This window comes from Leuresthes tenuis, unplaced genomic scaffold (genome assembly GCF_036924035.1).
Source record: "Leuresthes tenuis unplaced genomic scaffold, fLeuTen1.0.hap1 SCAF_1, whole genome shotgun sequence".
NCBI lineage: Eukaryota > Metazoa > Chordata > Actinopteri > Atheriniformes > Atherinopsidae > Leuresthes > Leuresthes tenuis.
The window spans coordinates 1-128,335 of NW_027325355.1; the positions used below are offsets into that span (position 1 = coordinate 1).

General features: G+C 48.5%; 3 non-coding genes and 209 pseudogenes across 3 annotated transcripts; all 212 read left to right on the top strand.

The window, feature by feature from the left end:
- Positions 1-5,498: 5,498 nt before the first annotated feature.
- Positions 5,499-5,617, top strand: LOC140299593 (5S ribosomal RNA; annotated as a pseudogene).
- A 272-nt stretch (positions 5,618-5,889) lies between these two features.
- On the top strand, positions 5,890-6,008 carry LOC140288688 (5S ribosomal RNA; annotated as a pseudogene).
- A 269-nt stretch (positions 6,009-6,277) lies between these two features.
- Positions 6,278-6,386, top strand: LOC140295816 (5S ribosomal RNA; annotated as a pseudogene).
- A 269-nt stretch (positions 6,387-6,655) lies between these two features.
- LOC140299263 (5S ribosomal RNA) lies at positions 6,656-6,774 on the top strand (annotated as a pseudogene).
- A 272-nt stretch (positions 6,775-7,046) lies between these two features.
- Positions 7,047-7,165, top strand: LOC140293031 (5S ribosomal RNA; annotated as a pseudogene).
- Positions 7,166-7,434: 269 nt separating this feature from the next.
- On the top strand, positions 7,435-7,553 carry LOC140295934 (5S ribosomal RNA; annotated as a pseudogene).
- Positions 7,554-7,822: 269 nt separating this feature from the next.
- On the top strand, positions 7,823-7,941 carry LOC140308752 (5S ribosomal RNA; annotated as a pseudogene).
- Positions 7,942-8,210: 269 nt separating this feature from the next.
- On the top strand, positions 8,211-8,329 carry LOC140293898 (5S ribosomal RNA; annotated as a pseudogene).
- A 269-nt stretch (positions 8,330-8,598) lies between these two features.
- On the top strand, positions 8,599-8,717 carry LOC140310270 (5S ribosomal RNA; annotated as a pseudogene).
- Positions 8,718-8,986: 269 nt separating this feature from the next.
- LOC140300112 (5S ribosomal RNA) lies at positions 8,987-9,105 on the top strand. Its single transcript, XR_011914799.1, has one exon. It is a non-coding gene; the product is annotated as a 5S ribosomal RNA (ribosomal RNA).
- A 272-nt stretch (positions 9,106-9,377) lies between these two features.
- On the top strand, positions 9,378-9,496 carry LOC140293032 (5S ribosomal RNA; annotated as a pseudogene).
- A 263-nt stretch (positions 9,497-9,759) lies between these two features.
- On the top strand, positions 9,760-9,878 carry LOC140294258 (5S ribosomal RNA; annotated as a pseudogene).
- A 263-nt stretch (positions 9,879-10,141) lies between these two features.
- On the top strand, positions 10,142-10,260 carry LOC140293899 (5S ribosomal RNA; annotated as a pseudogene).
- Positions 10,261-10,529: 269 nt separating this feature from the next.
- LOC140292888 (5S ribosomal RNA) lies at positions 10,530-10,648 on the top strand (annotated as a pseudogene).
- Positions 10,649-10,917: 269 nt separating this feature from the next.
- Positions 10,918-11,036, top strand: LOC140299679 (5S ribosomal RNA; annotated as a pseudogene).
- A 269-nt stretch (positions 11,037-11,305) lies between these two features.
- LOC140292713 (5S ribosomal RNA) lies at positions 11,306-11,424 on the top strand (annotated as a pseudogene).
- A 266-nt stretch (positions 11,425-11,690) lies between these two features.
- Positions 11,691-11,809, top strand: LOC140289052 (5S ribosomal RNA; annotated as a pseudogene).
- Positions 11,810-12,077: 268 nt separating this feature from the next.
- LOC140294143 (5S ribosomal RNA) lies at positions 12,078-12,196 on the top strand (annotated as a pseudogene).
- A 266-nt stretch (positions 12,197-12,462) lies between these two features.
- LOC140294292 (5S ribosomal RNA) lies at positions 12,463-12,581 on the top strand (annotated as a pseudogene).
- Positions 12,582-12,850: 269 nt separating this feature from the next.
- On the top strand, positions 12,851-12,969 carry LOC140294508 (5S ribosomal RNA; annotated as a pseudogene).
- Positions 12,970-13,241: 272 nt separating this feature from the next.
- On the top strand, positions 13,242-13,360 carry LOC140299353 (5S ribosomal RNA; annotated as a pseudogene).
- A 269-nt stretch (positions 13,361-13,629) lies between these two features.
- LOC140290320 (5S ribosomal RNA) lies at positions 13,630-13,748 on the top strand (annotated as a pseudogene).
- Positions 13,749-14,017: 269 nt separating this feature from the next.
- Positions 14,018-14,136, top strand: LOC140284315 (5S ribosomal RNA; annotated as a pseudogene).
- A 657-nt stretch (positions 14,137-14,793) lies between these two features.
- LOC140293343 (5S ribosomal RNA) lies at positions 14,794-14,911 on the top strand (annotated as a pseudogene).
- A 269-nt stretch (positions 14,912-15,180) lies between these two features.
- Positions 15,181-15,298, top strand: LOC140286851 (5S ribosomal RNA; annotated as a pseudogene).
- A 269-nt stretch (positions 15,299-15,567) lies between these two features.
- On the top strand, positions 15,568-15,691 carry LOC140270515 (5S ribosomal RNA; annotated as a pseudogene).
- A 269-nt stretch (positions 15,692-15,960) lies between these two features.
- On the top strand, positions 15,961-16,079 carry LOC140293488 (5S ribosomal RNA; annotated as a pseudogene).
- Positions 16,080-16,726: 647 nt separating this feature from the next.
- On the top strand, positions 16,727-16,845 carry LOC140288859 (5S ribosomal RNA; annotated as a pseudogene).
- A 269-nt stretch (positions 16,846-17,114) lies between these two features.
- On the top strand, positions 17,115-17,233 carry LOC140318056 (5S ribosomal RNA; annotated as a pseudogene).
- A 269-nt stretch (positions 17,234-17,502) lies between these two features.
- LOC140294870 (5S ribosomal RNA) lies at positions 17,503-17,621 on the top strand (annotated as a pseudogene).
- Positions 17,622-17,890: 269 nt separating this feature from the next.
- LOC140295450 (5S ribosomal RNA) lies at positions 17,891-18,009 on the top strand (annotated as a pseudogene).
- A 269-nt stretch (positions 18,010-18,278) lies between these two features.
- Positions 18,279-18,397, top strand: LOC140300735 (5S ribosomal RNA; annotated as a pseudogene).
- Positions 18,398-18,669: 272 nt separating this feature from the next.
- On the top strand, positions 18,670-18,788 carry LOC140294325 (5S ribosomal RNA; annotated as a pseudogene).
- Positions 18,789-19,057: 269 nt separating this feature from the next.
- On the top strand, positions 19,058-19,176 carry LOC140291016 (5S ribosomal RNA; annotated as a pseudogene).
- A 269-nt stretch (positions 19,177-19,445) lies between these two features.
- LOC140305142 (5S ribosomal RNA) lies at positions 19,446-19,564 on the top strand (annotated as a pseudogene).
- A 269-nt stretch (positions 19,565-19,833) lies between these two features.
- On the top strand, positions 19,834-19,952 carry LOC140293490 (5S ribosomal RNA; annotated as a pseudogene).
- Positions 19,953-20,599: 647 nt separating this feature from the next.
- LOC140288860 (5S ribosomal RNA) lies at positions 20,600-20,718 on the top strand (annotated as a pseudogene).
- Positions 20,719-20,987: 269 nt separating this feature from the next.
- LOC140318061 (5S ribosomal RNA) lies at positions 20,988-21,106 on the top strand (annotated as a pseudogene).
- A 269-nt stretch (positions 21,107-21,375) lies between these two features.
- Positions 21,376-21,494, top strand: LOC140294871 (5S ribosomal RNA; annotated as a pseudogene).
- A 269-nt stretch (positions 21,495-21,763) lies between these two features.
- Positions 21,764-21,882, top strand: LOC140295451 (5S ribosomal RNA; annotated as a pseudogene).
- A 269-nt stretch (positions 21,883-22,151) lies between these two features.
- On the top strand, positions 22,152-22,270 carry LOC140300746 (5S ribosomal RNA; annotated as a pseudogene).
- A 272-nt stretch (positions 22,271-22,542) lies between these two features.
- Positions 22,543-22,661, top strand: LOC140292459 (5S ribosomal RNA; annotated as a pseudogene).
- A 269-nt stretch (positions 22,662-22,930) lies between these two features.
- LOC140303816 (5S ribosomal RNA) lies at positions 22,931-23,049 on the top strand (annotated as a pseudogene).
- A 269-nt stretch (positions 23,050-23,318) lies between these two features.
- On the top strand, positions 23,319-23,437 carry LOC140305148 (5S ribosomal RNA; annotated as a pseudogene).
- A 269-nt stretch (positions 23,438-23,706) lies between these two features.
- On the top strand, positions 23,707-23,825 carry LOC140293491 (5S ribosomal RNA; annotated as a pseudogene).
- Positions 23,826-24,472: 647 nt separating this feature from the next.
- LOC140288863 (5S ribosomal RNA) lies at positions 24,473-24,591 on the top strand (annotated as a pseudogene).
- Positions 24,592-24,860: 269 nt separating this feature from the next.
- LOC140318064 (5S ribosomal RNA) lies at positions 24,861-24,979 on the top strand (annotated as a pseudogene).
- Positions 24,980-25,248: 269 nt separating this feature from the next.
- Positions 25,249-25,367, top strand: LOC140294872 (5S ribosomal RNA; annotated as a pseudogene).
- Positions 25,368-25,636: 269 nt separating this feature from the next.
- On the top strand, positions 25,637-25,755 carry LOC140295453 (5S ribosomal RNA; annotated as a pseudogene).
- A 269-nt stretch (positions 25,756-26,024) lies between these two features.
- On the top strand, positions 26,025-26,143 carry LOC140300757 (5S ribosomal RNA; annotated as a pseudogene).
- A 272-nt stretch (positions 26,144-26,415) lies between these two features.
- On the top strand, positions 26,416-26,534 carry LOC140292460 (5S ribosomal RNA; annotated as a pseudogene).
- A 269-nt stretch (positions 26,535-26,803) lies between these two features.
- Positions 26,804-26,922, top strand: LOC140314795 (5S ribosomal RNA; annotated as a pseudogene).
- A 269-nt stretch (positions 26,923-27,191) lies between these two features.
- Positions 27,192-27,310, top strand: LOC140287468 (5S ribosomal RNA; annotated as a pseudogene).
- Positions 27,311-27,579: 269 nt separating this feature from the next.
- On the top strand, positions 27,580-27,698 carry LOC140296332 (5S ribosomal RNA; annotated as a pseudogene).
- Positions 27,699-27,967: 269 nt separating this feature from the next.
- LOC140292461 (5S ribosomal RNA) lies at positions 27,968-28,086 on the top strand (annotated as a pseudogene).
- Positions 28,087-28,355: 269 nt separating this feature from the next.
- Positions 28,356-28,474, top strand: LOC140292889 (5S ribosomal RNA; annotated as a pseudogene).
- A 269-nt stretch (positions 28,475-28,743) lies between these two features.
- LOC140299680 (5S ribosomal RNA) lies at positions 28,744-28,862 on the top strand (annotated as a pseudogene).
- A 268-nt stretch (positions 28,863-29,130) lies between these two features.
- On the top strand, positions 29,131-29,249 carry LOC140290321 (5S ribosomal RNA; annotated as a pseudogene).
- Positions 29,250-29,518: 269 nt separating this feature from the next.
- Positions 29,519-29,637, top strand: LOC140284327 (5S ribosomal RNA; annotated as a pseudogene).
- A 657-nt stretch (positions 29,638-30,294) lies between these two features.
- Positions 30,295-30,412, top strand: LOC140293344 (5S ribosomal RNA; annotated as a pseudogene).
- Positions 30,413-30,681: 269 nt separating this feature from the next.
- On the top strand, positions 30,682-30,799 carry LOC140286873 (5S ribosomal RNA; annotated as a pseudogene).
- A 269-nt stretch (positions 30,800-31,068) lies between these two features.
- Positions 31,069-31,192, top strand: LOC140291188 (5S ribosomal RNA; annotated as a pseudogene).
- A 269-nt stretch (positions 31,193-31,461) lies between these two features.
- On the top strand, positions 31,462-31,580 carry LOC140288864 (5S ribosomal RNA; annotated as a pseudogene).
- Positions 31,581-31,849: 269 nt separating this feature from the next.
- LOC140318071 (5S ribosomal RNA) lies at positions 31,850-31,968 on the top strand (annotated as a pseudogene).
- A 269-nt stretch (positions 31,969-32,237) lies between these two features.
- LOC140294873 (5S ribosomal RNA) lies at positions 32,238-32,356 on the top strand (annotated as a pseudogene).
- A 269-nt stretch (positions 32,357-32,625) lies between these two features.
- On the top strand, positions 32,626-32,744 carry LOC140295454 (5S ribosomal RNA; annotated as a pseudogene).
- A 269-nt stretch (positions 32,745-33,013) lies between these two features.
- On the top strand, positions 33,014-33,132 carry LOC140299245 (5S ribosomal RNA; annotated as a pseudogene).
- A 269-nt stretch (positions 33,133-33,401) lies between these two features.
- Positions 33,402-33,520, top strand: LOC140303822 (5S ribosomal RNA; annotated as a pseudogene).
- A 269-nt stretch (positions 33,521-33,789) lies between these two features.
- Positions 33,790-33,908, top strand: LOC140305154 (5S ribosomal RNA; annotated as a pseudogene).
- Positions 33,909-34,177: 269 nt separating this feature from the next.
- LOC140293493 (5S ribosomal RNA) lies at positions 34,178-34,296 on the top strand (annotated as a pseudogene).
- Positions 34,297-34,943: 647 nt separating this feature from the next.
- Positions 34,944-35,062, top strand: LOC140291346 (5S ribosomal RNA; annotated as a pseudogene).
- A 269-nt stretch (positions 35,063-35,331) lies between these two features.
- Positions 35,332-35,450, top strand: LOC140318078 (5S ribosomal RNA; annotated as a pseudogene).
- Positions 35,451-35,719: 269 nt separating this feature from the next.
- Positions 35,720-35,838, top strand: LOC140294875 (5S ribosomal RNA; annotated as a pseudogene).
- A 269-nt stretch (positions 35,839-36,107) lies between these two features.
- Positions 36,108-36,226, top strand: LOC140295456 (5S ribosomal RNA; annotated as a pseudogene).
- A 269-nt stretch (positions 36,227-36,495) lies between these two features.
- LOC140300779 (5S ribosomal RNA) lies at positions 36,496-36,614 on the top strand (annotated as a pseudogene).
- Positions 36,615-36,886: 272 nt separating this feature from the next.
- Positions 36,887-37,005, top strand: LOC140292463 (5S ribosomal RNA; annotated as a pseudogene).
- A 269-nt stretch (positions 37,006-37,274) lies between these two features.
- On the top strand, positions 37,275-37,393 carry LOC140303825 (5S ribosomal RNA; annotated as a pseudogene).
- Positions 37,394-37,662: 269 nt separating this feature from the next.
- Positions 37,663-37,781, top strand: LOC140305160 (5S ribosomal RNA; annotated as a pseudogene).
- A 269-nt stretch (positions 37,782-38,050) lies between these two features.
- LOC140293494 (5S ribosomal RNA) lies at positions 38,051-38,169 on the top strand (annotated as a pseudogene).
- A 647-nt stretch (positions 38,170-38,816) lies between these two features.
- LOC140288865 (5S ribosomal RNA) lies at positions 38,817-38,935 on the top strand (annotated as a pseudogene).
- A 269-nt stretch (positions 38,936-39,204) lies between these two features.
- LOC140318084 (5S ribosomal RNA) lies at positions 39,205-39,323 on the top strand (annotated as a pseudogene).
- A 269-nt stretch (positions 39,324-39,592) lies between these two features.
- Positions 39,593-39,711, top strand: LOC140294876 (5S ribosomal RNA; annotated as a pseudogene).
- Positions 39,712-39,980: 269 nt separating this feature from the next.
- On the top strand, positions 39,981-40,099 carry LOC140295457 (5S ribosomal RNA; annotated as a pseudogene).
- Positions 40,100-40,368: 269 nt separating this feature from the next.
- LOC140300790 (5S ribosomal RNA) lies at positions 40,369-40,487 on the top strand (annotated as a pseudogene).
- A 272-nt stretch (positions 40,488-40,759) lies between these two features.
- LOC140294326 (5S ribosomal RNA) lies at positions 40,760-40,878 on the top strand (annotated as a pseudogene).
- A 269-nt stretch (positions 40,879-41,147) lies between these two features.
- On the top strand, positions 41,148-41,266 carry LOC140303827 (5S ribosomal RNA; annotated as a pseudogene).
- Positions 41,267-41,535: 269 nt separating this feature from the next.
- Positions 41,536-41,654, top strand: LOC140305165 (5S ribosomal RNA; annotated as a pseudogene).
- Positions 41,655-41,923: 269 nt separating this feature from the next.
- On the top strand, positions 41,924-42,042 carry LOC140293495 (5S ribosomal RNA; annotated as a pseudogene).
- A 647-nt stretch (positions 42,043-42,689) lies between these two features.
- Positions 42,690-42,808, top strand: LOC140288866 (5S ribosomal RNA; annotated as a pseudogene).
- Positions 42,809-43,077: 269 nt separating this feature from the next.
- Positions 43,078-43,196, top strand: LOC140318085 (5S ribosomal RNA; annotated as a pseudogene).
- Positions 43,197-43,465: 269 nt separating this feature from the next.
- LOC140294877 (5S ribosomal RNA) lies at positions 43,466-43,584 on the top strand (annotated as a pseudogene).
- A 269-nt stretch (positions 43,585-43,853) lies between these two features.
- On the top strand, positions 43,854-43,972 carry LOC140295458 (5S ribosomal RNA; annotated as a pseudogene).
- A 269-nt stretch (positions 43,973-44,241) lies between these two features.
- Positions 44,242-44,360, top strand: LOC140300801 (5S ribosomal RNA; annotated as a pseudogene).
- A 272-nt stretch (positions 44,361-44,632) lies between these two features.
- LOC140292464 (5S ribosomal RNA) lies at positions 44,633-44,751 on the top strand (annotated as a pseudogene).
- A 269-nt stretch (positions 44,752-45,020) lies between these two features.
- LOC140303831 (5S ribosomal RNA) lies at positions 45,021-45,139 on the top strand (annotated as a pseudogene).
- A 269-nt stretch (positions 45,140-45,408) lies between these two features.
- LOC140305173 (5S ribosomal RNA) lies at positions 45,409-45,527 on the top strand (annotated as a pseudogene).
- Positions 45,528-45,796: 269 nt separating this feature from the next.
- Positions 45,797-45,915, top strand: LOC140293496 (5S ribosomal RNA; annotated as a pseudogene).
- Positions 45,916-46,562: 647 nt separating this feature from the next.
- On the top strand, positions 46,563-46,681 carry LOC140288867 (5S ribosomal RNA; annotated as a pseudogene).
- Positions 46,682-46,950: 269 nt separating this feature from the next.
- LOC140318086 (5S ribosomal RNA) lies at positions 46,951-47,069 on the top strand (annotated as a pseudogene).
- Positions 47,070-47,338: 269 nt separating this feature from the next.
- Positions 47,339-47,457, top strand: LOC140294878 (5S ribosomal RNA; annotated as a pseudogene).
- A 269-nt stretch (positions 47,458-47,726) lies between these two features.
- Positions 47,727-47,845, top strand: LOC140295459 (5S ribosomal RNA; annotated as a pseudogene).
- Positions 47,846-48,114: 269 nt separating this feature from the next.
- On the top strand, positions 48,115-48,233 carry LOC140300812 (5S ribosomal RNA; annotated as a pseudogene).
- A 272-nt stretch (positions 48,234-48,505) lies between these two features.
- On the top strand, positions 48,506-48,624 carry LOC140292465 (5S ribosomal RNA; annotated as a pseudogene).
- A 269-nt stretch (positions 48,625-48,893) lies between these two features.
- LOC140303835 (5S ribosomal RNA) lies at positions 48,894-49,012 on the top strand (annotated as a pseudogene).
- Positions 49,013-49,281: 269 nt separating this feature from the next.
- On the top strand, positions 49,282-49,400 carry LOC140314801 (5S ribosomal RNA; annotated as a pseudogene).
- Positions 49,401-49,669: 269 nt separating this feature from the next.
- Positions 49,670-49,788, top strand: LOC140287489 (5S ribosomal RNA; annotated as a pseudogene).
- Positions 49,789-50,057: 269 nt separating this feature from the next.
- Positions 50,058-50,176, top strand: LOC140296334 (5S ribosomal RNA; annotated as a pseudogene).
- A 269-nt stretch (positions 50,177-50,445) lies between these two features.
- On the top strand, positions 50,446-50,564 carry LOC140292466 (5S ribosomal RNA; annotated as a pseudogene).
- Positions 50,565-50,833: 269 nt separating this feature from the next.
- LOC140292891 (5S ribosomal RNA) lies at positions 50,834-50,952 on the top strand (annotated as a pseudogene).
- A 269-nt stretch (positions 50,953-51,221) lies between these two features.
- Positions 51,222-51,340, top strand: LOC140299681 (5S ribosomal RNA; annotated as a pseudogene).
- Positions 51,341-51,609: 269 nt separating this feature from the next.
- LOC140292714 (5S ribosomal RNA) lies at positions 51,610-51,728 on the top strand (annotated as a pseudogene).
- Positions 51,729-51,994: 266 nt separating this feature from the next.
- Positions 51,995-52,113, top strand: LOC140289053 (5S ribosomal RNA; annotated as a pseudogene).
- Positions 52,114-52,381: 268 nt separating this feature from the next.
- LOC140294144 (5S ribosomal RNA) lies at positions 52,382-52,500 on the top strand (annotated as a pseudogene).
- A 266-nt stretch (positions 52,501-52,766) lies between these two features.
- On the top strand, positions 52,767-52,885 carry LOC140294293 (5S ribosomal RNA; annotated as a pseudogene).
- Positions 52,886-53,154: 269 nt separating this feature from the next.
- On the top strand, positions 53,155-53,273 carry LOC140294509 (5S ribosomal RNA; annotated as a pseudogene).
- Positions 53,274-53,545: 272 nt separating this feature from the next.
- On the top strand, positions 53,546-53,664 carry LOC140299365 (5S ribosomal RNA; annotated as a pseudogene).
- Positions 53,665-53,933: 269 nt separating this feature from the next.
- Positions 53,934-54,052, top strand: LOC140290834 (5S ribosomal RNA; annotated as a pseudogene).
- Positions 54,053-54,321: 269 nt separating this feature from the next.
- Positions 54,322-54,440, top strand: LOC140284332 (5S ribosomal RNA; annotated as a pseudogene).
- A 657-nt stretch (positions 54,441-55,097) lies between these two features.
- LOC140293345 (5S ribosomal RNA) lies at positions 55,098-55,215 on the top strand (annotated as a pseudogene).
- A 269-nt stretch (positions 55,216-55,484) lies between these two features.
- Positions 55,485-55,602, top strand: LOC140286884 (5S ribosomal RNA; annotated as a pseudogene).
- Positions 55,603-55,871: 269 nt separating this feature from the next.
- LOC140270521 (5S ribosomal RNA) lies at positions 55,872-55,995 on the top strand (annotated as a pseudogene).
- A 269-nt stretch (positions 55,996-56,264) lies between these two features.
- LOC140293497 (5S ribosomal RNA) lies at positions 56,265-56,383 on the top strand (annotated as a pseudogene).
- Positions 56,384-57,030: 647 nt separating this feature from the next.
- Positions 57,031-57,149, top strand: LOC140292057 (5S ribosomal RNA; annotated as a pseudogene).
- A 269-nt stretch (positions 57,150-57,418) lies between these two features.
- Positions 57,419-57,537, top strand: LOC140318087 (5S ribosomal RNA; annotated as a pseudogene).
- A 269-nt stretch (positions 57,538-57,806) lies between these two features.
- On the top strand, positions 57,807-57,925 carry LOC140294879 (5S ribosomal RNA; annotated as a pseudogene).
- A 269-nt stretch (positions 57,926-58,194) lies between these two features.
- Positions 58,195-58,313, top strand: LOC140295460 (5S ribosomal RNA; annotated as a pseudogene).
- Positions 58,314-58,582: 269 nt separating this feature from the next.
- Positions 58,583-58,701, top strand: LOC140300823 (5S ribosomal RNA; annotated as a pseudogene).
- A 272-nt stretch (positions 58,702-58,973) lies between these two features.
- Positions 58,974-59,092, top strand: LOC140294327 (5S ribosomal RNA; annotated as a pseudogene).
- A 269-nt stretch (positions 59,093-59,361) lies between these two features.
- LOC140303840 (5S ribosomal RNA) lies at positions 59,362-59,480 on the top strand (annotated as a pseudogene).
- Positions 59,481-59,749: 269 nt separating this feature from the next.
- LOC140305180 (5S ribosomal RNA) lies at positions 59,750-59,868 on the top strand (annotated as a pseudogene).
- A 269-nt stretch (positions 59,869-60,137) lies between these two features.
- On the top strand, positions 60,138-60,256 carry LOC140293498 (5S ribosomal RNA; annotated as a pseudogene).
- A 647-nt stretch (positions 60,257-60,903) lies between these two features.
- Positions 60,904-61,022, top strand: LOC140288868 (5S ribosomal RNA; annotated as a pseudogene).
- A 269-nt stretch (positions 61,023-61,291) lies between these two features.
- On the top strand, positions 61,292-61,410 carry LOC140318091 (5S ribosomal RNA; annotated as a pseudogene).
- A 269-nt stretch (positions 61,411-61,679) lies between these two features.
- On the top strand, positions 61,680-61,798 carry LOC140294881 (5S ribosomal RNA; annotated as a pseudogene).
- Positions 61,799-62,067: 269 nt separating this feature from the next.
- LOC140295461 (5S ribosomal RNA) lies at positions 62,068-62,186 on the top strand (annotated as a pseudogene).
- A 269-nt stretch (positions 62,187-62,455) lies between these two features.
- Positions 62,456-62,574, top strand: LOC140269083 (5S ribosomal RNA; annotated as a pseudogene).
- A 272-nt stretch (positions 62,575-62,846) lies between these two features.
- On the top strand, positions 62,847-62,965 carry LOC140292467 (5S ribosomal RNA; annotated as a pseudogene).
- A 269-nt stretch (positions 62,966-63,234) lies between these two features.
- On the top strand, positions 63,235-63,353 carry LOC140303847 (5S ribosomal RNA; annotated as a pseudogene).
- A 269-nt stretch (positions 63,354-63,622) lies between these two features.
- LOC140305188 (5S ribosomal RNA) lies at positions 63,623-63,741 on the top strand (annotated as a pseudogene).
- Positions 63,742-64,010: 269 nt separating this feature from the next.
- LOC140293499 (5S ribosomal RNA) lies at positions 64,011-64,129 on the top strand (annotated as a pseudogene).
- A 647-nt stretch (positions 64,130-64,776) lies between these two features.
- LOC140288869 (5S ribosomal RNA) lies at positions 64,777-64,895 on the top strand (annotated as a pseudogene).
- A 269-nt stretch (positions 64,896-65,164) lies between these two features.
- Positions 65,165-65,283, top strand: LOC140318092 (5S ribosomal RNA; annotated as a pseudogene).
- A 269-nt stretch (positions 65,284-65,552) lies between these two features.
- LOC140294883 (5S ribosomal RNA) lies at positions 65,553-65,671 on the top strand (annotated as a pseudogene).
- A 269-nt stretch (positions 65,672-65,940) lies between these two features.
- On the top strand, positions 65,941-66,059 carry LOC140295462 (5S ribosomal RNA; annotated as a pseudogene).
- Positions 66,060-66,328: 269 nt separating this feature from the next.
- Positions 66,329-66,447, top strand: LOC140300834 (5S ribosomal RNA; annotated as a pseudogene).
- Positions 66,448-66,719: 272 nt separating this feature from the next.
- Positions 66,720-66,838, top strand: LOC140292468 (5S ribosomal RNA; annotated as a pseudogene).
- A 269-nt stretch (positions 66,839-67,107) lies between these two features.
- On the top strand, positions 67,108-67,226 carry LOC140303852 (5S ribosomal RNA; annotated as a pseudogene).
- A 269-nt stretch (positions 67,227-67,495) lies between these two features.
- LOC140314803 (5S ribosomal RNA) lies at positions 67,496-67,614 on the top strand (annotated as a pseudogene).
- Positions 67,615-67,883: 269 nt separating this feature from the next.
- On the top strand, positions 67,884-68,002 carry LOC140287500 (5S ribosomal RNA; annotated as a pseudogene).
- A 269-nt stretch (positions 68,003-68,271) lies between these two features.
- On the top strand, positions 68,272-68,390 carry LOC140296648 (5S ribosomal RNA; annotated as a pseudogene).
- A 269-nt stretch (positions 68,391-68,659) lies between these two features.
- Positions 68,660-68,778, top strand: LOC140292469 (5S ribosomal RNA; annotated as a pseudogene).
- A 269-nt stretch (positions 68,779-69,047) lies between these two features.
- On the top strand, positions 69,048-69,166 carry LOC140292892 (5S ribosomal RNA; annotated as a pseudogene).
- A 269-nt stretch (positions 69,167-69,435) lies between these two features.
- On the top strand, positions 69,436-69,554 carry LOC140299682 (5S ribosomal RNA; annotated as a pseudogene).
- A 269-nt stretch (positions 69,555-69,823) lies between these two features.
- On the top strand, positions 69,824-69,942 carry LOC140292715 (5S ribosomal RNA; annotated as a pseudogene).
- Positions 69,943-70,208: 266 nt separating this feature from the next.
- On the top strand, positions 70,209-70,327 carry LOC140289054 (5S ribosomal RNA; annotated as a pseudogene).
- Positions 70,328-70,595: 268 nt separating this feature from the next.
- Positions 70,596-70,714, top strand: LOC140294145 (5S ribosomal RNA; annotated as a pseudogene).
- Positions 70,715-70,980: 266 nt separating this feature from the next.
- LOC140294294 (5S ribosomal RNA) lies at positions 70,981-71,099 on the top strand (annotated as a pseudogene).
- Positions 71,100-71,368: 269 nt separating this feature from the next.
- On the top strand, positions 71,369-71,487 carry LOC140294510 (5S ribosomal RNA; annotated as a pseudogene).
- A 272-nt stretch (positions 71,488-71,759) lies between these two features.
- Positions 71,760-71,878, top strand: LOC140299376 (5S ribosomal RNA; annotated as a pseudogene).
- Positions 71,879-72,147: 269 nt separating this feature from the next.
- On the top strand, positions 72,148-72,266 carry LOC140290323 (5S ribosomal RNA; annotated as a pseudogene).
- A 269-nt stretch (positions 72,267-72,535) lies between these two features.
- On the top strand, positions 72,536-72,654 carry LOC140284337 (5S ribosomal RNA; annotated as a pseudogene).
- A 657-nt stretch (positions 72,655-73,311) lies between these two features.
- LOC140293346 (5S ribosomal RNA) lies at positions 73,312-73,429 on the top strand (annotated as a pseudogene).
- Positions 73,430-73,698: 269 nt separating this feature from the next.
- Positions 73,699-73,816, top strand: LOC140286895 (5S ribosomal RNA; annotated as a pseudogene).
- Positions 73,817-74,085: 269 nt separating this feature from the next.
- LOC140270536 (5S ribosomal RNA) lies at positions 74,086-74,209 on the top strand (annotated as a pseudogene).
- Positions 74,210-74,478: 269 nt separating this feature from the next.
- On the top strand, positions 74,479-74,597 carry LOC140293500 (5S ribosomal RNA; annotated as a pseudogene).
- A 647-nt stretch (positions 74,598-75,244) lies between these two features.
- Positions 75,245-75,363, top strand: LOC140288870 (5S ribosomal RNA; annotated as a pseudogene).
- A 269-nt stretch (positions 75,364-75,632) lies between these two features.
- LOC140318095 (5S ribosomal RNA) lies at positions 75,633-75,751 on the top strand (annotated as a pseudogene).
- Positions 75,752-76,020: 269 nt separating this feature from the next.
- LOC140294884 (5S ribosomal RNA) lies at positions 76,021-76,139 on the top strand (annotated as a pseudogene).
- A 269-nt stretch (positions 76,140-76,408) lies between these two features.
- On the top strand, positions 76,409-76,527 carry LOC140295463 (5S ribosomal RNA; annotated as a pseudogene).
- A 269-nt stretch (positions 76,528-76,796) lies between these two features.
- LOC140299246 (5S ribosomal RNA) lies at positions 76,797-76,915 on the top strand (annotated as a pseudogene).
- A 269-nt stretch (positions 76,916-77,184) lies between these two features.
- Positions 77,185-77,303, top strand: LOC140303859 (5S ribosomal RNA; annotated as a pseudogene).
- Positions 77,304-77,572: 269 nt separating this feature from the next.
- LOC140305196 (5S ribosomal RNA) lies at positions 77,573-77,691 on the top strand (annotated as a pseudogene).
- A 269-nt stretch (positions 77,692-77,960) lies between these two features.
- Positions 77,961-78,079, top strand: LOC140293502 (5S ribosomal RNA; annotated as a pseudogene).
- A 647-nt stretch (positions 78,080-78,726) lies between these two features.
- LOC140291347 (5S ribosomal RNA) lies at positions 78,727-78,845 on the top strand (annotated as a pseudogene).
- A 269-nt stretch (positions 78,846-79,114) lies between these two features.
- Positions 79,115-79,233, top strand: LOC140318101 (5S ribosomal RNA; annotated as a pseudogene).
- A 269-nt stretch (positions 79,234-79,502) lies between these two features.
- Positions 79,503-79,621, top strand: LOC140294885 (5S ribosomal RNA; annotated as a pseudogene).
- Positions 79,622-79,890: 269 nt separating this feature from the next.
- Positions 79,891-80,009, top strand: LOC140295465 (5S ribosomal RNA; annotated as a pseudogene).
- Positions 80,010-80,278: 269 nt separating this feature from the next.
- LOC140300845 (5S ribosomal RNA) lies at positions 80,279-80,397 on the top strand (annotated as a pseudogene).
- Positions 80,398-80,669: 272 nt separating this feature from the next.
- LOC140292471 (5S ribosomal RNA) lies at positions 80,670-80,788 on the top strand (annotated as a pseudogene).
- Positions 80,789-81,057: 269 nt separating this feature from the next.
- Positions 81,058-81,176, top strand: LOC140303870 (5S ribosomal RNA; annotated as a pseudogene).
- Positions 81,177-81,445: 269 nt separating this feature from the next.
- On the top strand, positions 81,446-81,564 carry LOC140305211 (5S ribosomal RNA; annotated as a pseudogene).
- Positions 81,565-81,833: 269 nt separating this feature from the next.
- LOC140293503 (5S ribosomal RNA) lies at positions 81,834-81,952 on the top strand (annotated as a pseudogene).
- Positions 81,953-82,599: 647 nt separating this feature from the next.
- LOC140288871 (5S ribosomal RNA) lies at positions 82,600-82,718 on the top strand (annotated as a pseudogene).
- Positions 82,719-82,987: 269 nt separating this feature from the next.
- LOC140318106 (5S ribosomal RNA) lies at positions 82,988-83,106 on the top strand (annotated as a pseudogene).
- Positions 83,107-83,375: 269 nt separating this feature from the next.
- LOC140294886 (5S ribosomal RNA) lies at positions 83,376-83,494 on the top strand (annotated as a pseudogene).
- Positions 83,495-83,763: 269 nt separating this feature from the next.
- Positions 83,764-83,882, top strand: LOC140295466 (5S ribosomal RNA; annotated as a pseudogene).
- Positions 83,883-84,151: 269 nt separating this feature from the next.
- On the top strand, positions 84,152-84,270 carry LOC140300856 (5S ribosomal RNA; annotated as a pseudogene).
- A 272-nt stretch (positions 84,271-84,542) lies between these two features.
- On the top strand, positions 84,543-84,661 carry LOC140292472 (5S ribosomal RNA; annotated as a pseudogene).
- A 269-nt stretch (positions 84,662-84,930) lies between these two features.
- LOC140303875 (5S ribosomal RNA) lies at positions 84,931-85,049 on the top strand (annotated as a pseudogene).
- Positions 85,050-85,318: 269 nt separating this feature from the next.
- Positions 85,319-85,437, top strand: LOC140314808 (5S ribosomal RNA; annotated as a pseudogene).
- A 269-nt stretch (positions 85,438-85,706) lies between these two features.
- On the top strand, positions 85,707-85,825 carry LOC140295287 (5S ribosomal RNA; annotated as a pseudogene).
- Positions 85,826-86,094: 269 nt separating this feature from the next.
- On the top strand, positions 86,095-86,213 carry LOC140300123 (5S ribosomal RNA; annotated as a pseudogene).
- A 269-nt stretch (positions 86,214-86,482) lies between these two features.
- LOC140294393 (5S ribosomal RNA) lies at positions 86,483-86,601 on the top strand (annotated as a pseudogene).
- Positions 86,602-86,870: 269 nt separating this feature from the next.
- LOC140294323 (5S ribosomal RNA) lies at positions 86,871-86,989 on the top strand (annotated as a pseudogene).
- A 269-nt stretch (positions 86,990-87,258) lies between these two features.
- Positions 87,259-87,377, top strand: LOC140278605 (5S ribosomal RNA; annotated as a pseudogene).
- A 269-nt stretch (positions 87,378-87,646) lies between these two features.
- On the top strand, positions 87,647-87,765 carry LOC140278608 (5S ribosomal RNA; annotated as a pseudogene).
- A 269-nt stretch (positions 87,766-88,034) lies between these two features.
- Positions 88,035-88,153, top strand: LOC140300436 (5S ribosomal RNA; annotated as a pseudogene).
- A 266-nt stretch (positions 88,154-88,419) lies between these two features.
- LOC140309005 (5S ribosomal RNA) lies at positions 88,420-88,538 on the top strand (annotated as a pseudogene).
- Positions 88,539-88,807: 269 nt separating this feature from the next.
- Positions 88,808-88,926, top strand: LOC140295308 (5S ribosomal RNA; annotated as a pseudogene).
- A 269-nt stretch (positions 88,927-89,195) lies between these two features.
- On the top strand, positions 89,196-89,314 carry LOC140295547 (5S ribosomal RNA; annotated as a pseudogene).
- Positions 89,315-89,576: 262 nt separating this feature from the next.
- LOC140272606 (5S ribosomal RNA) lies at positions 89,577-89,695 on the top strand (annotated as a pseudogene).
- Positions 89,696-89,964: 269 nt separating this feature from the next.
- Positions 89,965-90,083, top strand: LOC140317898 (5S ribosomal RNA; annotated as a pseudogene).
- Positions 90,084-90,352: 269 nt separating this feature from the next.
- LOC140291969 (5S ribosomal RNA) lies at positions 90,353-90,471 on the top strand (annotated as a pseudogene).
- Positions 90,472-90,737: 266 nt separating this feature from the next.
- LOC140271617 (5S ribosomal RNA) lies at positions 90,738-90,856 on the top strand. The gene has a single exon (XR_011907858.1). It is a non-coding gene; the product is annotated as a 5S ribosomal RNA (ribosomal RNA).
- A 269-nt stretch (positions 90,857-91,125) lies between these two features.
- LOC140295309 (5S ribosomal RNA) lies at positions 91,126-91,244 on the top strand (annotated as a pseudogene).
- Positions 91,245-91,513: 269 nt separating this feature from the next.
- Positions 91,514-91,632, top strand: LOC140289025 (5S ribosomal RNA; annotated as a pseudogene).
- A 269-nt stretch (positions 91,633-91,901) lies between these two features.
- LOC140291607 (5S ribosomal RNA) lies at positions 91,902-92,020 on the top strand (annotated as a pseudogene).
- A 266-nt stretch (positions 92,021-92,286) lies between these two features.
- LOC140297476 (5S ribosomal RNA) lies at positions 92,287-92,405 on the top strand. The gene has a single exon (XR_011913208.1). It is a non-coding gene; the product is annotated as a 5S ribosomal RNA (ribosomal RNA).
- Positions 92,406-92,674: 269 nt separating this feature from the next.
- Positions 92,675-92,793, top strand: LOC140291402 (5S ribosomal RNA; annotated as a pseudogene).
- A 657-nt stretch (positions 92,794-93,450) lies between these two features.
- On the top strand, positions 93,451-93,568 carry LOC140293348 (5S ribosomal RNA; annotated as a pseudogene).
- A 269-nt stretch (positions 93,569-93,837) lies between these two features.
- LOC140293349 (5S ribosomal RNA) lies at positions 93,838-93,955 on the top strand (annotated as a pseudogene).
- Positions 93,956-94,224: 269 nt separating this feature from the next.
- LOC140289352 (5S ribosomal RNA) lies at positions 94,225-94,342 on the top strand (annotated as a pseudogene).
- The last annotated feature ends 33,993 nt before the right edge of the window (positions 94,343-128,335 follow it).

Here is a 128,335-nt window from a genome sequence, read left to right on the forward strand (position 1 = left end):
CGGCACTTATTAAAAATTTAAACTACTTGAACTGTCTCCTCATCTATGTGCTAACAACCAGAACCCACTGATGTGGACTCAGAAATAAAGTTTCCAATGTTTTCCAAACACAAATGAATACATTTCAGAAATGTACTGAGGCCAGATAGAAAAAGTGCACGTGCAGCCGCTTTAAACTGTCAAACAGGCAATGTAACGGCAGTTATATTTATGTTTCGCCACTAGATGCAGCTATGATTTTATGGCCATAGAGAATGTCCGTATAACACGTTTGTTTTAAGTGTTTTGATGTATATATTTAATATTTAGCAATGTTTAAAGGATATAGTTAATAACATTTGGTGTTAGGTAAAAGTTAAAAGTTAAAACTTGATAAGTTTAGTTTAAGGTGACGGTGATGTCACTTCCGGTTTAAAAAAGCGGTCCGGTAAACTGGTATCATTGATATGGATCCAATAAAGAAAGCAATCAACGAAGACCATAAGCGGTTTTAAGTTTACCGGTTTGTCCACTTGCAGGCCAAAGTGGTATGTAAGTTTGTGTTTGTAAATAATATATTTTCTTTTAGTTGAGGCATGTGTAATGTAATATTTGTACATCATTTGTGTTTTATCAGTTCTACGGTGTACTTGTGGTGAAAGCCGACGATGAAGACCACAGTAAAAATCAGTGAAAAGAACACAAGTCTCGTATCTGTGAACAAGCCAGCATATGTTTTTTTCCAAAGACCACGTCCAGCATTTGATTGAAATTGACCTCTCTGCCCCCTGTATTTCCACACTGCTGGTGTATCAGTGAGAACACTGAAACGCAGAATGCGACAGTGGGGCCTCTCAAAAAGGGAAGGCTACAGTAAAATGACAGATGATGAACTTGACAGCTTGGTCTCTGCCATCAAGCAAGACTCCCAGAATTTGGGTTGGTGCTTTTTACAGAAAGTTTTTATTTGAATTATATCATGCACTTGTCCATAGCATTATAAAAAGATTTGTGCCATAAAAGTAACATTTGAAATTGCCGGCCATATAGGCTCCACAACTAAGTCTAGCTGAGGGCCGGCTACTTTAATGACTGCTATTTTTATAGCCTAAAGGCTATCAATATTATTTTTTAAATTTTCTGTGCCTTAGTGGAGAGTCCTGGACATTATCATAGCAACGGTCATCATAGCATGTATACCTGAGAAAAAGTTAAATGCCTAAATTGTTTGTTTACATGATTATCAATCAATATATCTTAAATAAAAGTGGTTTTCACTTCTTTTCCTACAGGTCACAGAATGGTAAAAGGTCGTCTTAGGGCTTTAGGCCACAGAGTTCAGTGGACAGAGTGTGGGATTCGATGCACCGGGTTGATAGGGTAGGAATACTACAGAGAATGACAAGCCTCGGATGTGTTGTGAGAAGGACCTACAATGTCGCAGCTCCTCTGTCACTCGTACATATAGATACCAACCACAAGTTGATCAGGTAAGCTGACAGCAAAGGACATCACATGGACATTATATATTTATATATTGATTTAAAAAATGGTCTATGGCATACATTCTGCAGAGTTCTGGAATCTGGTGTAATGGACCACGATGTAGCTGCGTTAAACAATTGATACATTTTTATTGAACAGATATGGTGTGGTAATGTTTGGAATAGATGTCTCTTCAAGAAAGGTCAGTGTCCCCATGGAGATTATAGTGTGTGATATAATATTCAACTTAATTTATTTAAAGCTATACTTTTCTTTTGTAAGCTTAAAATGCTCCTAATAAGCTTATGGCGCACTAAAATGGAAAAGCAAGCCACCAGGTGTTGAAATTACACGCGAACTACAACGCAGGCCGTTGTAGATCACAAGTTGTTTATATTCGGACACGGCAAGCACAAGAATAGCCTTGATGGACGTGGTAACTGGACCGCTGATAACTTGACAACATTCTCCGCTCCGACATCCGGGGGAGATGGAACGCACCATCACTTTCTCACCTCACACGTCAGGGAGGAAGGGAGCGTCACAGGTCAGGCAGGGGGAAGAGGGTGAGACTTTGGAGGGAGGGGGAGTTTTTCATGTTTAAATTTTTAATAAGTGCCGTGCTACATGCCAGAAAGGTAAGTATAGCTTTAAGTCTAACATTACACATGGAACAATATTTCATTCATTTATTATTCTTATATTATTGTAGTTAATGTTTAATGTGTTTCTGTGGTTTTTATGTTTTCCAAATGCTCACAAAGATCATGTACCGACATGCTACCAATAACAACAAGTCATCAACAGCCCAAGATTTCTTCCTTCAGGCTGTAGAGACGCATGGTTTTCCATCCAGGTAACATGCTATGTTTTGTTTTGAGGTTGCTGTTTTTATGTTTACATTGTTATATTTTTACAAGATTTTAAATTTTTTTATGTAAAGTTGCCTTTACAAAATTGTTGACCCACTGACATAATCACAATATTATATGTATGTCTTTACAGTGATCTGCTGTTCAAGGATGTTTCAGTCTTATAATATAAGCATTTTTATGTATTAATAAATTCCTTTACAACTAGTGTCTCCTTCAGGATTAGCAGATGATGAAACCTGTTGTGGATTTACAACAAAAATATAGAACAAATTTCTACAACACATTCCTGTACAACTTAGACCTGTACATTGGATCTCTTTTTATCATAGTAGTATTGGAGACTAGTATGTACATATATATATGTATATATATATATAACTATTTATCATGTCTATCTATTCTTTGCTGCTCAGGTCCCTGATCGTAGTCAGGCCATCCTCCTATGATTAGATAGAGAGGACAGCTGATTTTCCTTTGCCTGCCTTTTGTGTTGAAGGACTGAGTCACACAGTTTTGTCAACCACATATTTTATTTTTTGGACTTTTTTGAAAGAGTATCCATACCAAGGAGTAAAATTGTACAATCCTCTTTTTCCTAAATCAGTACCAACTTGTGCGCACCGCATGGAGTTGGCGCTCAGATCCCGGCCGGCAGAAATTGCCGCTCCTTGATTGGATGATTGGTTGGCCCATGGTTGGGCACCGGGTTAATTATGTAGGCTTTTGAGTAGTTCTCCTTGTCGCTGATTGTTACCATGGGATTGTTTTTCCTGTTTCCTTCTCCTTTGGCTTCTGTGTCCAAATTCCAAACGGAGAGCATGGAAAAATATATGCATTGCAAATTAATATGGAAGAAGAAATCAAATAGATTCAATTAGTGACACCCGGAGGTGAGAAGGCAAATAGCACAGACCCTCTCAGCTGAATGTTTCACTTTTTCAACATTAAACAATTTAAGCCCTCTCTTTGGAATTGGTCAATCACACACTCTGGTGTGACTTGACAACTGACTAACCTCATCCACTCATTTTCTTTCCAGAACACAAACATGACAGCACACCTGTAGGTTCCACCGAGATTTGAACTCGGATCACTGGATTCAAAGTCCAGAGTGCTAACCTTTCGGCCAAAAAAGGGGCAAAAGGGACTGCCCGAAAGGGGGGAAAAGGAAAAAAAGAGGAAGGAGGGGGGGGGGGAGAGAAAAAGAAAAGGAGAAAAAACGTACACTTTATCCACTTTTCTCTATTCTCTTATCTTCTCAACATTGTTTACACACACCTCTGCACTTATTGCAAGGTTTATCATCTGTTTAATTTTCATGTTTCTTGTGGGATTCGAACCTGTATTGTGGCAACACCCCAACATACCACAGTGCTTTGGACTTTACTAAAGCCTACTGTAGGGGGGAGCACACAACATGTGTATAACTGTAAATGTAAATAAGCCTCCCATCATTTTTCCCCTCTTTTTTTGGTACACTCAATTATTTGAGAGACTAGCTATCTATCTGTATCACTATTTGTGCAACACAAGTGAATGAAACAAATTCCAAATTGAGCAAAGAAAGTATTTTTAAAAAATCTTTGGTTGAGACAAAGAGTGTTGGGTTTTGTTGATAAATGTAAAATAATTCTCCAAGTAATTCTGGCTTCACTTTTGACAATTGCATTAAATGGATGTCACTCACACTCACTGTCGTCCTGTTTTGCAAAGGGAAATTAAATAAAAATGTGAAGGCTGTTCTTGGTTCAAGTAAAATTATCAAACTTTATTAACATTGTAACAATAATCACACAGTAACAGACGAGCAATCATCTGCGAACAGACAGACAGACAGACAGACACTTAACGTAAACTTAACGCCGCAGTTAAAACGTCGCATGAAATGGAAGCTGTCCAAGCGCACTGCAGACCTCCATGGGTGGAAGAGTTTGACCACTGAAGACACACCTGTGAAAAACAAAGTCAGCCGCTGCCCAATTGCCAGTACCACTCCTCCCACAAGTGGAGTGGTAACAGTGTGTGTGTGTGTGGCACACAGTTTTTCAAACGTATATTTGATAAAGAATTTTATCATTTTTACCCACCTGACTGGCTGCAGCAGTCCCGGTCAACATAGATGACCTCAGGTTCAGCTTGGCCCGCATTCTTGTATCGAGTGACGATGCCATGGCACAACTCTTCCAACCCTGCACCTTCACCCGTTGTCAGAACAGAGTTCAGAACCTGGCCAAACTCGTTGCCGATGTTTATCATCCATGCAGCACTGTCCCCAATAGCGCCAGCCAGCTTCTTGGTGATCTGTAAAAGAAACACTACTTTCAAACTGTTTGTTGTAATTATACACGTGTGCATGTGTCAAACCGACATTCAAGCACTTGCACCTGTAATCATATTCCTGCACATTTTTCATTTTCCCTCTTTTTTCCCCTCCTCTTTTTTTTTTTGGGGGGGGGGGCAATAAATATAGCTTTCCCAGTGATAACTACTAATACAACCGATTCTCCGCAACAACCAAAAGATTCATCGCACACAAGGCCTTGAAATTGATTTTGGTCAAGAAAGAGGTTTCAGAATATGAAGATCAAATTCAGAGTCTGACAGTGACTTTTAGAAGAGGATGACATTAATCATCAGCTATCTCCTAAACGGGAATGAACCAGAGCTAGACAGCAGCAGGCCCCAGGACCAAGTAGTCAGCAGCCGAGCTGAGATTGAGATCTTACTTATGTTTTGTAAATGTTCAAAGTTCTAAAAAAGTTCAAATGAATAATACATGATAGTTATACCAAAAAACCTTGCTTCATTTGCACTTTTCTTGAATGTTTTCCATCCTTTTTATTTTTACTACTACTAGTACTTGGATGGTAGACTGTCTGGGAATACCAGGTGCTTTAAGCTTTTTCTCTTCTCTCTACCACCTTTTGTTGCAACGTCTGATCACCCTGTGACACATGAGGAAGGTGGTCATCTTCAGCTGCTGCTTTGTTGGCAGACACGAAGTGATCTGAGAGTCTCAGTTTCAGCTGCAGAGAATGATCACATCAGAGAAGATGATATGCCCGTTACACATCAGCCTTTCTCTGCAATTATCTAGTTGCATAGAGGAACCGTATGATTCCAGTACCTATATGATGCACATTTGTCAGTGACATTGTTGCTTACGGCCACACCACGTTGAACATGCCCGACCTCGTCTGATCTCGGAAGCCAAGCACGGTTGGGCCTGGTTAGTACTTGGATGGAAGACCTCTTGGGAATACCAGGTGCTGTAAGCTTTTTCTCTTCTTTCGACCACCTGCATGTCTTTTGTTGCAACGTCTGATCACCCTGTGACACATGAGGAAGTTGGTCATCTTCAGCAGCTGCTGCTGCTTTGTTGGCAGACACGAAGTGATCTGAGAGTCTCAGTTTCAGCTGCAGAGAATGATCACATGAGGGAAGAAGATTTGCCCACTACAAGTCAGCCTTTCTCGGCAATTATCTGGTTACATAGAGGAACCGTATGATTCCATTACCTATATAATGCACATTTGTCAAAGACATTGTCGCTTACGGCCACACCACCCTGAATATGCCCGACCTCGTCTGATCTCGGAAGCCAAGCAGTGTTGGGCCTGGTTAGTACTTTGTTGGTATACAGCTTGGGAATACCAGGTGCTGTAAGCTTTTTCTCTCCTCTCAACCACCTGCATGTCTTTTGTTGCAACGTCTGATCACCCTGTGACACATGAGGAAGTTGGTCATCTTCAGCTGCTGCTGCTTTGTTGGCAGACACGAAGTGATCTGAGAGTCTCATTTTCAGCTAGAGAGAATTATCACGTCAGGGAACAAGATGTGCCCACTACATATCAGCCTTTCTCGGCAATTATCTGGTTACATAGAGGAACCATATGATTCCATTGCCTATATAATGCACATTTGTCACAGAGACTGTTGCTTACGGCCAAACCACCCTGAATATGTCTGATCTCGGAAGCCAAGGAGGGTTGGGCCTGGTTAGTACTTGGATGGGAGACTGCTTGGGAATACCAGGTGCTGTAAGCTTCTTCTCTTCTCTCTACCACCTCCATGTCTTTTGTTGCAACGTCTGATCATCCTGTGACACATGAGGAAGTTGGTCATCTTCAGCTGCTGCTGCTTTGTTGGCAGACATGAAGTGATCTGAGAGTCTCAGTTTCAGTTGCAGAGAATGATCACATCAGAGAAGATGATTTACCCGCTACACATCAGCCTTTCTCGGCAATTATCTGGTTGCATAGAGGAACCGTATGATTCCAGGACCTATATAATGCACATTTGTCAGAGACATTGCTGCTTACGGCCACACCACCCGGAACATGCCCGACCTCGTCTGATCTCGGAAGCCAAGCAGGGTTGGGCCTGGTTAGTACTTGGATGGGAGACCACTTGGTAATACCAGGTGCTGTAAGCTTCTTCTCTACTCTCTACCACCTTCATGTCTTTTGTGGCAACGTCTGATCCTCCTGTGACACATGAGGAAGTTGGTCATCTTCAGCTGCTGCTGCTTCTTTGTTGGCAGACACGAAGTGATCTGAGAGTCTCAATTTCAGCTGCAGAGAATAATCACATCAGGGAAGAACATGTGCCCACTACAAGTCAGCCTTTCTAGGCAATTATCTGGTTACATAGAGGAAGTGTATGATTCCATTGCCTATATAATGCACATTTGTCACGGAGATTGTTACTTACGGCCAAACCACCCTGAATATGTCTGACCTTGTCTGATCTCGGAAGCCAAGGAGGGCTGGGCCTGGTTAGTACTTTGATGGGACACCGCTTGGGAATACCAGGTGCTGTAAGCTTTTTCTCTTCTCTCTACCACCTGCATGTCTTTGGTTGCAATGTCTGATCGCCCTGTGACACATGAGGAAGTTGGTCATCTTCAGCTGCTGCTGCTTTGTTAGCAGACACGAAGTGATCTGAGAGTCTCAGTTTCAGCTGCAGAGAATAATCACATCAAGGAAGAAGATGTGCCCACAACAAGTTAGCCTTTCCCTGCAATTATCTGGTTACATAGAGGAACTGTATTATTCCAGTACCTATATAATGCACATTTTTCACAGACATTGTTACTTACGGCCACACCACCGTAAATATGCCCGACCTCGACTAATCTCGGAACCCAAGCAGGGTTGGGCCTGGTTAGTACTTGAATGGGAGACCCCTTGGGAATGCCAGGTGCTGTAAGCTTTTTCTCTTCTCTCTACCACCTGCATGTATTTTGTTGCAAGGTCTGATCGCCCTGTGACACATGAGGAAGTTGGTCATCTTCAGCTGCTGCTGCTTTGTTGGCAGACACGAAGTGATCTGAGAGTCTCATTTTCAGCTGGAGAGAATAATCACGTCAGGGAAGAAGATGTGCCCACTATTTATCAGCCTTTCTCTGCAATTATCTGGTTATATAGAGGAACCGTATGATTCCAGTACCTATACAATTTACATTTGTCACAGACATTGTTGCTTACGGCCACACCACCCTGAATATGCCTAACCTCGTCTGATCTCGGAAGCCAAGCAGGGTTGTGCCTGGTTAGTACTTGGATGGGAGACCGCTTGGGAATACCAGGTGCTGTAAGCTTTTTCTCTTCTCTCTACCACCTCCATGTCTTTTGTTGCAACGTCTGATCACCCTGTGACACGCGAAGAAGTTGGTCATCTTCAGCTGCTGCTGCTTTGTTGGCAGACACAAAGTGATCTCAGAGTTTCAGTTTCAGCTGCAGAGAATAATCACATCAGGGAAGAAGATGTGCCCACTACAAGTCAGCCTTTCTCGGCAATTATCTGGTTACATAGAGGAAGTGTATGATTCCAGTACCTATATAATACACATTTGTAACAGATATCGTTGCTTACCGCCACACCACCCTGAATAAGCTCAACCTCGTCTGATCTCGGAAGCCAAGCAGGGTTGGGCCTGGTTAGTTCTTGAATGGGAGACCGCTTGCGAATACCAGGTGCTGTAAGCTTTTTCTCTTCTCTCTACCACCTGCATGTCTTTTGTTGCAACGTCTGATCACCCTGTGACACATGAGGAAGGTGGTCATCTTCAGCTGCTGCTGCTTTGTTGGCTGACACGAAGTGATCTGAGAGTCTCAGTTTCAGCTCGAGAGAATAATCACGTCAGGGAAGAAGATGTGCCCACTACTTATCAGCTTTTCTCGGCAATAATCTGGTTACATAGAGGAACTGTATGATTCCAGTACCTATATAATGCACATTTGTCACAGACATTGTTGCTTACGGCCTCACCACCCTGAATATGCCCGACCTCGTCTGATCTCGGAAGCCAAGCAGGGTTGTGCCTGGTTAGTACTTGGATGAGAGACCGCTTGGGAATACCAGGTGCTGTAAGCTTTTTCTCTTCTCTCAACCACCTGCATGTCTTTTGTTGCAACGTCTGACCACCCTGTGACACATGAGGAAGTTGGTCATCTTCAGCTGCTGCTGCTTTGTTGGCAGACATGAAGTGATCTGAGAGTCTCAGTTTCAGTTGCAGAGAATGATCACATCAGAGAAGATGATTTACCCGCTACACATCAAACTTTCTCGGCAATTATCTGGTTGCATAGAGGAACCGTATGATTCCAGTACCTATATAATGCACATTTGTCAGAGACATTGCTGCTTACGGCCACACCACCCGGAAAATGCCCGACCTCATCTGATCTCGGAAGCCAAGCAGGGTTGGGCCTGGTTAGTACTTGGATGGGAGACCACTTGGGAATACCAGGTGCTGTAAGCTTCTTCTCTACTCTCTACCACCTTCATGTCTTTTGTGGATACGTCTGATCCTCCTGTGACACATGAGGAAGTTGGTCATCTTCAGCTGCTGCTGCTTCTTTGTTGGCAGACACGAAGTGATCTGAGAGTCTCAGTTTCAGCTGCAGAGAATAATCACATCAGGGAAGAAGATGTGCCCACTACAAGTCAGCCTTTCTCGGCAATTATCTGGTTACATAGAGGAAGTGTATGATTCCATTGCCTATATAATGCACATTTGTCACGGAGATTGTTACTTACGGCCAAACCACCCTGAATATGTCTGACCTTGTCTGATCTCGGAAGCCAAGGAGGGCTGGGCCTGGTTAGTACTTTGATGGGACACCGCTTGGGAATACCAGGTGCTGTAAGCTTTTTCTCTTCTCTCTACCACCTCCATGTCTTTTGTTGCAACGTCTGATCACCCTGTGACACGTGAAGAAGTTGGTCATCTTCAGCTGCTGCTGCTTTGTTGGCAGATACAAAGTGATCTCAGAGTTTCAGCTGCAGAGAATAATCACATCAGGGAAGAAGATGTGCCCACTACAAGTCAGCCTTTCTTGGCAATTATCTGGTTACATAGAGGAAGTGTATGATTCCATTGCCTATATAATGCACATTTGTCACGGAGATTGTTACTTACGGCCAAACCACCCTGAATATGTCTGACCTTGTCTGATCTCGGAAGCCAAGGAGGGCTGGGCCTGGTTAGTACTTTAATGGGACACCACTTGGGAATACCAGGTGCTGTAAGCTTTTTCTCTTCTCTCTACCACCTACATGTCTTTTGTTGCAATGTCTGATCGCCCTGTGACACGTGAGGAAGTTGGTCATCTTCAGCTGCTGCTGCTTTGTTGGCAGACACAAAGTGATCTCAGAGTTTCAGCTGCAGAGAATAATCACATCAGGGAAGAAGATGTGCCCACTACAAGTCAGCCTTTCTCGGCAATTATCTGGTTACATAGAGGAAGTGTATGATTCCAGTACCTATATAATACACATTTGTAACAGATATCGTTGCTTACCGCCACACCACCCTGAATAAGCTCAACCTCGTCTGATCTCGGAAGCCAAGCAGGGTTGGGCCTGGTTAGTTCTTGAATGGGAGACCGCTTGCGAATACCAGGTGCTGTAAGCTTTTTCTCTTCTCTCTACCACCTACATGTCTTTTGTTGCAACGTCTGACCACCCTGTGACACATGAGGAAGTTGGTCATCTTCAGCTGCTGCTGCTTTGTTGGCAGACACGAAGTGATCTGAGAGTCTCAGTTTCAGCTGGAGAGAATAATCACATCAGGGAAGAAGATGTGCCCACTACAAGTTAGCCTTTCTCGACAATTATCTGGTTACATAGAGGAACTGTATTATTCCAGTACCTATATAATGCACATTTGTCACAGACATTGTTGCTTACGGCCACACCACCCTGAACATGCCCGACCTCGTCTCATCTTGGAAGCCAAGCAGGGTTGGGCCTTGTTAGTACTTGAATGGGAGACTGCTTGGGAATACCAGGTGCTGTAAGCTTTTTCTCTTCTCTCTACCACCTGCATGTCTTTTGTTGCAACGTCTGACCACCCTGTGACACATGAGGAAGTTGGTCATCTTCAGCTGCTGCTGCTTTGTTGGCAGACACGAAGTGATCTGAGAGTCTCAGTTTCAGCTGAAGAGAATGATCACATCAGAGAAGATGATATGCCCGCTACACATCAGCCTTTCTTGGCAATTATCTGGTTATATAGAGGAACCGTATGATTCCAGTACCTATATTATAAACATTTTTCAGAGAGATTGTTACTTACGGCCATACCACCCTGAATAAGCCCGACCTCATCTGATCTCGGAAGCCAAGCAGGGTTTGGCCTGGTTAGTACTTGAATGGGAGACCGCTTGGGAATACCAGGTGCTGTAGGCTTTTTCTCTTCTCTTTACCACCTGCATGTCTTTTGTTGCAATGTCTGATCGCCCTGTGACACATGAGGAAGTTGGTCATCTTCAGCTGCTGCTGCTTTGTTGGCAGACACAAAGTGATCTGAGAGTCTCAGTTTCAGTACCAGAGAATAATCACATCAGGGAAGAAGATGAACCCACTACAAGTCAGCCTTTTTCGGCAATTATCTGGTTGCATAGAGGAACCGTATGATTCCAGTACCTATATAATGCACATTTGTCACAGACATTGTTACTTACGGCCACACCACCCTGAATATGCCCGACCTCGTCTAATCTCGGAACCCAAGCAGGGTTGGGCCTGGTTAGTACTTGAATGTTAGACCGCTTGGGAATACCAGGTGCTGTAAGCTTTTTCTCTTCTCTCTACCACCTGCATGTCTTTTTCTGCAATGTCTGATCGCCCTGTGACACATGAGGAAGTTGGTCATCTTCAGCTGCTGCTTTGTTGGCAGACATGAAGTGATCTGAGAGTCTCAGTTTCAGCTGAAGAGAATGATCACGTCAGGGAAGAAGATGTGCTCACTACAAGTCAGCCTTTCTTGGCAATTATCTGGTTATATAGAGGAACCGTATGATTCCTGTACCTATACAATTTATATTTGTCACAGACATGGTTGTTTACGGCCACACCACCCTGAATATGCCCGACCTCGTCTGATCTTGGAAGCCAATTAGGGTTGGGCCTGTTTAGTACTTGGATGGGAGACCCCTTGGGATTATCAGGTGCTGTAAGCTTTTTCTCTTCTCTCAACCACCTGCATGTCTTTTGTTGCAACGTATGATCACCCTGTGACACATGAGGAAGTTGGTCATCTTCATTTTCTGCTGCTTTTTTGCAGACACGAAGTGATCTGAGAGTCTCATTTTCAGCTGGAGAAAATTATCACGTCAGGGAACAAGATGTGCCCACTACATATCAGCCTTTCTTGGCAATTATCTGGTTGCATAGAGGAACCGTATGATTCCAGTACCTATATAATGCACATTTGTCACAGATAATGTTACTTACGGCCACACCACCCTGAATATGCCCGACCTCGTCTGATCTAAGAACCCAAGCAGGGTTGGACCTGGTTAGTACTTGAATGGGAGACCGCTTGCGAATACCAGGTGCTGTAAGCTTTTTCTCTTCTCTCTACCACCTACATGTCTTTTGTTGCAACGTCTGATCACCCTGTGACACATGAAGAAGTTGGTCATCTTCAGCTGCTGCTGCTTTGTTGGCAGACACGAAGTGATATGAGAGTCTCAGTTTCAGCTGGAGAGAATAATCACGTCAGGGAAGATGTTTCCACTACTTATCAGCCTTTCTCGGCAATTATCTTGTTACATAGAGGAACCATATGATTCCATTGCCTATATAATGCACATTTGTCACAGAGATTGTTGCTTACGGCCCAACCACCCTGAATATGTCTGACCTCGTCTGCTCTCAGAAGCCAAGGAGGGTTGGCCCTGGTTAGTACTTGGATGAGAGACCGCTTGGGAATACCAGGTGCTGTAAGCTTTTTCTCTTCTCTCTACCACCTGCATGTCTTTTGTTGCAACGTCTGATCACCCTGTGACACATGAGGAAGTTGGTCATCTTCAGCAGCTGCTGCTTTGTTGGCAGACACGAAGTGATCTGAGAGTCTCAGTTTCAGCTGTAGAGAATAATCACATCGGGGAAGAAGATGTGCCCACTACAAGTTAGCCTTTCTTGGCAATTATCTGGTTGCATAGAGGAACCGTATGATTCCAGTACCTATATAATGCACATTTGTCACAGACATTGTTACTTACGGCCACACCACCCTGAATATGCCCAACCTCGTGTGATCTCGGAAGCCAAACAGGGTTGAGCCTGCTTAGTACTTGGATGGGAGACTGCTTGGGAATACCAGGTGCTGTAAGCTTCTTCTCTTCTCTCTACCACCTGCATGTCTTTTGTTGCAACGTCTGATCACCCTGTGACACATGAGGAAGTTGGTCATCTTCAGCAGCTGCTGCTTCTTTGTTGGCAGACACGAAGTGATCTGAGAGTCTCAGTTTCAGCTGCAGAGAATAATCACATCAGGGAAGAAGATGTGCCCACTACAAGTCAGCCTTTCTCTGCAATTCTCTGGTTACATAGAAGAAGTGTATGATTCCAGTACCTATATAATGCACATTTGTCACAGTTATTGTTGCTTACGGCCGCACCACCCTGAATATGCCCGACCTCGTCTGATCTTGGAAGAAAAGCAGGGTTGGGCCTGGTTAGTACTTGAATGGGAGACCACTTCGGAATACCAGGTGCTGTAAGCTTTTTCTCTTCTCTCTACCACCTGCATAACTTTTGTTGCAACGTCTGATCACCCTGTGACACATGAGGAAGGTGGTCATCTTCAGCTTCTGCTGCTTTGTTGGCAGACACGAAGTGATCTGAGAGTCTCAGTTTCAGTTGCAGAGAATGATCACATCAGAGAAGATGATTTGCCCGCTACACATCAGCCTTTCTCGGCAATTATCTGGTTGCATAGAGGAACCGTATGATTCAAGTACCTATATAATGCACATTTGTCAGAGATATTGTTGCTTACGGCCACACCACCCTGAATAAGCCCGACCTCGTCTGATCTCGGACGCCAAGCAGGGTTGTACCTGGTTAGTACTTGGATGGGAGACAGCTTGGGAATACCAGGTGCTGTAAGCTTTTTCTCTTCTCTCTACCACCTGCATGTCTTTTGTTGCAACGTCTGATCACCCTGTGACACGTGAAGAAGTTGGTCATCTTCAGCTGCTGCTGCTTTGTTGGAAGACACGAAGTGAACTGAGAATCTCAGTTTCAGCTGAAGAGAATAATCTCGTCAGGGAAGAAGATGTGCCCACTACACATCAGCCTTTCTCATCAATTATCTGGTTACATAGAGGAACCGTATGATTCCTGTACTTATATAATGCACATTTGTCACAGACATTGTTACTTACGGCCACACCACCCTGAATTTGCCTGACCTCGTCTGATCTCGGAAGCCAAGCATTGTTGGGCCTGGTTAGTACTTGGGTGGGAGACCGCTTGGGAATACCAGGTGCTGTAAGCGTTTTCTCTTCTCTCTACCACCTGCATGTGTTTTGTTGCAACGTCTGATCACCCTGTGACACATGAGGAAGTTGGTCATCTTCAGCTGCTGCTGCTTTGTTGGCAGACACGAAGTGATCTGAGAGTCTCAGTTTCAGCTGAAGAGAATGATCACATCAGAGAAGATGATATGCCCACTACACATCAGCCTTTCTCGGCAATTATCTGGTTTCATAGAGGAAGTGTATGATTCCAGTACCTATATAATTCACATTTGTAACAAACATTGTTGCTTATGGCCACACCACCCTGAATAAGCCCCACCTTGTCTTATCCTGGAAGCCAAGCAGGGTTGGGCCTGGTTCGTACTTCAATGGGAGACTGCTTGGGAATACCAGGTGCTGTAAGCTTTTTCTCTTCTCTCTACCACCTGCATGTCTTTTGTTGCAACATCTGATCACCCTGTGACACATGAGGAAGTTTGTCATCTTCAGCTTCTGCTGCTTTGTTGGCAGACACGAAGTGATCTGAGAGTCTCATTTTCAACTGAAGAGAATAATAACGTCAGGGAAGAAGATGTGCCCCCTACACATCAGCCTTTCTCGGCAATTATCTGGTTACATAGAGGAACTGTATGATTCCAGTACCTATATAATGCACATTTGTCACAGACATTGTTGCTTACGGCCACACCACCCTCAATATGCCTGACCTCGTCTGATCTCGGAAGCCAAGCACGGTTGGCCTGGTTAGTACTTGGGTGGGAGACTGCTTGGGAATACCAGGTGCTGTAAGCTTTATCTCTTCTCTGGACCACCTGAATGTCTTTTGTTGCAACGTCTGATCACCCTGTGACACATGAGGAAGTTGGTCATCTTCAGCTTCTGCTGCTTTGTTTGCAGACACGAAGTGATCTGAGAGTCTCAGTTTCAGCTGCAGAGAATAATCACGTCAGGGAAGAAGATGTGCCCACTACACATAAGCCTTTCTCGGCAATTATCTGGTTACATAGAGGAACCGTATGATTCCAGTACCTATATAATGCACATTTGTCACAGACATTGTCGCTTACGGCAACACCACCCTGAACATGCCTGACCTCGTCTGATCTCGGAAGCCAAGCACGGTTGGCCTGGTTAGTACTTGGGTGGGAGACCACTTGGGAATACCAGGTGCTGTAAGCTTTATCTCTTCTCTGGACCACCTGAATGTCTTTTGTTGCAACGTCTGATCACCCTGTGACACATGAGGAAGTTGGTCATCTTCAGCTTCTGCTGCTTTGTTGGCAGACACGAAGTGATCTGAGAGTCTCAGTTTCAGCTGCAGAGAATAATCACGTCAGGGAAGAAGATGTGCCCACTACACATAAGCCTTTCTCTGCAATTATCTGGTTACATAGAGGAACCGTATGATTCCAGTACCTATATAATGCACATTTGTCACAGAGATTGTCGCTTACGGCCACACCACCCTGAATATAATATGCCCGACCTCGTCCGATCTCGGAAGCCAAGCGGGGTTGTGCCTGGTTAGTACTTGGGTGGGAGACTGCTTGGGAATACCAGGTGCTGTAAGCTTTTTCTCTTCTCTCTACCACCTGCATGTCTTTTGTTGCAACGTCTGATCACCCTGTGACACATGAGGAAGTTGGTCATCTTCAGCTGCTGCTGCTTTGTTGGCAGACACAAAGTGATCTGAGAGTCTCAGTTTCAGCTGGAGAGAATAATCACATCAGGGAAGAAGATATGCCCACTACACATCAGCCTTTCTCGGCAATTATCTGGTTACATAGAGGAACTGTATGATTCCAGTACCAATATAATGCACATTTGTCACAGACTTTGTTGCTTACGGCCACACCACCCTCAACATATCCGACCTTGTCCGATCTCGGAAGCCAAGCACGGTTGGGCCTGGTTAGTACTTACATGGGAGACTGCTTTGGAATACCAGGTGCTGTAAGCTTTTTCTCTTCTCTCTACCACCTGCATGTCTTTTGTTGCAACGTCTGATCACCCTGTGACACATGAGGAAGTTGGTCATCTTCAGCTGCTGCTGCTTTGTTGGCAGACACAAAGTGATCTGAGAGTCTCAGTTTCAGCTGCAGAGAATAATCACATCAGGGAAGAAGATGTGCCCACTACAAGTCAGCCTTTCTCGGCAATTATCTGGTTACATAGAGGAAGTGTATGATTCCAGTACTTATATAAGGCACATTTGTCACATATATTGTTGCTTACAGCCACACCACCCTGAATAAGCACGATCTCGGAAGCCAAGCAGGTTTGGGCCTGGTTAGTACTTGGAAGGTAGACTGCCTGGGAATACCAGGTGCTTTAAGCTTTTTCTCTTCTCTCTACCACCTGCATGTCTTTTGTTGCAACGTCTGATCACCCTGTGACACATGAGGAAGTTGGTCATCTTCAGCTGCTGCTGCTTTGTTGGCAGACACGAAGTGATCTGAGAGTCTCAGTTTCAGCTGCAGAGAATAATCACGTCAGGGAAGAAGATGTGCCCACTACAAGTCAGCTTTTCTCTGCAATTATCTGGTTACATAGAGGAACCGTATGATTCCAGTACCTATATAATGCACATTTGTCACAGACATTGTTGCTTACGGCCACACCACCCTGAACATGCCCGACCTCGTCTTATCTCGGAAGCCAAGGAGGGTTGGGCCTGGTTAGTACTTAAATGGGAGACCGCTTGGGAATACCAGGAGCTGTAAGCTTTTTGTCTTCTCTCGACCACCTGCATGTCTTTTGTTGCAACGTCTGATCCCCCTGTGACACATGAGGAAGTTGGTCATCTTCAGCTGCTGCTGCTTTGTTGGCAGACACGAAGTGATCTGAGAGTCTCAGTTTCAGCTGCAGAGAATAATCACATCAGGGAAGAAGATGTGCCCATAACAAGTCAGCCTTTCTCTGCAATTATCTGGTTACATAGAGGAATTGTATGATTCCAGTACCTATATAATGCACATTTGTCACAGAAATTGTTCCTTACGGCCATACCACCCTGAATAAGCCCGACCTCGTCTGATCTCGGAAGCCAAGGAGGGTTGGGCCTGGTTAGTACTTTAATGGGAGACTGCTTGGGAATACCAGGTGCTGTAAGCATTTTCTCTTCTCTCTACAACCTGCATGTCTTTTGTTGCAACGTCTGATCACCCTGTGACACATGAGAAAGTTGGCCATCTTCAGCTGCTGCTGCTTTGTTGGAAGACACGAAGTGATCTGAGAGTCTCAGTTTCAGCTGAAGAGAATAATCACGTCAGGGAAGAAGATGTGCCCACTACACATCAGCCTTTCTCAGCAATTATCTGGTTACATAGAGGAACCGTATGATTCCTGTACTTATATAATGCACATTTGTCAGACACATTGTTTCTTACGGCCACACTACCCTGAACATGCCCGACCTTGTCTGATCTCGGAAGCCAAGCAGGGTTGAGCCTGCTTAGTACTTGGATGGGAGACAGCTTGGGAATACCAGGTGCTGTAAGCTTTTTCTCTTCTCTCTACCACCTGCATGTCTTTTGTTGCAACGTCTGATCACCCTGTGACACGTGAAGAAGTTGGTCATCTTCAGCTGCTGCTGCTTTGTTGGCAGACACGAAGTGATCTGAGAGTCTCAGTTTCAGCTGGAGAGAATAATCACATCAGGGAAGAAGATATGCCCACTACACATCAGCCTTTCTCGGCAATTATCTGGTTACATAGAGGAACTGTATGATTCCAGTACCAATATAATGCACATTTGTCACAGACTTTGTTGCTTACGGCCACACCACCCTCAACATATCCGACCTTGTCCGATCACGGAAGCCAAGCACGGTTGGGCCTGGTTAGTACTTAGATGGGAGACTGCTTTGGAATACCAGGTGCTGTAAGCTTTTTCTCTTCTCTCTACCACCTGCATGTCTTTTGTTGCAACGTCTGATCACCCTGTGACACATGAGGAAGTTGGTCATCTTCAGCTTCTGCTGCTTTGTTGGCAGACACAAAGTGATCTGAGAGTCTCATTTTCAGCTGGAGAGAATTATCACGTCAGGGAACAAGATGTGCCCACTACACATCAGCCTTTCTCGGCAATTATCTGGTTACATAGAGGAACCGTATGACTCCATTACCTATATAATGCACATTTGTCACAGAAATTGTCGCTTACGGCCACACCACCCTGAATATGCCCGACCTCGTCTGATCTCGGAAGCCAAGCAGGGTTGGGGCTGGTTAGTACTTGGATGGGAGACCGCTTGGGAATACAAGGTGCTGTAAGCTTCTTCTCTTCTCTCTACCACCTGCATGTCTTTTGTTGCAACGTCTGATCACCCTGTGACACATGAGGAAGTTGGTCATCTTCAGTTACTGCTGCTGCTTTGTTGGCAGACACAAAGTGATCTGAGAGTCTCAGTTTCAGTTGCAGAGAATGATCACATCAGAGAAGATGATTTGCGCGCTACACATCAGCCTTTCTCAGCAATTATCTGGTTGCATAGAGGAACCGTATGATTCCAGTACCTATATAATGCACATTTGTCAGAGACATTGTTGCTTACGGCCACACCACCCTGAATAAGCCCGACCTCGTCTGATCTCGGACGCCAAACAGGGTTGTACCTGGTTAGTACTTGGATGGGAGACAGCTTGGGAACACCAGGTGCTGTAAGTTTTTTCTCTTCTCTCTACCACCTGCATGTCTTTTGTTGCAACGTCTGATCACCCTGTGACACATGAGGAAGTTGGTCATCTTCAGCTGCTGCTGCTTTGTTGGCAGACACAAAGTGATCTGAGAGTCTCAGTTTCAGCTCGAGAGAATAATCACGTCAGGGAAGAAGATGTGCCCACTACTTATCAGCTTTTCTCGGCAATTATCTGGTTACATAGAGGAACCGTATGATTCCAGTACCTATATAATGCACATTTGTCAGAGACATTGTTGCTTACGGCCACACCACCCTGAACATGCCCGACCTCGTCTGATCTGGGACGCCAAACAGGGTTGTACCTGGTTAGTACTTGGATGGGAGACCTCTTGGGAACACCAGGTGCTGTAAGCTTTTTCTCTTCTCTCTACCACCTGCATGTCTTTTGTTGCAACGTCTGATCACCCTGTGACACATGAGGAAGTTGGTCATCTTCAGCTGCTGCTGCTTTGTTGGTAGACACGAAGTGATCTGAGAGTCTCAGTTTCAGCTGCAGAGAATAATCACATGAGGGAAGAAGATTTGCCCACTACAAGTCAGCCTTTCTCGGCAATTATCTGGTTACATAGAGGAACCGTATGATTCCAGTACCTATATAATGCACATTTGCCACAGACATTGTTGCTTACGGCCACACCACCCTGAACATGCCCGACCTCGTCTGATCTCGGTAGCCAAGGAGGGTTGGGCCTGGTTAGTACTTTAATGGGAGACTGCTTGGGAATACCAGGTGCTGTAAGCTTTTTCTCTTCTCTCTACCACCTGCATGTCTTTTGTTGCAACGTCTGATCACCCTGTGACACATGAGGAAGTTGGTCATCTTCAGCTGCTGCTGCTTTGTTGGCAGACACAAAGTGATCTGAGAGTCTCAGTTTCAGCTGGAGAGAATAATCACATCAGGGAAGAAGATATGCCCACTACACATCAGCCTTTCTCGGCAATTATCTGGTTACATAGAGGAACTGTATGATTCCAGTACCAATATAATGCACATTTGTCACAGACTTTGTTGCTTACGGCCACACCACCCTCAACATATCCGACCTTGTCCGATCTCGGAAGCCAAGCACGGTTGGGCCTGGTTAGTACTTACATGGGAGACTGCTTTGGAATACCAGGTGCTGTAAGCTTTTTCTCTTCTCTCTACCACCTGCATGTCTTTTGTTGCAACGTCTGATCACCCTGTGACACATGAGGAAGTTGGTCATCTTCAGCTGCTGCTGCTTTGTTGGCAGACACAAAGTGATCTGAGAGTCTCAGTTTCAGCTGCAGAGAATAATCACATCAGGGAAGAAGATGTGCCCACTACAAGTCAGCCTTTCTCGGCAATTATCTGGTTACATAGAGGAAGTGTATGATTCCAGTACTTATATAAGGCACATTTGTCACATATATTGTTGCTTACAGCCACACCACCCTGAATAAGCACGATCTCGGAAGCCAAGCAGGTTTGGGCCTGGTTAGTACTTGGAAGGTAGACTGCCTGGGAATACCAGGTGCTTTAAGCTTTTTCTCTTCTCTCTACCACCTGCATGTCTTTTGTTGCAACGTCTGATCACCCTGTGACACATGAGGAAGTTGGTCATCTTCAGCTGCTGCTGCTTTGTTGGCAGACACGAAGTGATCTGAGAGTCTCAGTTTCAGCTGCAGAGAATAATCACGTCAGGGAAGAAGATGTGCCCACTACAAGTCAGCTTTTCTCTGCAATTATCTGGTTACATAGAGGAACCGTATGATTCCAGTACCTATATAATGCACATTTGTCACAGACATTGTTGCTTACGGCCACACCACCCTGAACATGCCCGACCTCGTCTTATCTCGGAAGCCAAGGAGGGTTGGGCCTGGTTAGTACTTAAATGGGAGACCGCTTGGGAATACCAGGAGCTGTAAGCTTTTTGTCTTCTCTCGACCACCTGCATGTCTTTTGTTGCAACGTCTGATCCCCCTGTGACACATGAGGAAGTTGGTCATCTTCAGCTGCTGCTGCTTTGTTGGCAGACACGAAGTGATCTGAGAGTCTCAGTTTCAGCTGCAGAGAATAATCACATCAGGGAAGAAGATGTGCCCATAACAAGTCAGCCTTTCTCTGCAATTATCTGGTTACATAGAGGAATTGTATGATTCCAGTACCTATATAATGCACATTTGTCACAGAAATTGTTCCTTACGGCCATACCACCCTGAATAAGCCCGACCTCGTCTGATCTCGGAAGCCAAGGAGGGTTGGGCCTGGTTAGTACTTTAATGGGAGACTGCTTGGGAATACCAGGTGCTGTAAGCATTTTCTCTTCTCTCTACAACCTGCATGTCTTTTGTTGCAACGTCTGATCACCCTGTGACACATGAGAAAGTTGGCCATCTTCAGCTGCTGCTGCTTTGTTGGAAGACACGAAGTGATCTGAGAGTCTCAGTTTCAGCTGAAGAGAATAATCACGTCAGGGAAGAAGATGTGCCCACTACACATCAGCCTTTCTCAGCAATTATCTGGTTACATAGAGGAACCGTATGATTCCTGTACTTATATAATGCACATTTGTCAGACACATTGTTTCTTACGGCCACACTACCCTGAACATGCCCGACCTTGTCTGATCTCGGAAGCCAAGCAGGGTTGAGCCTGCTTAGTACTTGGATGGGAGACAGCTTGGGAATACCAGGTGCTGTAAGCTTTTTCTCTTCTCTCTACCACCTGCATGTCTTTTGTTGCAACGTCTGATCACCCTGTGACACGTGAAGAAGTTGGTCATCTTCAGCTGCTGCTGCTTTGTTGGCAGACACGAAGTGATCTGAGAGTCTCAGTTTCAGCTGGAGAGAATAATCACATCAGGGAAGAAGATATGCCCACTACACATCAGCCTTTCTCGGCAATTATCTGGTTACATAGAGGAACTGTATGATTCCAGTACCAATATAATGCACATTTGTCACAGACTTTGTTGCTTACGGCCACACCACCCTCAACATATCCGACCTTGTCCGATCACGGAAGCCAAGCACGGTTGGGCCTGGTTAGTACTTAGATGGGAGACTGCTTTGGAATACCAGGTGCTGTAAGCTTTTTCTCTTCTCTCTACCACCTGCATGTCTTTTGTTGCAACGTCTGATCACCCTGTGACACATGAGGAAGTTGGTCATCTTCAGCTTCTGCTGCTTTGTTGGCAGACACAAAGTGATCTGAGAGTCTCATTTTCAGCTGGAGAGAATTATCACGTCAGGGAACAAGATGTGCCCACTACACATCAGCCTTTCTCGGCAATTATCTGGTTACATAGAGGAACCGTATGACTCCATTACCTATATAATGCACATTTGTCACAGAAATTGTCGCTTACGGCCACACCACCCTGAATATGCCCGACCTCGTCTGATCTCGGAAGCCAAGCAGGGTTGGGGCTGGTTAGTACTTGGATGGGAGACCGCTTGGGAATACAAGGTGCTGTAAGCTTCTTCTCTTCTCTCTACCACCTGCATGTCTTTTGTTGCAACGTCTGATCACCCTGTGACACATGAGGAAGTTGGTCATCTTCAGTTACTGCTGCTGCTTTGTTGGCAGACACAAAGTGATCTGAGAGTCTCAGTTTCAGTTGCAGAGAATGATCACATCAGAGAAGATGATTTGCGCGCTACACATCAGCCTTTCTCAGCAATTATCTGGTTGCATAGAGGAACCGTATGATTCCAGTACCTATATAATGCACATTTGTCAGAGACATTGTTGCTTACGGCCACACCACCCTGAATAAGCCCGACCTCGTCTGATCTCGGACGCCAAACAGGGTTGTACCTGGTTAGTACTTGGATGGGAGACAGCTTGGGAACACCAGGTGCTGTAAGCTTTTTCTCTTCTCTCTACCACCTGCATGTCTTTTGTTGCAACGTCTGATCACCCTGTGACACATGAGGAAGTTGGTCATCTTCAGCTGCCGCTGCTTTGTTGGCAGACACAAAGTGATCTGAGAGTCTCAGTTTCAGCTCGAGAGAATAATCACGTCAGGGAAGAAGATGTGCCCACTACTTATCAGCTTTTCTCGGCAATTATCTGGTTACATAGAGGAACCGTATGATTCCAGTACCTATATAATGCACATTTGTCAGAGACATTGTTGCTTACGGCCACACCACCCTGAACATGCCCGACCTCGTCTGATCTCGGACGCCAAACAGGGTTGTACCTGGTTAGTACTTGGATGGGAGACCTCTTGGGAACACCAGGTGCTGTAAGCTTTTTCTCTTCTCTCTACCACCTGCATGTCTTTTGTTGCAACGTCTGATCACCCTGTGACACATGAGGAAGTTGGTCATCTTCAGCTGCTGCTGCTTTGTTGGTAGACACGAAGTGATCTGAGAGTCTCAGTTTCAGCTGCAGAGAATAATCACATGAGGGAAGAAGATTTGCCCACTACAAGTCAGCCTTTCTCGGCAATTATCTGGTTACATAGAGGAACCGTATGATTCCAGTACCTATATAATGCACATTTGTCACAGACATTGTTGCTTACGGCCACACCACCCTGAACATGCCCGACCTCGTCTGATCTCGGTAGCCAAGGAGGGTTGGGCCTGGTTAGTACTTTAATGGGAGACTGCTTGGGAATACCAGGTGCTGTAAGCTTTTTCTCTTCTCTCTACCACCTGCATGTCTTTTGTTGCAACGTCTGATCACCCTGTGACACATGAGGAAGTTGGTCATCTTCAGCTGCTGCTGCTTTGTTGGCAGACACAAAGTGATCTGAGAGTCTCAGTTTCAGCTGGAGAGAATAATCACATCAGGGAAGAAGATATGCCCACTACACATCAGCCTTTCTCGGCAATTATCTGGTTACATAGAGGAACTGTATGATTCCAGTACCAATATAATGCACATTTGTCACAGACTTTGTTGCTTACGGCCACACCACCCTCAACATATCCGACCTTGTCCGATCTCGGAAGCCAAGCACGGTTGGGCCTGGTTAGTACTTACATGGGAGACTGCTTTGGAATACCAGGTGCTGTAAGCTTTTTCTCTTCTCTCTACCACCTGCATGTCTTTTGTTGCAACGTCTGATCACCCTGTGACACATGAGGAAGTTGGTCATCTTCAGCTGCTGCTGCTTTGTTGGCAGACACAAAGTGATCTGAGAGTCTCAGTTTCAGCTGCAGAGAATAATCACATCAGGGAAGAAGATGTGCCCACTACAAGTCAGCCTTTCTCGGCAATTATCTGGTTACATAGAGGAAGTGTATGATTCCAGTACTTATATAAGGCACATTTGTCACATATATTGTTGCTTACAGCCACACCACCCTGAATAAGCACGATCTCGGAAGCCAAGCAGGTTTGGGCCTGGTTAGTACTTGGAAGGTAGACTGCCTGGGAATACCAGGTGCTTTAAGCTTTTTCTCTTCTCTCTACCACCTGCATGTCTTTTGTTGCAACGTCTGATCACCCTGTGACACATGAGGAAGTTGGTCATCTTCAGCTGCTGCTGCTTTGTTGGCAGACACGAAGTGATCTGAGAGTCTCAGTTTCAGCTGCAGAGAATAATCACGTCAGGGAAGAAGATGTGCCCACTACAAGTCAGCTTTTCTCTGCAATTATCTGGTTACATAGAGGAACCGTATGATTCCAGTACCTATATAATGCACATTTGTCACAGACATTGTTGCTTACGGCCACACCACCCTGAACATGCCCGACCTCGTCTTATCTCGGAAGCCAAGGAGGGTTGGGCCTGGTTAGTACTTAAATGGGAGACCGCTTGGGAATACCAGGAGCTGTAAGCTTTTTGTCTTCTCTCGACCACCTGCATGTCTTTTGTTGCAACGTCTGATCCCCCTGTGACACATGAGGAAGTTGGTCATCTTCAGCTGCTGCTGCTTTGTTGGCAGACACGAAGTGATCTGAGAGTCTCAGTTTCAGCTGCAGAGAATAATCACATCAGGGAAGAAGATGTGCCCATAACAAGTCAGCCTTTCTCTGCAATTATCTGGTTACATAGAGGAATTGTATGATTCCAGTACCTATATAATGCACATTTGTCACAGAAATTGTTCCTTACGGCCATACCACCCTGAATAAGCCCGACCTCGTCTGATCTCGGAAGCCAAGGAGGGTTGGGCCTGGTTAGTACTTTAATGGGAGACTGCTTGGGAATACCAGGTGCTGTAAGCATTTTCTCTTCTCTCTACAACCTGCATGTCTTTTGTTGCAACGTCTGATCACCCTGTGACACATGAGAAAGTTGGCCATCTTCAGCTGCTGCTGCTTTGTTGGAAGACACGAAGTGATCTGAGAGTCTCAGTTTCAGCTGAAGAGAATAATCACGTCAGGGAAGAAGATGTGCCCACTACACATCAGCCTTTCTCAGCAATTATCTGGTTACATAGAGGAACCGTATGATTCCTGTACTTATATAATGCACATTTGTCAGACACATTGTTTCTTACGGCCACACTACCCTGAACATGCCCGACCTTGTCTGATCTCGGAAGCCAAGCAGGGTTGAGCCTGCTTAGTACTTGGATGGGAGACAGCTTGGGAATACCAGGTGCTGTAAGCTTTTTCTCTTCTCTCTACCACCTGCATGTCTTTTGTTGCAACGTCTGATCACCCTGTGACACGTGAAGAAGTTGGTCATCTTCAGCTGCTGCTGCTTTGTTGGCAGACACGAAGTGATCTGAGAGTCTCAGTTTCAGCTGGAGAGAATAATCACATCAGGGAAGAAGATATGCCCACTACACATCAGCCTTTCTCGGCAATTATCTGGTTACATAGAGGAACTGTATGATTCCAGTACCAATATAATGCACATTTGTCACAGACTTTGTTGCTTACGGCCACACCACCCTCAACATATCCGACCTTGTCCGATCACGGAAGCCAAGCACGGTTGGGCCTGGTTAGTACTTAGATGGGAGACTGCTTTGGAATACCAGGTGCTGTAAGCTTTTTCTCTTCTCTCTACCACCTGCATGTCTTTTGTTGCAACGTCTGATCACCCTGTGACACATGAGGAAGTTGGTCATCTTCAGCTTCTGCTGCTTTGTTGGCAGACACAAAGTGATCTGAGAGTCTCATTTTCAGCTGGAGAGAATTATCACGTCAGGGAACAAGATGTGCCCACTACACATCAGCCTTTCTCGGCAATTATCTGGTTACATAGAGGAACCGTATGACTCCATTACCTATATAATGCACATTTGTCACAGAAATTGTCGCTTACGGCCACACCACCCTGAATATGCCCGACCTCGTCTGATCTCGGAAGCCAAGCAGGGTTGGGGCTGGTTAGTACTTGGATGGGAGACCGCTTGGGAATACAAGGTGCTGTAAGCTTCTTCTCTTCTCTCTACCACCTGCATGTCTTTTGTTGCAACGTCTGATCACCCTGTGACACATGAGGAAGTTGGTCATCTTCAGTTACTGCTGCTGCTTTGTTGGCAGACACAAAGTGATCTGAGAGTCTCAGTTTCAGTTGCAGAGAATGATCACATCAGAGAAGATGATTTGCGCGCTACACATCAGCCTTTCTCAGCAATTATCTGGTTGCATAGAGGAACCGTATGATTCCAGTACCTATATAATGCACATTTGTCAGAGACATTGTTGCTTACGGCCACACCACCCTGAATAAGCCCGACCTCGTCTGATCTCGGACGCCAAACAGGGTTGTACCTGGTTAGTACTTGGATGGGAGACAGCTTGGGAACACCAGGTGCTGTAAGCTTTTTCTCTTCTCTCTACCACCTGCATGTCTTTTGTTGCAACGTCTGATCACCCTGTGACACATGAGGAAGTTGGTCATCTTCAGCTGCTGCTGCTTTGTTGGTAGACACGAAGTGATCTGAGAGTCTCAGTTTCAGCTGCAGAGAATAATCACATGAGGGAAGAAGATTTGCCCACTACAAGTCAGCCTTTCTCGGCAATTATCTGGTTACATAGAGGAACCGTATGATTCCAGTACCTATATAATGCACATTTGTCACAGACATTGTTGCTTACGGCCACACCACCCTGAACATGCCCGACCTCGTCTGATCTCGGTAGCCAAGGAGGGTTGGGCCTGGTTAGTACTTTAATGGGAGACTGCTTGGGAATACCAGGTGCTGTAAGCGTTTTCTCTTCTCTCTACAACCTGCATGTCTTTTGTTGCAACGTCTGATCACCCTGTGACACACGAGGAAGTTGGCCATCTTCAGCTGCTGCTGCTTTGTTGGAAGACACGAAGTGATCTGAGAGTCTCAGTTTCAACTGAAGAGAATAATGACGTCAGGGAAGAAGATGTGCCGACTACACATCAGCCTTTCTCAGCAATTATCTGGTTACATAGAGGAACCGTATGATTCCTGTAGTTATATAATGCACATTTGTCAGACACATTGTTGCTTACGGCCACACCACCCTGAACATGCCCGACCTCGTCTGATCTCGGAAGCCAAGCAGGGTTGAGCCTCCTTAGTACTTGGATGGAAGACCTCTTGGGAATACCAGGTGCTGTAAGCTTTTTCTCTTCTCTCGACCACCTGCATGTCTTTTGTTGCAACGTCTGATCACCCTGTGACACATGAGGAAGTTGGTCATCTTCAGCTGCTGCTGCTTTGTTGGCTGACACAAAGTGATCTGAGAGTCTCAGTTTCAGTTGCAGAGAATGATCACATCAGAGAAGATGATTTGCCCGCTACACATCAGCCTTTCTCGGCAATTATCTGGTTGCATAGAGGAACCGTATGATTCCAGTACCTATATAATGCACATTTGTCACAGTTATGGTTGCTTACGGCCACACCACCCTGAATATGCCCAACCTCATCTGATCTCAGAAGCCAAGGAGGTTTGGGCCTGGTTAGTACTTGGATGGTAGACATTCTGGGAATACCAGGTGCTGTAAGCTTTTTCTCTTCTCTCTACCACCTGCATGTCTTTTGTTGCAACGTCTGATCACCCTGTGACACATGAGGAAGTTGGTCATCTTCAGCTGCTGCTGCTTTGTTGGCTGACACAAAGTGATCTGAGAGTCTCAGTTTCATTTGCAGAGAATGATCACATCAGAGAAGATGATTTGCCCGCTACACATCAGCCTTTCTCGGCAATTATCTGGTTGCATAGAGGAACCGTATGATTCCAGTACCTATATAATGCACATTTGTCAGAGACATTGTTGCTTACGGCCACACCACCCTGAATAAGCCCGACCTCGTCTGATCTCGGACGCCAAACAGGGTTGTACCTGGTTAGTACTTGGATGGGAGACAGCTTGGGAACACCAGGTGCTGTAAGCTTTTTCTCTTCTCTCAACCACCTGCATGTCTTTTGTTGCAACGTCTGACCACCCTGTGACACATGAGGAAGTTGGTCATCTTCAGCTGCTGCTGCTTTGTTGGCAGACACGAAGTGATCTGAGAGTCTCAGTTTCAGCTGGAGAGAATAATCACATCAGGGAAGAAGATGTGCCCACTACAAGTTAGCCTTTCTCGACAATTATCTGGTTACATAGAGGAACTGTATTATTCCAGTACCTATATAATGCACATTTGTCACAGACATTGTTGCTTACGGCCACACCACCCTGAACATGCCCGACCTCGTCTCATCTTGGAAGCCAAGCAGGGTTGGGCCTTGTTAGTACTTGAATGGGAGACTGCTTGGGAATACCAGGTGCTGTAAGCTTTTTCTCTTCTCTCTACCACCTGCATGTCTTTTGTTGCAACGTCTGACCACCCTGTGACACATGAGGAAGTTGGTCATCTTCAGCTGCTGCTGCTTTGTTGGCAGACACGAAGTGATCTGAGAGTCTCAGTTTCAGCTGAAGAGAATGATCACATCAGAGAAGATGATATGCCCGCTACACATCAGCCTTTCTCTGCAATTATCTGGTTATATAGAGGAACCGTATGATTCCAGTACCTATATTATAAACATTTTTCAGAGAGATTGTTACTTACGGCCATACCACCCTGAATAAGCCCGACCTCATCTGATCTCGGAAGCCAAGCAGGGTTTGGCCTGGTTAGTACTTGAATGGGAGACCGCTTGGGAATACCAGGTGCTGTAGGCTTTTTCTCTTCTCTCTACCACCTGCATAACTTTTGTTGCAACGTCTGATCACCCTGTGACACATGAGGAAGGTGGTCATCTTCAGCTTCTGCTGCTTTGTTGGCAGACACGAAGTGATCTGAGAGTCTCAGTTTCAGTTGCAGAGAATGATCACATCAGAGAAGATGATTTGCCCGCTACACATCAGCCTTTCTCGGCAATTATCTGGTTGCATAGAGGAACCGTATGATCAAGTACCTATATAATGCACATTTGTCAGAGATATTGTTGCTTACGGCCACACCACCCTGAATAAGCCCGACCTCGTCTGATCTCGGACGCCAAGCAGGGTTGTACCTGGTTAGTACTTGGATGGGAGACAGCTTGGGAATACCAGGTGCTGTAAGCTTTTTCTCTTCTCTCTACCACCTGCATGTCTTTTGTTGCAACGTCTGATCACCCTGTGACACGTGAAGAAGTTGGTCATCTTCAGCTGCTGCTGCTTTGTTGGAAGACACGAAGTGAACTGAGAATCTCAGTTTCAGCTGAAGAGAATAATCTCGTCAGGGAAGAAGATGTGCCCACTACACATCAGCCTTTCTCATCAATTATCTGGTTACATAGAGGAACCGTATGATTCCTGTACTTATATAATGCACATTTGTCACAGACATTGTTACTTACGGCCACACCACCCTGAATTTGCCTGACCTCGTCTGATCTCGGAAGCCAAGCATTGTTGGGCCTGGTTAGTACTTGGGTGGGAGACCGCTTGGGAATACCAGGTGCTGTAAGCGTTTTCTCTTCTCTCTACCACCTGCATGTGTTTTGTTGCAACGTCTGATCACCCTGTGACACATGAGGAAGTTGGTCATCTTCAGCTGCTGCTGCTTTGTTGGCAGACACGAAGTGATCTGAGAGTCTCAGTTTCAGCTGAAGAGAATGATCACATCAGAGAAGATGATATGCCCACTACACATCAGCCTTTCTCGGCAATTATCTGGTTTCATAGAGGAAGTGTATGATTCCAGTACCTATATAATTCACATTTGTAACAAACATTGTTGCTTATGGCCACACCACCCTGAATAAGCCCCACCTTGTCTTATCCTGGAAGCCAAGCAGGGTTGGGCCTGGTTCGTACTTCAATGGGAGACTGCTTGGGAATACCAGGTGCTGTAAGCTTTTTCTCTTCTCTCTACCACCTGCATGTCTTTTGTTGCAACATCTGATCACCCTGTGACACATGAGGAAGTTTGTCATCTTCAGCTTCTGCTGCTTTGTTGGCAGACACGAAGTGATCTGAGAGTCTCATTTTCAACTGAAGAGAATAATAACGTCAGGGAAGAAGATGTGCCCCCTACACATCAGCCTTTCTCGGCAATTATCTGGTTACATAGAGGAACTGTATGATTCCAGTACCTATATAATGCACATTTGTCACAGACATTGTTGCTTACGGCCACACCACCCTCAATATGCCTGACCTCGTCTGATCTCGGAAGCCAAGCACGGTTGGCCTGGTTAGTACTTGGGTGGGAGACTGCTTGGGAATACCAGGTGCTGTAAGCTTTATCTCTTCTCTGGACCACCTGAATGTCTTTTGTTGCAACGTCTGATCACCCTGTGACACATGAGGAAGTTGGTCATCTTCAGCTTCTGCTGCTTTGTTTGCAGACACGAAGTGATCTGAGAGTCTCAGTTTCAGCTGCAGAGAATAATCACGTCAGGGAAGAAGATGTGCCCACTACACATAAGCCTTTCTCGGCAATTATCTGGTTACATAGAGGAACCGTATGATTCCAGTACCTATATAATGCACATTTGTCACAGACATTGTCGCTTACGGCAACACCACCCTGAACATGCCTGACCTCGTCTGATCTCGGAAGCCAAGCACGGTTGGCCTGGTTAGTACTTGGGTGGGAGACCACTTGGGAATACCAGGTGCTGTAAGCTTTATCTCTTCTCTGGACCACCTGAATGTCTTTTGTTGCAACGTCTGATCACCCTGTGACACATGAGGAAGTTGGTCATCTTCAGCTTCTGCTGCTTTGTTGGCAGACACGAAGTGATCTGAGAGTCTCAGTTTCAGCTGCAGAGAATAATCACGTCAGGGAAGAAGATGTGCCCACTACACATAAGCCTTTCTCTGCAATTATCTGGTTACATAGAGGAACCGTATGATTCCAGTACCTATATAATGCACATTTGTCACAGAGATTGTCGCTTACGGCCACACCACCCTGAATATAATATGCCCGACCTCGTCCGATCTCGGAAGCCAAGCGGGGTTGTGCCTGGTTAGTACTTGGGTGGGAGACTGCCTGGGAATACCAGGTGCTTTAAGCTTTTTCTCTTCTCTCTACCACCTGCATGTCTTTTGTTGCAACGTCTGATCACCCTGTGACACATGAGGAAGTTGGTCATCTTCAGCTGCTGCTGCTTTGTTGGCAGACACAAAGTGATCTGAGAGTCTCAGTTTCAGCTGCAGAGAATAATCACGTCAGGGAAGAAGATGTGCCCACTACAAGTCAGCTTTTCTCTGCAATTATCTGGTTACATAGAGGAACCGTATGATTCCAGTACCTATATAATGCACATTTGTCACAGACATTGTTGCTTACGGCCACACCACCCTGAACATGCCCGACCTCGTCTTATCTCGGAAGCCAAGGAGGGTTGGGCCTGGTTAGTACTTAAATGGGAGACCGCTTGGGAATACCAGGAGCTGTAAGCTTTTTGTCTTCTCTCGACCACCTGCATGTCTTTTGTTGCAACGTCTGATCCCCCTGTGACACATGAGGAAGTTGGTCATCTTCAGCTGCTGCTGCTTTGTTGGCAGACACGAAGTGATCTGAGAGTCTCAGTTTCAGCTGCAGAGAATAATCACATCAGGGAAGAAGATGTGCCCATAACAAGTCAGCCTTTCTCTGCAATTATCTGGTTACATAGAGGAATTGTATGATTCCAGTACCTATATAATGCACATTTGTCACAGAAATTGTTCCTTACGGCCATACCACCCTGAATAAGCCCGACCTCGTCTGATCTCGGAAGCCAAGGAGGGTTGGGCCTGGTTAGTACTTTAATGGGAGACTGCTTGGGAATACCAGGTGCTGTAAGCATTTTCTCTTCTCTCTACAACCTGCATGTCTTTTGTTGCAACGTCTGATCACCCTGTGACACATGAGAAAGTTGGCCATCTTCAGCTGCTGCTGCTTTGTTGGAAGACACGAAGTGATCTGAGAGTCTCAGTTTCAGCTGAAGAGAATAATCACGTCAGGGAAGAAGATGTGCCCACTACACATCAGCCTTTCTCAGCAATTATCTGGTTACATAGAGGAACCGTATGATTCCTGTACTTATATAATGCACATTTGTCAGACACATTGTTTCTTACGGCCACACTACCCTGAACATGCCCGACCTTGTCTGATCTCGGAAGCCAAGCAGGGTTGAGCCTGCTTAGTACTTGGATGGGAGACAGCTTGGGAATACCAGGTGCTGTAAGCTTTTTCTCTTCTCTCTACCACCTGCATGTCTTTTGTTGCAACGTCTGATCACCCTGTGACACGTGAAGAAGTTGGTCATCTTCAGCTGCTGCTGCTTTGTTGGCAGACACGAAGTGATCTGAGAGTCTCAGTTTCAGCTGGAGAGAATAATCACATCAGGGAAGAAGATATGCCCACTACACATCAGCCTTTCTCGGCAATTATCTGGTTACATAGAGGAACTGTATGATTCCAGTACCAATATAATGCACATTTGTCACAGACTTTGTTGCTTACGGCCACACCACCCTCAACATATCCGACCTTGTCCGATCACGGAAGCCAAGCACGGTTGGGCCTGGTTAGTACTTAGATGGGAGACTGCTTTGGAATACCAGGTGCTGTAAGCTTTTTCTCTTCTCTCTACCACCTGCATGTCTTTTGTTGCAACGTCTGATCACCCTGTGACACATGAGGAAGTTGGTCATCTTCAGCTTCTGCTGCTTTGTTGGCAGACACAAAGTGATCTGAGAGTCTCATTTTCAGCTGGAGAGAATTATCACGTCAGGGAACAAGATGTGCCCACTACACATCAGCCTTTCTCGGCAATTATCTGGTTACATAGAGGAACCGTATGACTCCATTACCTATATAATGCACATTTGTCACAGAAATTGTCGCTTACGGCCACACCACCCTGAATATGCCCGACCTCGTCTGATCTCGGAAGCCAAGCAGGGTTGGGGCTGGTTAGTACTTGGATGGGAGACCGCTTGGGAACACCAGGTGCTGTAAGTTTTTTCTCTTCTCTCTACCACCTGCATGTCTTTTGTTGCAACGTCTGATCACCCTGTGACACATGAGGAAGTTGGTCATCTTCAGCTGCTGCTGCTTTGTTGGCAGACACAAAGTGATCTGAGAGTCTCAGTTTCAGCTCGAGAGAATAATCACGTCAGGGAAGAAGATGTGCCCACTACTTATCAGCTTTTCTCGGCAATTATCTGGTTACATAGAGGAACCGTATGATTCCAGTACCTATATAATGCACATTTGTCAGAGACATTGTTGCTTACGGCCACACCACCCTGAACATGCCCGACCTCGTCTGATCTCGGACGCCAAACAGGGTTGTACCTGGTTAGTACTTGGATGGGAGACCTCTTGGGAACACCAGGTGCTGTAAGCTTTTTCTCTTCTCTCTACCACCTGCATGTCTTTTGTTGCAACGTCTGATCACCCTGTGACACATGAGGAAGTTGGTCATCTTCAGCTGCTGCTGCTTTGTTGGTAGACACGAAGTGATCTGAGAGTCTCAGTTTCAGCTGCAGAGAATAATCACATGAGGGAAGAAGATTTGCCCACTACAAGTCAGCCTTTCTCGGCAATTATCTGGTTACATAGAGGAACCGTATGATTCCAGTACCTATATAATGCACATTTGTCACAGACATTGTTGCTTACGGCCACACCACCCTGAACATGCCCGACCTCGTCTGATCTCGGTAGCCAAGGAGGGTTGGGCCTGGTTAGTACTTTAATGGGAGACTGCTTGGGAATACCAGGTGCTGTAAGCTTTTTCTCTTCTCTCTACCACCTGCATGTCTTTTGTTGCAACGTCTGATCACCCTGTGACACATGAGGAAGTTGGTCATCTTCAGCTGCTGCTGCTTTGTTGGCAGACACAAAGTGATCTGAGAGTCTCAGTTTCAGCTGGAGAGAATAATCACATCAGGGAAGAAGATATGCCCACTACACATCAGCCTTTCTCGGCAATTATCTGGTTACATAGAGGAACTGTATGATTCCAGTACCAATATAATGCACATTTGTCACAGACTTTGTTGCTTACGGCCACACCACCCTCAACATATCCGACCTTGTCCGATCTCGGAAGCCAAGCACGGTTGGGCCTGGTTAGTACTTACATGGGAGACTGCTTTGGAATACCAGGTGCTGTAAGCTTTTTCTCTTCTCTCTACCACCTGCATGTCTTTTGTTGCAACGTCTGATCACCCTGTGACACATGAGGAAGTTGGTCATCTTCAGCTGCTGCTGCTTTGTTGGCAGACACAAAGTGATCTGAGAGTCTCAGTTTCAGCTGCAGAGAATAATCACATCAGGGAAGAAGATGTGCCCACTACAAGTCAGCCTTTCTCGGCAATTATCTGGTTACATAGAGGAAGTGTATGATTCCAGTACTTATATAAGGCACATTTGTCACATATATTGTTGCTTACAGCCACACCACCCTGAATAAGCACGATCTCGGAAGCCAAGCAGGTTTGGGCCTGGTTAGTACTTGGAAGGTAGACTGCCTGGGAATACCAGGTGCTTTAAGCTTTTTCTCTTCTCTCTACCACCTGCATGTCTTTTGTTGCAACGTCTGATCACCCTGTGACACATGAGGAAGTTGGTCATCTTCAGCTGCTGCTGCTTTGTTGGCAGACACGAAGTGATCTGAGAGTCTCAGTTTCAGCTGCAGAGAATAATCACGTCAGGGAAGAAGATGTGCCCACTACAAGTCAGCTTTTCTCTGCAATTATCTGGTTACATAGAGGAACCGTATGATTCCAGTACCTATATAATGCACATTTGTCACAGACATTGTTGCTTACGGCCACACCACCCTGAACAAGCCCGACCTCGTCTTATCTCGGAAGCCAAGGAGGGTTGGGCCTGGTTAGTACTTAAATGGGAGACCGCTTGGGAATACCAGGAGCTGTAAGCTTTTTGTCTTCTCTCGACCACCTGCATGTCTTTTGTTGCAACGTCTGATCCCCCTGTGACACATGAGGAAGTTGGTCATCTTCAGCTGCTGCTGCTTTGTTGGCAGACACGAAGTGATCTGAGAGTCTCAGTTTCAGCTGCAGAGAATAATCACATCAGGGAAGAAGATGTGCCCATAACAAGTCAGCCTTTCTCTGCAATTATCTGGTTACATAGAGGAATTGTATGATTCCAGTACCTATATAATGCACATTTGTCACAGAAATTGTTCCTTACGGCCATACCACCCTGAATAAGCCCGACCTCGTCTGATCTCGGAAGCCAAGGAGGGTTGGGCCTGGTTAGTACTTTAATGGGAGACTGCTTGGGAATACCAGGTGCTGTAAGCATTTTCTCTTCTCTCTACAACCTGCATGTCTTTTGTTGCAACGTCTGATCACCCTGTGACACATGAGAAAGTTGGCCATCTTCAGCTGCTGCTGCTTTGTTGGAAGACACGAAGTGATCTGAGAGTCTCAGTTTCAGCTGAAGAGAATAATCACGTCAGGGAAGAAGATGTGCCCACTACACATCAGCCTTTCTCAGCAATTATCTGGTTACATAGAGGAACCGTATGATTCCTGTACTTATATAATGCACATTTGTCAGACACATTGTTTCTTACGGCCACACTACCCTGAACATGCCCGACCTTGTCTGATCTCGGAAGCCAAGCAGGGTTGAGCCTGCTTAGTACTTGGATGGGAGACAGCTTGGGAATACCAGGTGCTGTAAGCTTTTTCTCTTCTCTCTACCACCTGCATGTCTTTTGTTGCAACGTCTGATCACCCTGTGACACGTGAAGAAGTTGGTCATCTTCAGCTGCTGCTGCTTTGTTGGCAGACACGAAGTGATCTGAGAGTCTCAGTTTCAGCTGGAGAGAATAATCACATCAGGGAAGAAGATATGCCCACTACACATCAGCCTTTCTCGGCAATTATCTGGTTACATAGAGGAACTGTATGATTCCAGTACCAATATAATGCACATTTGTCACAGACTTTGTTGCTTACGGCCACACCACCCTCAACATATCCGACCTTGTCCGATCACGGAAGCCAAGCACGGTTGGGCCTGGTTAGTACTTAGATGGGAGACTGCTTTGGAATACCAGGTGCTGTAAGCTTTTTCTCTTCTCTCTACCACCTGCATGTCTTTTGTTGCAACGTCTGATCACCCTGTGACACATGAGGAAGTTGGTCATCTTCAGCTTCTGCTGCTTTGTTGGCAGACACAAAGTGATCTGAGAGTCTCATTTTCAGCTGGAGAGAATTATCACGTCAGGGAACAAGATGTGCCCACTACACATCAGCCTTTCTCGGCAATTATCTGGTTACATAGAGGAACCGTATGACTCCATTACCTATATAATGCACATTTGTCACAGAAATTGTCGCTTACGGCCACACCACCCTGAATATGCCCGACCTCGTCTGATCTCGGAAGCCAAGCAGGGTTGGGGCTGGTTAGTACTTGGATGGGAGACCGCTTGGGAATACAAGGTGCTGTAAGCTTCTTCTCTTCTCTCTACCACCTGCATGTCTTTTGTTGCAACGTCTGATCACCCTGTGACACATGAGGAAGTTGGTCATCTTCAGTTACTGCTGCTGCTTTGTTGGCAGACACAAAGTGATCTGAGAGTCTCAGTTTCAGTTGCAGAGAATGATCACATCAGAGAAGATGATTTGCGCGCTACACATCAGCCTTTCTCAGCAATTATCTGGTTGCATAGAGGAACCGTATGATTCCAGTACCTATATAATGCACATTTGTCAGAGACATTGTTGCTTACGGCCACACCACCCTGAATAAGCCCGACCTCGTCTGATCTCGGACGCCAAACAGGGTTGTACCTGGTTAGTACTTGGATGGGAGACAGCTTGGGAACACCAGGTGCTGTAAGCTTTTTCTCTTCTCTCTACCACCTGCATGTCTTTTGTTGCAACGTCTGATCACCCTGTGACACATGAGGAAGTTGGTCATCTTCAGCTGCCGCTGCTTTGTTGGCAGACACAAAGTGATCTGAGAGTCTCAGTTTCAGCTCGAGAGAATAATCACGTCAGGGAAGAAGATGTGCCCACTACTTATCAGCTTTTCTCGGCAATTATCTGGTTACATAGAGGAACCGTATGATTCCAGTACCTATATAATGCACATTTGTCAGAGACATTGTTGCTTACGGCCACACCACCCTGAACATGCCCGACCTCGTCTGATCTCGGACGCCAAACAGGGTTGTACCTGGTTAGTACTTGGATGGGAGACCTCTTGGGAACACCAGGTGCTGTAAGCTTTTTCTCTTCTCTCTACCACCTGCATGTCTTTTGTTGCAACGTCTGATCACCCTGTGACACATGAGGAAGTTGGTCATCTTCAGCTGCTGCTGCTTTGTTGGTAGACACGAAGTGATCTGAGAGTCTCAGTTTCAGCTGCAGAGAATAATCACATGAGGGAAGAAGATTTGCCCACTACAAGTCAGCCTTTCTCGGCAATTATCTGGTTACATAGAGGAACCGTATGATTCCAGTACCTATATAATGCACATTTGTCACAGACATTGTTGCTTACGGCCACACCACCCTGAACATGCCCGACCTCGTCTGATCTCGGTAGCCAAGGAGGGTTGGGCCTGGTTAGTACTTTAATGGGAGACTGCTTGGGAATACCAGGTGCTGTAAGCTTTTTCTCTTCTCTCTACCACCTGCATGTCTTTTGTTGCAACGTCTGATCACCCTGTGACACATGAGGAAGTTGGTCATCTTCAGCTGCTGCTGCTTTGTTGGCAGACACAAAGTGATCTGAGAGTCTCAGTTTCAGCTGGAGAGAATAATCACATCAGGGAAGAAGATATGCCCACTACACATCAGCCTTTCTCGGCAATTATCTGGTTACATAGAGGAACTGTATGATTCCAGTACCAATATAATGCACATTTGTCACAGACTTTGTTGCTTACGGCCACACCACCCTCAACATATCCGACCTTGTCCGATCTCGGAAGCCAAGCACGGTTGGGCCTGGTTAGTACTTACATGGGAGACTGCTTTGGAATACCAGGTGCTGTAAGCTTTTTCTCTTCTCTCTACCACCTGCATGTCTTTTGTTGCAACGTCTGATCACCCTGTGACACATGAGGAAGTTGGTCATCTTCAGCTGCTGCTGCTTTGTTGGCAGACACAAAGTGATCTGAGAGTCTCAGTTTCAGCTGCAGAGAATAATCACATCAGGGAAGAAGATGTGCCCACTACAAGTCAGCCTTTCTCGGCAATTATCTGGTTACATAGAGGAAGTGTATGATTCCAGTACTTATATAAGGCACATTTGTCACATATATTGTTGCTTACAGCCACACCACCCTGAATAAGCACGATCTCGGAAGCCAAGCAGGTTTGGGCCTGGTTAGTACTTGGAAGGTAGACTGCCTGGGAATACCAGGTGCTTTAAGCTTTTTCTCTTCTCTCTACCACCTGCATGTCTTTTGTTGCAACGTCTGATCACCCTGTGACACATGAGGAAGTTGGTCATCTTCAGCTGCTGCTGCTTTGTTGGCAGACACGAAGTGATCTGAGAGTCTCAGTTTCAGCTGCAGAGAATAATCACGTCAGGGAAGAAGATGTGCCCACTACAAGTCAGCTTTTCTCTGCAATTATCTGGTTACATAGAGGAACCGTATGATTCCAGTACCTATATAATGCACATTTGTCACAGACATTGTTGCTTACGGCCACACCACCCTGAACATGCCCGACCTCGTCTTATCTCGGAAGCCAAGGAGGGTTGGGCCTGGTTAGTACTTAAATGGGAGACCGCTTGGGAATACCAGGAGCTGTAAGCTTTTTGTCTTCTCTCGACCACCTGCATGTCTTTTGTTGCAACGTCTGATCCCCCTGTGACACATGAGGAAGTTGGTCATCTTCAGCTGCTGCTGCTTTGTTGGCAGACACGAAGTGATCTGAGAGTCTCAGTTTCAGCTGCAGAGAATAATCACATCAGGGAAGAAGATGTGCCCATAACAAGTCAGCCTTTCTCTGCAATTATCTGGTTACATAGAGGAATTGTATGATTCCAGTACCTATATAATGCACATTTGTCACAGAAATTGTTCCTTACGGCCATACCACCCTGAATAAGCCCGACCTCGTCTGATCTCGGAAGCCAAGGAGGGTTGGGCCTGGTTAGTACTTTAATGGGAGACTGCTTGGGAATACCAGGTGCTGTAAGCATTTTCTCTTCTCTCTACAACCTGCATGTCTTTTGTTGCAACGTCTGATCACCCTGTGACACATGAGAAAGTTGGCCATCTTCAGCTGCTGCTGCTTTGTTGGAAGACACGAAGTGATCTGAGAGTCTCAGTTTCAGCTGAAGAGAATAATCACGTCAGGGAAGAAGATGTGCCCACTACACATCAGCCTTTCTCAGCAATTATCTGGTTACATAGAGGAACCGTATGATTCCTGTACTTATATAATGCACATTTGTCAGACACATTGTTTCTTACGGCCACACTACCCTGAACATGCCCGACCTTGTCTGATCTCGGAAGCCAAGCAGGGTTGAGCCTGCTTAGTACTTGGATGGGAGACAGCTTGGGAATACCAGGTGCTGTAAGCTTTTTCTCTTCTCTCTACCACCTGCATGTCTTTTGTTGCAACGTCTGATCACCCTGTGACACGTGAAGAAGTTGGTCATCTTCAGCTGCTGCTGCTTTGTTGGCAGACACGAAGTGATCTGAGAGTCTCAGTTTCAGCTGGAGAGAATAATCACATCAGGGAAGAAGATATGCCCACTACACATCAGCCTTTCTCGGCAATTATCTGGTTACATAGAGGAACTGTATGATTCCAGTACCAATATAATGCACATTTGTCACAGACTTTGTTGCTTACGGCCACACCACCCTCAACATATCCGACCTTGTCCGATCACGGAAGCCAAGCACGGTTGGGCCTGGTTAGTACTTAGATGGGAGACTGCTTTGGAATACCAGGTGCTGTAAGCTTTTTCTCTTCTCTCTACCACCTGCATGTCTTTTGTTGCAACGTCTGATCACCCTGTGACACATGAGGAAGTTGGTCATCTTCAGCTTCTGCTGCTTTGTTGGCAGACACAAAGTGATCTGAGAGTCTCATTTTCAGCTGGAGAGAATTATCACGTCAGGGAACAAGATGTGCCCACTACACATCAGCCTTTCTCGGCAATTATCTGGTTACATAGAGGAACCGTATGACTCCATTACCTATATAATGCACATTTGTCACAGAAATTGTCGCTTACGGCCACACCACCCTGAATATGCCCGACCTCGTCTGATCTCGGAAGCCAAGCAGGGTTGGGGCTGGTTAGTACTTGGATGGGAGACCGCTTGGGAATACAAGGTGCTGTAAGCTTCTTCTCTTCTCTCTACCACCTGCATGTCTTTTGTTGCAACGTCTGATCACCCTGTGACACATGAGGAAGTTGGTCATCTTCAGTTACTGCTGCTGCTTTGTTGGCAGACACAAAGTGATCTGAGAGTCTCAGTTTCAGTTGCAGAGAATGATCACATCAGAGAAGATGATTTGCGCGCTACACATCAGCCTTTCTCAGCAATTATCTGGTTGCATAGAGGAACCGTATGATTCCAGTACCTATATAATGCACATTTGTCAGAGACATTGTTGCTTACGGCCACACCACCCTGAATAAGCCCGACCTCGTCTGATCTCGGACGCCAAACAGGGTTGTACCTGGTTAGTACTTGGATGGGAGACAGCTTGGGAACACCAGGTGCTGTAAGTTTTTTCTCTTCTCTCTACCACCTGCATGTCTTTTGTTGCAACGTCTGATCACCCTGTGACACATGAGGAAGTTGGTCATCTTCAGCTGCTGCTGCTTTGTTGGCAGACACAAAGTGATCTGAGAGTCTCAGTTTCAGCTCGAGAGAATAATCACGTCAGGGAAGAAGATGTGCCCACTACTTATCAGCTTTTCTCGGCAATTATCTGGTTACATAGAGGAACCGTATGATTCCAGTACCTATATAATGCACATTTGTCAGAGACATTGTTGCTTACGGCCACACCACCCTGAACATGCCCGACCTCGTCTGATCTCGGACGCCAAACAGGGTTGTACCTGGTTAGTACTTGGATGGGAGACCTCTTGGGAACACCAGGTGCTGTAAGCTTTTTCTCTTCTCTCTACCACCTGCATGTCTTTTGTTGCAACGTCTGATCACCCTGTGACACATGAGGAAGTTGGTCATCTTCAGCTGCTGCTGCTTTGTTGGTAGACACGAAGTGATCTGAGAGTCTCAGTTTCAGCTGCAGAGAATAATCACATGAGGGAAGAAGATTTGCCCACTACAAGTCAGCCTTTCTCGGCAATTATCTGGTTACATAGAGGAACCGTATGTATCCAGTACCTATATAATGCACATTTGTCACAGACATTGTTGCTTACGGCCACACCACCCTGAACATGCCCGACCTCGTCTGATCTCGGTAGCCAAGGAGGGTTGGGCCTGGTTAGTACTTTAATGGGAGACTGCTTGGGAATACCAGGTGCTGTAAGCTTTTTCTCTTCTCTCTACCACCTGCATGTCTTTTGTTGCAACGTCTGATCACCCTGTGACACATGAGGAAGTTGGTCATCTTCAGCTGCTGCTGCTTTGTTGGCAGACACAAAGTGATCTGAGAGTCTCAGTTTCAGCTGGAGAGAATAATCACATCAGGGAAGAAGATATGCCCACTACACATCAGCCTTTCTCGGCAATTATCTGGTTACATAGAGGAACTGTATGATTCCAGTACCAATATAATGCACATTTGTCACAGACTTTGTTGCTTACGGCCACACCACCCTCAACATATCCGACCTTGTCCGATCTCGGAAGCCAAGCACGGTTGGGCCTGGTTAGTACTTACATGGGAGACTGCTTTGGAATACCAGGTGCTGTAAGCTTTTTCTCTTCTCTCTACCACCTGCATGTCTTTTGTTGCAACGTCTGATCACCCTGTGACACATGAGGAAGTTGGTCATCTTCAGCTGCTGCTGCTTTGTTGGCAGACACAAAGTGATCTGAGAGTCTCAGTTTCAGCTGCAGAGAATAATCACATCAGGGAAGAAGATGTGCCCACTACAAGTCAGCCTTTCTCGGCAATTATCTGGTTACATAGAGGAAGTGTATGATTCCAGTACTTATATAAGGCACATTTGTCACATATATTGTTGCTTACAGCCACACCACCCTGAATAAGCACGATCTCGGAAGCCAAGCAGGTTTGGGCCTGGTTAGTACTTGGAAGGTAGACTGCCTGGGAATACCAGGTGCTTTAAGCTTTTTCTCTTCTCTCTACCACCTGCATGTCTTTTGTTGCAACGTCTGATCACCCTGTGACACATGAGGAAGTTGGTCATCTTCAGCTGCTGCTGCTTTGTTGGCAGACACGAAGTGATCTGAGAGTCTCAGTTTCAGCTGCAGAGAATAATCACGTCAGGGAAGAAGATGTGCCCACTACAAGTCAGCTTTTCTCTGCAATTATCTGGTTACATAGAGGAACCGTATGATTCCAGTACCTATATAATGCACATTTGTCACAGACATTGTTGCTTACGGCCACACCACCCTGAACATGCCCGACCTCGTCTTATCTCGGAAGCCAAGGAGGGTTGGGCCTGGTTAGTACTTAAATGGGAGACCGCTTGGGAATACCAGGAGCTGTAAGCTTTTTGTCTTCTCTCGACCACCTGCATGTCTTTTGTTGCAACGTCTGATCCCCCTGTGACACATGAGGAAGTTGGTCATCTTCAGCTGCTGCTGCTTTGTTGGCAGACACGAAGTGATCTGAGAGTCTCAGTTTCAGCTGCAGAGAATAATCACATCAGGGAAGAAGATGTGCCCATAACAAGTCAGCCTTTCTCTGCAATTATCTGGTTACATAGAGGAATTGTATGATTCCAGTACCTATATAATGCACATTTGTCACAGAAATTGTTCCTTACGGCCATACCACCCTGAATAAGCCCGACCTCGTCTGATCTCGGAAGCCAAGGAGGGTTGGGCCTGGTTAGTACTTTAATGGGAGACTGCTTGGGAATACCAGGTGCTGTAAGCATTTTCTCTTCTCTCTACAACCTGCATGTCTTTTGTTGCAACGTCTGATCACCCTGTGACACATGAGAAAGTTGGCCATCTTCAGCTGCTGCTGCTTTGTTGGAAGACACGAAGTGATCTGAGAGTCTCAGTTTCAGCTGAAGAGAATAATCACGTCAGGGAAGAAGATGTGCCCACTACACATCAGCCTTTCTCAGCAATTATCTGGTTACATAGAGGAACCGTATGATTCCTGTACTTATATAATGCACATTTGTCAGACACATTGTTTCTTACGGCCACACTACCCTGAACATGCCCGACCTTGTCTGATCTCGGAAGCCAAGCAGGGTTGAGCCTGCTTAGTACTTGGATGGGAGACAGCTTGGGAATACCAGGTGCTGTAAGCTTTTTCTCTTCTCTCTACCACCTGCATGTCTTTTGTTGCAACGTCTGATCACCCTGTGACACGTGAAGAAGTTGGTCATCTTCAGCTGCTGCTGCTTTGTTGGCAGACACGAAGTGATCTGAGAGTCTCAGTTTCAGCTGGAGAGAATAATCACATCAGGGAAGAAGATATGCCCACTACACATCAGCCTTTCTCGGCAATTATCTGGTTACATAGAGGAACTGTATGATTCCAGTACCAATATAATGCACATTTGTCACAGACTTTGTTGCTTACGGCCACACCACCCTCAACATATCCGACCTTGTCCGATCACGGAAGCCAAGCACGGTTGGGCCTGGTTAGTACTTAGATGGGAGACTGCTTTGGAATACCAGGTGCTGTAAGCTTTTTCTCTTCTCTCTACCACCTGCATGTCTTTTGTTGCAACGTCTGATCACCCTGTGACACATGAGGAAGTTGGTCATCTTCAGCTTCTGCTGCTTTGTTGGCAGACACAAAGTGATCTGAGAGTCTCATTTTCAGCTGGAGAGAATTATCACGTCAGGGAACAAGATGTGCCCACTACACATCAGCCTTTCTCGGCAATTATCTGGTTACATAGAGGAACCGTATGACTCCATTACCTATATAATGCACATTTGTCACAGAAATTGTCGCTTACGGCCACACCACCCTGAATATGCCCGACCTCGTCTGATCTCGGAAGCCAAGCAGGGTTGGGGCTGGTTAGTACTTGGATGGGAGACCGCTTGGGAATACAAGGTGCTGTAAGCTTCTTCTCTTCTCTCTACCACCTGCATGTCTTTTGTTGCAACGTCTGATCACCCTGTGACACATGAGGAAGTTGGTCATCTTCAGTTACTGCTGCTGCTTTGTTGGCAGACACAAAGTGATCTGAGAGTCTCAGTTTCAGTTGCAGAGAATGATCACATCAGAGAAGATGATTTGCGCGCTACACATCAGCCTTTCTCAGCAATTATCTGGTTGCATAGAGGAACCGTATGATTCCAGTACCTATATAATGCACATTTGTCAGAGACATTGTTGCTTACGGCCACACCACCCTGAATAAGCCCGACCTCGTCTGATCTCGGACGCCAAACAGGGTTGTACCTGGTTAGTACTTGGATGGGAGACAGCTTGGGAACACCAGGTGCTGTAAGCTTTTTCTCTTCTCTCTACCACCTGCATGTCTTTTGTTGCAACGTCTGATCACCCTGTGACACATGAGGAAGTTGGTCATCTTCAGCTGCCGCTGCTTTGTTGGCAGACACAAAGTGATCTGAGAGTCTCAGTTTCAGCTCGAGAGAATAATCACGTCAGGGAAGAAGATGTGCCCACTACTTATCAGCTTTTCTCGGCAATTATCTGGTTACATAGAGGAACCGTATGATTCCAGTACCTATATAATGCACATTTGTCAGAGACATTGTTGCTTACGGCCACACCACCCTGAACATGCCCGACCTCGTCTGATCTCGGACGCCAAACAGGGTTGTACCTGGTTAGTACTTGGATGGGAGACCTCTTGGGAACACCAGGTGCTGTAAGCTTTTTCTCTTCTCTCTACCACCTGCATGTCTTTTGTTGCAACGTCTGATCACCCTGTGACACATGAGGAAGTTGGTCATCTTCAGCTGCTGCTGCTTTGTTGGTAGACACGAAGTGATCTGAGAGTCTCAGTTTCAGCTGCAGAGAATAATCACATGAGGGAAGAAGATTTGCCCACTACAAGTCAGCCTTTCTCGGCAATTATCTGGTTACATAGAGGAACCGTATGATTCCAGTACCTATATAATGCACATTTGTCACAGACATTGTTGCTTACGGCCACACCACCCTGAACATGCCCGACCTCGTCTGATCTCGGTAGCCAAGGAGGGTTGGGCCTGGTTAGTACTTTAATGGGAGACTGCTTGGGAATACCAGGTGCTGTAAGCTTTTTCTCTTCTCTCTACCACCTGCATGTCTTTTGTTGCAACGTCTGATCACCCTGTGACACATGAGGAAGTTGGTCATCTTCAGCTGCTGCTGCTTTGTTGGCAGACACAAAGTGATCTGAGAGTCTCAGTTTCAGCTGGAGAGAATAATCACATCAGGGAAGAAGATATGCCCACTACACATCAGCCTTTCTCGGCAATTATCTGGTTACATAGAGGAACTGTATGATTCCAGTACCAATATAATGCACATTTGTCACAGACTTTGTTGCTTACGGCCACACCACCCTCAACATATCCGACCTTGTCCGATCTCGGAAGCCAAGCACGGTTGGGCCTGGTTAGTACTTACATGGGAGACTGCTTTGGAATACCAGGTGCTGTAAGCTTTTTCTCTTCTCTCTACCACCTGCATGTCTTTTGTTGCAACGTCTGATCACCCTGTGACACATGAGGAAGTTGGTCATCTTCAGCTGCTGCTGCTTTGTTGGCAGACACAAAGTGATCTGAGAGTCTCAGTTTCAGCTGCAGAGAATAATCACATCAGGGAAGAAGATGTGCCCACTACAAGTCAGCCTTTCTCGGCAATTATCTGGTTACATAGAGGAAGTGTATGATTCCAGTACTTATATAAGGCACATTTGTCACATATATTGTTGCTTACAGCCACACCACCCTGAATAAGCACGATCTCGGAAGCCAAGCAGGTTTGGGCCTGGTTAGTACTTGGAAGGTAGACTGCCTGGGAATACCAGGTGCTTTAAGCTTTTTCTCTTCTCTCTACCACCTGCATGTCTTTTGTTGCAACGTCTGATCACCCTGTGACACATGAGGAAGTTGGTCATCTTCAGCTGCTGCTGCTTTGTTGGCAGACACGAAGTGATCTGAGAGTCTCAGTTTCAGCTGCAGAGAATAATCACGTCAGGGAAGAAGATGTGCCCACTACAAGTCAGCTTTTCTCTGCAATTATCTGGTTACATAGAGGAACCGTATGATTCCAGTACCTATATAATGCACATTTGTCACAGACATTGTTGCTTACGGCCACACCACCCTGAACATGCCCGACCTCGTCTTATCTCGGAAGCCAAGGAGGGTTGGGCCTGGTTAGTACTTAAATGGGAGACCGCTTGGGAATACCAGGAGCTGTAAGCTTTTTGTCTTCTCTCGACCACCTGCATGTCTTTTGTTGCAACGTCTGATCCCCCTGTGACACATGAGGAAGTTGGTCATCTTCAGCTGCTGCTGCTTTGTTGGCAGACACGAAGTGATCTGAGAGTCTCAGTTTCAGCTGCAGAGAATAATCACATCAGGGAAGAAGATGTGCCCATAACAAGTCAGCCTTTCTCTGCAATTATCTGGTTACATAGAGGAATTGTATGATTCCAGTACCTATATAATGCACATTTGTCACAGAAATTGTTCCTTACGGCCATACCACCCTGAATAAGCCCGACCTCGTCTGATCTCGGAAGCCAAGGAGGGTTGGGCCTGGTTAGTACTTTAATGGGAGACTGCTTGGGAATACCAGGTGCTGTAAGCATTTTCTCTTCTCTCTACAACCTGCATGTCTTTTGTTGCAACGTCTGATCACCCTGTGACACATGAGAAAGTTGGCCATCTTCAGCTGCTGCTGCTTTGTTGGAAGACACGAAGTGATCTGAGAGTCTCAGTTTCAGCTGAAGAGAATAATCACGTCAGGGAAGAAGATGTGCCCACTACACATCAGCCTTTCTCAGCAATTATCTGGTTACATAGAGGAACCGTATGATTCCTGTACTTATATAATGCACATTTGTCAGACACATTGTTTCTTACGGCCACACTACCCTGAACATGCCCGACCTTGTCTGATCTCGGAAGCCAAGCAGGGTTGAGCCTGCTTAGTACTTGGATGGGAGACAGCTTGGGAATACCAGGTGCTGTAAGCTTTTTCTCTTCTCTCTACCACCTGCATGTCTTTTGTTGCAACGTCTGATCACCCTGTGACACGTGAAGAAGTTGGTCATCTTCAGCTGCTGCTGCTTTGTTGGCAGACACGAAGTGATCTGAGAGTCTCAGTTTCAGCTGGAGAGAATAATCACATCAGGGAAGAAGATATGCCCACTACACATCAGCCTTTCTCGGCAATTATCTGGTTACATAGAGGAACTGTATGATTCCAGTACCAATATAATGCACATTTGTCACAGACTTTGTTGCTTACGGCCACACCACCCTCAACATATCCGACCTTGTCCGATCACGGAAGCCAAGCACGGTTGGGCCTGGTTAGTACTTAGATGGGAGACTGCTTTGGAATACCAGGTGCTGTAAGCTTTTTCTCTTCTCTCTACCACCTGCATGTCTTTTGTTGCAACGTCTGATCACCCTGTGACACATGAGGAAGTTGGTCATCTTCAGCTTCTGCTGCTTTGTTGGCAGACACAAAGTGATCTGAGAGTCTCATTTTCAGCTGGAGAGAATTATCACGTCAGGGAACAAGATGTGCCCACTACACATCAGCCTTTCTCGGCAATTATCTGGTTACATAGAGGAACCGTATGACTCCATTACCTATATAATGCACATTTGTCACAGAAATTGTCGCTTACGGCCACACCACCCTGAATATGCCCGACCTCGTCTGATCTCGGAAGCCAAGCAGGGTTGGGGCTGGTTAGTACTTGGATGGGAGACCGCTTGGGAATACAAGGTGCTGTAAGCTTCTTCTCTTCTCTCTACCACCTGCATGTCTTTTGTTGCAACGTCTGATCACCCTGTGACACATGAGGAAGTTGGTCATCTTCAGTTACTGCTGCTGCTTTGTTGGCAGACACAAAGTGATCTGAGAGTCTCAGTTTCAGTTGCAGAGAATGATCACATCAGAGAAGATGATTTGCGCGCTACACATCAGCCTTTCTCAGCAATTATCTGGTTGCATAGAGGAACCGTATGATTCCAGTACCTATATAATGCACATTTGTCAGAGACATTGTTGCTTACGGCCACACCACCCTGAATAAGCCCGACCTCGTCTGATCTCGGACGCCAAACAGGGTTGTACCTGGTTAGTACTTGGATGGGAGACAGCTTGGGAACACCAGGTGCTGTAAGCTTTTTCTCTTCTCTCTACCACCTGCATGTCTTTTGTTGCAACGTCTGATCACCCTGTGACACATGAGGAAGTTGGTCATCTTCAGCTGCTGCTGCTTTGTTGGCAGACACAAAGTGATCTGAGAGTCTCAGTTTCAGCTCGAGAGAATAATCACGTCAGGGAAGAAGATGTGCCCACTACTTATCAGCTTTTCTCGGCAATTATCTGGTTACATAGAGGAACCGTATGATTCCAGTACCTATATAATGCACATTTGTCAGAGACATTGTTGCTTACGGCCACACCACCCTGAACATGCCCGACCTCGTCTGATCTCGGACGCCAAACAGGGTTGTACCTGGTTAGTACTTGGATGGGAGACCTCTTGGGAACACCAGGTGCTGTAAGCTTTTTCTCTTCTCTCTACCACCTGCATGTCTTTTGTTGCAACGTCTGATCACCCTGTGACACATGAGGAAGTTGGTCATCTTCAGCTGCTGCTGCTTTGTTGGTAGACACGAAGTGATCTGAGAGTCTCAGTTTCAGCTGCAGAGAATAATCACATGAGGGAAGAAGATTTGCCCACTACAAGTCAGCCTTTCTCGGCAATTATCTGGTTACATAGAGGAACCGTATGATTCCAGTACCTATATAATGCACATTTGTCACAGACATTGTTGCTTACGGCCACACCACCCTGAACATGCCCGACCTCGTCTGATCTCGGTAGCCAAGGAGGGTTGGGCCTGGTTAGTACTTTAATGGGAGACTGCTTGGGAATACCAGGTGCTGTAAGCGTTTTCTCTTCTCTCTACAACCTGCATGTCTTTTGTTGCAACGTCTGATCACCCTGTGACACACGAGGAAGTTGGCCATCTTCAGCTGCTGCTGCTTTGTTGGAAGACACGAAGTGATCTGAGAGTCTCAGTTTCAACTGAAGAGAATAATGACGTCAGGGAAGAAGATGTGCCGACTACACATCAGCCTTTCTCAGCAATTATCTGGTTACATAGAGGAACCGTATGATTCCTGTAGTTATATAATGCACATTTGTCAGACACATTGTTGCTTACGGCCACACCACCCTGAACATGCCCGACCTCGTCTGATCTCGGAAGCCAAGCAGGGTTGAGCCTCCTTAGTACTTGGATGGAAGACCTCTTGGGAATACCAGGTGCTGTAAGCTTTTTCTCTTCTCTCGACCACCTGCATGTCTTTTGTTGCAACGTCTGATCACCCTGTGACACATGAGGAAGTTGGTCATCTTCAGCTGCTGCTGCTTTGTTGGCTGACACAAAGTGATCTGAGAGTCTCAGTTTCAGTTGCAGAGAATGATCACATCAGAGAAGATGATTTGCCCGCTACACATCAGCCTTTCTCGGCAATTATCTGGTTGCATAGAGGAACCGTATGATTCCAGTACCTATATAATGCACATTTGTCACAGTTATGGTTGCTTACGGCCACACCACCCTGAATATGCCCAACCTCATCTGATCTCAGAAGCCAAGGAGGTTTGGGCCTGGTTAGTACTTGGATGGTAGACATTCTGGGAATACCAGGTGCTGTAAGCTTTTTCTCTTCTCTCTACCACCTGCATGTCTTTTGTTGCAACGTCTGATCACCCTGTGACACATGAGGAAGTTGGTCATCTTCAGCTGCTGCTGCTTTGTTGGCTGACACAAAGTGATCTGAGAGTCTCAGTTTCAGTTGCAGAGAATGATCACATCAGAGAAGATGATTTGCCCGCTACACATCAGCCTTTCTCGGCAATTATCTGGTTGCATAGAGGAACCGTATGATTCCAGTACCTATATAATGCACATTTGTCAGAGACATTGTTGCTTACGGCCACACCACCCTGAATAAGCCCGACCTCGTCTGATCTCGGACGCCAAACAGGGTTGTACCTGGTTAGTACTTGGATGGGAGACAGCTTGGGAACACCAGGTGCTGTAAGCTTTTTCTCTTCTCTCAACCACCTGCATGTCTTTTGTTGCAACGTCTGACCACCCTGTGACACATGAGGAAGTTGGTCATCTTCAGCTGCTGCTGCTTTGTTGGCAGACACGAAGTGATCTGAGAGTCTCAGTTTCAGCTGGAGAGAATAATCACATCAGGGAAGAAGATGTGCCCACTACAAGTTAGCCTTTCTCGACAATTATCTGGTTACATAGAGGAACTGTATTATTCCAGTACCTATATAATGCACATTTGTCACAGACATTGTTGCTTACGGCCACACCACCCTGAACATGCCCGACCTCGTCTCATCTTGGAAGCCAAGCAGGGTTGGGCCTTGTTAGTACTTGAATGGGAGACTGCTTGGGAATACCAGGTGCTGTAAGCTTTTTCTCTTCTCTCTACCACCTGCATGTCTTTTGTTGCAACGTCTGACCACCCTGTGACACATGAGGAAGTTGGTCATCTTCAGCTGCTGCTGCTTTGTTGGCAGACACGAAGTGATCTGAGAGTCTCAGTTTCAGCTGAAGAGAATGATCACATCAGAGAAGATGATATGCCCGCTACACATCAGCCTTTCTCTGCAATTATCTGGTTATATAGAGGAACCGTATGATTCCAGTACCTATATTATAAACATTTTTCAGAGAGATTGTTACTTACGGCCATACCACCCTGAATAAGCCCGACCTCATCTGATCTCGGAAGCCAAGCAGGGTTTGGCCTGGTTAGTACTTGAATGGGAGACCGCTTGGGAATACCAGGTGCTGTAGGCTTTTTCTCTTCTCTTTACCACCTGCATGTCTTTTGTTGCAATGTCTGATCGCCCTGTGACACATGAGGAAGTTGGTCATCTTCAGCTGCTGCTGCTTTGTTGGCAGACACAAAGTGATCTGAGAGTCTCAGTTTCAGTACCAGAGAATAATCACATCAGGGAAGAAGATGAACCCACTACAAGTCAGCCTTTTTCGGCAATTATCTGGTTGCATAGAGGAACCGTATGATTCCAGTACCTATATAATGCACATTTGTCACAGACATTGTTACTTACGGCCACACCACCCTGAATATGCCCGACCTCGTCTAATCTCGGAACCCAAGCAGGGTTGGGCCTGGTTAGTACTTGAATGTTAGACCGCTTGGGAATACCAGGTGCTGTAAGCTTTTTCTCTTCTCTCTACCACCTGCATGTCTTTTTCTGCAATGTCTGATCGCCCTGTGACACATGAGGAAGTTGGTCATCTTCAGCTGCTGCTTTGTTGGCAGACATGAAGTGATCTGAGAGTCTCAGTTTCAGCTGAAGAGAATGATCACGTCAGGGAAGAAGATGTGCTCACTACAAGTCAGCCTTTCTTGGCAATTATCTGGTTATATAGAGGAACCGTATGATTCCTGTACCTATACAATTTATATTTGTCACAGACATGGTTGTTTACGGCCACACCACCCTGAATATGCCCGACCTCGTCTGATCTTGGAAGCCAATTAGGGTTGGGCCTGTTTAGTACTTGGATGGGAGACCCCTTGGGATTATCAGGTGCTGTAAGCTTTTTCTCTTCTCTCAACCACCTGCATGTCTTTTGTTGCAACGTATGATCACCCTGTGACACATGAGGAAGTTGGTCATCTTCATTTTCTGCTGCTTTTTTGCAGACACGAAGTGATCTGAGAGTCTCATTTTCAGCTGGAGAAAATTATCACGTCAGGGAACAAGATGTGCCCACTACATATCAGCCTTTCTTGGCAATTATCTGGTTGCATAGAGGAACCGTATGATTCCAGTACCTATATAATGCACATTTGTCACAGATAATGTTACTTACGGCCACACCACCCTGAATATGCCCGACCTCGTCTGATCTAAGAACCCAAGCAGGGTTGGACCTGGTTAGTACTTGAATGGGAGACCGCTTGCGAATACCAGGTGCTGTAAGCTTTTTCTCTTCTCTCTACCACCTACATGTCTTTTGTTGCAACGTCTGATCACCCTGTGACACATGAAGAAGTTGGTCATCTTCAGCTGCTGCTGCTTTGTTGGCAGACACGAAGTGATATGAGAGTCTCAGTTTCAGCTGGAGAGAATAATCACGTCAGGGAAGATGTTTCCACTACTTATCAGCCTTTCTCGGCAATTATCTTGTTACATAGAGGAACCATATGATTCCATTGCCTATATAATGCACATTTGTCACAGAGATTGTTGCTTACGGCCCAACCACCCTGAATATGTCTGACCTCGTCTGCTCTCAGAAGCCAAGGAGGGTTGGCCCTGGTTAGTACTTGGATGAGAGACCGCTTGGGAATACCAGGTGCTGTAAGCTTTTTCTCTTCTCTCTACCACCTGCATGTCTTTTGTTGCAACGTCTGATCACCCTGTGACACATGAGGAAGTTGGTCATCTTCAGCAGCTGCTGCTTTGTTGGCAGACACGAAGTGATCTGAGAGTCTCAGTTTCAGCTGTAGAGAATAATCACATCGGGGAAGAAGATGTGCCCACTACAAGTTAGCCTTTCTTGGCAATTATCTGGTTGCATAGAGGAACCGTATGATTCCAGTACCTATATAATGCACATTTGTCACAGACATTGTTACTTACGGCCACACCACCCTGAATATGCCCAACCTCGTGTGATCTCGGAAGCCAAACAGGGTTGAGCCTGCTTAGTACTTGGATGGGAGACTGCTTGGGAATACCAGGTGCTGTAAGCTTCTTCTCTTCTCTCTACCACCTGCATGTCTTTTGTTGCAACGTCTGATCACCCTGTGACACATGAGGAAGTTGGTCATCTTCAGCAGCTGCTGCTTCTTTGTTGGCAGACACGAAGTGATCTGAGAGTCTCAGTTTCAGCTGCAGAGAATAATCACATCAGGGAAGAAGATGTGCCCACTACAAGTCAGCCTTTCTCTGCAATTCTCTGGTTACATAGAAGAAGTGTATGATTCCAGTACCTATATAATGCACATTTGTCACAGTTATTGTTGCTTACGGCCGCACCACCCTGAATATGCCCGACCTCGTCTGATCTTGGAAGAAAAGCAGGGTTGGGCCTGGTTAGTACTTGAATGGGAGACCACTTCGGAATACCAGGTGCTGTAAGCTTTTTCTCTTCTCTCTACCACCTGCATAACTTTTGTTGCAACGTCTGATCACCCTGTGACACATGAGGAAGGTGGTCATCTTCAGCTTCTGCTGCTTTGTTGGCAGACACGAAGTGATCTGAGAGTCTCAGTTTCAGTTGCAGAGAATGATCACATCAGAGAAGATGATTTGCCCGCTACACATCAGCCTTTCTCGGCAATTATCTGGTTGCATAGAGGAACCGTATGATTCAAGTACCTATATAATGCACATTTGTCAGAGATATTGTTGCTTACGGCCACACCACCCTGAATAAGCCCGACCTCGTCTGATCTCGGACGCCAAGCAGGGTTGTACCTGGTTAGTACTATGATGGGAGACAGCTTGGGAATACCAGGTGCTGTAAGCTTTTTCTCTTCTCTCTACCACCTGCATGTCTTTTGTTGCAACGTCTGATCACCCTGTGACACGTGAAGAAGTTGGTCATCTTCAGCTGCTGCTGCTTTGTTGGAAGACACGAAGTGAACTGAGAATCTCAGTTTCAGCTGAAGAGAATAATCTCGTCAGGGAAGAAGATGTGCCCACTACACATCAGCCTTTCTCATCAATTATCTGGTTACATAGAGGAACCGTATGATTCCTGTACTTATATAATGCACATTTGTCACAGACATTGTTACTTACGGCCACACCACCCTGAATTTGCCTGACCTCGTCTGATCTCGGAAGCCAAGCATTGTTGGGCCTGGTTAGTACTTGGGTGGGAGACCGCTTGGGAATACCAGGTGCTGTAAGCGTTTTCTCTTCTCTCTACCACCTGCATGTGTTTTGTTGCAACGTCTGATCACCCTGTGACACATGAGGAAGTTGGTCATCTTCAGCTGCTGCTGCTTTGTTGGCAGACACGAAGTGATCTGAGAGTCTCAGTTTCAGCTGAAGAGAATGATCACATCAGAGAAGATGATATGCCCACTACACATCAGCCTTTCTCGGCAATTATCTGGTTTCATAGAGGAAGTGTATGATTCCAGTACCTATATAATTCACATTTGTAACAAACATTGTTGCTTATGGCCACACCACCCTGAATAAGCCCCACCTTGTCTTATCCTGGAAGCCAAGCAGGGTTGGGCCTGGTTCGTACTTCAATGGGAGACTGCTTGGGAATACCAGGTGCTGTAAGCTTTTTCTCTTCTCTCTACCACCTGCATGTCTTTTGTTGCAACATCTGATCACCCTGTGACACATGAGGAAGTTTGTCATCTTCAGCTTCTGCTGCTTTGTTGGCAGACACGAAGTGATCTGAGAGTCTCATTTTCAACTGAAGAGAATAATAACGTCAGGGAAGAAGATGTGCCCCCTACACATCAGCCTTTCTCGGCAATTATCTGGTTACATAGAGGAACTGTATGATTCCAGTACCTATATAATGCACATTTGTCACAGACATTGTTGCTTACGGCCACACCACCCTCAATATGCCTGACCTCGTCTGATCTCGGAAGCCAAGCACGGTTGGCCTGGTTAGTACTTGGGTGGGAGACTGCTTGGGAATACCAGGTGCTGTAAGCTTTATCTCTTCTCTGGACCACCTGAATGTCTTTTGTTGCAACGTCTGATCACCCTGTGACACATGAGGAAGTTGGTCATCTTCAGCTTCTGCTGCTTTGTTTGCAGACACGAAGTGATCTGAGAGTCTCAGTTTCAGCTGCAGAGAATAATCACGTCAGGGAAGAAGATGTGCCCACTACACATAAGCCTTTCTCGGCAATTATCTGGTTACATAGAGGAACCGTATGATTCCAGTACCTATATAATGCACATTTGTCACAGACATTGTCGCTTACGGCAACACCACCCTGAACATGCCTGACCTCGTCTGATCTCGGAAGCCAAGCACGGTTGGCCTGGTTAGTACTTGGGTGGGAGACCACTTGGGAATACCAGGTGCTGTAAGCTTTATCTCTTCTCTGGACCACCTGAATGTCTTTTGTTGCAACGTCTGATCACCCTGTGACACATGAGGAAGTTGGTCATCTTCAGCTTCTGCTGCTTTGTTGGCAGACACGAAGTGATCTGAGAGTCTCAGTTTCAGCTGCAGAGAATAATCACGTCAGGGAAGAAGATGTGCCCACTACACATAAGCCTTTCTCTGCAATTATCTGGTTACATAGAGGAACCGTATGATTCCAGTACCTATATAATGCACATTTGTCACAGAGATTGTCGCTTACGGCCACACCACCCTGAATATAATATGCCCGACCTCGTCCGATCTCGGAAGCCAAGCGGGGTTGTGCCTGGTTAGTACTTGGGTGGGAGACTGCTTGGGAATACCAGGTGCTGTAAGCTTTTTCTCTTCTCTCTACCACCTGCATGTCTTTTGTTGCAACGTCTGATCACCCTGTGACACATGAGGAAGTTGGTCATCTTCAGCTGCTGCTGCTTTGTTGGCAGACACAAAGTGATCTGAGAGTCTCAGTTTCAGCTGGAGAGAATAATCACATCAGGGAAGAAGATATGCCCACTACACATCAGCCTTTCTCGGCAATTATCTGGTTACATAGAGGAACTGTATGATTCCAGTACCAATATAATGCACATTTGTCACAGACTTTGTTGCTTACGGCCACACCACCCTCAACATATCCGACCTTGTCCGATCTCGGAAGCCAAGCACGGTTGGGCCTGGTTAGTACTTACATGGGAGACTGCTTTGGAATACCAGGTGCTGTAAGCTTTTTCTCTTCTCTCTACCACCTGCATGTCTTTTGTTGCAACGTCTGATCACCCTGTGACACATGAGGAAGTTGGTCATCTTCAGCTGCTGCTGCTTTGTTGGCAGACACAAAGTGATCTGAGAGTCTCAGTTTCAGCTGCAGAGAATAATCACATCAGGGAAGAAGATGTGCCCACTACAAGTCAGCCTTTCTCGGCAATTATCTGGTTACATAGAGGAAGTGTATGATTCCAGTACTTATATAAGGCACATTTGTCACATATATTGTTGCTTACAGCCACACCACCCTGAATAAGCACGATCTCGGAAGCCAAGCAGGTTTGGGCCTGGTTAGTACTTGGAAGGTAGACTGCCTGGGAATACCAGGTGCTTTAAGCTTTTTCTCTTCTCTCTACCACCTGCATGTCTTTTGTTGCAACGTCTGATCACCCTGTGACACATGAGGAAGTTGGTCATCTTCAGCTGCTGCTGCTTTGTTGGCAGACACGAAGTGATCTGAGAGTCTCAGTTTCAGCTGCAGAGAATAATCACGTCAGGGAAGAAGATGTGCCCACTACAAGTCAGCTTTTCTCTGCAATTATCTGGTTACATAGAGGAACCGTATGATTCCAGTACCTATATAATGCACATTTGTCACAGACATTGTTGCTTACGGCCACACCACCCTGAACATGCCCGACCTCGTCTTATCTCGGAAGCCAAGGAGGGTTGGGCCTGGTTAGTACTTAAATGGGAGACTGCTTGGGAATACCAGGAGCTGTAAGCTTTTTGTCTTCTCTCGACCACCTGCATGTCTTTTGTTGCAACGTCTGATCCCCCTGTGACACATGAGGAAGTTGGTCATCTTCAGCTGCTGCTGCTTTGTTGGCAGACACGAAGTGATCTGAGAGTCTCAGTTTCAGCTGCAGAGAATAATCACATCAGGGAAGAAGATGTGCCCATAACAAGTCAGCCTTTCTCTGCAATTATCTGGTTACATAGAGGAATTGTATGATTCCAGTACCTATATAATGCACATTTGTCACAGAAATTGTTCCTTACGGCCATACCACCCTGAATAAGCCCGACCTCGTCTGATCTCGGAAGCCAAGGAGGGTTGGGCCTGGTTAGTACTTTAATGGGAGACTGCTTGGGAATACCAGGTGCTGTAAGCATTTTCTCTTCTCTCTACAACCTGCATGTCTTTTGTTGCAACGTCTGATCACCCTGTGACACATGAGAAAGTTGGCCATCTTCAGCTGCTGCTGCTTTGTTGGAAGACACGAAGTGATCTGAGAGTCTCAGTTTCAGCTGAAGAGAATAATCACGTCAGGGAAGAAGATGTGCCCACTACACATCAGCCTTTCTCAGCAATTATCTGGTTACATAGAGGAACCGTATGATTCCTGTACTTATATAATGCACATTTGTCAGACACATTGTTTCTTACGGCCACACTACCCTGAACATGCCCGACCTTGTCTGATCTCGGAAGCCAAGCAGGGTTGAGCCTGCTTAGTACTTGGATGGGAGACAGCTTGGGAATACCAGGTGCTGTAAGCTTTTTCTCTTCTCTCTACCACCTGCATGTCTTTTGTTGCAACGTCTGATCACCCTGTGACACGTGAAGAAGTTGGTCATCTTCAGCTGCTGCTGCTTTGTTGGCAGACACGAAGTGATCTGAGAGTCTCAGTTTCAGCTGGAGAGAATAATCACATCAGGGAAGAAGATATGCCCACTACACATCAGCCTTTCTCGGCAATTATCTGGTTACATAGAGGAACTGTATGATTCCAGTACCAATATAATGCACATTTGTCACAGACTTTGTTGCTTACGGCCACACCACCCTCAACATATCCGACCTTGTCCGATCACGGAAGCCAAGCACGGTTGGGCCTGGTTAGTACTTAGATGGGAGACTGCTTTGGAATACCAGGTGCTGTAAGCTTTTTCTCTTCTCTCTACCACCTGCATGTCTTTTGTTGCAACGTCTGATCACCCTGTGACACATGAGGAAGTTGGTCATCTTCAGCTTCTGCTGCTTTGTTGGCAGACACAAAGTGATCTGAGAGTCTCATTTTCAGCTGGAGAGAATTATCACGTCAGGGAACAAGATGTGCCCACTACACATCAGCCTTTCTCGGCAATTATCTGGTTACATAGAGGAACCGTATGACTCCATTACCTATATAATGCACATTTGTCACAGAAATTGTCGCTTACGGCCACACCACCCTGAATATGCCCGACCTCGTCTGATCTCGGAAGCCAAGCAGGGTTGGGGCTGGTTAGTACTTGGATGGGAGACCGCTTGGGAATACAAGGTGCTGTAAGCTTCTTCTCTTCTCTCTACCACCTGCATGTCTTTTGTTGCAACGTCTGATCACCCTGTGACACATGAGGAAGTTGGTCATCTTCAGTTACTGCTGCTGCTTTGTTGGCAGACACAAAGTGATCTGAGAGTCTCAGTTTCAGTTGCAGAGAATGATCACATCAGAGAAGATGATTTGCGCGCTACACATCAGCCTTTCTCAGCAATTATCTGGTTGCATAGAGGAACCGTATGATTCCAGTACCTATATAATGCACATTTGTCAGAGACATTGTTGCTTACGGCCACACCACCCTGAATAAGCCCGACCTCGTCTGATCTCGGACGCCAAACAGGGTTGTACCTGGTTAGTACTTGGATGGGAGACAGCTTGGGAACACCAGGTGCTGTAAGTTTTTTCTCTTCTCTCTACCACCTGCATGTCTTTTGTTGCAACGTCTGATCACCCTGTGACACATGAGGAAGTTGGTCATCTTCAGCTGCTGCTGCTTTGTTGGCAGACACAAAGTGATCTGAGAGTCTCAGTTTCAGCTCGAGAGAATAATCACGTCAGGGAAGAAGATGTGCCCACTACTTATCAGCTTTTCTCGGCAATTATCTGGTTACATAGAGGAACCGTATGATTCCAGTACCTATATAATGCACATTTGTCAGAGACATTGTTGCTTACGGCCACACCACCCTGAACATGCCCGACCTCGTCTGATCTCGGACGCCAAACAGGGTTGTACCTGGTTAGTACTTGGATGGGAGACCTCTTGGGAACACCAGGTGCTGTAAGCTTTTTCTCTTCTCTCTACCACCTGCATGTCTTTTGTTGCAACGTCTGATCACCCTGTGACACATGAGGAAGTTGGTCATCTTCAGCTGCTGCTGCTTTGTTGGTAGACACGAAGTGATCTGAGAGTCTCAGTTTCAGCTGCAGAGAATAATCACATGAGGGAAGAAGATTTGCCCACTACAAGTCAGCCTTTCTCGGCAATTATCTGGTTACATAGAGGAACCGTATGATTCCAGTACCTATATAATGCACATTTGTCACAGACATTGTTGCTTACGGCCACACCACCCTGAACATGCCCGACCTCGTCTGATCTCGGTAGCCAAGGAGGGTTGGGCCTGGTTAGTACTTTAATGGGAGACTGCTTGGGAATACCAGGTGCTGTAAGCTTTTTCTCTTCTCTCTACCACCTGCATGTCTTTTGTTGCAACGTCTGATCACCCTGTGACACATGAGGAAGTTGGTCATCTTCAGCTGCTGCTGCTTTGTTGGCAGACACAAAGTGATCTGAGAGTCTCAGTTTCAGCTGGAGAGAATAATCACATCAGGGAAGAAGATATGCCCACTACACATCAGCCTTTCTCGGCAATTATCTGGTTACATAGAGGAACTGTATGATTCCAGTACCAATATAATGCACATTTGTCACAGACTTTGTTGCTTACGGCCACACCACCCTCAACATATCCGACCTTGTCCGATCTCGGAAGCCAAGCACGGTTGGGCCTGGTTAGTACTTACATGGGAGACTGCTTTGGAATACCAGGTGCTGTAAGCTTTTTCTCTTCTCTCTACCACCTGCATGTCTTTTGTTGCAACGTCTGATCACCCTGTGACACATGAGGAAGTTGGTCATCTTCAGCTGCTGCTGCTTTGTTGGCAGACACAAAGTGATCTGAGAGTCTCAGTTTCAGCTGCAGAGAATAATCACATCAGGGAAGAAGATGTGCCCACTACAAGTCAGCCTTTCTCGGCAATTATCTGGTTACATAGAGGAAGTGTATGATTCCAGTACTTATATAAGGCACATTTGTCACATATATTGTTGCTTACAGCCACACCACCCTGAATAAGCACGATCTCGGAAGCCAAGCAGGTTTGGGCCTGGTTAGTACTTGGAAGGTAGACTGCCTGGGAATACCAGGTGCTTTAAGCTTTTTCTCTTCTCTCTACCACCTGCATGTCTTTTGTTGCAACGTCTGATCACCCTGTGACACATGAGGAAGTTGGTCATCTTCAGCTGCTGCTGCTTTGTTGGCAGACACGAAGTGATCTGAGAGTCTCAGTTTCAGCTGCAGAGAATAATCACGTCAGGGAAGAAGATGTGCCCACTACAAGTCAGCTTTTCTCTGCAATTATCTGGTTACATAGAGGAACCGTATGATTCCAGTACCTATATAATGCACATTTGTCACAGACATTGTTGCTTACGGCCACACCACCCTGAACATGCCCGACCTCGTCTTATCTCGGAAGCCAAGGAGGGTTGGGCCTGGTTAGTACTTAAATGGGAGACCGCTTGGGAATACCAGGAGCTGTAAGCTTTTTGTCTTCTCTCGACCACCTGCATGTCTTTTGTTGCAACGTCTGATCCCCCTGTGACACATGAGGAAGTTGGTCATCTTCAGCTGCTGCTGCTTTGTTGGCAGACACGAAGTGATCTGAGAGTCTCAGTTTCAGCTGCAGAGAATAATCACATCAGGGAAGAAGATGTGCCCATAACAAGTCAGCCTTTCTCTGCAATTATCTGGTTACATAGAGGAATTGTATGATTCCAGTACCTATATAATGCACATTTGTCACAGAAATTGTTCCTTACGGCCATACCACCCTGAATAAGCCCGACCTCGTCTGATCTCGGAAGCCAAGGAGGGTTGGGCCTGGTTAGTACTTTAATGGGAGACTGCTTGGGAATACCAGGTGCTGTAAGCATTTTCTCTTCTCTCTACAACCTGCATGTCTTTTGTTGCAACGTCTGATCACCCTGTGACACATGAGAAAGTTGGCCATCTTCAGCTGCTGCTGCTTTGTTGGAAGACACGAAGTGATCTGAGAGTCTCAGTTTCAGCTGAAGAGAATAATCACGTCAGGGAAGAAGATGTGCCCACTACACATCAGCCTTTCTCAGCAATTATCTGGTTACATAGAGGAACCGTATGATTCCTGTACTTATATAATGCACATTTGTCAGACACATTGTTTCTTACGGCCACACTACCCTGAACATGCCCGACCTTGTCTGATCTCGGAAGCCAAGCAGGGTTGAGCCTGCTTAGTACTTGGATGGGAGACAGCTTGGGAATACCAGGTGCTGTAAGCTTTTTCTCTTCTCTCTACCACCTGCATGTCTTTTGTTGCAACGTCTGATCACCCTGTGACACGTGAAGAAGTTGGTCATCTTCAGCTGCTGCTGCTTTGTTGGCAGACACGAAGTGATCTGAGAGTCTCAGTTTCAGCTGGAGAGAATAATCACATCAGGGAAGAAGATATGCCCACTACACATCAGCCTTTCTCGGCAATTATCTGGTTACATAGAGGAACTGTATGATTCCAGTACCAATATAATGCACATTTGTCACAGACTTTGTTGCTTACGGCCACACCACCCTCAACATATCCGACCTTGTCCGATCACGGAAGCCAAGCACGGTTGGGCCTGGTTAGTACTTAGATGGGAGACTGCTTTGGAATACCAGGTGCTGTAAGCTTTTTCTCTTCTCTCTACCACCTGCATGTCTTTTGTTGCAACGTCTGATCACCCTGTGACACATGAGGAAGTTGGTCATCTTCAGCTTCTGCTGCTTTGTTGGCAGACACAAAGTGATCTGAGAGTCTCATTTTCAGCTGGAGAGAATTATCACGTCAGGGAACAAGATGTGCCCACTACACATCAGCCTTTCTCGGCAATTATCTGGTTACATAGAGGAACCGTATGACTCCATTACCTATATAATGCACATTTGTCACAGAAATTGTCGCTTACGGCCACACCACCCTGAATATGCCCGACCTCGTCTGATCTCGGAAGCCAAGCAGGGTTGGGGCTGGTTAGTACTTGGATGGGAGACTGCTTGGGAATACAAGGTGCTGTAAGCTTCTTCTCTTCTCTCTACCACCTGCATGTCTTTTGTTGCAACGTCTGATCACCCTGTGACACATGAGGAAGTTGGTCATCTTCAGTTACTGCTGCTGCTTTGTTGGCAGACACAAAGTGATCTGAGAGTCTCAGTTTCAGTTGCAGAGAATGATCACATCAGAGAAGATGATTTGCGCGCTACACATCAGCCTTTCTCAGCAATTATCTGGTTGCATAGAGGAACCGTATGATTCCAGTACCTATATAATGCACATTTGTCAGAGACATTGTTGCTTACGGCCACACCACCCTGAATAAGCCCGACCTCGTCTGATCTCGGACGCCAAACAGGGTTGTACCTGGTTAGTACTTGGATGGGAGACAGCTTGGGAACACCAGGTGCTGTAAGCTTTTTCTCTTCTCTCTACCACCTGCATGTCTTTTGTTGCAACGTCTGATCACCCTGTGACACATGAGGAAGTTGGTCATCTTCAGCTGCCGCTGCTTTGTTGGCAGACACAAAGTGATCTGAGAGTCTCAGTTTCAGCTCGAGAGAATAATCACGTCAGGGAAGAAGATGTGCCCACTACTTATCAGCTTTTCTCGGCAATTATCTGGTTACATAGAGGAACCGTATGATTCCAGTACCTATATAATGCACATTTGTCAGAGACATTGTTGCTTACGGCCACACCACCCTGAACATGCCCGACCTCGTCTGATCTCGGACGCCAAACAGGGTTGTACCTGGTTAGTACTTGGATGGGAGACCTCTTGGGAACACCAGGTGCTGTAAGCTTTTTCTCTTCTCTCTACCACCTGCATGTCTTTTGTTGCAACGTCTGATCACCCTGTGACACATGAGGAAGTTGGTCATCTTCAGCTGCTGCTGCTTTGTTGGTAGACACGAAGTGATCTGAGAGTCTCAGTTTCAGCTGCAGAGAATAATCACATGAGGGAAGAAGATTTGCCCACTACAAGTCAGCCTTTCTCGGCAATTATCTGGTTACATAGAGGAACCGTATGATTCCAGTACCTATATAATGCACATTTGTCACAGACATTGTTGCTTACGGCCACACCACCCTGAACATGCCCGACCTCGTCTGATCTCGGTAGCCAAGGAGGGTTGGGCCTGGTTAGTACTTTAATGGGAGACTGCTTGGGAATACCAGGTGCTGTAAGCTTTTTCTCTTCTCTCTACCACCTGCATGTCTTTTGTTGCAACGTCTGATCACCCTGTGACACATGAGGAAGTTGGTCATCTTCAGCTGCTGCTGCTTTGTTGGCAGACACAAAGTGATCTGAGAGTCTCAGTTTCAGCTGGAGAGAATAATCACATCAGGGAAGAAGATATGCCCACTACACATCAGCCTTTCTCGGCAATTGTCTGGTTACATAGAGGAACTGTATGATTCCAGTACCAATATAATGCACATTTGTCACAGACTTTGTTGCTTACGGCCACACCACCCTCAACATATCCGACCTTGTCCGATCTCGGAAGCCAAGCACGGTTGGGCCTGGTTAGTACTTACATGGGAGACTGCTTTGGAATACCAGGTGCTGTAAGCTTTTTCTCTTCTCTCTACCACCTGCATGTCTTTTGTTGCAACGTCTGATCACCCTGTGACACATGAGGAAGTTGGTCATCTTCAGCTGCTGCTGCTTTGTTGGCAGACACAAAGTGATCTGAGAGTCTCAGTTTCAGCTGCAGAGAATAATCACATCAGGGAAGAAGATGTGCCCACTACAAGTCAGCCTTTCTCGGCAATTATCTGGTTACATAGAGGAAGTGTATGATTCCAGTACTTATATAAGGCACATTTGTCACATATATTGTTGCTTACAGCCACACCACCCTGAATAAGCACGATCTCGGAAGCCAAGCAGGTTTGGGCCTGGTTAGTACTTGGAAGGTAGACTGCCTGGGAATACCAGGTGCTTTAAGCTTTTTCTCTTCTCTCTACCACCTGCATGTCTTTTGTTGCAACGTCTGATCACCCTGTGACACATGAGGAAGTTGGTCATCTTCAGCTGCTGCTGCTTTGTTGGCAGACACGAAGTGATCTGAGAGTCTCAGTTTCAGCTGCAGAGAATAATCACGTCAGGGAAGAAGATGTGCCCACTACAAGTCAGCTTTTCTCTGCAATTATCTGGTTACATAGAGGAACCGTATGATTCCAGTACCTATATAATGCACATTTGTCACAGACATTGTTGCTTACGGCCACACCACCCTGAACATGCCCGACCTCGTCTTATCTCGGAAGCCAAGGAGGGTTGGGCCTGGTTAGTACTTAAATGGGAGACCGCTTGGGAATACCAGGAGCTGTAAGCTTTTTGTCTTCTCTCGACCACCTGCATGTCTTTTGTTGCAACGTCTGATCCCCCTGTGACACATGAGGAAGTTGGTCATCTTCAGCTGCTGCTGCTTTGTTGGCAGACACGAAGTGATCTGAGAGTCTCAGTTTCAGCTGCAGAGAATAATCACATCAGGGAAGAAGATGTGCCCATAACAAGTCAGCCTTTCTCTGCAATTATCTGGTTACATAGAGGAATTGTATGATTCCAGTACCTATATAATGCACATTTGTCACAGAAATTGTTCCTTACGGCCATACCACCCTGAATAAGCCCGACCTCGTCTGATCTCGGAAGCCAAGGAGGGTTGGGCCTGGTTAGTACTTTAATGGGAGACTGCTTGGGAATACCAGGTGCTGTAAGCATTTTCTCTTCTCTCTACAACCTGCATGTCTTTTGTTGCAACGTCTGATCACCCTGTGACACATGAGAAAGTTGGCCATCTTCAGCTGCTGCTGCTTTGTTGGAAGACACGAAGTGATCTGAGAGTCTCAGTTTCAGCTGAAGAGAATAATCACGTCAGGGAAGAAGATGTGCCCACTACACATCAGCCTTTCTCAGCAATTATCTGGTTACATAGAGGAACCGTATGATTCCTGTACTTATATAATGCACATTTGTCAGACACATTGTTTCTTACGGCCACACTACCCTGAACATGCCCGACCTTGTCTGATCTCGGAAGCCAAGCAGGGTTGAGCCTGCTTAGTACTTGGATGGGAGACAGCTTGGGAATACCAGGTGCTGTAAGCTTTTTCTCTTCTCTCTACCACCTGCATGTCTTTTGTTACAACGTCTGATCACCCTGTGACACGTGAAGAAGTTGGTCATCTTCAGCTGCTGCTGCTTTGTTGGCAGACACGAAGTGATCTGAGAGTCTCAGTTTCAGCTGGAGAGAATAATCACATCAGGGAAGAAGATATGCCCACTACACATCAGCCTTTCTCGGCAATTATCTGGTTACATAGAGGAACTGTATGATTCCAGTACCAATATAATGCACATTTGTCACAGACTTTGTTGCTTACGGCCACACCACCCTCAACATATCCGACCTTGTCCGATCACGGAAGCCAAGCACGGTTGGGCCTGGTTAGTACTTAGATGGGAGACTGCTTTGGAATACCAGGTGCTGTAAGCTTTTTCTCTTCTCTCTACCACCTGCATGTCTTTTGTTGCAACGTCTGATCACCCTGTGACACATGAGGAAGTTGGTCATCTTCAGCTTCTGCTGCTTTGTTGGCAGACACAAAGTGATCTGAGAGTCTCATTTTCAGCTGGAGAGAATTATCACGTCAGGGAACAAGATGTGCCCACTACACATCAGCCTTTCTCGGCAATTATCTGGTTACATAGAGGAACCGTATGACTCCATTACCTATATAATGCACATTTGTCACAGAAATTGTCGCTTACGGCCACACCACCCTGAATATGCCCGACCTCGTCTGATCTCGGAAGCCAAGCAGGGTTGGGGCTGGTTAGTACTTGGATGGGAGACCGCTTGGGAATACAAGGTGCTGTAAGCTTCTTCTCTTCTCTCTACCACCTGCATGTCTTTTGTTGCAACGTCTGATCACCCTGTGACACATGAGGAAGTTGGTCATCTTCAGTTACTGCTGCTGCTTTGTTGGCAGACACAAAGTGATCTGAGAGTCTCAGTTTCAGTTGCAGAGAATGATCACATCAGAGAAGATGATTTGCGCGCTACACATCAGCCTTTCTCAGCAATTATCTGGTTGCATAGAGGAACCGTATGATTCCAGTACCTATATAATGCACATTTGTCAGAGACATTGTTGCTTACGGCCACACCACCCTGAATAAGCCCGACCTCGTCTGATCTCGGACGCCAAACAGGGTTGTACCTGGTTAGTACTTGGATGGGAGACAGCTTGGGAACACCAGGTGCTGTAAGCTTTTTCTCTTCTCTCTACCACCTGCATGTCTTTTGTTGCAACGTCTGATCACCCTGTGACACATGAGGAAGTTGGTCATCTTCAGCTGCTGCTGCTTTGTTGGCAGACACAAAGTGATCTGAGAGTCTCAGTTTCAGCTCGAGAGAATAATCACGTCAGGGAAGAAGATGTGCCCACTACTTATCAGCTTTTCTCGGCAATTATCTGGTTACATAGAGGAACCGTATGATTCCAGTACCTATATAATGCACATTTGTCAGAGACATTGTTGCTTACGGCCACACCACCCTGAACATGCCCGACCTCGTCTGATCTCGGACGCCAAACAGGGTTGTACCTGGTTAGTACTTGGATGGGAGACCTCTTGGGAACACCAGGTGCTGTAAGCTTTTTCTCTTCTCTCTACCACCTGCATGTCTTTTGTTGCAACGTCTGATCACCCTGTGACACATGAGGAAGTTGGTCATCTTCAGCTGCTGCTGCTTTGTTGGTAGACACGAAGTGATCTGAGAGTCTCAGTTTCAGCTGCAGAGAATAATCACATGAGGGAAGAAGATTTGCCCACTACAAGTCAGCCTTTCTCGGCAATTATCTGGTTACATAGAGGAACCGTATGATTCCAGTACCTATATAATGCACATTTGTCACAGACATTGTTGCTTACGGCCACACCACCCTGAACATGCCCGACCTCGTCTGATCTCGGTAGCCAAGGAGGGTTGGGCCTGGTTAGTACTTTAATGGGAGACTGCTTGGGAATACCAGGTGCTGTAAGCGTTTTCTCTTCTCTCTACAACCTGCATGTCTTTTGTTGCAACGTCTGATCACCCTGTGACACACGAGGAAGTTGGCCATCTTCAGCTGCTGCTGCTTTGTTGGAAGACACGAAGTGATCTGAGAGTCTCAGTTTCAACTGAAGAGAATAATGACGTCAGGGAAGAAGATGTGCCGACTACACATCAGCCTTTCTCAGCAATTATCTGGTTACATAGAGGAACCGTATGATTCCTGTAGTTATATAATGCACATTTGTCAGACACATTGTTGCTTACGGCCACACCACCCTGAACATGCCCGACCTCGTCTGATCTCGGAAGCCAAGCAGGGTTGAGCCTCCTTAGTACTTGGATGGAAGACCTCTTGGGAATACCAGGTGCTGTAAGCTTTTTCTCTTCTCTCGACCACCTGCATGTCTTTTGTTGCAACGTCTGATCACCCTGTGACACATGAGGAAGTTGGTCATCTTCAGCTGCTGCTGCTTTGTTGGCTGACACAAAGTGATCTGAGAGTCTCAGTTTCAGTTGCAGAGAATGATCACATCAGAGAAGATGATTTGCCCGCTACACATCAGCCTTTCTCGGCAATTATCTGGTTGCATAGAGGAACCGTATGATTCCAGTACCTATATAATGCACATTTGTCACAGTTATGGTTGCTTACGGCCACACCACCCTGAATATGCCCAACCTCATCTGATCTCAGAAGCCAAGGAGGTTTGGGCCTGGTTAGTACTTCGATGGTAGACATTCTGGGAATACCAGGTGCTGTAAGCTTTTTCTCTTCTCTCTACCACCTGCATGTCTTTTGTTGCAACGTCTGATCACCCTGTGACACATGAGGAAGTTGGTCATCTTCAGCTGCTGCTGCTTTGTTGGCTGACACAAAGTGATCTGAGAGTCTCAGTTTCAGTTGCAGAGAATGATCACATCAGAGAAGATGATTTGCCCGCTACACATCAGCCTTTCTCGGCAATTATCTGGTTGCATAGAGGAACCGTATGATTCCAGTACCTATATAATGCACATTTGTCAGAGACATTGTTGCTTACGGCCACACCACCCTGAATAAGCCCGACCTCGTCTGATCTCGGACGCCAAACAGGGTTGTACCTGGTTAGTACTTGGATGGGAGACAGCTTGGGAACACCAGGTGCTGTAAGCTTTTTCTCTTCTCTCAACCACCTGCATGTCTTTTGTTGCAACGTCTGACCACCCTGTGACACATGAGGAAGTTGGTCATCTTCAGCTGCTGCTGCTTTGTTGGCAGACACGAAGTGATCTGAGAGTCTCAGTTTCAGCTGGAGAGAATAATCACATCAGGGAAGAAGATGTGCCCACTACAAGTTAGCCTTTCTCGACAATTATCTGGTTACATAGAGGAACTGTATTATTCCAGTACCTATATAATGCACATTTGTCACAGACATTGTTGCTTACGGCCACACCACCCTGAACATGCCCGACCTCGTCTCATCTTGGAAGCCAAGCAGGGTTGGGCCTTGTTAGTACTTGAATGGGAGACTGCTTGGGAATACCAGGTGCTGTAAGCTTTTTCTCTTCTCTCTACCACCTGCATGTCTTTTGTTGCAACGTCTGACCACCCTGTGACACATGAGGAAGTTGGTCATCTTCAGCTGCTGCTGCTTTGTTGGCAGACACGAAGTGATCTGAGAGTCTCAGTTTCAGCTGAAGAGAATGATCACATCAGAGAAGATGATATGCCCGCTACACATCAGCCTTTCTCTGCAATTATCTGGTTATATAGAGGAAGTGTATGATTCCAGTACCTATATTATAAACATTTTTCAGAGAGATTGTTACTTACGGCCATACCACCCTGAATAAGCCCGACCTCATCTGATCTCGGAAGCCAAGCAGGGTTTGGCCTGGTTAGTACTTGAATGGGAGACCGCTTGGGAATACCAGGTGCTGTAGGCTTTTTCTCTTCTCTTTACCACCTGCATGTCTTTTGTTGCAATGTCTGATCGCCCTGTGACACATGAGGAAGTTGGTCATCTTCAGCTGCTGCTGCTTTGTTGGCAGACACAAAGTGATCTGAGAGTCTCAGTTTCAGTACCAGAGAATAATCACATCAGGGAAGAAGATGAACCCACTACAAGTCAGCCTTTTTCGGCAATTATCTGGTTGCATAGAGGAACCGTATGATTCCAGTACCTATATAATGCACATTTGTCACAGACATTGTTACTTACGGCCACACCACCCTGAATATGCCCGACCTCGTCTAATCTCGGAACCCAAGCAGGGTTGGGCCTGGTTAGTACTTGAATGTTAGACCGCTTGGGAATACCAGGTGCTGTAAGCTTTTTCTCTTCTCTCTACCACCTGCATGTCTTTTTCTGCAATGTCTGATCGCCCTGTGACACATGAGGAAGTTGGTCATCTTCAGCTGCTGCTTTGTTGGCAGACATGAAGTGATCTGAGAGTCTCAGTTTCAGCTGAAGAGAATGATCACGTCAGGGAAGAAGATGTGCTCACTACAAGTCAGCCTTTCTTGGCAATTATCTGGTTATATAGAGGAACCGTATGATTCCTGTACCTATACAATTTATATTTGTCACAGACATGGTTGTTTACGGCCACACCACCCTGAATATGCCCGACCTCGTCTGATCTTGGAAGCCAATTAGGGTTGGGCCTGTTTAGTACTTGGATGGGAGACCCCTTGGGATTATCAGGTGCTGTAAGCTTTTTCTCTTCTCTCAACCACCTGCATGTCTTTTGTTGCAACGTATGATCACCCTGTGACACATGAGGAAGTTGGTCATCTTCATTTTCTGCTGCTTTTTTGCAGACACGAAGTGATCTGAGAGTCTCATTTTCAGCTGGAGAAAATTATCACGTCAGGGAACAAGATGTGCCCACTACATATCAGCCTTTCTTGGCAATTATCTGGTTGCATAGAGGAACCGTATGATTCCAGTACCTATATAATGCACATTTGTCACAGATAATGTTACTTACGGCCACACCACCCTGAATATGCCCGACCTCGTCTGATCTAAGAACCCAAGCAGGGTTGGACCTGGTTAGTACTTGAATGGGAGACCGCTTGCGAATACCAGGTGCTGTAAGCTTTTTCTCTTCTCTCTACCACCTACATGTCTTTTGTTGCAACGTCTGATCACCCTGTGACACATGAAGAAGTTGGTCATCTTCAGCTGCTGCTGCTTTGTTGGCAGACACGAAGTGATATGAGAGTCTCAGTTTCAGCTGGAGAGAATAATCACGTCAGGGAAGATGTTTCCACTACTTATCAGCCTTTCTCGGCAATTATCTTGTTACATAGAGGAACCATATGATTCCATTGCCTATATAATGCACATTTGTCACAGAGATTGTTGCTTACGGCCCAACCACCCTGAATATGTCTGACCTCGTCTGCTCTCAGAAGCCAAGGAGGGTTGGCCCTGGTTAGTACTTGGATGAGAGACCGCTTGGGAATACCAGGTGCTGTAAGCTTTTTCTCTTCTCTCTACCACCTGCATGTCTTTTGTTGCAACGTCTGATCACCCTGTGACACATGAGGAAGTTGGTCATCTTCAGCAGCTGCTGCTTTGTTGGCAGACACGAAGTGATCTGAGAGTCTCAGTTTCAGCTGTAGAGAATAATCACATCGGGGAAGAAGATGTGCCCACTACAAGTTAGCCTTTCTTGGCAATTATCTGGTTGCATAGAGGAACCGTATGATTCCAGTACCTATATAATGCACATTTGTCACAGACATTGTTACTTACGGCCACACCACCCTGAATATGCCCAACCTCGTGTGATCTCGGAAGCCAAACAGGGTTGAGCCTGCTTAGTACTTGGATGGGAGACTGCTTGGGAATACCAGGTGCTGTAAGCTTCTTCTCTTCTCTCTACCACCTGCATGTCTTTTGTTGCAACGTCTGATCACCCTGTGACACATGAGGAAGTTGGTCATCTTCAGCAGCTGCTGCTTCTTTGTTGGCAGACACGAAGTGATCTGAGAGTCTCAGTTTCAGCTGCAGAGAATAATCACATCAGGGAAGAAGATGTGCCCACTACAAGTCAGCCTTTCTCTGCAATTCTCTGGTTACATAGAAGAAGTGTATGATTCCAGTACCTATATAATGCACATTTGTCACAGTTATTGTTGCTTACGGCCGCACCACCCTGAATATGCCCGACCTCGTCTGATCTTGGAAGAAAAGCAGGGTTGGGCCTGGTTAGTACTTGAATGGGAGACCACTTCGGAATACCAGGTGCTGTAAGCTTTTTCTCTTCTCTCTACCACCTGCATAACTTTTGTTGCAACGTCTGATCACCCTGTGACACATGAGGAAGGTGGTCATCTTCAGCTTCTGCTGCTTTGTTGGCAGACACGAAGTGATCTGAGAGTCTCAGTTTCAGTTGCAGAGAATGATCACATCAGAGAAGATGATTTGCCCGCTACACATCAGCCTTTCTCGGCAATTATCTGGTTGCATAGAGGAACCGTATGATTCAAGTACCTATATAATGCACATTTGTCAGAGATATTGTTGCTTACGGCCACACCACCCTGAATAAGCCCGACCTCGTCTGATCTCGGACGCCAAGCAGGGTTGTACCTGGTTAGTACTTGGATGGGAGACAGCTTGGGAATACCAGGTGCTGTAAGCTTTTTCTCTTCTCTCTACCACCTGCATGTCTTTTGTTGCAACGTCTGATCACCCTGTGACACGTGAAGAAGTTGGTCATCTTCAGCTGCTGCTGCTTTGTTGGAAGACACGAAGTGAACTGAGAATCTCAGTTTCAGCTGAAGAGAATAATCTCGTCAGGGAAGAAGATGTGCCCACTACACATCAGCCTTTCTCATCAATTATCTGGTTACATAGAGGAACCGTATGATTCCTGTACTTATATAATGCACATTTGTCACAGACATTGTTACTTACGGCCACACCACCCTGAATTTGCCTGACCTCGTCTGATCTCGGAAGCCAAGCATTGTTGGGCCTGGTTAGTACTTGGGTGGGAGACCGCTTGGGAATACCAGGTGCTGTAAGCGTTTTCTCTTCTCTCTACCACCTGCATGTGTTTTGTTGCAACGTCTGATCACCCTGTGACACATGAGGAAGTTGGTCATCTTCAGCTGCTGCTGCTTTGTTGGCAGACACGAAGTGATCTGAGAGTCTCAGTTTCAGCTGAAGAGAATGATCACATCAGAGAAGATGATATGCCCACTACACATCAGCCTTTCTCGGCAATTATCTGGTTTCATAGAGGAAGTGTATGATTCCAGTACCTATATAATTCACATTTGTAACAAACATTGTTGCTTATGGCCACACCACCCTGAATAAGCCCCACCTTGTCTTATCCTGGAAGCCAAGCAGGGTTGGGCCTGGTTCGTACTTCAATGGGAGACTGCTTGGGAATACCAGGTGCTGTAAGCTTTTTCTCTTCTCTCTACCACCTGCATGTCTTTTGTTGCAACATCTGATCACCCTGTGACACATGAGGAAGTTTGTCATCTTCAGCTTCTGCTGCTTTGTTGGCAGACACGAAGTGATCTGAGAGTCTCATTTTCAACTGAAGAGAATAATAACGTCAGGGAAGAAGATGTGCCCCCTACACATCAGCCTTTCTCGGCAATTATCTGGTTACATAGAGGAACTGTATGATTCCAGTACCTATATAATGCACATTTGTCACAGACATTGTTGCTTACGGCCACACCACCCTCAATATGCCTGACCTCGTCTGATCTCGGAAGCCAAGCACGGTTGGCCTGGTTAGTACTTGGGTGGGAGACTGCTTGGGAATACCAGGTGCTGTAAGCTTTATCTCTTCTCTGGACCACCTGAATGTCTTTTGTTGCAACGTCTGATCACCCTGTGACACATGAGGAAGTTGGTCATCTTCAGCTTCTGCTGCTTTGTTTGCAGACACGAAGTGATCTGAGAGTCTCAGTTTCAGCTGCAGAGAATAATCACGTCAGGGAAGAAGATGTGCCCACTACACATAAGCCTTTCTCGGCAATTATCTGGTTACATAGAGGAACCGTATGATTCCAGTACCTATATAATGCACATTTGTCACAGACATTGTCGCTTACGGCAACACCACCCTGAACATGCCTGACCTCGTCTGATCTCGGAAGCCAAGCACGGTTGGCCTGGTTAGTACTTGGGTGGGAGACCACTTGGGAATACCAGGTGCTGTAAGCTTTATCTCTTCTCTGGACCACCTGAATGTCTTTTGTTGCAACGTCTGATCACCCTGTGACACATGAGGAAGTTGGTCATCTTCAGCTTCTGCTGCTTTGTTGGCAGACACGAAGTGATCTGAGAGTCTCAGTTTCAGCTGCAGAGAATAATCACGTCAGGGAAGAAGATGTGCCCACTACACATAAGCCTTTCTCTGCAATTATCTGGTTACATAGAGGAACCGTATGATTCCAGTACCTATATAATGCACATTTGTCACAGAGATTGTCGCTTACGGCCACACCACCCTGAATATAATATGCCCGACCTCGTCCGATCTCGGAAGCCAAGCGGGGTTGTGCCTGGTTAGTACTTGGGTGGGAGACTGCTTGGGAATACCAGGTGCTGTAAGCTTTTTCTCTTCTCTCTACCACCTGCATGTCTTTTGTTGCAACGTCTGATCACCCTGTGACACATGAGGAAGTTGGTCATCTTCAGCTGCTGCTGCTTTGTTGGCAGACACAAAGTGATCTGAGAGTCTCAGTTTCAGCTGGAGAGAATAATCACATCAGGGAAGAAGATATGCCCACTACACATCAACCTTTCTCGGCAATTATCTGGTTACATAGAGGAACTGTATGATTCCAGTACCAATATAATGCACATTTGTCACAGACTTTGTTGCTTACGGCCACACCACCCTCAACATATCCGACCTTGTCCGATCTCGGAAGCCAAGCACGGTTGGGCCTGGTTAGTACTTACATGGGAGACTGCTTTGGAATACCAGGTGCTGTAAGCTTTTTCTCTTCTCTCTACCACCTGCATGTCTTTTGTTGCAACGTCTGATCACCCTGTGACACATGAGGAAGTTGGTCATCTTCAGCTGCTGCTGCTTTGTTGGCAGACACAAAGTGATCTGAGAGTCTCAGTTTCAGCTGCAGAGAATAATCACATCAGGGAAGAAGATGTGCCCACTACAAGTCAGCCTTTCTCGGCAATTATCTGGTTACATAGAGGAAGTGTATGATTCCAGTACTTATATAAGGCACATTTGTCACATATATTGTTGCTTACAGCCACACCACCCTGAATAAGCACGATCTCGGAAGCCAAGCAGGTTTGGGCCTGGTTAGTACTTGGAAGGTAGACTGCCTGGGAATACCAGGTGCTTTAAGCTTTTTCTCTTCTCTCTACCACCTGCATGTCTTTTGTTGCAACGTCTGATCACCCTGTGACACATGAGGAAGTTGGTCATCTTCAGCTGCTGCTGCTTTGTTGGCAGACACGAAGTGATCTGAGAGTCTCAGTTTCAGCTGCAGAGAATAATCACGTCAGGGAAGAAGATGTGCCCACTACAAGTCAGCTTTTCTCTGCAATTATCTGGTTACATAGAGGAACCGTATGATTCCAGTACCTATATAATGCACATTTGTCACAGACATTGTTGCTTACGGCCACACCACCCTGAACATGCCCGACCTCGTCTTATCTCGGAAGCCAAGGAGGGTTGGGCCTGGTTAGTACTTAAATGGGAGACCGCTTGGGAATACCAGGAGCTGTAAGCTTTTTGTCTTCTCTCGACCACCTGCATGTCTTTTGTTGCAACGTCTGATCCCCCTGTGACACATGAGGAAGTTGGTCATCTTCAGCTGCTGCTGCTTTGTTGGCAGACACGAAGTGATCTGAGAGTCTCAGTTTCAGCTGCAGAGAATAATCACATCAGGGAAGAAGATGTGCCCATAACAAGTCAGCCTTTCTCTGCAATTATCTGGTTACATAGAGGAATTGTATGATTCCAGTACCTATATAATGCACATTTGTCACAGAAATTGTTCCTTACGGCCATACCACCCTGAATAAGCCCGACCTCGTCTGATCTCGGAAGCCAAGGAGGGTTGGGCCTGGTTAGTACTTTAATGGGAGACTGCTTGGGAATACCAGGTGCTGTAAGCATTTTCTCTTCTCTCTACAACCTGCATGTCTTTTGTTGCAACGTCTGATCACCCTGTGACACATGAGAAAGTTGGCCATCTTCAGCTGCTGCTGCTTTGTTGGAAGACACGAAGTGATCTGAGAGTCTCAGTTTCAGCTGAAGAGAATAATCACGTCAGGGAAGAAGATGTGCCCACTACACATCAGCCTTTCTCAGCAATTATCTGGTTACATAGAGGAACCGTATGATTCCTGTACTTATATAATGCACATTTGTCAGACACATTGTTTCTTACGGCCACACTACCCTGAACATGCCCGACCTTGTCTGATCTCGGAAGCCAAGCAGGGTTGAGCCTGCTTAGTACTTGGATGGGAGACAGCTTGGGAATACCAGGTGCTGTAAGCTTTTTCTCTTCTCTCTACCACCTGCATGTCTTTTGTTGCAACGTCTGATCACCCTGTGACACGTGAAGAAGTTGGTCATCTTCAGCTGCTGCTGCTTTGTTGGCAGACACGAAGTGATCTGAGAGTCTCAGTTTCAGCTGGAGAGAATAATCACATCAGGGAAGAAGATATGCCCACTACACATCAGCCTTTCTCGGCAATTATCTGGTTACATAGAGGAACTGTATGATTCCAGTACCAATATAATGCACATTTGTCACAGACTTTGTTGCTTACGGCCACACCACCCTCAACATATCCGACCTTGTCCGATCACGGAAGCCAAGCACGGTTGGGCCTGGTTAGTACTTAGATGGGAGACTGCTTTGGAATACCAGGTGCTGTAAGCTTTTTCTCTTCTCTCTACCACCTGCATGTCTTTTGTTGCAACGTCTGATCACCCTGTGACACATGAGGAAGTTGGTCATCTTCAGCTTCTGCTGCTTTGTTGGCAGACACAAAGTGATCTGAGAGTCTCATTTTCAGCTGGAGAGAATTATCACGTCAGGGAACAAGATGTGCCCACTACACATCAGCCTTTCTCGGCAATTATCTGGTTACATAGAGGAACCGTATGACTCCATTACCTATATAATGCACATTTGTCACAGAAATTGTCGCTTACGGCCACACCACCCTGAATATGCCCGACCTCGTCTGATCTCGGAAGCCAAGCAGGGTTGGGGCTGGTTAGTACTTGGATGGGAGACCGCTTGGGAACACCAGGTGCTGTAAGTTTTTTCTCTTCTCTCTACCACCTGCATGTCTTTTGTTGCAACGTCTGATCACCCTGTGACACATGAGGAAGTTGGTCATCTTCAGCTGCTGCTGCTTTGTTGGCAGACACAAAGTGATCTGAGAGTCTCAGTTTCAGCTCGAGAGAATAATCACGTCAGGGAAGAAGATGTGCCCACTACTTATCAGCTTTTCTCGGCAATTATCTGGTTACATAGAGGAACCGTATGATTCCAGTACCTATATAATGCACATTTGTCAGAGACATTGTTGCTTACGGCCACACCACCCTGAACATGCCCGACCTCGTCTGATCTCGGACGCCAAACAGGGTTGTACCTGGTTAGTACTTGGATGGGAGACCTCTTGGGAACACCAGGTGCTGTAAGCTTTTTCTCTTCTCTCTACCACCTGCATGTCTTTTGTTGCAACGTCTGATCACCCTGTGACACATGAGGAAGTTGGTCATCTTCAGCTGCTGCTGCTTTGTTGGTAGACACGAAGTGATCTGAGAGTCTCAGTTTCAGCTGCAGAGAATAATCACATGAGGGAAGAAGATTTGCCCACTACAAGTCAGCCTTTCTCGGCAATTATCTGGTTACATAGAGGAACCGTATGATTCCAGTACCTATATAATGCACATTTGTCACAGACATTGTTGCTTACGGCCACACCACCCTGAACATGCCCGACCTCGTCTGATCTCGGTAGCCAAGGAGGGTTGGGCCTGGTTAGTACTTTAATGGGAGACTGCTTGGGAATACCAGGTGCTGTAAGCTTTTTCTCTTCTCTCTACCACCTGCATGTCTTTTGTTGCAACGTCTGATCACCCTGTGACACATGAGGAAGTTGGTCATCTTCAGCTGCTGCTGCTTTGTTGGCAGACACAAAGTGATCTGAGAGTCTCAGTTTCAGCTGGAGAGAATAATCACATCAGGGAAGAAGATATGCCCACTACACATCAGCCTTTCTCGGCAATTATCTGGTTACATAGAGGAACTGTATGATTCCAGTACCAATATAATGCACATTTGTCACAGACTTTGTTGCTTACGGCCACACCACCCTCAACATATCCGACCTTGTCCGATCTCGGAAGCCAAGCACGGTTGGGCCTGGTTAGTACTTACATGGGAGACTGCTTTGGAATACCAGGTGCTGTAAGCTTTTTCTCTTCTCTCTACCACCTGCATGTCTTTTGTTGCAACGTCTGATCACCCTGTGACACATGAGGAAGTTGGTCATCTTCAGCTGCTGCTGCTTTGTTGGCAGACACAAAGTGATCTGAGAGTCTCAGTTTCAGCTGCAGAGAATAATCACATCAGGGAAGAAGATGTGCCCACTACAAGTCAGCCTTTCTCGGCAATTATCTGGTTACATAGAGGAAGTGTATGATTCCAGTACTTATATAAGGCACATTTGTCACATATATTGTTGCTTACAGCCACACCACCCTGAATAAGCACGATCTCGGAAGCCAAGCAGGTTTGGGCCTGGTTAGTACTTGGAAGGTAGACTGCCTGGGAATACCAGGTGCTTTAAGCTTTTTCTCTTCTCTCTACCACCTGCATGTCTTTTGTTGCAACGTCTGATCACCCTGTGACACATGAGGAAGTTGGTCATCTTCAGCTGCTGCTGCTTTGTTGGCAGACACGAAGTGATCTGAGAGTCTCAGTTTCAGCTGCAGAGAATAATCACGTCAGGGAAGAAGATGTGCCCACTACAAGTCAGCTTTTCTCTGCAATTATCTGGTTACATAGAGGAACCGTATGATTCCAGTACCTATATAATGCACATTTGTCACAGACATTGTTGCTTACGGCCACACCACCCTGAACAAGCCCGACCTCGTCTTATCTCGGAAGCCAAGGAGGGTTGGGCCTGGTTAGTACTTAAATGGGAGACCGCTTGGGAATACCAGGAGCTGTAAGCTTTTTGTCTTCTCTCGACCACCTGCATGTCTTTTGTTGCAACGTCTGATCCCCCTGTGACACATGAGGAAGTTGGTCATCTTCAGCTGCTGCTGCTTTGTTGGCAGACACGAAGTGATCTGAGAGTCTCAGTTTCAGCTGCAGAGAATAATCACATCAGGGAAGAAGATGTGCCCATAACAAGTCAGCCTTTCTCTGCAATTATCTGGTTACATAGAGGAATTGTATGATTCCAGTACCTATATAATGCACATTTGTCACAGAAATTGTTCCTTACGGCCATACCACCCTGAATAAGCCCGACCTCGTCTGATCTCGGAAGCCAAGGAGGGTTGGGCCTGGTTAGTACTTTAATGGGAGACTGCTTGGGAATACCAGGTGCTGTAAGCATTTTCTCTTCTCTCTACAACCTGCATGTCTTTTGTTGCAACGTCTGATCACCCTGTGACACATGAGAAAGTTGGCCATCTTCAGCTGCTGCTGCTTTGTTGGAAGACACGAAGTGATCTGAGAGTCTCAGTTTCAGCTGAAGAGAATAATCACGTCAGGGAAGAAGATGTGCCCACTACACATCAGCCTTTCTCAGCAATTATCTGGTTACATAGAGGAACCGTATGATTCCTGTACTTATATAATGCACATTTGTCAGACACATTGTTTCTTACGGCCACACTACCCTGAACATGCCCGACCTTGTCTGATCTCGGAAGCCAAGCAGGGTTGAGCCTGCTTAGTACTTGGATGGGAGACAGCTTGGGAATACCAGGTGCTGTAAGCTTTTTCTCTTCTCTCTACCACCTGCATGTCTTTTGTTGCAACGTCTGATCACCCTGTGACACGTGAAGAAGTTGGTCATCTTCAGCTGCTGCTGCTTTGTTGGCAGACACGAAGTGATCTGAGAGTCTCAGTTTCAGCTGGAGAGAATAATCACATCAGGGAAGAAGATATGCCCACTACACATCAGCCTTTCTCGGCAATTATCTGGTTACATAGAGGAACTGTATGATTCCAGTACCAATATAATGCACATTTGTCACAGACTTTGTTGCTTACGGCCACACCACCCTCAACATATCCGACCTTGTCCGATCACGGAAGCCAAGCACGGTTGGGCCTGGTTAGTACTTAGATGGGAGACTGCTTTGGAATACCAGGTGCTGTAAGCTTTTTCTCTTCTCTCTACCACCTGCATGTCTTTTGTTGCAACGTCTGATCACCCTGTGACACATGAGGAAGTTGGTCATCTTCAGCTTCTGCTGCTTTGTTGGCAGACACAAAGTGATCTGAGAGTCTCATTTTCAGCTGGAGAGAATTATCACGTCAGGGAACAAGATGTGCCCACTACACATCAGCCTTTCTCGGCAATTATCTGGTTACATAGAGGAACCGTATGACTCCATTACCTATATAATGCACATTTGTCACAGAAATTGTCGCTTACGGCCACACCACCCTGAATATGCCCGACCTCGTCTGATCTCGGAAGCCAAGCAGGGTTGGGGCTGGTTAGTACTTGGATGGGAGACCGCTTGGGAATACAAGGTGCTGTAAGCTTCTTCTCTTCTCTCTACCACCTGCATGTCTTTTGTTGCAACGTCTGATCACCCTGTGACACATGAGGAAGTTGGTCATCTTCAGTTACTGCTGCTGCTTTGTTGGCAGACACAAAGTGATCTGAGAGTCTCAGTTTCAGTTGCAGAGAATGATCACATCAGAGAAGATGATTTGCGCGCTACACATCAGCCTTTCTCAGCAATTATCTGGTTGCATAGAGGAACCGTATGATTCCAGTACCTATATAATGCACATTTGTCAGAGACATTGTTGCTTACGGCCACACCACCCTGAATAAGCCCGACCTCGTCTGATCTCGGACGCCAAACAGGGTTGTACCTGGTTAGTACTTGGATGGGAGACAGCTTGGGAACACCAGGTGCTGTAAGCTTTTTCTCTTCTCTCTACCACCTGCATGTCTTTTGTTGCAACGTCTGATCACCCTGTGACACATGAGGAAGTTGGTCATCTTCAGCTGCCGCTGCTTTGTTGGCAGACACAAAGTGATCTGAGAGTCTCAGTTTCAGCTCGAGAGAATAATCACGTCAGGGAAGAAGATGTGCCCACTACTTATCAGCTTTTCTCGGCAATTATCTGGTTACATAGAGGAACCGTATGATTCCAGTACCTATATAATGCACATTTGTCAGAGACATTGTTGCTTACGGCCACACCACCCTGAACATGCCCGACCTCGTCTGATCTCGGACGCCAAACAGGGTTGTACCTGGTTAGTACTTGGATGGGAGACCTCTTGGGAACACCAGGTGCTGTAAGCTTTTTCTCTTCTCTCTACCACCTGCATGTCTTTTGTTGCAACGTCTGATCACCCTGTGACACATGAGGAAGTTGGTCATCTTCAGCTGCTGCTGCTTTGTTGGTAGACACGAAGTGATCTGAGAGTCTCAGTTTCAGCTGCAGAGAATAATCACATGAGGGAAGAAGATTTGCCCACTACAAGTCAGCCTTTCTCGGCAATTATCTGGTTACATAGAGGAACCGTATGATTCCAGTACCTATATAATGCACATTTGTCACAGACATTGTTGCTTACGGCCACACCACCCTGAACATGCCCGACCTCGTCTGATCTCGGTAGCCAAGGAGGGTTGGGCCTGGTTAGTACTTTAATGGGAGACTGCTTGGGAATACCAGGTGCTGTAAGCTTTTTCTCTTCTCTCTACCACCTGCATGTCTTTTGTTGCAACGTCTGATCACCCTGTGACACATGAGGAAGTTGGTCATCTTCAGCTGCTGCTGCTTTGTTGGCAGACACAAAGTGATCTGAGAGTCTCAGTTTCAGCTGGAGAGAATAATCACATCAGGGAAGAAGATATGCCCACTACACATCAGCCTTTCTCGGCAATTATCTGGTTACATAGAGGAACTGTATGATTCCAGTACCAATATAATGCACATTTGTCACAGACTTTGTTGCTTACGGCCACACCACCCTCAACATATCCGACCTTGTCCGATCTCGGAAGCCAAGCACGGTTGGGCCTGGTTAGTACTTACATGGGAGACTGCTTTGGAATACCAGGTGCTGTAAGCTTTTTCTCTTCTCTCTACCACCTGCATGTCTTTTGTTGCAACGTCTGATCACCCTGTGACACATGAGGAAGTTGGTCATCTTCAGCTGCTGCTGCTTTGTTGGCAGACACAAAGTGATCTGAGAGTCTCAGTTTCAGCTGCAGAGAATAATCACATCAGGGAAGAAGATGTGCCCACTACAAGTCAGCCTTTCTCGGCAATTATCTGGTTACATAGAGGAAGTGTATGATTCCAGTACTTATATAAGGCACATTTGTCACATATATTGTTGCTTACAGCCACACCACCCTGAATAAGCACGATCTCGGAAGCCAAGCAGGTTTGGGCCTGGTTAGTACTTGGAAGGTAGACTGCCTGGGAATACCAGGTGCTTTAAGCTTTTTCTCTTCTCTCTACCACCTGCATGTCTTTTGTTGCAACGTCTGATCACCCTGTGACACATGAGGAAGTTGGTCATCTTCAGCTGCTGCTGCTTTGTTGGCAGACACGAAGTGATCTGAGAGTCTCAGTTTCAGCTGCAGAGAATAATCACGTCAGGGAAGAAGATGTGCCCACTACAAGTCAGCTTTTCTCTGCAATTATCTGGTTACATAGAGGAACCGTATGATTCCAGTACCTATATAATGCACATTTGTCACAGACATTGTTGCTTACGGCCACACCACCCTGAACATGCCCGACCTCGTCTTATCTCGGAAGCCAAGGAGGGTTGGGCCTGGTTAGTACTTAAATGGGAGACCGCTTGGGAATACCAGGAGCTGTAAGCTTTTTGTCTTCTCTCGACCACCTGCATGTCTTTTGTTGCAACGTCTGATCCCCCTGTGACACATGAGGAAGTTGGTCATCTTCAGCTGCTGCTGCTTTGTTGGCAGACACGAAGTGATCTGAGAGTCTCAGTTTCAGCTGCAGAGAATAATCACATCAGGGAAGAAGATGTGCCCATAACAAGTCAGCCTTTCTCTGCAATTATCTGGTTACATAGAGGAATTGTATGATTCCAGTACCTATATAATGCACATTTGTCACAGAAATTGTTCCTTACGGCCATACCACCCTGAATAAGCCCGACCTCGTCTGATCTCGGAAGCCAAGGAGGGTTGGGCCTGGTTAGTACTTTAATGGGAGACTGCTTGGGAATACCAGGTGCTGTAAGCATTTTCTCTTCTCTCTACAACCTGCATGTCTTTTGTTGCAACGTCTGATCACCCTGTGACACATGAGAAAGTTGGCCATCTTCAGCTGCTGCTGCTTTGTTGGAAGACACGAAGTGATCTGAGAGTCTCAGTTTCAGCTGAAGAGAATAATCACGTCAGGGAAGAAGATGTGCCCACTACACATCAGCCTTTCTCAGCAATTATCTGGTTACATAGAGGAACCGTATGATTCCTGTACTTATATAATGCACATTTGTCAGACACATTGTTTCTTACGGCCACACTACCCTGAACATGCCCGACCTTGTCTGATCTCGGAAGCCAAGCAGGGTTGAGCCTGCTTAGTACTTGGATGGGAGACAGCTTGGGAATACCAGGTGCTGTAAGCTTTTTCTCTTCTCTCTACCACCTGCATGTCTTTTGTTGCAACGTCTGATCACCCTGTGACACGTGAAGAAGTTGGTCATCTTCAGCTGCTGCTGCTTTGTTGGCAGACACGAAGTGATCTGAGAGTCTCAGTTTCAGCTGGAGAGAATAATCACATCAGGGAAGAAGATATGCCCACTACACATCAGCCTTTCTCGGCAATTATCTGGTTACATAGAGGAACTGTATGATTCCAGTACCAATATAATGCACATTTGTCACAGACTTTGTTGCTTACGGCCACACCACCCTCAACATATCCGACCTTGTCCGATCACGGAAGCCAAGCACGGTTGGGCCTGGTTAGTACTTAGATGGGAGACTGCTTTGGAATACCAGGTGCTGTAAGCTTTTTCTCTTCTCTCTACCACCTGCATGTCTTTTGTTGCAACGTCTGATCACCCTGTGACACATGAGGAAGTTGGTCATCTTCAGCTTCTGCTGCTTTGTTGGCAGACACAAAGTGATCTGAGAGTCTCATTTTCAGCTGGAGAGAATTATCACGTCAGGGAACAAGATGTGCCCACTACACATCAGCCTTTCTCGGCAATTATCTGGTTACATAGAGGAACCGTATGACTCCATTACCTATATAATGCACATTTGTCACAGAAATTGTCGCTTACGGCCACACCACCCTGAATATGCCCGACCTCGTCTGATCTCGGAAGCCAAGCAGGGTTGGGGCTGGTTAGTACTTGGATGGGAGACCGCTTGGGAATACAAGGTGCTGTAAGCTTCTTCTCTTCTCTCTACCACCTGCATGTCTTTTGTTGCAACGTCTGATCACCCTGTGACACATGAGGAAGTTGGTCATCTTCAGTTACTGCTGCTGCTTTGTTGGCAGACACAAAGTGATCTGAGAGTCTCAGTTTCAGTTGCAGAGAATGATCACATCAGAGAAGATGATTTGCGCGCTACACATCAGCCTTTCTCAGCAATTATCTGGTTGCATAGAGGAACCGTATGATTCCAGTACCTATATAATGCACATTTGTCAGAGACATTGTTGCTTACGGCCACACCACCCTGAATAAGCCCGACCTCGTCTGATCTCGGACGCCAAACAGGGTTGTACCTGGTTAGTACTTGGATGGGAGACAGCTTGGGAACACCAGGTGCTGTAAGCTTTTTCTCTTCTCTCTACCACCTGCATGTCTTTTGTTGCAACGTCTGATCACCCTGTGACACATGAGGAAGTTGGTCATCTTCAGCTGCTGCTGCTTTGTTGGCAGACACAAAGTGATCTGAGAGTCTCAGTTTCAGCTCGAGAGAATAATCACGTCAGGGAAGAAGATGTGCCCACTACTTATCAGCTTTTCTCGGCAATTATCTGGTTACATAGAGGAACCGTATGATTCCAGTACCTATATAATGCACATTTGTCAGAGACATTGTTGCTTACGGCCACACCACCCTGAACATGCCCGACCTCGTCTGATCTCGGACGCCAAACAGGGTTGTACCTGGTTAGTACTTGGATGGGAGACCTCTTGGGAACACCAGGTGCTGTAAGCTTTTTCTCTTCTCTCTACCACCTGCATGTCTTTTGTTGCAACGTCTGATCACCCTGTGACACATGAGGAAGTTGGTCATCTTCAGCTGCTGCTGCTTTGTTGGTAGACACGAAGTGATCTGAGAGTCTCAGTTTCAGCTGCAGAGAATAATCACATGAGGGAAGAAGATTTGCCCACTACAAGTCAGCCTTTCTCGGCAATTATCTGGTTACATAGAGGAACCGTATGATTCCAGTACCTATATAATGCACATTTGTCACAGACATTGTTGCTTACGGCCACACCACCCTGAACATGCCCGACCTCGTCTGATCTCGGTAGCCAAGGAGGGTTGGGCCTGGTTAGTACTTTAATGGGAGACTGCTTGGGAATACCAGGTGCTGTAAGCGTTTTCTCTTCTCTCTACAACCTGCATGTCTTTTGTTGCAACGTCTGATCACCCTGTGACACACGAGGAAGTTGGCCATCTTCAGCTGCTGCTGCTTTGTTGGAAGACACGAAGTGATCTGAGAGTCTCAGTTTCAACTGAAGAGAATAATGACGTCAGGGAAGAAGATGTGCCGACTACACATCAGCCTTTCTCAGCAATTATCTGGTTACATAGAGGAACCGTATGATTCCTGTAGTTATATAATGCACATTTGTCAGACACATTGTTGCTTACGGCCACACCACCCTGAACATGCCCGACCTCGTATGATCTCGGAAGCCAAGCAGGGTTGAGCCTCCTTAGTGCTTGGATGGGAGACTGCTTGGGAATACCAGGTGCTGTAAGCTTCTTCTCTTCTCTCTACCACCTGCATGTCTTTTGTTGCAACGTCTGATCACCCTGTGACACGTGAAGAAGTTGGTCATCTTCAGCTGCTGCTGCTTTGTTGATAGACACGAGGTGATCTGAGAGTCTCATTTTCAGCTGAAGAGAATAATCACATCAAGGAGGAAGATGAACCCACTACAAGTCAGCCTTTTTCGGCAATTATCTGGTTACACAGAGGAAGTGTATGATCCCAGTACCTATATAATGCACATTTGTCACAGCTATTGTTGCTTACGGCCACACCACCCTGAATAAGCCCGACCTCGTCTGATCTCGGAAGCCAAGCAGGGTTGGGCCTGGTTAGGACTTGAATGGGAGACCGCTTGGGAATACCAGGTGCTGTAAGCTTTTTCTCTTCTCTATACCACCTGCATGTCTTTTGTTGCAACGTCTGATCACCCTGTTACACATGAGGAAGTTGGTCATCTTCAGCTTCTGCTGCTTTGTTGGCAGACACGAAGTGATCTGAGAGTCTCAGTTTCAGCTGAAGAGAATAATCACATCAGGGAAGAAGTTGTGCCCACTACAAGTCAGCCTTTCTCTGCAATTATCTGGTTACATAGAAGAAGTGTATGATTCCAGTACCTATATAATGCACATTTGTCACAGCTATTGTTGCTTACGGCCGCACCACCCTGAATATGCCTGACCTCGTCTGATCTTGGAAGAAAAGCAGGGTTGGGGCTGGTTAGTACTTGGATGGGAGACCACTTCGGAATACCAGGTGATGTAAGCTTCTTCTCTTCTCTCTACCACCTGCATGTCTTTTGTTGCAACGTCTGATCACCCTGTGACACATGAGGAAGTTGGTCATCTTCAGCTTCTGCTGCTTTGTTGGCAGACACGAAGTGATCTGAGAGTCTCAGTTTCAGCTGAAGAGAATGATCACATCAGAGAAGATTATATGCCCGCTACACATCAGCCTTTCTCGGCAATTATCTGGTTGCATAGAGGAACCGTATGCTTCCAGTACCTATATAATGCACATTTGTCAGAGACATTGTTGCTTACGGCCACACCACCCTGAACATGCCCGACCTCGTATAATCTCGGAAGCCAAGCAGGGTTGAGCCTGCTTAGTGCTTGGATGGGAGACTGCTTGGGAATACCAGGTGCTGTAAGCTTCTTCTCTTCTCTCTACCACCTGCATGTCTTTTGTTGCAACGTCTGATCACCCTGTGACACATGAGGAAGTTGGTCATCTTCAGCTGCTGCTGCTTTGTTGGCAGACACAAAGTGATCTGAGAGTCTCAGTTTCAGCTACAGAGAATAATCACGTCAGGGAAGAAGATGTGCCCACTACAAGTCAGCCTTTCTCTGCAATTATCTGGTTACATAGAAGAAGTGTATGATTCCAGTACCTATATAATGCACATTTGTCACAGCTATTGCTGCTTACGGCCGCACCACCCTGAATATGCCTGACCTCGTCTGATCTTGGAAGAAAAGCAGGGTTGGGCCTGGTTAGTACTTGGATGGTGGACTATCTGGGAATACCAGGTGCTGTAAGCTTCTTCTCTTCTCTCTACCACCTGCATGTCTTTTGTTGCAACGTCTGATCACCCTGTGACACATGAGGAAGTTGGTCATCTTCAGCTGCTGCTGCTTTGTTGGCAGACACAAAGTGATCTGAGAGTCTCAGTTTCAGCTACAGAGAATAATCACGTCAGGGAAGAAGATGTGCCCACTACAAGTCAGCCTTTCTCTGCAATTATCTGGTTACATAGAAGAAGTGTATGATTCCAGTACCTATATAATGCACATTTGTCACAGCTATTGTTGCTTACGGCCGCACCACCCTGAATATGCCTGACCTCGTCTGATCTTGGAAGAAAAGCAGGGTTGGGCCTGGTTAGTACTTGGATGGTGGACTATCTGGGAATACCAGGTGCTGTAAGCTGATTCTCTTCTCTCTACCACCTCCATGTCTTTTGTTGCAACGTCTGATCACCCTGTGACACATGAGGAAGTTGGTCATCTTCAGCTGCTGCTGCTTTGTTGGCAGACACAAAGTGATCTGAGAGTCTCAGTTTCAGCTGCAGAGAATAATCACGTCAGGGAAGAAGATGTGCCCACTACACATCAGCCTTTCTCGGAAATGATCTGGTTGCATAGAGGAACCGTATGATTCCAGTACCTATATAATGCACATTTGTCAGAGACATTGTTGCTTACGGCCACACCACCCTGAACATACCCGACCTCGTCTGATCTCGGAAGCCAAGGAGGGTTGGGCGTGGTTAGTACTTGGATGGAAGACCTCTTGGGAATACCAGGTGCTGTAAGCTTTTTCTTTTCTCTCGACCACCTGCATGTCTTTTGTTGCAACGTCTGATCACCCTGTGACACATGAGGAAGGTGGTCATCTTCAGCTTCTGCTGCTTTGTTGGCAGACACGAAGTGATATGAGAGTCTCAGTTTCAGCTGGAGAGAATAATCACATCAGGGAAGATGTTTCCACTACTTATCAGCCTTTCTTGGCAATTATCTGGTTGCATAGAGGAACCGTATGATTCCAGTACCTATACAGTTTATATTTGTCACAGACATTGTTGCTTACGGCCACACCACCCTGAATATGCCCGACCTCGTCTGATCTCAGAACCCAAGCAGGGTTGGGCCTGATTAGTACTTGAATGGGAGACTGCTTGGGAATACCAGGTGCTGTAAGCTTTTTCTCTTCTCTCAACCACCTGCATGTCTTTTGTTGCAACGCCTGATCACCCTGTGACACATTAGGAAGTTGGTCATCTTCAGCTGCTGCTGCTTTGTTGGCAGACACGAAGTGATCTTAGAGTCTCATTTTCAGCTGGAGAAAATTATCACGTCAGGGAACAAGATGTGCCCACTACATATCAGCCTTTTTCGGCAATTATCTTGTTACATAGAGGAACCATATGATTCCATTGCCTATATAATGCACATTTGTCACAGAGATTGTTGCTTACGGCCAAACCACCCTGAATATGTCTGACCTCGTCTGATCTCAGAAGCCAAGGAGGGTTGGGCCTGGTTAGTACTTTGATGAGAGACCGCTTGGGATTACGAGGTGCTGTAAGCTTTTTCTCTTCTCTCTACCACCTGCATGTCTTTTGTTGCAACGTCTGATCGCCCTGTGACACATGAGGAAGTTGGTCATCTTCAGCTGCTGCTGCTTTGTTGGCAGACACAAAGTGATCTGAGAGTCTCAGTTTCAGCTGAAGAGAATAATCACATCAGGGAAGAAGATGTGCCCACTACATATCAGCCTTTCTCGGCAATTATCTGGTTACATAGAGGAAGTGTATGATTCCATTGCCTATATAATGCACATTTGTCACGGAGATTGTTACTTACGGCCAAACCACCCTGAATATGTCTGACCTTGTCTGATCTTGGAAGCCAAGGAGGGCTGGGCCTGGTTAGTACTTTGATGGGACACCGCTTGGGAATACCAGGTGCTGTAAGCTTTTTCTCTACCACCTACATGTCTTTTGTTGTAATGTCTGATCGCCCTGTGACACATGAGGAAGTTGGTCATCTTCAGCTGCTGCTGCTTTGTTAGCAGACACGAAGTGATCTGAGAGTCTCATTTTCAGCTGGAGAGAATAATCACATCAAGGAAGAAGATGTGCCCACAACAAGTTAGCCTTTCTCTGCAATTATCTGGTTACATAGAGGAACTGTATTATTCCAGTACCTATATAATGCACATTTTTCACAGACATTGTTACTTACGGCCACACCACCCTGAATATGCCCGACCTCGACTGATCTCGGAAGCCAAGGAGGGCTGGGCCTGGTTAGTACTTGAATGGGAGACCCCTTGGGAATGCCAGGTGCTGTAAGCTTTTTCTCTTCTCTCTACCACCTGCATGTATTTTGTTGCAAGGTCTGATCGCCCTGTGACACATAAGGAAGTTGGTCATCTTCAGCTGCTGCTGCTTTGTTGGCAGACACGAAGTGATCTGAGAGTCTCATTTTCAGCTGGAGAGAATAATCACGTCAGGGAAGAAGATGTGCCCACTATTTATCAGCCTTTCTCTGCAATTATCTGGTTATATAGAGGAAACGTATGATTCCAGTACCTATACAATTTACATTTGTCACAGACATTGTTGCTTACGGCCACACCACCCTGAATAAGCCCGACCTCGTCTGATCTCGGAAGCCAAGCAGGGTTGTGCCTGGTTAGTACTTGGATGGGAGACCGCTTGGGATTATCAGGTGCTGTAAGCTTTTTCTCTTCTCTCAACCACCTGCATGTCTTTTGTTGCAACGTCTGATCACCCTGTGACACATGAGGAAGTTGGTCATCTTCAGTTTCTGCTGCTTTGTTGGCAGACACGAAGTGATCTTAGAGTCTCATTTTCAGCTGGAGAAAATTATCACGTCAGGGAACAAGATGTGCCCACTACATATCAGCCTTTCTTGGCAATTATCTGGTTGCATAGAGGAACCGTATGATTCCAGTACCTATATAATGCACATTTGTCACAGACATTGTTACTTACGGCCACACCACCCTGAATATGCCCAACCTCGTCTGATCTCAGAACCCAAGCAGGGTTGGGCCTGATTAGTACTTGAATGGGAGACTGCTTGGGAATACCAGGTGCTGTAAGCTTTTTCTCTTCTCTCTACCACCTGCATGTCTTTTGTTGCAATGTCTGATCGCCCTGTGACACATGAGGAAGTTGGTCATCTTCAGCTGCTGCTGCTTTGTTGGCAGACACGAAGTGATATGAGAGTCTCAGTTTCAGCTGGAGAGAATAATCACATCAGGGAAGATGTTTCCACTACTGATCAGCCTTTCTTGGCAATTATCTGGTTGCATAGAGGAACCGTATGATTCCAGTACCTATACAGTTTATATTTGTCACAGACATTGTTGCTTACGGCCACACCACCCTGAATATGCCCGACCTCGTCTGATCTTGGAAGCCAAGCAGGGTTGGGCCTGGTTAGTACTTGGATGGGAGACCGCTTGGGAATACCAGGTGCTGTAAGCTTTTTCTCTTCTCTCAACCACCTGCATATCTTTTGTTGCAACGCCTGATCACCCTGTGACACATTAGGAAGTTGGTCATCTTCAGCTGCTGCTGCTTTGTTGGCAGACACGAAGTGATCTTAGAGTCTCATTTTCAGCTGGAGAAAATTATCACGTCAGGGAACAAGATGTGCCCACTACATATCAGCCTTTTTCGGCAATTATCTTGTTACATAGAGGAACCATATGATTCCATTGCCTATATAATGCACATTTGTCACAGAGATTGTTGCTTACGGCCAAACCACCCTGAATATGTCTGACCTCGTCTGATCTCAGAAGCCAAGGAGGGTTGGGCCTGGTTAGTACTTTGATGAGAGACCGCTTGGGATTACGAGGTGCTGTAAGCTTTTTCTCTTCTCTCTACCACCTGCATGTCTTTTGTTGCAACGTCTGATCGCCCTGTGACACATGAGGAAGTTGGTCATCTTCAGCTGCTGCTGCTTTGTTGGCAGACACAAAGTGATCTGAGAGTCTCAGTTTCAGCTGAAGAGAATAATCACATCAGGGAAGAAGATGTGCCCACTACAAGTTAGCCTTTCTTTGCAATTATCTGGTTGCATAGAGGAACCGTATGATTCCAGTACCTATATAATGCATATTTGTCACAGACATTGCTACTTTCGGCCACACCACCCTGAATATGCCCGACCTAGTATGATCTCGGAACCCAAGCAGGGTTGGGCCTGGTTAGTACTTGAATGGGAGACCGCTTGGGAATACCAGGTGCTGTAAATTTTTTCTCTTCTCTCTACCACCTGCATGTCTTTTGTTGCAATGTCTGATCATCCTGTGACACATGAGGAAGTTGGTCATCTTCAGCTGCTGCTGCTTTGTTGGCAGACACGAAGTGATCTTAGAGTCTCAGTTTCAGCTGCAGAGAATAATCACATCAGGGAAGAAGATGTGCCCACTACAAGTTAGCCTTTCTTGGCAATTATCTGGTTGCATAGAGGAACCGTATGATTCCAGTACCTATATAATGCACATTTGTCACAGACATTGTTACTTACGGCCACACCACCCTGAATATGCCCGACCTCGTCTGATCTCAGAACCCAAGCAGGGTTGGGCCTTGTTAGTACTTGAATGGGAGACTGCTTGGGAATACCAGGTGCTGTAAGCTTTTTCTCTTCTCTCTACCACCTGCATGTCTTTTGTTGCAATGTCTGATCGCCCTTTGACACATGAGGAAGTTGGTCATCTTCAGCTGCTGCTGCTTTGTTGGCAGACACGAAGTGATATGAGAGTCTCAGTTTCAGCTGGAGAGAATAATCACGACAGGGAAGATGTTTCCACTACTTATCAGCCTTTCTTGGCAATTATCTGGTTGCATAGAGGAACCGTATGATTCCAGTACCTATACAGTTTATATTTGTCACAGACATTGTTGCTTACGGCCACACCACCCTGAATATGCCCGACCTCGTCTGATCTTGGAAACCAAGCAGGGTTGGGCCTGGTTAGTACTTGGATGGGAGACTGCTTGGGAATACCAGGTGCTGTAAGCTTTTTCTCTTCTCTCAACCACCTGCATGTCTTTTGTTGCAACGTCTGATCACCCTGTGACACATGAGGAAGTTGGTCATCTTCAGCTGCTGCTGCTTTGTTGGCAGACACGAAGTGATCTTAGAGTCTCATTTTCAAATGGAGAAAATTATCACGTCAGGGAACAAGATGTGCCCACTACATATCAGCCTTTCTCGGCAATTATCTTGTTACATAGAGGAACCATATGATTCCATTGCCTATATAATGCACATTTGTCACAGAGATTGTTGCTTACGGCCAAACCACCCTGAATATGTCTGACCTCGTCTGCTCTCAGAAGCCAAGGAGGGTTCGGCCTGGTTAGTACTTGGGTGGGAGACTGCTTGGGAATACCAGGTGCTGTAAGCTTTATCTCTTCTCTGGACCACCTGAATGTCTTTTGTTGCAACGTCTGATCACCCTGTGACACATGAGGAAGTTTGTCATCTTCAGCTTCTGCTGCTTTGTTGGCAGACACGAAGTGATCTGAGAGTCTCAGTTTCAGCTGAAGAGAATGATCACATCAGAGAAGATGATATGCCCACTACACATCAGCCTTTCTCGGCAATTATCTGGTTTCATAGAGGAAGTGTATGATTCCAGTACCTATATAATTCACATTTCTAACAAATATTGTTGCTTACCGCCACACCACCCTGAATAAGCCCCACCTTGTCTTATCCTGGAAGCCAAGCGGGGTTGGGTCTGGTTTGTACTTCAATGGGAGACTGCTTGGGAATACCAGGTGCTGTAAGCTTTTTCTCTTCTCTCTACCACCTGCATGTGTTTTGTTGCAACGTCTGATCACCCTGTGACACATGAGGAAGTTTGTCATCTTCAGCTGCTGCTGCTTTGTTGGCAGACACGAAGTGATCTGAGAGTCTCAGTTTCAACTGAAGAGAATAATAACGTCAGGGAAGAAGATGTGCCCACTACACATCAGCCTTTCTCGGCAATTATCTGGTTACATAGAGGAACTGTATGATTCCAGTACCTATATAATGCACATTTGTCACAGACATTGTTGCTTACGGCCACACCACCCTCAATATGCCTGACCTCGTCTGATCTCGGAAGCCAAGCACGGTTGGCCTGGTTAGTACTTGGGTGGGAGACTGCTTGGGAATACCAGGTGCTGTAAGCTTTATCTCTTCTCTGGACCACCTGAATGTCTTTTGTTGCAACGTCTGATCACCCTGTGACACATGAGGAAGTTGGTCATCTTCAGCTTCTGCTGCTTTGTTGGCAGACACGAAGTGATCTGAGAGTCTCAGTTTCAGCTGCAGAGAATAATAACGTCAGGGAAGAAGATGTGCCCACTACACATCAGCCTTTCTCGGCAATTATCTGGTTACATAGAAGAAGTGTATTTTTCCAGTACCTATATAATGCACATTTGTCACAGACATTGTTGCTTACGGCCACACCACCCTCAATATGCCTGACCTCGTCTGATCTCGGAAGCCAAGCACGGTTGGCCTGGTTAGTACTTGGGTGGGAGACTGCTTGGGAATACCAGGTGCTGTAAGCTTTATCTCTTCTCTGGACCACCTGAATGTCTTTTGTTGCAACGTCTGATCACCCTGTGACACATGAGGAAGTTGGTCATCTTCAGCTTCTGCTGCTTTGTTGGCAGACACGAAGTGATCTGAGAGTCTCAGTTTCAGCTGCAGAGAATAATCACGTCAGGGAAGAAGATGTGCCCACTACACATAAGCCTTTCTCTGCAATTATCTGGTTACATAGAGGAACCATATGATTCCAGTACCTATATAATGCACATTTGTCACAGACATTGTCGCTTACGGCCACACCACCCTGAACATGCCTGACCTCGTCTGATCTCGGAAGCCAAGCAAGGTTGGCCTGGTTAGTACTTGGGTGGGAGACTGCTTGGGAATACCAGGTGCTGTAAGCTTTATCTCTTCTCTGGACCACCTAAATGTCTTTTGTTGCAACGTCTGATCACCCTGTGACACATGAGGAAGTTGGTCATCTTCAGCTGCTGCTGCTTTGTTGGCAGACACGAAGTGATCTGAGAGTCTCAGTTTCAGCTGCAGAGAATAATCACGTCAGGGAAGAAGATGTGCCCACTACACATAAGCCTTTCTCTGCAATTATCTGGTTACATAGAGGAAGTGTATGATTCCAGTACTTAGCAGCCACCACCCCAAGGCCCCTAAGGGACCCCGCCCCACACCGCAAGACAGCCCCACCTGCAAGCCCCCAAAACTGCCCTCCAAGCCTGACACACAGTCCCCCCCAACAATGACCAACCCGGTCCCCACGACCCGAGAGACCACCAGACGCCCGAAGCCACACAGTTAATCAGCGGGGACCAGAGAGAATGAAATTCAGCCAATTGATGTTTTAAGGAGGCAGACATTGTTCCCATGCTAATATAATCTAAAAGAACATTTCTAAACAGGTTAATACACAGACTGTTTTTCGCTTTCCAGTTCATGAGAATAGTTTTCTTTGCGATACATAACACTGCGAGGACCATGCAAACAAGCAGAGAAAAAACAAACACACAAACAAACAAAAACAAGCACAAGTAGTGGCAATCGCATACAACACAACTGTGCATATAGATGACCTGAGGCGACATGGTAATACATCAACTGCTACTGGACTAATGAATGTGTATTGTGTGTGTGTGTGTGTGTGTGAGAACATGCAACACCCATGGCACAGGACCTACATGATAACCGTTCTTACTTATGAGTGTATAAGTGTACACGGCCACAATCCACAGCCCCCCCAAGCAATCAGAAACAGGCAGAGAGGCCCACAAGACCCAGGCCACCAGCAGCCCCCACGGAGCACAGAACCCAGGATACCCACCGCAGGGACAACCACGCATCCACCCAGAAGACAGCAGTGGAAGCCCCCGGACAGAGCCCCCATAAGCATAGGGCAGAGGCGCCCGGGAGCCAGGGGCAACAGCCCACCGACCCCACCAGGCCCCAGCCGCCCAGACATGGGCCGTGCACCGGACCCGGCCCCAGGAGCCCGAGCGCCCCAAAACCCCCCGGCAGAGGCCCCACCCAATACCCGGGAGGGCCAAGCGCCCCAGACAGCCATGCAGTGGGTCAGCGCCTGCCTCAGTGCCCCTGGCCAAGAGCCCTGGCAGTCAAGACGTGCCCACAGGTGGGTGAAGTCGCGAGGAGTGGGGAGAGGTAACGCCGCCCCCCCATTGGGAGAAGCACAGGCAGGCCAGGCGACAGCAAGTCCCAGACCCAGGCCCAATCATCACCACACACACTTTCACGTCCCATACATCCACACGTCATCCCTCCCTTGACTCCGCTGGGGTCTAGCACAGTGGGCACACCATGGGGCCAGCAGCCCCCCAGCCACCACAGACCCTGAACCAGCAGAATAATTAATTCCTCCTGGCCACTCCTTCCCGAGCAGCAACCAGGAAGCAGGGGTGTGAGAAGACCCCTCCCCTCACCCTTCTGGCTCTTCAATATTTTCTAATAGTGAGCGATTAAAATTGAGGGGCAGCCAACCTTGTAGAACTGGGAGCGCGGCCCTCTGGGCAGCCTACATACCCAAAGAGCCCCGTCCACCAGATGCCACTCAGTGCAACCACCCCCCAAGACCTAATGTGTGTGTGTGTGTTTGATAAGTAGTGATGTCTAAGGTGTAATTAAAACAGGGGCGGGGAACTGCAGAGTGCAGCCAAGGGGACCACCTACGTGGCCCCATCCACTACACCCCACAGAACACACACGCCCCCCAAAACCCTTCATGTGTGAGTGTGTGCTGTGTACAGGAGCCAAAAGGGAGAGGGTATGGGGATATACACCGGGGGGGCTACTCTCCCCCGGAGAGGGCTGCCAGGGCCTGGCTGCAATAGGCACCCCCGTTACCTGGGACCCAGCACAGGGCAGGAGGGCCTGATGTCCACCAGGCTCGGGGCTTGCAGCGACCATATTCCGGGAGCTACTGTACCCCCAGAAGGTACCCACCCCGCCCAACCCCACTCAACCCAACCCCATCCCACCCCGGAGGACCTCTACAAAAAAACAAACAAACCACCCGGTCACACCAGACGCAGCAGCCCGGGCCTGAGACCCACCATCACCCAGGCCCCCCCCTCAACAGAGGAAAAGCACCCCCCCACCGCACGCCCCAACACCCTAAAGAAAACAACCACCTGCGGATACCCTGGAGGTCCCAGAGCAACAAGCCTGGCACCAGGACCTGCACCAACCCACCCATACTGTGGCATGTCCAGGGCAACCCAGCCCCCCCGGGCGCAAGGCAGCGCCCAGCCACCAGGGCCCAGGCCCAGCACCACCACCCACGCCAGAGCGGCCCAGCCACCCGGTACAGAGCCAGCAGCCACCACCCCAAGGCCCCTAAGGGACCCCGCCCCACACAGCAAGACAGCCCCACCCGCAAGCCCCCAAAACTGCCCTCCAAGCCCGACACACAGTCCCCCCCAGCAATGACCAACCCGGTCCCCACGACCCGAGAGACCACCAGACGCCCAAAGCCACACAGCCCCCCCCAGCACACACCCAACCGCCCAGAGCGACGGGACAGCAACCCACCACCACCACTATGTGATAAAGCTAATCAGCGGGGACCAGAGAGAATGAAATTCAGCCAATTGATGTTTTGAGGAGGCAGACATTGTTTCCATGCTAATATAATCTAAAATAACATTTCTAAACTGCTTAATACACAGACTGTTTTTCGCTTTCCAGGTCATGAGAATAGTTTTCTTTGCGATACATAACACTGCGAGGACCATGCAAACAAGCAGAGAAAAAACAAACACACAAACAAACAAAAACAAGCACAAGTAGTGGCAATCGCATACAACACAACTGTGCATATAGATGACCTGAGGCGACATGGTAATACATCAACTGCTACTGCACTAATGAATGTGTATTGTGTGTGTGTGTGTGTGTGTGAGAACATGCAACACCCATGGCACAGGACCTACATGATAACCGTTCTTACTTATGAGTGTATACGTGTACACGGCCACAATCCACAGCCCCCCCAAGCAATCAGAAACAGGCAGAGAGGCCCACAAGACTCAGGCCACCAGCAGCCCCCACGGAGCACAGAACCCAGGATACCCACCGCAGGGACAACCACGCATCCACCCAGAAGACAGCAGTGGAAGCCCCCGGACAGAGCCCCCATAAGCATAGGGCAGAGGCGCCCGGGAGCCAGGGGCAACAGCCCACCGACCCCACCAGGCCCCAGCCGCCCAGACATGGGCCGTGCACCGGACCCGGCCCCAGGAGCCCGAGCGCCCCAAAACCCCCCGGCAGAGGCCCCACCCAATACCCGGGAGGGCCAAGCGCCCCAGACAGCCATGCAGTGGGTCAGCGCCTGCCTCAGTGCCCCTGGCCAAGAGCCCTGGCAGTCAAGACGTGCCCACAGGTGGGTGAAGTCGCGAGGAGTGGGGAGAGGCAACGCCGCCCCCCCATTGGGAGAAGCACAGGCAGGCCAGGCGACAGCAAGTCCCAGACCCAGGCCCAATCATCACCACACACACTTTCACGTCCCATACATCCACACGTCATCCCTCCCTTGACTCCGCTGGGGTCTAGCACAGTGGGCACACCATGGGGCCAGCAGCCCCCCAGCCACCACAGACCCTGAACCAGCAGAATAATTAATTCCTCCTGGCCACTCCTTCCCGAGCAGCAACCAGGAAGCAGGGGTGTGAGAAGACCCCTCCCCTCACCCTTCTGGCTCTTCAATATTTTCTAATAGTGAGCGATTAAAATTGAGGGGCAGCCAACCTTGTAGAACTGGGAGCGCGGCCCTCTGGGCAGCCTACATACCCAAAGAGCCCCGTCCACCAGATGCCACTCAGTGCAACCACCCCCCAAGACCTAATGTGTTTTTGTGTGTTTGATAAGTAGTGATGTCTAAGGTGTAATTAAAACAGGGGCGGGGAACTGCAGAGTGCAGCCAAGGGGACCACCTACGTGGCCCCATCCACTACACCCCACAGAACACACACGCCCCCCAAAACCCTTCATGTGTGAGTGTGTGCTGTGTACAGGAGCCAAAAGGGAGAGGGTATGGGGATATACACCGGGGGGGCTACTCTCCCCCGGAGAGGGCTGCCAGGGCCTGACTGCAATAGGCACCCCCGTTACCTGGGACCCAGCACAGGGCAGGAGGGCCTGATGTCCACCAGGCTCGGGGCTTGCAGCGACCATATTCAGGGAGCTACTGTACCCCCAGAAGGTACCCACCCCGCCCAACCCCACTCAACCCAACCCCATCCCACCCCGGAGGACCTCTACAAAAAAACAAACAAACCACCCGGTCACACCAGACGCAGCAGCCCGGGCCTGAGACCCACCATCACCCAGGCCCCCCCCTCAACAGAGGAAAAGCACCCCCCCACCGCACGCCCCAACACCCTAAAGAAAACAACCACCTGCGGATACCCTGGAGGTCCCAGAGCAACAAGCCTGGCACCAGGACCTGCACCAACCCACCCATACTGTGGCATGTCCAGGGCAACCCAGCCCCCCCGGGCGCAAGGCAGCGCCCAGCCACCAGGGCCCAGGCCCAGCACCACCACCCACGCCAGAGCGGCCCAGCCACCCGGTACAGAGCCAGCAGCCACCACCCCAAGGCCCCTAAGGGACCCCGCCCCACACAGCAAGACATCCCCACCCGCAAGCCCCCAAAACTGCCCTCCAAGCCCGACACACAGTCCCCCCCAGCAATGACCAACCCGGTCCCCACGACCCGAGAGACCACCAGACGCCCAAAGCCACACAGCCCCCCCCAGCACACACCCAACCGCCCAGAGCGACGGGACAGCAACCCACCACCACCACTATGTGATAAAGCTAATCAGCGGGGACCAGAGAGAATGAAATTCAGCCAATTGATGTTTTGAGGAGGCAGACATTGTTTCCATGCTAATATAATCTAAAATAACATTTCTAAACTGCTTAATACACAGACTGTTTTTCGCTTTCCAGGTCATGAGAATAGTTTTCTTTGCGATACATAACACTGCGAGGACCATGCAAACAAGCAGAGAAAAAACAAACACACAAACAAACAAAAACAAGCACAAGTAGTGGCAATCGCATACAACACAACTGTGCATATAGATGACCTGAGGCGACATGGTAATACATCAACTGCTACTGGACTAATGAATGTGTATTGTGTGTGTGTGTGTGAGAACATGCAACACCCATGGCACAGGACCTACATGATAACCGTTCTTACTTATGAGTGTATAAGTGTACACGGCCACAATCCACAGCCCCCCCAAGCAATCAGAAACAGGCAGAGAGGCCCACAAGACCCAGGCCACCAGCAGCCCCCACGGAGCACAGAACCCAGGATACCCACCGCAGGGACAACCACGCATCCACCCAGAAGACAGCAGTGGAAGCCCCCGGACAGAGCCCCCATAAGCATAGGGCAGAGGCGCCCGGGAGCCAGGGGCAACAGCCCACCGACACCACCAGGCCCCAGCCGCCCAGACATGGGCCGTGCACCGGACCCGGCCCCAGGAGCCCGAGCGCCCCAAAACCCCCCGGCAGAGGCCCCACCCAATACCCGGGAGGGCCAAGCGCCCCAGACAGCCATGCAGTGGGTCAGCGCCTGCCTCAGTGCCCCTGGCCAAGAGCCCTGGCAGTCAAGACGTGCCCACAGGTGGGTGAAGTCGCGAGGAGTGGGGAGAGGCAACGCCGCCCCCCCATTGGGAGAAGCACAGGCAGGCCAGGCGACAGCAAGTCCCAGACCCAGGCCCAATCATCACCACACACACTTTCACGTCCCATACATCCACACGTCATCCCTCCCTTGACTCCGCTGGGGTCTAGCACAGTGGGCACACCATGGGGCCAGCAGCCCCCCAGCCACCACAGACCCTGAACCAGCAGAATAATTAATTCCTGCTGGCCACTCCTTCCCGAGCAGCAACCAGGAAGCAGGGGTGTGAGAAGACCCCTCCCCTCACCCTTCTGGCTCTTCAATATTTTCTAATAGTGAGCGATTAAAATTGAGGGGCAGCCAACCTTGTAGAACTGGGAGCGCGGCCCTCTGGGCAGCCTACATACCCAAAGAGCCCCGTCCACCAGATGCCACTCAGTGCAACCACCCCCCAAGACCTAATGTGTTTTTGTGTGTTTGATAAGTAGTGATGTCTAAGGTGTAATTAAAACAGGGGCGGGGAACTGCAGAGTGCAGCCAAGGGGACCACCTACGTGGCCCCATCCACTACACCCCACAGAACACACACGCCCCCCAAAACCCTTCATGTGTGAGTGTGTGCTGTGTACAGGAGCCAAAAGGGAGAGGGTATGGGGATATACACCGGGAGAGCTACTCTCCCCCGGAGAGGGCAGCCAGGGACTGGCAGCAATAGGCACCCCCGCTACCTGGGACCCAGCACAGGGCAGGAGGGCCTGATGTCCACCAGGCTCGGGGCTTGCAGCGACCATATTCCGGGAGCTACTGTACCCCCAGAAGGTACCCACCCCGCCCAACCCCACTCAACCCAACCCCATCCCACCCCGGAGGACCTCTACAAAAAAACAAACAAACCACCCGGTCACACCAGACGCAGCAGCCCGGGCCTGAGACCCACCATCACCCAGGCCCCCCCCTCAACAGAGGAAAAGCACCCCCCCACCGCACGCCCCAACACCCTAAAGAAAACAACCACCTGCGGATACCCTGGAGGTCCCAGAGCAACAAGCCTGGCACCAGGACCTGCACCAACCCACCCATACTGTGGCATGTCCAGGGCAACCCAGCCCCCCCGGGCGCAAGGCAGCGCCCAGCCACCAGGGCCCAGGCCCAGCACCACCACCCACGCCAGAGCGGCCCAGCCACCCGGTACAGAGCCAGCAGCCACCACCCCAAGGCCCCTAAGGGACCCCGCCCCACACAGCAAGACATCCCCACCCGCAAGCCCCCAAAACTGCCCTCCAAGCCCGACACACAGTCCCCCCCAGCAATGACCAACCCGGTCCCCACGACCCGAGAGACCACCAGACGCCCAAAGCCACACAGCCCCCCCCAGCACACACCCAACCGCCCAGAGCGACGGGACAGCAACCCACCACCACCACTATGTGATAAAGCTAATCAGCGGGGACCAGAGAGAATGAAATTCAGCCAATTGATGTTTTGAGGAGGCAGACATTGTTTCCATGCTAATATAATCTAAAATAACATTTCTAAACTGCTTAATACACAGACTGTTTTTCGCTTTCCAGGTCATGAGAATAGTTTTCTTTGCGATACATAACACTGCGAGGACCATGCAAACAAGCAGAGAAAAAACAAACACACAAACAAACAAAAACAAGCACAAGTAGTGGCAATCGCATACAACACAACTGTGCATATAGATGACCTGAGGCGACATGGTAATACATCAACTGCTACTGGACTAATGAATGTGTATTGTGTGTGTGTGTGTGTGTGTGAGAACATGCAACACCCATGGCACAGGACCTACATGATAACCGTTCTTACTTATGAGTGTATAAGTGTACACGGCCACAATCCACAGCCCCCCCAAGCAATCAGAAACAGGCAGAGAGGCCCACAAGACCCAGGCCACCAGCAGCCCCCACGGAGCACAGAACCCAGGATACCCACCGCAGGGACAACCACGCATCCACCCAGAAGACAGCAGTGGAAGCCCCCGGACAGAGCCCCCATAAGCATAGGGCAGAGGCGCCCGGGAGCCAGGGGCAACAGCCCACCGACCCCACCAGGCCCCAGCCGCCCAGACATGGGCCGTGCACCGGACCCGGCCCCAGGAGCCCGAGCGCCCCAAAACCCCCCGGCAGAGGCCCCACCCAATACCCGGGAGGGCCAAGCGCCCCAGACAGCCATGCAGTGGGTCAGCGCCTGCCTCAGTGCCCCTGGCCAAGAGCCCTGGCAGTCAAGACGTGCCCACAGGTGGGTGAAGTCGCGAGGAGTGGGGAGAGGCAACGCCGCCCCCCCATTGGGAGAAGCACAGGCAGGCCAGGCGACAGCAAGTCCCAGACCCAGGCCCAATCATCACCACACACACTTTCACGTCCCATACATCCACACGTCATCCCTCCCTTGACTCCGCTGGGGTCTAGCACAGTGGGCACACCATGGGGCCAGCAGCCCCCCAGCCACCACAGACCCTGAACCAGCAGAATAATTAATTCCTCCTGGCCACTCCTTCCCGAGCAGCAACCAGGAAGCAGGGGTGTGAGAAGACCCCTCCCCTCACCCTTCTGGCTCTTCAATATTTTCTAATAGTGAGCGATTAAAATTGAGGGGCAGCCAACCTTGTAGAACTGGGAGCGCGGCCCTCTAGGCAGCCTACATACCCAAAGAGCCCCGTCCACCAGATGCCACTCAGTGCAACCACCCCCCAAGACCTAATGTGTGTGTGTGTGTTTGATAAGTAGTGATGTCTAAGGTGTAATTAAAACAGGGGCGGGGAACTGCAGAGTGCAGCCAAGGGGACCACCTACGTGGCCCCATCCACTACACCCCACAGAACACACACGCCCCCCAAAACCCTTCATGTGTGAGTGTGTGCTGTGTACAGGAGCCAAAAGGGAGAGGGTATGAAGGCAGCCAGGGACTGGCTGCAATAGGCACCCCCGCTACCTGGGACCCAGCACAGGGCAGGAGGGCCTGATGTCCACCAGGCTCGGGGCTTGCAGCGACTATATTCCGGGAGCTACTGTACCCCCAGAAGGTACCCACCCCGCCCAACCCCATCCCACCCCGGAGGACCTCTACAAAAAAACAAACAAACCACCCGGTCACACCAGACGCAGCAGCCCGGGCCTGAGACCCACCATCACCCAGGCACCCCCCTCAACAGGGGAAAAGCACCCCCCCCACCGCACGCCCCAACACCCTAAAGAAAACAACCACCTGCGGACACCCTGGAGGTCCCAGAGCAACAAGCCTGGCACCAGGACCTGCACCAACCCACCCATACTGTGGCATGTCCAGGGCAACCCAGCCCCCCCGGGCGCAAGGCAGCGCCCAGCCACCAGGGCCCAGGCCCAGCACCACCACCCACGCCAGAGCGGCCCAGCCACCCGGTACAGAGCCAGCAGCCACCACCCCAAGGCCCCTAAGGGACCCCGCCCCACACAGCAAGACAGCCCCACCCGCAAGCCCCCAAAACTGCCCTCCAAGCCCGACACACAGTCCCCCCCAGCAATGACCAACCCGGTCCCCACGACCCGAGAGACCACCAGACGCCCAAAGCCACACAGCCCCCCCCCAGCACACACCCAACCGCCCAGAGCGACGGGACAGCAACCCACCACCACCACTATGTGATAAAGCTAATCAGCGGGGACCAGAGAGAATGAAATTCAGCCAATTGATGTTTTGAGGAGGCAGACATTGTTTCCATGCTAATATAATCTAAAATAACATTTCTAAACTGCTTAATACACAGACTGTTTTTCGCTTTCCAGTTCATGAGAATAGTTTTCTTTGCGATACATAACACTGCGAGGACCATGCAAACAAGCAGAGAAAAAACAAACACACAAACAAACAAAAACAAGCACAAGTAGTGGCAATCGCATACAACACAACTGTGCATATAGATGACCTGAGGCGACATGGTAATACATCAACTGCTACTGGACTAATGAATGTGTATTGTGTGTGTGTGTGTGTGTGTGAGAACATGCAACACCCATGGCACAGGACCTACATGATAACCGTTCTTACTTATGAGTGTATAAGTGTACACGGCCACAATCCACAGCCCCCCCAAGCAATCAGAAACAGGCAGAGAGGCCCACAAGACCCAGGCCACCAGCAGCCCCCACGGAGCACAGAACCCAGGATACCCACCGCAGGGACAACCACGCATCCACCCAGAAGACAGCAGTGGAAGCCCCCGGACAGAGCCCCCATAAGCATAGGGCAGAGGCGCCCGGGAGCCAGGGGCAACAGCCCACCGACCCCACCAGGCCCCAGCCGCCCAGACATGGGCCGTGCACCGGACCCGGCCCCAGGAGCCCGAGCGCCCCAAAACCCCCCGGCAGAGGCCCCACCCAATACCCGGGAGGGCCAAGCGCCCCAGACAGCCATGCAGTGGGTCAGCGCCTGCCTCAGTGCCCCTGGCCAAGAGCCCTGGCAGTCAAGACGTGCCCACAGGTGGGTGAAGTCGCGAGGAGTGGGGAGAGGCAACGCCGGCCCCCCATTGGGAGAAGCACAGGCAGGCCAGGCGACAGCAAGTCCCAGACCCAGGCCCAATCATCACCACACACACTTTCACGTCCCATACATCCACACGTCATCCCTCCCTTGACTCCGCTGGGGTCTAGCACAGTGGGCACACCATGGGGCCAGCAGCCCCCCAGCCACCACAGACCCTGAACCAGCAGAATAATTAATTCCTCCTGGCCACTCCTTCCCGAGCAGCAACCAGGAAGCAGGGGTGTGAGAAGACCCCTCCCCTCACCCTTCTGGCTCTTCAATATTTTCTAATAGTGAGCGATTAAAATTGAGGGGCAGCCAACCTTGTAGAACTGGGAGCGCGGCCCTCTGGGCAGCCTACATACCCAAAGAGCCCCGTCCACCAGATGCCACTCAGTGCAACCACCCCCCAAGACCTAATGTGTGTGTGTGTGTTTGATAAGTAGTGATGTCTAAGGTGTAATTAAAACAGGGGCGGGGAACTGCAGAGTGCAGCCAAGGGGACCACCTACGTGGCCCCATCCACTACACCCCACAGAACACACACGCCCCCCAAAACCCTTCATGTGTGAGTGTGTGCTGTGTACAGGAGCCAAAAGGGAGAGGGTATGAAGGCAGCCAGGGACTGGCTGCAATAGGCACCCCCGCTACCTGGGACCCAGCACAGGGCAGGAGGGCCTGATGTCCACCAGGCTCGGGGCTTGCAGCGACCATATTCCGGGAGCTACTGTACCCCCAGAAGGTACCCACCCCGCCCAACCCCATCCCACCCCGGAGGACCTCTACAAAAAAACAAACAAACCACCCGGTCACACCAGACGCAGCAGCCCGGGCCTGAGACCCACCATCACCCAGGCACCCCCCTCAACAGGGGAAAAGCACCCCCCCCACCGCACGCCCCAACACCCTAAAGAAAACAACCACCTGCGGACACCCTGGAGGTCCCAGAGCAACAAGCCTGGCACCAGGACCTGCACCAACCCACCCATACTGTGGCATGTCCAGGGCAACCCAGCCCCCCCGGGCGCAAGGCAGCGCCCAGCCACCAGGGCCCAGGCCCAGCACCACCACCCACGCCAGAGCGGCCCAGCCACCCGGTACAGAGCCAGCAGCCACCACCCCAAGGCCCCTAAGGGACCCCGCCCCACACAGCAAGACAGCCCCACCCGCAAGCCCCCAAAACTGCCCTCCAAGCCCGACACACAGTCCCCCCCAGCAATGACCAACCCGGTCCCCACGACCCGAGAGACCACCAGACGCCCAAAGCCACACAGCCCCCCCCCAGCACACACCCAACCGCCCAGAGCGACGGGACAGCAACCCACCACCACCACTATGTGATAAAGCTAATCAGCGGGGACCAGAGAGAATGAAATTCAGCCAATTGATGTTTTGAGGAGGCAGACATTGTTTCCATGCTAATATAATCTAAAATAACATTTCTAAACTGCTTAATACACAGACTGTTTTTCGCTTTCCAGTTCATGAGAATAGTTTTCTTTGCGATACATAACACTGCGAGGACCATGCAAACAAGCGGAGAAAAAACAAACACACAAACAAACAAAAACAAGCACAAGTAGTGGCAATCGCATACAACACAACTGTGCATATAGATGACCTGAGGCGACATGGTAATACATCAACTGCTACTGGACTAATGAATGTGTATTGTGTGTGTGTGTGTGAGAACATGCAACACCCATGGCACAGGACCTACATGATAACCGTTCTTACTTATGAGTGTATAAGTGTACACGGCCACAATCCACAGCCCCCCCAAGCAATCAGAAACAGGCAGAGAGGCCCACAAGACCCAGGCCACCAGCAGCCCCCACGGAGCACAGAACCCAGGATGCCCACCACAGGGACAACCACGCATCCACCCAGAAGACAGCAGTGGAAGCCCCCGGACAGAGCCCCCATAAGCATAGGGCAGAGGCGCCCGGGAGCCAGGGGCAACAGCCCACCGACCCCACCAGGCCCCAGCCGCCCAGACATGGGCCGTGCACCGGACCCGGCCCCAGGAGCCCGAGCGCCCCAAAACCCCCCGGCAGAGGCCCCACCCAATACCCGGGAGGGCCAAGCGCCCCAGACAGCCATGCAGTGGGTCAGCGCCTGCCTCAGTGCCCCTGGCCAAGAGCCCTGGCAGTCAAGACGTGCCCACAGGTGGGTGAAGTCGCGAGGAGTGGGGAGAGGCAACGCCGGCCCCCCATTGGGAGAAGCACAGGCAGGCCAGGCGACAGCAAGTCCCAGACCCAGGCCCAATCATCACCACACACACTTTCACGTCCCATACATCCACACGTCATCCCTCCCTTGACTCCGCTGGGGTCTAGCACAGTGGGCACACCATGGGGCCAGCAGCCCCCCAGCCACCACAGACCCTGAACCAGCAGAATAATTAATTCCTCCTGGCCACTCCTTCCCGAGCAGCAACCAGGAAGCAGGGGTGTGAGAAGACCCCTCCCCTCACCCTTCTGGCTCTTCAATATTTTCTAATAGTGAGCGATTAAAATTGAGGGGCAGCCAACCTTGTAGAACTGGGAGCGCGGCCCTCTGGGCAGCCTACATACCCAAAGAGCCCCGTCCACCAGATGCCACTCAGTGCAACCACCCCCCAAGACCTAATGTGTGTGTGTGTGTTTGATAAGTAGTGATGTCTAAGGTGTAATTAAAACAGGGGCGGGGAACTGCAGAGTGCAGCCAAGGGGACCACCTACGTGGCCCCATCCACTACACCCCACAGAACACACACGCCCCCCAAAACCCTTCATGTGTGAGTGTGTGCTGTGTACAGGAGCCAAAAGGGAGAGGGTATGAAGGCAGCCAGGGACTGGCTGCAATAGGCACCCCCGCTACCTGGGACCCAGCACAGGGCAGGAGGGCCTGATGTCCACCAGGCTCGGGGCTTGCAGCGACCATATTCCGGGAGCTACTGTACCCCCAGAAGGTACCCACCCCGCCCAACCCCATCCCACCCCGGAGGACCTCTACAAAAAAACAAACAAACCACCCGGTCACACCAGACGCAGCAGCCCGGGCCTGAGACCCACCATCACCCAGGCACCCCCCTCAACAGGGGAAAAGCACCCCCCCCACCGCACGCCCCAACACCCTAAAGAAAACAACCACCTGCGGACACCCTGGAGGTCCCAGAGCAACAAGCCTGGCACCAGGACCTGCACCAACCCACCCATACTGTGGCATGTCCAGGGCAACCCAGCCCCCCCGGGCGCAAGGCAGCGCCCAGCCACCAGGGCCCAGGCCCAGCACCACCACCCACGCCAGAGCGGCCCAGCCACCCGGTACAGAGCCAGCAGCCACCACCCCAAGGCCCCTAAGGGACCCCGCCCCACACAGCAAGACAGCCCCACCCGCAAGCCCCCAAAACTGCCCTCCAAGCCCGACACACAGTCCCCCCCAGCAATGACCAACCCGGTCCCCACGACCCGAGAGACCACCAGACGCCCAAAGCCACACAGCCCCCCCCCAGCACACACCCAACCGCCCAGAGCGACGGGACAGCAACCCACCACCACCACTATGTGATAAAGCTAATCAGCGGGGACCAGAGAGAATGAAATTCAGCCAATTGATGTTTTGAGGAGGCAGACATTGTTTCCATGCTAATATAATCTAAAATAACATTTCTAAACTGCTTAATACACAGACTGTTTTTCGCTTTCCAGTTCATGAGAATAGTTTTCTTTGCGATACATAACACTGCGAGGACCATGCAAACAAGCAGAGAAAAAACAAACACACAAACAAACAAAAACAAGCACAAGTAGTGGCAATCGCATACAACACAACTGTGCATATAGATGACCTGAGGCGACATGGTAATACATCAACTGCTACTGGACTAATGAATGTGTATTGTGTGTGTGTGTGTGAGAACATGCAACACCCATGGCACAGGACCTACATGATAACCGTTCTTACTTATGAGTGTATAAGTGTACACGGCCACAATCCACAGCCCCCCCAAGCAATCAGAAACAGGCAGAGAGGCCCACAAGACCCAGGCCACCAGCAGCCCCCACGGAGCACAGAACCCAGGATGCCCACCACAGGGACAACCACGCATCCACCCAGAAGACAGCAGTGGAAGCCCCCGGACAGAGCCCCCATAAGCATAGGGCAGAGGCGCCCGGGAGCCAGGGGCAACAGCCCACCGACCCCACCAGGCCCCAGCCGCCCAGACATGGGCCGTGCACCGGACCCGGCCCCAGGAGCCCGAGCGCCCCAAAACCCCCCGGCAGAGGCCCCACCCAATACCCGGGAGGGCCAAGCGCCCCAGACAGCCATGCAGTGGGTCAGCGCCTGCCTCAGTGCCCCTGGCCAAGAGCCCTGGCAGTCAAGACGTGCCCACAGGTGGGTGAAGTCGCGAGGAGTGGGGAGAGGCAACGCCGGCCCCCCATTGGGAGAAGCACAGGCAGGCCAGGCGACAGCAAGTCCCAGACCCAGGCCCAATCATCACCACACACACTTTCACGTCCCATACATCCACACGTCATCCCTCCCTTGACTCCGCTGGGGTCTAGCACAGTGGGCACACCATGGGGCCAGCAGCCCCCCAGCCACCACAGACCCTGAACCAGCAGAATAATTAATTCCTCCTGGCCACTCCTTCCCGAGCAGCAACCAGGAAGCAGGGGTGTGAGAAGACCCCTCCCCTCACCCTTCTGGCTCTTCAATATTTTCTAATAGTGAGCGATTAAAATTGAGGGGCAGCCAACCTTGTAGAACTGGGAGCGCGGCCCTCTGGGCAGCCTACATACCCAAAGAGCCCCGTCCACCAGATGCCACTCAGTGCAACCACCCCCCAAGACCTAATGTGTGTGTGTGTGTTTGATAAGTAGTGATGTCTAAGGTGTAATTAAAACAGGGGCGGGGAACTGCAGAGTGCAGCCAAGGGGACCACCTACGTGGCCCCATCCACTACACCCCACAGAACACACACGCCCCCCAAAACCCTTCATGTGTGAGTGTGTGCTGTGTACAGGAGCCAAAAGGGAGAGGGTATGAAGGCAGCCAGGGACTGGCTGCAATAGGCACCCCCGCTACCTGGGACCCAGCACAGGGCAGGAGGGCCTGATGTCCACCAGGCTCGGGGCTTGCAGCGACTATATTCCGGGAGCTACTGTACCCCCAGAAGGTACCCACCCCGCCCAACCCCATCCCACCCCGGAGGACCTCTACAAAAAAACAAACAAACCACCCGGTCACACCAGACGCAGCAGCCCGGGCCTGAGACCCACCATCACCCAGGCCCCCCCCTCAACAGAGGAAAAGCACCCCCCCACCGCACGCCCCAACACCCTAAAGAAAACAACCACCTGCGGATACCCTGGAGGTCCCAGAGCAACAAGCCTGGCACCAGGACCTGCACCAACCCACCCATACTGTGGCATGTCCAGGGCAACCCAGCCCCCCCGGGCGCAAGGCAGCGCCCAGCCACCAGGGCCCAGGCCCAGCACCACCACCCACGCCAGAGCGGCCCAGCCACCCGGTACAGAGCCAGCAGCCACCACCCCAAGGCCCCTAAGGGACCCCGCCCCACACAGCAAGACATCCCCACCCGCAAGCCCCCAAAACTGCCCTCCAAGCCCGACACACAGTCCCCCCCAGCAATGACCAACCCGGTCCCCACGACCCGAGAGACCACCAGACGCCCAAAGCCACACAGCCCCCCCCAGCACACACCCAACCGCCCAGAGCGACGGGACAGCAACCCACCACCACCACTATGTGATAAAGCTAATCAGCGGGGACCAGAGAGAATGAAATTCAGCCAATTGATGTTTTGAGGAGGCAGACATTGTTTCCATGCTAATATAATCTAAAATAACATTTCTAAACTGCTTAATACACAGACTGTTTTTCGCTTTCCAGTTCATGAGAATAGTTTTCTTTGCGATACATAACACTGCGAGGACCATGCAAACAAGCAGAGAAAAAACAAACACACAAACAAACAAAAACAAGCACAAGTAGTGGCAATCGCATACAACACAACTGTGCATATAGATGACCTGAGGCGACATGGTAATACATCAACTGCTACTGGACTAATGAATGTGTATTGTGTGTGTGTGTGTGTGTGTGAGAACATGCAACACCCATGGCACAGGACCTACATGATAACCGTTCTTACTTATGAGTGTATAAGTGTACACGGCCACAATCCACAGCCCCCCCAAGCAATCAGAAACAGGCAGAGAGGCCCACAAGACCCAGGCCACCAGCAGCCCCCACGGAGCACAGAACCCAGGATACCCACCGCAGGGACAACCACGCATCCACCCAGAAGACAGCAGTGGAAGCCCCCGGACAGAGCCCCCATAAGCATAGGGCAGAGGCGCCCGGGAGCCAGGGGCAACAGCCCACCGACCCCACCAGGCCCCAGCCGCCCAGACATGGGCCGTGCACCGGACCCGGCCCCAGGAGCCCGAGCGCCCCAAAACCCCCCGGCAGAGGCCCCACCCAATACCCGGGAGGGCCAAGCGCCCCAGACAGCCATGCAGTGGGTCAGCGCCTGCCTCAGTGCCCCTGGCCAAGAGCCCTGGCAGTCAAGACGTGCCCACAGGTGGGTGAAGTCGCGAGGAGTGGGGAGAGGCAACGCCGGCCCCCCATTGGGAGAAGCACAGGCAGGCCAGGCGACAGCAAGTCCCAGACCCAGGCCCAATCATCACCACACACACTTTCACGTCCCATACATCCACACGTCATCCCTCCCTTGACTCCGCTGGGGTCTAGCACAGTGGGCACACCATGGGGCCAGCAGCCCCCCAGCCACCACAGACCCTGAACCAGCAGAATAATTAATTCCTCCTGGCCACTCCTTCCCGAGCAGCAACCAGGAAGCAGGGGTGTGAGAAGACCCCTCCCCTCACCCTTCTGGCTCTTCAATATTTTCTAATAGTGAGCGATTAAAATTGAGGGGCAGCCAACCTTGTAGAACTGGGAGCGCGGCCCTCTGGGCAGCCTACATACCCAAAGAGCCCCGTCCACCAGATGCCACTCAGTGCAACCACCCCCCAAGACCTAATATGTGTGTGTGTGTTTGATAAGTAGTGATGTCTAAGGTGTAATTAAAACAGGGGCGGGGAACTGCAGAGTGCAGCCAAGGGGACCACCTACGTGGCCCCATCCACTACACCCCACAGAACACACACGCCCCCCAAAACCCTTCATGTGTGAGTGTGTGCTGTGTACAGGAGCCAAAAGGGAGAGGGTATGAAGGCAGCCAGGGACTGGCTGCAATAGGCACCCCCGCTACCTGGGACCCAGCACAGGGCAGGAGGGCCTGATGTCCACCAGGCTCGGGGCTTGCAGCGACCATATTCCGGGAGCTACTGTACCCCCAGAAGGTACCCACCCCGCCCAACCCCATCCCACCCCGGAGGACCTCTACAAAAAAACAAACAAACCACCCGGTCACACCAGACGCAGCAGCCCGGGCCTGAGACCCACCATCACCCAGGCACCCCCCTCAACAGGGGAAAAGCACCCCCCCCACCGCACGCCCCAACACCCTAAAGAAAACAACCACCTGCGGACACCCTGGAGGTCCCAGAGCAACAAGCCTGGCACCAGGACCTGCACCAACCCACCCATACTGTGGCATGTCCAGGGCAACCCAGCCCCCCCGGGCGCAAGGCAGCGCCCAGCCACCAGGGCCCAGGCCCAGCACCACCACCCACGCCAGAGCGGCCCAGCCACCCGGTACAGAGCCAGCAGCCACCACCCCAAGGCCCCTAAGGGACCCCGCCCCACACAGCAAGACAGCCCCACCCGCAAGCCCCCAAAACTGCCCTCCAAGCCCGACACACAGTCCCCCCCAGCAATGACCAACCCGGTCCCCACGACCCGAGAGACCACCAGACGCCCAAAGCCACACAGCCCCCCCCCAGCACACACCCAACCGCCCAGAGCGACGGGACAGCAACCCACCACCACCACTATGTGATAAAGCTAATCAGCGGGGACCAGAGAGAATGAAATTCAGCCAATTGATGTTTTGAGGAGGCAGACATTGTTTCCATGCTAATATAATCTAAAATAACATTTCTAAACTGCTTAATACACAGACTGTTTTTCGCTTTCCAGTTCATGAGAATAGTTTTCTTTGCGATACATAACACTGCGAGGACCATGCAAACAAGCAGAGAAAAAACAAACACACAAACAAACAAAAACAAGCACAAGTAGTGGCAATCGCATACAACACAACTGTGCATATAGATGACCTGAGGCGACATGGTAATACATCAACTGCTACTGGACTAATGAATGTGTATTGTGTGTGTGTGTGTGAGAACATGCAACACCCATGGCACAGGACCTACATGATAACCGTTCTTACTTATGAGTGTATAAGTGTACACGGCCACAATCCACAGCCCCCCCAAGCAATCAGAAACAGGCAGAGAGGCCCACAAGACCCAGGCCACCAGCAGCCCCCACGGAGCACAGAACCCAGGATGCCCACCACAGGGACAACCACGCATCCACCCAGAAGACAGCAGTGGAAGCCCCCGGACAGAGCCCCCATAAGCATAGGGCAGAGGCGCCCGGGAGCCAGGGGCAACAGCCCACCGACCCCACCAGGCCCCAGCCGCCCAGACATGGGCCGTGCACCGGACCCGGCCCCAGGAGCCCGAGCGCCCCAAAACCCCCCGGCAGAGGCCCCACCCAATACCCGGGAGGGCCAAGCGCCCCAGACAGCCATGCAGTGGGTCAGCGCCTGCCTCAGTGCCCCTGGCCAAGAGCCCTGGCAGTCAAGACGTGCCCACAGGTGGGTGAAGTCGCGAGGAGTGGGGAGAGGCAACGCCGGCCCCCCATTGGGAGAAGCACAGGCAGGCCAGGCGACAGCAAGTCCCAGACCCAGGCCCAATCATCACCACACACACTTTCACGTCCCATACATCCACACGTCATCCCTCCCTTGACTCCGCTGGGGTCTAGCACAGTGGGCACACCATGGGGCCAGCAGCCCCCCAGCCACCACAGACCCTGAACCAGCAGAATAATTAATTCCTCCTGGCCACTCCTTCCCGAGCAGCAACCAGGAAGCAGGGGTGTGAGAAGACCCCTCCCCTCACCCTTCTGGCTCTTCAATATTTTCTAATAGTGAGCGATTAAAATTGAGGGGCAGCCAACCTTGTAGAACTGGGAGCGCGGCCCTCTGGGCAGCCTACATACCCAAAGAGCCCCGTCCACCAGATGCCACTCAGTGCAACCACCCCCCAAGACCTAATGTGTGTGTGTGTGTTTGATAAGTAGTGATGTCTAAGGTGTAATTAAAACAGGGGCGGGGAACTGCAGAGTGCAGCCAAGGGGACCACCTACGTGGCCCCATCCACTACACCCCACAGAACACACACGCCCCCCAAAACCCTTCATGTGTGAGTGTGTGCTGTGTACAGGAGCCAAAAGGGAGAGGGTATGAAGGCAGCCAGGGACTGGCTGCAATAGGCACCCCCGCTACCTGGGACCCAGCACAGGGCAGGAGGGCCTGATGTCCACCAGGCTCGGGGCTTGCAGCGACCATATTCCGGGAGCTACTGTACCCCCAGAAGGTACCCACCCCGCCCAACCCCATCCCACCCCGGAGGACCTCTACAAAAAAACAAACAAACCACCCGGTCACACCAGACGCAGCAGCCCGGGCCTGAGACCCACCATCACCCAGGCACCCCCCTCAACAGGGGAAAAGCACCCCCCCCACCGCACGCCCCAACACCCTAAAGAAAACAACCACCTGCGGACACCCTGGAGGTCCCAGAGCAACAAGCCTGGCACCAGGACCTGCACCAACCCACCCATACTGTGGCATGTCCAGGGCAACCCAGCCCCCCCGGGCGCAAGGCAGCGCCCAGCCACCAGGGCCCAGGCCCAGCACCACCACCCACGCCAGAGCGGCCCAGCCACCCGGTACAGAGCCAGCAGCCACCACCCCAAGGCCCCTAAGGGACCCCGCCCCACACAGCAAGACAGCCCCACCCGCAAGCCCCCAAAACTGCCCTCCAAGCCCGACACACAGTCCCCCCCAGCAATGACCAACCCGGTCCCCACGACCCGAGAGACCACCAGACGCCCAAAGCCACACAGCCCCCCCCCAGCACACACCCAACCGCCCAGAGCGACGGGACAGCAACCCACCACCACCACTATGTGATAAAGCTAATCAGCGGGGACCAGAGAGAATGAAATTCAGCCAATTGATGTTTTGAGGAGGCAGACATTGTTTCCATGCTAATATAATCTAAAATAACATTTCTAAACTGCTTAATACACAGACTGTTTTTCGCTTTCCAGTTCATGAGAATAGTTTTCTTTGCGATACATAACACTGCGAGGACCATGCAAACAAGCAGAGAAAAAACAAACACACAAACAAACAAAAACAAGCACAAGTAGTGGCAATCGCATACAACACAACTGTGCATATAGATGACCTGAGGCGACATGGTAATACATCAACTGCTACTGGACTAATGAATGTGTATTGTGTGTGTGTGTGTGAGAACATGCAACACCCATGGCACAGGACCTACATGATAACCGTTCTTACTTATGAGTGTATAAGTGTACACGGCCACAATCCACAGCCCCCCCAAGCAATCAGAAACAGGCAGAGAGGCCCACAAGACCCAGGCCACCAGCAGCCCCCACGGAGCACAGAACCCAGGATGCCCACCACAGGGACAACCACGCATCCACCCAGAAGACAGCAGTGGAAGCCCCCGGACAGAGCCCCCATAAGCATAGGGCAGAGGCGCCCGGGAGCCAGGGGCAACAGCCCACCGACCCCACCAGGCCCCAGCCGCCCAGACATGGGCCGTGCACCGGACCCGGCCCCAGGAGCCCGAGCGCCCCAAAACCCCCCGGCAGAGGCCCCACCCAATACCCGGGAGGGCCAAGCGCCCCAGACAGCCATGCAGTGGGTCAGCGCCTGCCTCAGTGCCCCTGGCCAAGAGCCCTGGCAGTCAAGACGTGCCCACAGGTGGGTGAAGTCGCGAGGAGTGGGGAGAGGCAACGCCGGCCCCCCATTGGGAGAAGCACAGGCAGGCCAGGCGACAGCAAGTCCCAGACCCAGGCCCAATCATCACCACACACACTTTCACGTCCCATACATCCACACGTCATCCCTCCCTTGACTCCGCTGGGGTCTAGCACAGTGGGCACACCATGGGGCCAGCAGCCCCCCAGCCACCACAGACCCTGAACCAGCAGAATAATTAATTCCTCCTGGCCACTCCTTCCCGAGCAGCAACCAGGAAGCAGGGGTGTGAGAAGACCCCTCCCCTCACCCTTCTGGCTCTTCAATATTTTCTAATAGTGAGCGATTAAAATTGAGGGGCAGCCAACCTTGTAGAACTGGGAGCGCGGCCCTCTGGGCAGCCTACATACCCAAAGAGCCCCGTCCACCAGATGCCACTCAGTGCAACCACCCCCCAAGACCTAATGTGTGTGTGTGTGTGTTTGATAAGTAGTGATGTCTAAGGTGTAATTAAAACAGGGGCGGGGAACTGCAGAGTGCAGCCAAGGGGACCACCTACGTGGCCCCATCCACTACACCCCACAGAACACACACGCCCCCCAAAACCCTTCATGTGTGAGTGTGTGCTGTGTACAGGAGCCAAAAGGGAGAGGGTATGAAGGCAGCCAGGGACTGGCTGCAATAGGCACCCCCGCTACCTGGGACCCAGCACAGGGCAGGAGGGCCTGATGTCCACCAGGCTCGGGGCTTGCAGCGACCATATTCCGGGAGCTACTGTACCCCCAGAAGGTACCCACCCCGCCCAACCCCATCCCACCCCGGAGGACCTCTACAAAAAAACAAACAAACCACCCGGTCACACCAGACGCAGCAGCCCGGGCCTGAGACCCACCATCACCCAGGCACCCCCCTCAACAGGGGAAAAGCACCCCCCCCACCGCACGCCCCAACACCCTAAAGAAAACAACCACCTGCGGACACCCTGGAGGTCCCAGAGCAACAAGCCTGGCACCAGGACCTGCACCAACCCACCCATACTGTGGCATGTCCAGGGCAACCCAGCCCCCCCGGGCGCAAGGCAGCGCCCAGCCACCAGGGCCCAGGCCCAGCACCACCACCCACGCCAGAGCGGCCCAGCCACCCGGTACAGAGCCAGCAGCCACCACCCCAAGGCCCCTAAGGGACCCCGCCCCACACAGCAAGACAGCCCCACCCGCAAGCCCCCAAAACTGCCCTCCAAGCCCGACACACAGTCCCCCCCAGCAATGACCAACCCGGTCCCCACGACCCGAGAGACCACCAGACGCCCAAAGCCACACAGCCCCCCCCCAGCACACACCCAACCGCCCAGAGCGACGGGACAGCAACCCACCACCACCACTATGTGATAAAGCTAATCAGCGGGGACCAGAGAGAATGAAATTCAGCCAATTGATGTTTTGAGGAGGCAGACATTGTTTCCATGCTAATATAATCTAAAATAACATTTCTAAACTGCTTAATACACAGACTGTTTTTCGCTTTCCAGTTCATGAGAATAGTTTTCTTTGCGATACATAACACTGCGAGGACCATGCAAACAAGCAGAGAAAAAACAAACACACAAACAAACAAAAACAAGCACAAGTAGTGGCAATCGCATACAACACAACTGTGCATATAGATGACCTGAGGCGACATGGTAATACATTAACTGCTACTGGACTAATGAATGTGTATTGTGTGTGTGAGAACATGCAACACCCATGGCACAGGACCTACATGATAACCGTGCTTAGTTATGAGTGTATAAGTGTACACGGCCACAATCCACAGCCCCCCCAAGCAATCAGAAACAGGCAGAGAGGCCCATAAGACCCAGGCCACCAGCAGCCCCCACGGAGCACAGAACCCAGGATGCCCACCGCAGGGACAACCACGCATCCACCCAGAAGACAGCAGTGGAAGCCCCCGGACTGAGCCCCCATAAGCATAGGGCAGAGGCGCCCGGGAGCCAAGGGCAACAGCCCACCGACCGCACCAGGCCCCAGCCGCCCAGACATGGGCCGTGCACCGGACCCGGCCCCAGGAGCCCGAGCGCCCCAAAACCCCCCGGCAGAGGCCCCACCCAATACCCGGGAGGGCCAAGCGCCCCAGACAGCCACGCAGTGGGTCAGCGCCTGCCCCAGTGCCCCTGGCCAAGAGCCCTGGCAGTCAAGACGTGCCCACAGGTGGGTGAAGTCGCGAGGAGTGGGGCGAGGCAACGCCGCCCCCCCATTGGGAGAAGCACAGGCAGGCCAGGCGACAGCAAGTCCCAGACCCAGGCCCAATCATCACCACACACACTTTCACGTCCCATACATCCACACATCCACACGTCATCCCTCCCTTGACTCTGCTGGGGTCTAGCACAGTGGGCACACCATGGGGCCAGCAGCCCCCCAGCCACCACAGACCCTGAACCAGCAGAATAATTAATTCCTCCTGGCCACTCCTTCCCGAGCAGCAACCAGGAAGCAGGGGTGTGAGAAGACCCCTCCCCTCACACTTCTGGCTCTTCAATATTTTCTAATAGTGAGCGATTAAAATTGAGGGGCAGCCAACCTTGTAGAACTGGGAGCGCAGCCCTCTGGGCAGCCTACATACCCAAAGAGCCCCGTCCACCAGATGCCACTCAGTGCAACCACCCCCCAAGACCTAATGTGTGTGTGTGTGTGTGTTTGATAAGTAGTGATGTCTAAGGTGTAATTAAAACAGGGGCGGGGAACTGCAGAGTGCAGCCAAGGGGACCACCTACGTGGCCCCATCCACTACACCCCACAGAACACACACGCCCCCCAAAACCCTTCATGTGTGAGTGTGTGCTGTGTACAGGAGCCAAAAGGGAGAGGGGTATGGGGATATACACCGGGAGAGCTAGTCTCCCCCAGAGAGGGCAGCCAGGGACTGGCTGCAATAGGCACCCCCGCTACCTGGGACCCAGCACAGGGCAGGAGGGCCTGATGTCCACCAGGCTCGGGGCTTGCAGCGACCATATTCCGGGAGCTACTGTACCCCCAGAAGGTACCCACCCCGCCCAACCCCACTCAACCCAACCCCATCCCACCCCGGAGGACCTCTACAAAAAAACAAACAAACCACCCGGTCACACCAGACGCAGCAGCCCGGGCCTGAGACCCACCATCACCCAGGCCCCCCCATCAACAGGGGAAAAGCACCCCCCCCACCGCACGCCCCAACACCCTAAAGAAAACAACCACCTGCGGACACCCTGGAGGTCCCAGAGCAACAAGCCTGGCACCAGGACCTGCACCAACCCACCCATACTGTGGCATGTCCAGGGCAACCCAGCCCCCCCGGGCGCAAGGCAGCGCCCAGCCACCAGGGCCCAGGCCCAGCACCACCACCCACGCCAGAGCGGCCCAGCCACCCGGTACAGAGCCAGCAGCCACCACCCCAAGGCCCCTAAGGGACCCCGCCCCACACAGCAAGACAGCCCCACCCGCAAGCCCCCAAAACTGCCCTCCAAGCCCGACACACAGTCCCCCCCAGCAATGACCAACCCGGTCCCCACGACCCGAGAGACCACCAGACGCCCAAAGCCACACAGCCCCCCCCCCAGCACACACCCAACCGCCCAGAGCGATGGGACAGCAACCCACCACCACCACTATGTGATAAAGCTAATCAGCGGGGACCAGAGAGAATGAAATTCAGCCAATTGATGTTTTGAGGAGGCAGACATTGTTTCCATGCTAATATAACTCTCCCAGTGTATATCCCCATACCCCTCTCCCTTTTGGCTCCTGTACACAGCACGCTGTGTGCCCGCTGCGCTACACCCCAGCGGAGTCAAGGGAGGGAGGACGTGTGGATGTGTGGATGTATGGGACGTCAATGTGTGTGTGGTGATGATTGGGCCTGGGTCTGGGACTTGCCGTCGCCTAGTCTGCCTGTGCTTCTCCCAATAGGGGGGCGGCGTTGCCTCTCCCCACTGCTCGCAACTTCACCCACCTGTGGGCACGTCGTGACTCCCAGTAACTTGGCCAGGGAAGCTGGGGCAGGCGCTTGACCCACTGCGTGGCTGTCTGTGGTGCTTGGCCCTCCCGGGTATTGGGTGGGGCCTCTGCCGGGGGGTTTTGGGGCGTTTTGGGTTCCTGGGGCCCGGGTCCGTGGCCTGGTGGGGTCGGTGGGCTGTTGTCCCTGGCTCCCGGGGGGCCTCTGCCCTATGCTTATGGGGGCTCTGTCCGGGGGCTTCCACTGCTGTCTACTGGGTGGATGCGTGGTTGTCCCTGCGGTGGGCATCCTGGGTTCTGTGCTCCGTGGGGGCTGCTGGTGGCCTGGGTCTTGTGGGCCTCTCTGCCTGCTTCTGATTGCTTGGGGGGGGCTGTGGATTGTGGCACTCATAACTAAGCACGGTTATCATGTAGGTCCTGTGCCATGGGTGTTGCATGTTCCCCCCACACACACACACACAACACACATTCATTAGTCCAGTAGCAGTTGATGTATTACCATGTCGCCTCAGGTCATCTATATCCACAGTTGTGTTGTATGCGATTGCCACTACTTTGTGCTTGTTGTTGTTTGTTTGTGTGTTTGTTTGTTCTCTGCTTGTCTGCTTTCAGGTGCTCCTGGTGGCGCAAAGGCTGGATTCGCAACAGAGACCATGGATTATTGTCTGTTTTGTTTTTTTACAGGTGTAGCAGCTGGTTGTCTGGTTTTTGTTTCTTTTTTTGTTCTGTTTCCTCTTCTTTCCTTTTCCCCCGGTCCGGTTCAGTTCCATTACATGTTATATATAACAAGAAATAAATAAATGGGCATCAAGGGGAGCTTTACATTTATAAAACTTCCCTTGGCAAAGCAAATCAGTTTGGCATAAAAGGTATTCACAATTCTGCTGCCATAATGCTGAACAGAACAAGGGAAAAAAGTGAAGGAATTCATTTTACAGCTAAATCCTCATAAAGAGCGTATTGCTCAACCATAAGTGTGGTTCTTTCTCATACAAGGTTATACAAAGAAGTTTATGTTTGAAACCAGCTTAAACATGGACAAATATGAAGGACAAAGCAGTTTTAACTTGGTTTGAGTGAAGCAATTCATTTTATGGCAATATCTGAAATCTTGACTATCTCCTTAAAAGAAAGCGAATTTCGGATTCCAGAAGAACAAGTGTGGTTCTTTTTCATATAAGGTAATATAAAGAAGTTTATACTCGAAACCAGCTTAGACATGGATAAATAAGAAGGACAAAGCCGTTTTAACTTGGTTGAAGTGAAGGATTTCATTTTACAGCAAAATCCTGAAACGTGCATTACTCCTCATAAGGAGTGTGTTGCTCAAACATGTGTTGTTTTTTTCTCATACAAGATTATAAAAAGAAATTTATGTTTGAAACCATCTTAAACATGGACAAATATGAAGGACAAAGCAGTTTTAACTTGGTTTGAGTGAAGCAATTCATTTTATGGCAATATCTGAAATCTTGACTATCTACTTAAAAGAAAGCGAATTTCGGATTCCAGAAGAACAAGTGTGGTTCTTTCTCATATAAGGTAATATAAAGAAGTTTATACTCGAAACCAGCTTAGACATGGATAAATAAGAAGGACAAAGCAGTTTTAACTTGGTTGAAGTGAAGGATTTCATTTTACAGCAAAATCCTGAAACGTGCATTACTCCTCATAAGGAGTGTATTGCTCAAACATGTGTTTTTTTCTCATACAAGATTATAAAAAGAAATTTATGTTTGAAACCATCTTAGACATGGATAAATAAGAAGGACAAAGCAGTTTTAACTTGGTTGAAGTGAAGGATTTCATTTTACAGCAAAATCCTGAAACGTGCATTACTCCTCATAAGGAGTGTATTGCTCAAACATGTGTTGTTTTTTTCTCATACAAGATTATAAAAAGAAATTTATGTTTGAAACCATCTTAAACATGGACAAATATGAAGGACAAAGCAGTTTTAACTTGGTTTGAGTGAAGCAATTCATTTTATGGCAATATCTGAAATCTTGACTATCTACTTAAAAGAAAGCGAATTTCGGATTCCAGAAGAACAAGTGTGGTTCTTTCTCATATAAGGTAATATAAAGAAGTTTATACTCGAAACCAGCTTAGACATGGATAAATAAGAAGGACAAAGCAGTTTTAACTTGGTTGAAGTGAAGGATTTCATTTTAAAGCAAAATCCTGAAACGTGCATTACTCCTCATAAGGAGTGTATTGCTCAAACATGTGTTTTTTTCTCATACAAGATTATAAAAAGAAATTTATGTTTGAAACCATCTTAAACATTGACAAATATGAAGGACAAAGCAGTTTTAACTTGGTTTGAGTGAAGCAATTCATTTTATGGCAATATCTGAAATCTTCACTATCTCCTTGAAAGAAAGCGAATTTCGGATTCTAGAAGAACAAGTGTGGTTCTTTCTCATATAAGGTAATATAAAGAAGTTTATACTCGAAACCAGCTTAGACATGGATAAATAAGAAGGACAAAGCAGTTTTAACTTGGTTGAAGTGAAGGATTTCATTTTACAGCAAAATCCTGAAACGTGCATTACTTCTCATAAGGAGTGTATTGCTCAAACATGTGTTTTTTTCTCATACAAGATTATAAAAAGAAATTTATGTTTGAAACCATCTTAAACATTGACAAATATGAAGGACAAAGCAGTTTTAACTTGGTTTGAGTGAAGCAATTCATTTTATGGCAATATCTGAAATCTTCACTATCTCCTTGAAAGAAAGCGAATTTCGGATTCTAGAAGAACAAGTGTGGTTCTTTCTCATATAAGGTAATATAAAGAAGTTTATACTCGAAACCAGCTTAGACATGGATAAATAAGAAGGACAAAGCAGTTTTAACTTGGTTGAAGTGAAGGATTTCATTTTACAGCAAAATCCTGAAACGTGCATTACTTCTCATAAGGAGTGTATTGCTCAAACATGTGTTTTTTTCTCATACAAGATTATAAAAAGAAATTTATGTTTGAAACCATCTTAAACATTGACAAATATGAAGGACAAAGCAGTTTTAACTTGGTTTGAGTGAAGCAATTCATTTTATGGCAATATCTGAAATCTTCACTATCTCCTTGAAAGAAAGCGAATTTCGGATTCTAGAAGAACAAGTGTGGTTCTTTCTCATATAAGGTAATATAAAGAAGTTTATACTCGAAACCAGCTTAGACATGGATAAATAAGAAGGACAAAGCAGTTTTAACTTGGTTGAAGTAAAGGATTTCATTTTACAGCAAAATCCTGAAACGTGCATTACTCCTCATAAGGAGTGTATTGCTCAAACATGTTTTTTTCTCATACAAGATTATAAAAAGAAATTTATGTTTGAAACCATCTTAAACATTGACAAATATGAAGGACAAAGCAGTTTTAACTTGGTTTGAGTGAAGCAATTCATTTTATGGCAATATCTGAAATCTTCACTATCTCCTTGAAAGAAAGCGAATTTCGGATTCTAGAAGAACAAGTGTGGTTCTTTCTCATATAAGGTAATATAAAGAAGTTTATACTCGAAACCAGCTTAGACATGGATAAATAAGAAGGACAAAGCAGTTTTAACTTGGTTGAAGTAAAGGATTTCATTTTACAGCAAAATCCTGAAACGTGCATTACTCCTCATAAGGAGTGTATTGCTCAAACATGTGTTTTTTTCTCATACAAGATTATAAAAAGAAATTTATGTTTGAAACCATCTTAAACATTGACAAATATGAAGGACAAAGCAGTTTTAACTTGGTTTGAGTGAAGCAATTCATTTTATGGCAATATCTGAAATCTTCACTATCTCCTTGAAAGAAAGCGAATTTCGGATTCTAGAAGAACAAGTGTGGTTCTTTCTCATATAAGGTAATATAAAGAAGTTTATACTCGAAACCAGCTTAGACATGGATAAATAAGAAGGACAAAGCAGTTTTAACTTGGTTGAAGTGAAGGATTTCATTTTACAGCAAAATCCTGAAACGTGCATTACTCCTCATAAGGAGTGTATTGCTCATACAAGAGTGTATTTTCTCATACAAGATTATAAAAAGAAATTTATGTTTGAAACCATCTTAAACATTGACAAATATGAAGGACAAAGCAGTTTTAACTTGGTTTGAGTGAAGCAATTCATTTTATGGCAATATCTGAAATCTTCACTATCTCCTTGAAAGAAAGCGAATTTCGGATTCTAGAAGAACAAGTGTGGTTCTTTCTCATATAAGGTAATATAAAGAAGTTTATCATTGAAACCAGCGTAGACGTGGATAAATATGAAGGACAAAGCAGTTTTAACTTGGTTTAAGTGAAGGAATTCATAGTTAGCAGTTCCTTGATGAGGGATATTTCAGATACCAAAATCCATTTTCTAAAGAGAAATAAAGAGAAAACAACAATCACTTCTGTTAAAGACTGAAAAAGAAATGTCACCCATGAAATCAACAATGCTTTTAGGGACTTCTATAAAACCTTATATTCATCACAAAATGATCCATCAGACAGTAACATAGATCAGTTTCTTAGTAATATCAACCTTCCAAAATTACAAACCGAACAGGCAATGGCTCTGGATTCACCTCTCTCAATAGGAGAACTCCATGAAGCCCTTCAACATATGCCTAGTAACAAAGCCCCGGGTGGCCACCAGATGGTTTTCCAGCAGAGTTCTACAAAGAATTGTGGACTGTTTTGGCACTGCATTTCACAAAATGGTATTACAAGTTAAGCAGAATGGCAGATTATCCCCACACATGAACTCTGCTAACATTATCCTGCTACAGAAACCAGGAAAAGACCCCATACTTCCATCCAGCTACCGCCCAATATCTCTAATAAATGCAGACCTCAAAATAATTTGTAAAGTCCTCGCCAAAAGAATAGAAAAAATAACTCCACTTATAATACATCCTGACCAGACAGGTTTCATAAAGGGTAGACGATCATCCACTAACACTCGCAGGCTAATTAATCTCATAGACTATTCTACCATCGACAACCTGGAAACCACAATAGTCTCTCTAGATGCAGAAAAAGCATTTGATCGAGTGAACTGGAAATTTTTATTCGCAGCATTAAAAAAATTCGGGTTTGGGTCACACTTCATCAACTGGATAAGGATATTATAAAGCTCCCCAAATGCAAGTGTCAGGACAAATGATCAAACTTCTCCAAGCTTCAGTCTGCAGAGAGGTACAAGACAGGGTTGCCCACTTTCTCCATCACTTTTTGCTATTTTCATCGAACCTTTTGCAGCTGCTATCAGACAAGATAGAAATATTAAAGGCATCCAACCCCAAAATATTGAGCATAAAATAAGTCTTTATGCTGATGATGTATTACTTTTCCTCCACAACTCACAGACATCTCTCACTCACACGATCACACTCATAAATAAATTCTCAGCACTTTCTGACTACTCTATCAATTGGTCTAAGACCACAGTTCTGCCCATTAACTGTAGGGTCCAGAATATACCTGCGATCACTTTACAGTCAGGAAATATTAGATATTTAGGCATAAACATTTCCTCCAGGCTCTCAGAGCTAACAAAGCTAAATTATGTGCAATTATTAAAGACAGTAGAGGACGATCTCTCTCGTTGGAAGTCCTTACCTATATCACTTATGGGGAGAGTTACAACCATTAAAATGATGATACTACCAAAAGTTAACTATTTGTTCTCAATGATCCCCATAAAACCATCTGCTACTTGGTTTAAGTCACTAGATTAATGCATCTCCAAATTTCTGTGGAAAAACAAACCACCACGTATTAGTTTAAAAACGCTACAGAAAACCAAGGAAAGTGGTTGATTAGATTTACCTCATTTTCAGCGCTATTCCTTAGCCAATAGGTTACAGTATATATCAAAATGGTTTAAACCTCCCCCCTGAGCTGTCACCTTATCGTGGTGGGGGAGTTTGCGTGCCCCAATGAGTCTGGGAGCTATGTTGCCCGGGGCTTTAAGCCCCTGGTAGGGTCACCCAAGGCAAACAGATCCTAGATGAGGGACCAGACAAAGAACAGCTCAAAAGACTCCTTATGATGAACAAAAAATTTGGACCTCGTGATCCCTTGCCCGGATATGGGACACCGGGGCCTCCCCTCGGAGCCAGGCCCGGGGGTGGGGCCCGGCAGCGGGCGCCTGGTGGCCGGGTCTGTGCCCATGGGGCTCGGTCGGGCATAGCCCGAAATGATTACGTGGGTCCCCCTTCCGACGGGCTCACCACCCGTGGGAGGGGCCAAGGGGGTCGGGTGCGATGTGAGCTGGGTAGCAGCCGAAGGCAGAGGCCTTGGCGGTCTGATCCTCGGCTACTGAAGCTAGCTCTTGGGACGTGGAATGTCACCTCTCTGTTGGGGAAGGAGCCGGAGCTGGTGCGCGAGGCTGAGCGGTTCCGGCTAGATATAGTCGGACTCGCCTCGACGCACGGCTTGGGCTCTGGAACCAGTCCTCTTGAGAGGGGTTGGACTCTCTTCCACTCTGGAGTTGCCCGTGGTGAGAGGCGCAGAGCAGGTGTGGGCATACTTATTGCCCCCCGGCTGTGTGCCAGTACATTGGGGTTTACCCCAGTGAACGAGAGGGTAGCCTCCCTCCGCCTTCGGGTGGGGGGACGAGTCCTGACTGTTGTTTGTGCCTATGCGCCAAACAGCAGTTCAGAGTACCCACCCTTTTTGGAGTCTCTGGGGGAGGCACTGGAGAATGCTCCTACCGGAGACTCCCTCGTTCTGCTGGGGGACTTCAATGCTCACGTGGGCAATGACAGTGAGACCTGGAGGGGTGTGATTGGGAGGAACGGCCCCCCCGATCTGAACCAGAGTGGTGTTATGTTGTTGGACTTCTGTGCTGGTCATGGACTGTCCATAACGAACACCATGTTCAGACATAAGGGTGTCCATATGTGCACTTGGCACCAGGACACCCTTGGCCGCAGTTCGATGATCGACTTTGTGGTTGTATCATCGGACTTGCGGCCGTATGTCCTGGACACTCGGGTGAAGAGAGGGGCGGAGCTGTCAACTGATCACCACCTGGTGGTGAGTTGGCTCCGCTGGTGGGGGAGGATGCCGATCAGACCTGGCAGGCCCAAACGTATTGTGAGGGTCTGCTGGGAGCGTTTGTCAGAATCCCCCGTCAGAAGGAGCTTTAACTCCCACCTCCGGCAGAGCTTCAACCATATCCCGGGGGAGGTGGGGGACATTGAGTCCGAATGGGCCATGTTCCGTGACTCCATTGCCGAGGCAGCTGATCGGAGTTGTGGCCGTAAGGTGGTCGGTGCCTGTCGTGGCGGCAACCCTCGAACCTGCTGGTGGACACCAGTGGTGAGGGAGGCCGTCAAGCTGAAGAAGGAGTCCTATCGGGCCTTTTTGGCCAGTGGGACCCTGGAAGCAGCTGATAGGTACCGACAGGCCAGACGGGCTGCGGCTTCGGCGGTTGCTGAGGCAAAAACTCGGGCCTGGGAGGAGTTCGGTGAGACCATGGAGAACGATTTCCGGACGGCCTCGAAGAGATTCTGGTCCACCATCCGGCGTCTCAGGGGGGGGAAGCGGCTCACAGTCAACACTGTTTACAGTGGGGACGGGGCTTTGCTGACCTCAACTAGGGATGTTGTGAGTCGGTGGGGGGAGTACTTCGAGGAACTCCTCAATCCTACCAACACGTGCTCGGAAGAGGCAGAGTCGGAGAGCTCGGAGACGGGGCCTCCCATTTCTGGGGCTGAGGTTGCCGAGGTGGTCAAAAAGCTCCTCGGTGGCAAGGCCCCGGGGGTGGATGAGGTCCGTCCTGAGTTTCTCAAGGCTCTGGATGTTGTAGGGCTGTCTTGGCTGACACGCCTCTGCAGCATCGCGTGGACATCGGGGACAGTGCCTCTGGACTGGCAGATTGGGGTGGTGGTCCCCCTCTTTAAAAAGGGGGACCGGAGGGTGTGTTCCAACTATAGGGGTATCACACTCCTCAGCCTCCCTGGTAAGGTCTATTCGGGGGTATTGGAGAGGAGGATCCGTCGGATAATTGAGCCTCGGATTCAGGAGATGCAGTGTGGCTTTCGTCCTGGCCGTGGAACAGTGGACCAGCTCTATACCCTCGGCAGGATCCTGGAGGGTGCATGGGAGTTCGCCCAACCAGTCTACATGTGTTTTGTGGACTTGGAGAAAGCGTTCGACCGTGTCCCTCGTGGAGTCCTGTGGGGGGTGCTCCGGGAATATGGAGTGCCGGACCCCTTGATAGGGGCCGTTCGGTCTCTGTATGACCGGTGCCAGAGTTTGGTCCGCATTGCCGGCAGTAAGTCGGATACGTTTCCGGTGAGAGTTGGACTCCGTCAGGGCTGCCCTTTGTCACCGATTCTGTTCCTAACTTTTATGGACAGAATTTCTAGGCGCAGCCAGGGTGTTGAGGGTGTCCGATTTGGCGACCTCAGAATCGGGTCTCTGCTTTTTGCAGATGATGTGGTTCTGTTAGCGTCGTCAGGCCGTGACCTTCAACTCTCACTGGAGCGATTCGCAGCCGAGTGTGAAGCGGCTGGGATGAGAATCAGCACCTCCAAATCCGAGACTATGGTTCTCAGCCGGAAAAGGGTGGAATGCTCTCTCCGGGTCGGGAATGAGATCCTTCCCCAAGTGGAGGAGTTCAAGTATCTCGGGGTCTTGTTCACGAGTGAGGGACGAATGGAGCGGGAGATTGACGGGCGGATCGGTGCGGCGTCTGCAG